The sequence below is a fragment of the Jaculus jaculus genome, chromosome 4 (assembly GCF_020740685.1).
Source record: "Jaculus jaculus isolate mJacJac1 chromosome 4, mJacJac1.mat.Y.cur, whole genome shotgun sequence".
NCBI classification, from domain to species: domain Eukaryota; kingdom Metazoa; phylum Chordata; class Mammalia; order Rodentia; family Dipodidae; genus Jaculus; species Jaculus jaculus.
The window spans coordinates 154,833,258-154,977,436 of record NC_059105.1 but is presented as its reverse complement, the minus strand read 5'-3'; the positions used below and the strand labels follow the sequence as shown (position 1 = coordinate 154,977,436).

Genomic DNA, 144,179 nt, shown 5'->3' with positions numbered 1-144,179 from the left:
CAGCCTAGAGCCAAAGGACTCTTCCTGTTATCATGATCAATCAGGAAATTTCAGCTGGGAATACCAAAAGCCATGTGCTATAAGCTGCCCTGGGACCGTGTCCAACCTACAAAGTGGAGGGCACACTGGACGTGATAGTGTCCCTCTCTTCCTCATGAGAGAAGGCCAATCTTCATGCTCAGGTCAAACCTAAACATGGACAAATGCTGCTGGACTTCATTCCTAGACCAGGAGAAAAAGCCCAATGATGAAAGAAGTTCCTCTCCCTTTGAGAAATGAAGGGGCTCTGAGGCTCTATGGGCCCCAATATCCTCCATCTCTGTGGGGAACCCTAGATGCGGCAAGAACCATAGTTACATTCCTTACTGTCGTAGTTACCTTTGCATTGCTGGGACAAAACACACAACCCACAGCAGCCTATGGGAGCAAACCTTTTAATTTTGGCTTAGTCCCCAGGAGAAGCTTCGTGGTGGCAGGAGACCACAGCGTGAGGGCAGACTGGGTATCGCTCTTGCCAGAGCACATGGAAAACAACCGCAGAAAAGTGAGCCAAGCTGTGGCAAGGGGGAGCTGGCTATAACACCCCAAAGCCTGCTGCAACAGTACACCTCTCAAATTGCTACCAGCTGGGAGCTAAGCAGTCGGAACACATGAGATTATGGGGGACATCTGATTCAATGGAGTGACTTTTTCCTCCTGGCCTCATGCTTCAGTTCAATCTCACTGATATTGATGGCAAGCCCAACCTGCTTGTTTTACACCTCTCTTCATCTGTATGGTAAATAAACAGCTTTTCACTCGTTCCTTTCTGGTCCTACCTACCTTATTCTCCTCTGAAGAGAGACATCACACCTAAACTTCAGACTCATTTCAGGCTTTTGGACACTCCAGAGCCTTGGGACATTCCTAACACTGAATGCCTTGTCCAGTGATGTCCTAGAGCTACCCAAGACCTCAAAGAGTCTCCTTATAGCTTATTTATCTATCTGTTTATTTATGGGAGAGAGGCAAATAGAGAGAGAAAGAGATAGAGGGAGAGAGAGAGGATGGACACACCAGGGCCTCCAGCCACTACAAATTCCAGATGTATGTGTCACATTGTGTACCTGGCCTTAAGTGGGTACTGGGGAATTGAACCCTGGTGCTTAGGCTTTGCAGGCAAGTGCCTTAACCACTAAGCCATCTCTCCAGCCCAAGTCATGTGTTTTGAGTACTTGGTCCCCAGCTGGTGGCAAATTGAGAAAGTTGTGGGGCCTTTTGGTCAGTGGAGCTTTGTTGGAGGAGTTTATCACTGCGGTTGGGTAGGGAGATCATTTGGGCCCGAGATTGTCTTTAAAGGGATGCTTTCATTATCGCTATTACCATTTCAATGCCATTGTTCATTATTGGTCTGTTTTGGTTTTCTGTTTTTCATGATTCAGTCTCAGGAAGATATGTGTCTAATAATGTGTCTCTTTCTTTTAGAATACCAACGTTTTGACCTGTAACTTTTTTAGATTTTTGTTTATTTTTTTAATTTATCTGAGAGCGACAGATAGAGAAAGAATGAGTGCACCAGGGCCTCTAGCCACTGCAAACAAACTCCAGATGCATGTGCCATCTTTTGAATCTGGGTTACATGGGTCCTGGGGAATTGAGCCTCAAACCGAGGTCCTTAGGCTTCACAGGCATGCATTTAACCACTAAGCCATCTATCTCTCCAGCCCCCTTACCTATAACTTTTTTTGTTGTTGTTTATTTTTATTTATTTATTTGAGAGTGACAGACAGAGAGAGAAAGAGGCAGACAGAGATAGAATGGGTGCGCCAGGGCCTCCAGCCAGTGCAAATGCACCTGGCTTACGTGGGCCCTGGAGAATTGAGCCTTGAACTGGGGTCCTTAGGCTTCACAGGCAAGCACCTAACTGCTAAGCCATCTCTCCAGCCCCTGACCTATAACTGTTAATAATAATGTCTAATGATCTTTTGTATTTCTTTGGTGTTGGCTTCAATGTGTCCCTTTTATTTGATTTTAGGTCTTGTCTCCCCTTTTCTTAGTCCAAATAAGGATTTGTCTATTTTGTTAATCTTTGCCAAGAATAGGTTCTTTATTGCATTGATCTTTAAGCCTTGTGCCTTCATCTACATTTTTTTTTCATTTCTGATCTGATCCTGTGTGTTTTCTTCCACTTTTGAGTTTAGTTGGTTATTGTTTTTCTAATTCTTTGAGACTCATTAGTAGGTCACTTATCTAATATTGTTCTACTGTTTTGATATGGACATGAATTATTTTAAATTTCCCTGGGGGCCACAGCTACTGCTGCTTCTGCCACAGGCCCAGCAGGGTTATGTGGCTGGGTCACCACCAGCCTCACCATGTCTGCCATTTTCAGTTTTCAGAATTATGTTTACACGGGCTTGCGTCCATCCGATCCTTGGCACCCAGCATCCTGGACAGAAATAAACCTGGATTGTTGGGGATATTTTGGAAGCATGCCCGAACTGGTGAATGAAGGAGTCCTTATGTCGCAGTGTGCTGTGTACTGATGGCCTTCCGTGTCCTCTTTTATTTTAATTTTTTTTAAATTTTTATTTATTTGAGAGCGACAGAGAAACAAAGAGGCAGATAGAGAATGGGCGTGCAAGGGCTTCCAGCCACTGCAAACGAACTCCAGATGCATGTGCCCCTTGTGTGCATCTGGCTAAAGTGGGTCCTGGTGAATGGAGCCTCGAACTGGGGTCCTTAGGCTTCACAGGCAAGCGCTTAACCACTAACCCATCTCTCCAGCCCCCGCGTCCTCTTCATGCAGCAACTTGGAAGAAGTGACCCTTGAATTTCCATCTGATTCCAATATGAACAAGGACTTGCCTGCAGAAGTAACGGGAAGAATGGTTAAGCCATTTATCTCTGAACATTGGGTGGTGTTGCAGTCAGGTCCGCATCACTGGTAGAAATCACCCAACCAAGAGCACCTTGTGGGAAAAAGAGGTTTATTTTGGCTTACAGGCTCGAGAGGAAGCTTAAAAATGATGGCATGAGCAGAGGGTGGACATCACCTCCTGACCAACAACAGACAGGCAACAGGAACAGGAGAGTGTGCCAAACACTGGCAAGAGAACACTGGCTGTAATACCCATAAGCCTGCCCCCAACAATACACTTCCTCCAAGAGATGTTAATTCCCAAATCTCCCTCAGCTGGAAACCTAGCATTCAGAACACCTAAGTTTATGGCGGACACCAGAATCAAACCACCACATTCTGCCCCTGGCCCCATAAACTGATTACCATCCATAGTGTAAAAATGGAATGCATTCAGTCCAGCTTTAAAAGTCCCCATAGATTTTTTTTTAATTTTTATTTATTTATTTGAGAGCCACAGACAGAGAGAGAAAGAGGAAGATAGAGAGAGAGAATGGGCATGCCAGGGCCTCCAGCCACTGCAAACGAACTCCAGACTCGTGTGCCCCCTTGTGCATCTGGCTAACGTGGATTCTGGAAAATCAAGCCTCGAACCGGGGTCCTTAGGCTTCACAGGCAAGTGCTTAACCACTAAGCCATCTCTCCAGCCCCCCCCATAGCTTTTAATCAATTCCAATGATATTCATGCATCCCCATAGTCCAAGATCTTTTAACTGAGCCATAACTCCAAAAAATAACCAAAAAAACCATAATGGCATAGAATTAACACTTGCACTGCAAAAGATGGCATTGGGCATAGCAAAGAAATATTCAACTAATACAAGATTTAAACAGGGCAAACACCAAACTCTGTAGCTCCAAGGTCAACAACTCTAGCCAGTGACAAGCCTCTAAGTCCAATAATTCCAACCAGCGACAAGTCTCTGGCCATTCCAACTCCGACCCTCCAGCTAGGCTACTCACAGTCCTGGAAAACTTCATCCGGGGCTGACAGCTTTCCTTAGCAGCCTTTTGTGGTCCTGACATCTCCACTGGGTCTCCACTGCAACCCACGGTCCATCCTCACGGCCCCATGGGGTCTCCATGCAGGCATCCAGCAAACCTACTTCACACTGCCCATGGCCATTTCCAAAGCACAAGACTGTGTTGCAAACTCAATGACCCTCTTTCCAGCATTTCTTATACTCCACAATACCAGGTAGGGTGCCAATTTGTTAAACCAGGGGGGAATAAAGCAGGCTTTGAAGAACAAGACACTCCTTGAGCACTCAGGCCTCTTCAAAAGAGTCTACATTCTTCCCGTTGCCCCAGTGCAAGTCAGCTGGCTCAATCTCAAAAGCTGTAACCTCTCAATTGCAGCTGAATGGGCAGCAGATCACCCAGAGATTTTTTTTTTTTTCCTGTGACATATCCCTCTGCTCATACCAGTTCATTTCTATGCAAAGCCACCCTGCACAACTTCTCAGGACATGGGCATAACAGCAAGCTTTTCACACAAACTGCTTCTAACCTGGTCCAAGCAAAGCTCTTTCTTACCCTCATAAACCAAACCTCACAGTCCATAGTTATTATATTTTGGTCTTTCAACTCTGACCAGAATAGTCCATCAAGCTGTACTTACAGCACTGCAAGGCATCTCTTAGGCCAAGGTTTCAAATCCTTCCCCATTCCTCTTGAAAATCAGCTCCAAAAAGCCAAAGCCCCAGAGTTAGGTGTCTAGCATCAAAACCACTCCTTGGAACCACTTACTGTTGCAGTTTGTTTCACATTGCTGGTAGAAGTCACCCAACCAAGAGCAGCTTGTGGGAAAAAGAGGTTTATTTTGGCTTACAGGCTCAAGGGGAAGCTCCACGATGGCAGGGGAAAACGATGGCATGAGCAGAGGGTGGGCATCACCCCCTGGCCAACATAAGGTGGACAACAGGAACAGGAAAGTGTGCCAAACACTGGCAAGGGGACACTGGCTATAATACCCATAAGCCCACCCCCAACAATACACCGCCTCTATGAGGTGTTTTTTCCCAAATCTCTATCAGCTGGGAACCTAGCATTCAGAACACCTAAGTTTATGGTGTCCACCACAGATGAGATAACTTTCTAGATGCTGTTCTATACTTTTATGTTATTGGACCAACGGACTGTATAAATAATTAAGATGCAACCATTTATTATACCAAGTTTAATAGACTGTAACAATCAATTTCAGTGCTATTACTCAATATTAATATTCTGCAAATGTTGTTCTGCTTTGTAGTAAAGTAGCTGAAAGTCACATACTGGAAACAAAATTGGTAAATTACTCAGTTCCTTTCATTGGAACTTAGAAAAGACAAATCTTTAAAGAATGAGAAAAATATTTTTCTTGTTATGGATTGCATTCATATTATTAATTTTGCTTCTCATTAGACCATGCTGTTTTGATCATTAATCAGAATACCATGCTGTTTTGATCATTAATCAGAATACCTCTACTTTTAGGAAAATCTGTGATTGATTTCAGATATTTAAAATATTTAATACAAGCCAGGCATGATGGTACATACCTTTAATCCCAGCGCTTGGGAGGATGGGGTAGGAGAGTCAGTGTAAATTCAAGTCCAGCCTAGAGCGAGAGGGTGAGTTCCAGGTCAGCCACAGAAATAAATAAATAAATGAATAAATAAAGGTTAACGTTTCTTAAGATTCAGTAAAAATTCACTTGCTAGTAGAACTTAAAGCTCAGCCCAAAATTACTTATGATAGATAGTATTTATCAAATAGTCTTTTTAGGTATCAAATTCCCTATGAAAGTACAAAGGAAAAACTTTCTCATAAGAAAATGAAAATTGAAGCTGGGCGTGGTGGCGCACGCCTTTAATCCCAGCACTCGGGAGGCAGAGGTACGAGGTTTGCCATGAGTTCAAGGCCACCCTGAGACTCCATAGTGAATTCCGCATCAGCCTGGACCAGAGTGAGACCCTACCTTGAAAAACCAAAAAAAGAAAATTGAGACTGAGGAGTGGTTAAGAGTGCATGCCACCTATGCATGAGGATCTAGGAGGGCCTGGGACAACCTGAATTTGTCCCCTCATGCCCACGTAAGCTGAATGTGGCCATGCACATCTGTAGCCCTAATCTGCAATGGGCTGGAAACTGTACACACTGACCAAAACCCACAGCTTCAGGTTGTGGAAAAGACCATGTCTCAAGGAAGCATCGATGAACAAGAGAGAATGCCACCCAAAGTTCTCCTCTGGCCCCCGCATGCACCACACATAACATATCACACATACTCTACACACACATGCCAATAGCTACATAGGTAGATAGACAGATGGATCTACCTCAAAAAATAAATAAATAAAAGTTAATTGTGTAGTTTCAATATATTTTTATAATTTATAAGGTTTCTCTTGTTACTAATTTCAAGGTTCATTGCATAGATGCAAACTATTTTTAATTTTTAAGGCTTGTTTTGTTCTCTATGATATCATCGATCCTGAACAGTGGCCCATTTGTAGATTGCCAAGTAAGATGGCAGACTGAGGGGCTGGAGATATGGCTTAGTGGATAAAGCACTTGCTGGCAAAAGCAAAGGACCCAGGTTCGATTCCCCAGAACCCACATAAGCCAAATGTACAAGGGGGTGCATATGTGTGGAATTTGTTCACAGTGGCTGGAGGCCCTGGTCTGCCAATTCTCTCTCTCTCTCTCTCTCTCTCTCTATCTGGCTCTCTGGCTCTCCTCTCAAATAAATAAATAAAAATAAAATACAAAAAAACATTAGAAAAAGCTTTGCCCACAGTTATGTTTTGTCAGCTCAGACTATGTTCCAGGTCAAAAGCATAAATTCTTTGCTACTTTAGGTAGGGGTGGGGACGGAGAAGGTAGTTCCTTGGTCACCTGGGTTGGTGCCGTACTGGCTCATGCCTGCATCTCACCGTCACAAGGGCCTGCATGGTTCCAACAGTACATGAAGGCCTACACTGCAAATAGGTGGTGACTCAGGCCAAAATGCAAGGCAGGCTTCAGGGCCCTTTCAGAGTCCTGTCTGAGATTTGGGAATGAATGACAGAAACAACGCCTTGGCTACCAAGGCTGAGTTGTATCAGAGTCTTGCAGCCACAGGGGCCTCACCATCTTGGGTAGGGGGCAGGTGTTCCTTAGTTGCATCCAATGCTAGGCATGATGTGGATGAAACCTGAGTCTGTCCCATAAATGCACCAAGTGTCTGCCTGATGAAGAAACCATTGCAGAAACTCTGCAAGTGAGCGTTAATCTGCGTATGAGGCCTTTGGTTCATACTGGGTGCTTGGTCTCACCATGGTGATCTGAACACTGGGATCTGAGACAAAGCCATGAGGTAGCTTTTGTATCCACTTTCCTGGAGGTGGAGTCCCGTGGTCTACTACACCATGCAAAGCTGCGGGAGGCCTAATGGAGGCAATCATTTTGCCACTTGGCCTAATACAGTTTCAGAGGATCAAGCCACAGGTCTCAAGTAGGATCCTATCAGTGGGATCATGGAGCTTTACCCAACATTGAGTTTCCATCTGAATGGCATCATTTCTAGTTTAATGCCTGGACTTAGTTCTCCCTCCTTCCAAACAGGAGGTGCTTCTCCATACTTGAAGCTTATGGGTTTGGGGAGGGAGGTGACACAAGAAACTGCATCCTTTATTGAGTCTATTCATTTTGTTATAGTAAAGATTGACATTATAATCTTACCTAGTTTCCTGTGTGTGTGTAAGTTCATATGGGTATGGGCACATATATGTGTGTGGGTGTTCGTGCATGGGTATGTATGTGTAGATGGAGGTGAGAAGTCAACATAAGGGGTCTTCCTCAATCATGCCTCACCTCACTCTTTGAGACAGGTCCTGTTGATGAACCAGGAGTTCACTAATTTGTCGAGAGTAACTAGCCAGCAAGACTCAGTACTGGGATCACAGGCAAGTACCATCACTCCTGGAATTTTATGTGGGTGCCAAGGATCCAAATTCAGGGCTTGATGTTTGCACAGACCCACTGGGCCTTCTCCCCAGGCCCTTCCTTGACTCTTATGCTTGGAATCTGGTAGAGGAAAAACCATCCAACTTGGTGTGTCTAAAGCTACAGCTCACAGGGGGATCTCATCCGGCCACCATCTTGCTGCCCCACTTCTTCAGGTAGGTTTTGTTGTTGTTGTTTTTGATGTAGGGTCTCACTCTAGCCCAGGCTGACCTGGAACTAACTATGTAGTCTCAGGGTGGCCTCAAACTCACAGTGATCCTCCTATCTCTGCCTCCCAGATGCTGGGATTAAAGGCATGTGATACCACACCTGGCCCAAGTAGGCTTTTTTTGAAACTATATATATGTGTGTGCATATATATAATTCCCAGAACTGGAGAGATAGTTTAGCAGCTACAGCACTTTCCTGCAAAGCCAAAGGACCCAGGTTCAATTCCCAAGTCCCATGTAAGCCAGATGCACAAGGTGGCACATGTGCATGGAGTTCGTTTGCAATGACTGGAGGCTCTGGCGTGCCCATTCTCACTCTCTCTCTCTACCTCTCTCCCTCTATCTCTAATAAATAAATAAAATCTTTTTTTTAAATTTTTTATTTTTATTTATTTTTTATTTTTATTTATTTATTTGAGAGCGACAGACACAGAGAGAAAGACAGATAGAGGGAGAGAGAGAGAATGGGCGCACCAGGGCTTCCAGCCTCTGCAAACGAACTCCAGATGCGTGCGCCCCCTTGTGCATCTGGCTAACGTGGGACCTGGGGAACCGAGCCTCAAACCGGGGTCCTTAGGCCTCACAGGCAAGCGCTTAACCGCTAAGCCATCTCTCCAGCCCGAATAAAATCTTTTAAAAAGTAAGTAAATGAATAAACAAGCACCAGATACTCATGACACTTAAAATTCCCATCATCTCCTAAAATGGCTTTTATTTTTCATACAACTATGTTGTACTATTCTCTAATTTGTGTTTACTATCTTTGATTATGCTTAGTGTTATATTCCCTACCACACTACAGGCAGTCCAAAAAATGTATAGGGAATGAGCAAACGGATCCTGATATAAACATGGGACTCAGAAAACATGGGTCAAGGAAGATTCTATTGATGAGTCAAGGAAGATTCTATTGCAGCAAACCATGACCAAGCACCAGCCTAAGTAGCCCAAGAGCTGCTGGATCCACGTGTGTGCAAAGCTGGGGAACACAGCAATTCACAGTTCACTGTTTTTTTCTCTCCTAACATTTCACATGCAGATGGGTAGAATTCTGCTCCAGCATTTGATTTGACAGCTGGTTGCAAAACTACAACAAAAATTCAGTCAAAACAAATTACATAATCTAATGTTAGACATAAACTCTTAAAAATGCCAAGACACAAACAAACAAACAAAAAAGATTGGAAAATAACAATAAGATTTATATTTGTTTGGTTTTTCGAGGTAGGGTCTCACTCTAGCCCAGGCTGACCTGGAATTCCCTATGGAGTCTCAGGGTGGCCTCAAACTCACAGCGATCCTCCTACCTCTGCCTCCCGAGTGCTGGGATTAAAGGCATGCGCCACCACACCTGGCTGTGTTTGCAAATTTTATTTCAAAAATCTTATGTCTCTAATCCCAGCACTCGGGAGGCAGAGGTAGGAGGATCGCCGTGAGTTTGAGGCCACCCTGAGACTCCATAGGGAATTCCAGGTCAGCCTGGGCTAGAGTGAGACCCTACCTCGGAAAAAAAAAAAAAAATTTGCAAGCACAAAAGACAAAATTGAGCATGTTAGTCCCTGATTTTACCAGTCTAAAACTTCCACTTGCCTGTAAGGAAAGTGTAAGAGAACAGCAAAAGAGAATACCAGATTTGATCTCTACAGACAAGACTGTTTTATTTAGAGAAAACAGTGAGGGGCCTCAGCTTTCCCACGGGATGAAGGCTGAAGCATTGAGCCAGGTTAGGGTGCAAGTTTATAAAGAAACTCCTAGGGCTGGAGAGATGGCTTAGCGGTGAAGTGCTTGCCTGTGAAGCCTAAGGACCCTGTTCGAGGCTCGGTTCCCCAGGTCCCACGTTAGCCAGATGCACAAGGGGGCGCACGCGTCTGGAGTTCGTTTGCAGAGGCTGGAAGCCCTGGCGCGCCCATTTTCTCTCTCCCTCTATCTGTCTTTCTCTCTGTGTCTGTCTCTCTCAAATAAAGAGAAAAAGAAAATCCTAAGAAAATCAGACTGGACCAGGTGCAGTTGATAATAAAATGGTAGCTGTTTGTGTCTTTGTTCAGAACAGGCTTCTTCAGCCGGGAATGTCTAAGGGAGGATACTCAGATGGTCTCTGGTCCTTCAAGGCCATCTAGGCTAAGGGGAGCACATCAATTAGGGAAGGTGCCAAACTTCTTTTCTTTTTTTTTATTTTTTATTTTATTTTAATTTTTTATTTATTTATTTGAGAGCAACAGACACAGAGAGAAAGACAGATAGAGGAAGAGAGAGAGAATGGGCGCGCCAGGGCTTCCAGCCTCTGCAAACGAACTCCAGATGCGTGCGCCCCCTTGTGCATCTGGCTAACGTGGGACCTCGAACCGGGGTCCTTAGGCTTCACAGGCAAGCGCTTAACCGCTAAGCCATCTCTCCAGCCCCCAAACTTCTTTATTGTAAGCTTTAGGGATAGCTATTAACGCTTTAGTTCCCTTCAGTTTTCAGGGAAGGCTATTAACTCTTTAGTGCCCAGTATCAATTGCTTGCACAGTATTTTACACTGTCTTTGTCTTTTGGTGCCCTAAAATCACTTACTATCTTCTTCATATGTAGTTTGAAAACACTGGTGTTAAAAAATGCCAAACAAGGGCTGGGGGAATGGCTTAGCCGTTAAGGCATTTGCCTACGAAGCCTAAGGCCCCCCAGTTCAATTCCCCAGGACCCACATAAGCCAGATGCACAAGGGGCACTTGTGTCTGGAGTTCCTTTGCAGTGGCTAGAGGCCCTGGCCTCTTTCTCTCTCTCAAATAAATAAATAAAATACATTTTTTAAAAATGCCAAACAAGCCAGGTGTGGTGGCGCGTGCCTTTAATCCCAGCACTTGGGAGGCAGAGGTAGGAGGATCGCAGTGAGTTTGAAACCACCCTGAGACAACATACTGAATTCCAGGTCAGCATGACAGTGAGACCCTACCTCGAAAAACAAAAAAAGGAAATCCAAACGTTTACTCTGCTTAATAAACCTCTGAGAGCTTTCACAGGAAATGCTACAGCTCTGTCCTTCCTATTCGAAAGTAACTGTAGCAATTTTGTTTTCGGTTAAACCCGAAGATTCAAGTCCAGCACCGTTTAACTACCAGCTCAAGTCTGCCCCCAGGAGGTACCTCAGTGCCTTGCCCGAAATGCTAAAGTGATTGAAGGTCCTAGTCCTGGTACATGGCTTTTCTGGGGAACTGTCACTTTCTGTATTACATGCTTCTGTATTATTTGGAAATACCTTAAATTGTTTTTTTAAACATCTAAGATTTCTATTTTATAAGGAGAATATATGATAGTGTGTTGCTTAAAATAAGCAGAATTAGTCCAAGTTTAAGAGCACCCTGTGTTCATAGTTATGACTTCAAACTGTATGTATTAAGACATTACTAAGCAATATGAACCTATTGGGTTTTAGGAATACAAAGACAATTAATCTTTTGATCCTACCATGAACAGTTCACAGTCCAGGGTTGGAGAAGATGGCTTAGCAGTTAAGACATTTGCTTGCAAAGATAAAGGACCCCAGGACCCATGTAAGCTAGATGCACAAGGAGGCGCAGGCATCTGGAGTTCATTTGCAGTGGCTGGAGGCCCTGGTGTGGCCGTTCTCTCTCTTTGTTAACTCTCTCTCTCTCAAATAAATAATTAATTATATTTTTTAAAAAAAGTTCACAGTCCATCTGGAAAGATAGATATGGAGTAAAGTCATTACATTATACTATCAAATGTACTTGAGGTACAACATAGCACAGAGATACGCAAGAATATTTTTATTTGGAGCAGCAAGTGGCAATGAGGGAATGAGTTAGACAAGGATGGATTGAAGGACAAAGGACAAATTTAAGTTTAATAACACTGCTGACAAGGTTGTAAGTAGTTATTGCATCAATTATTGGGTGACTTCCCTGGGAGGAGATTGTGAGCAAATGTTACTTACCCAAGACAGGGCACCATCTACACCCAAGAAACTATTCCAGCCAAGTCTAACTTAGCGAAGCAGTGAGTCTCTTCTTATAGGGACGTGGGTGAGGGGCTACTTACAGGAGCCTAGATGAGAGGTGACAAGGACATGGATGGTTCAAAGGCAGCTGCATCTCTGAAAAAGTCCAAAGATTAGGAGATGATTCATGAAAGGTACATTCATGGAGCGCTCTGCGCAACTGGTGGGCAGATCAGCCAACTGGAGAATCTCTCTGTCAATCACCAATCTAGTTATCATCTATCATCTATCTGTCTGTCTGTATCATCTGTGCATCTCTCTGTCTATATCATCCTCTCTATGTCCAGCAATTATTACTGCTTATATAATCTTGAGGAGGGGCCTTGTAAATCTTGTAACCCTCGGGAGTTTCCTGAGCTTGATAAATTGTATTTGCTTCCTGGGCCTTATTTATTCCTGAGCCTTATGACCCTGTCTCTTCCCTCTGAGAGCAAATGTTTCAATTTGGAGGAAATATCTACTCAACACCAATTACCCCAAAATAACACATGGGATTAATTAAATTATAATATATTTACCTTCAAGAAGATGTTTAAAAAAATTTTTAAGCTGGGCATGGTGGTGCATGCCTTTAACCTCCAACACTTGGGAGGCAGAGGTAGGAGGATTGTCATGAGTTCAAGGCCACCCTGAGACTACAAATTAAATTCCAGGTTAGCTTGGGCTAGACTAGATCCTCCCTCGAAACACAAAAACAAAAAATTAAATTATTTCTTTTCTTTTAACAACAGGAGTGGTGGCTCATGCCTTTATTATATATATATAACATATATATATAATATATATATATAATATATATATATGAATAAATGAACTCCAGACATGTGTTCCCCTGGTGCATCTGGCTAACATGGGTCCTGGCGAATCAAACCTTGAACTGGGGTCTTTAGGCTTCATAGGCAAGTGCTTAATCGCTAAGCCATCTCTCCAGCCCAATAAAAGTATTTTTAAAAAATGTACACAACGCAGCCCTGTTTTTCTCACATCCTATCATTCACATTCACATGCGCCTCCCACCCACACCAAGTAGAGACCTGTTGCTGAAGGGAAACGGAGGCCCCAGTCCGTGTGAAGTGTGAGTGAGCATCAGCGTGACTGGCCTCTGGCCCTAGCCTGCCATCGACCGGGAAAGCTACAGAAATCAGTTTCCTCCATCATGGAGGAAAGGGAGATATAGGTCTGTGATGCTTAGTATTTGGTGGCAACTCAACTGCATTAGAGGATACCCCAACAGCTGGTAGGATGTTGTTTTGGGGTGTGTCTGTGCGGGTTTCTCTGGAAGAGATTGGCACTGGATTAACTGAACTAAGATTTGCTCTGCCGTCAGCTTGTTCCAAGAAAAACAAAAGGCAGAGGGAAATGTGGGGACATCTCTCTTTGCCATGCTTTGGTCTCGGGGACCTGAAGTAAGCCCCTTTCTCTAGGATCTCATGTCAAGTGAGAGATGCCAGCGGTTTCTCTAGCTCCGAGGCCTGTGGACTTGGCCTGACCACAACACGGACCTCCCTGGTTCTCCAGCTTGTAGACCTCACGGGACTTCTCAGCCTCCACGATCACGCACACTGGTTCCTCTGGGGAATCTCCTCTCCTGTGTGTCTCTACATCCTTTTGGTTTTGTTTCTCAGGGGCACTCTGACGATGACTAGGTCTTGGTTCAGAGTAGCAAGGATTATTTTAGTACTGCCTAAAACCATTTGGTGGAAGTATGTGGCATGTTAATTACAAGTTCTTACAAAACTAGAGCCATCAAACATGCCTATGTAATTACCTCATAAAGGAAGTTAACCTGAGGAGTCACGTACTCTCATTGAGGATGACTCACGAGGCTGATGCAGAAGAAAGGTTGTTGGAGGTGCTGGGGTGGCTCTTTTAAAAAAAAACCTTTTCGAAAAAAATTTCAGAAGTTATTCTATTAAAATATCTTTTGTTCTTTTTTATTCCCTTAGAAGGGCAAGAAAGCACATTACAATCTCGAGTTGAGATGCCAGGAGCAGTTAGAATGTGATGCAAGTTGTCTTGAGAACAAACTGTTCCAACCACCCACTTCAGTCAATCAGCACCTGCAGACACCCTTTGCGGCTGCCATTCTGTCACCCTGATGCGAGGAACAACCAGTGGTGGCTGTCCTCGTGAGGCTTTCAACCCGCTCGGTCTTTACGCTTCTTGGCGTTCTTCCTTCACGAAGCTCCTTCCTCTCCGCATTCTCTTGAGGCATCCTGTCTCCACCCCAGCCAGTCCTTCATTTCTCTCCTTTCGCTCTCAGGCCCCTGGAGAGAAAGGGTAGAAAAAGATAAAATGTGCCACAACTTGTTTCTCCCAAAAGACAGAGAAGAGGGACCCCTGATCCTGCGTCATATCCTTCTAGTAATGCCTTAGCGTTAACCCCATTTGTCACATTGCTAAAGGTTTCATTCATAAAGGAAAGGAAAATAGGAAGTTGGACATCAGAGCTGCTCTGGGAAAGAGGCTCAGTGTGCCTGACTCTTGGCATCTGAGGGATGTGATTTCACGGCATAATGAAGTTGGTGGTGTCCTGTAGTACTTTGATAAGAATTAGGAGATAATGCATGAAATGGTTCTAATCTTCTTGTGTTCATCCCTCCAAATCACTTTGATAATGGGACTTGAAAATAATAATAATACTAGGTCTTGAGCTAAATTTTTAACATAAGGGCTACATGAAGGGTGACGTATTGAAGACCAACATCCAATTAGACTGGCCTTTCCAAACAGGTCGCTTGGGGTGAGGGAGGGGGAATTCACATTTATTCACTGACTTAATGAACACACACTGTTTTTGTAGGATCAGAACATAAAGCCTTAAATAGATTACCTTCTAGATGTTCAACCCAGGTAGAAGGACAGATGATTAGTAAAAAGGACTAAGGGAAAATGAGATAATCACCAGTGGTACAGTAATAAGCACAACAGTGTGATAGGATACAAGGAACCAGGAAGGAGCACTTGATCACCTTCAGTGGTTAGAGAGTGCCTCTCAGAGAAACTTCTAAGCAAAGAATTATAATTAATTATATGCATCCTTCTGGTAGTGGAGGTGTCTCATTACTGTGGTGGTGTTGGCTACTTTACAGCAAATATTATTTGGTTTTTGTCTTGTTTTGCAAGGTCAGGTCTTGCTGTCATCCAGCCTTAGCTGGAATTCACTAGGTAGTCTCAGGCTGACCTCGACCTCAGAGCAACCCTCCTACCTCGGTCTCCTGAGTGTTGGGATTAAAAGAGTGCACCATCACACCCAGCTAAATTGGTTTTTTATACCTAGTTATTGCATTTCTATCTAGACTAGGTCATTAATTGAGGTTAGGAAGCAAAACAAAGCTGAGCTACAAAGGAAAAGAAATTTCAAAATGGAACCTGTTAATAAGTGCAACTAGTTGATTTTCATTAGATCCAACATTTTGCATTCAACTGATCAAAGTTCATATTAAGCAGTCATGAATGTTTATAACACTTATCAGAATATTATGAGAGGAAATATGCACTGATGATTATTTCCAATTTGGTCTTTTCCTTATTAAGACTAATACATGAGCCAATGATCAAGTTCACTGGTAGAATATCTACCTCCCATGTATGAAGCTTTGTTCAGTCCTAACACCTCAACAAGCATGAAGAGATTCACACAATAAGAATAATGTATAAGAAATACTCTCAAATGATTATGTTAAATATATTTTATCAATTCAAAACAAAATGTGAGAAATCATCAAAATAAGCCAATTGTATTTTTATATCAAAATAAAAGAATGTGGGCTAGAGAGATGGCTTAGTGGTTAAGGCACTTGCCTGCAAAGCCTAAGAACACATGTTCAAATCTCCAGGTCCTACATAGCCAGACACACAGTAACACAAGTATGCAATGTCACACATGCACTCAAGGGGGCACACACATCTGAAGTTTGTTCACATGGCTAAAAATCCCTGGCACACCCATTCTCTCTGTTTCTGTCTATATATCTGCCTCTTTCTCTCTCTTTCTGTCTCTCTCTCAAAAATAAAATAATAAGTCCGGGGAGATGGCTTAGCAGTTAAGGCACTTGCCTGTGAAGCCTAAGGACCCAGGTTCAGTTCTCCAGGTCCCATGTAAGACAGATGCGCAAGGTGGAGCAGGTGTCTGGAGTTTATTTGCAGTGGCTAGAGGCCCTGGCATGCCCATTCTGTCTCTTACCCTTTCTAATAAATAAATGAAATATTAAAAAATAAAATAAAATGGGCTGGAGAGATGGCTTAGCGGTTAAGCGCTTGCCTGTGAAGCCTAAGTACCCTGGTTCGAGGCTTGGTTCCCCAGGTCCCACATTAGCCAGATGCACAAGGGGGCGCACGCGTCTGGAGTTCGTTTGCAGAGGCTGGAAGCCCTGGCTCGCCCATTCTCTCTCTCTCCCTCTACCTGTCTTTCTCTCTGTCTGTCACTCTCAAATAAATAAAAAAAAAAAAAAATAATAATAATAATAAAATAATCACAAAAGAAAGATAAAGCTAGGCATGGTGGCACACACCTTTAATCCCAGCACTCAGGAGGCAGAGGTAGGAGGGTCGCTGTGAGTTCGAGGCCACCCTGAGGCTACATAGTGAATTCCAGGTCAGCCTGAGCTAGATTGAGACCCTACCTCAAAAAAAAAAAAAAAAGGTAAAAGAGGAAAAATAAAATAATAAAATAATTTAATATCAGTAGTCATGATCAGGCCACATATGAACTTCCTGGCCCTTTTTGATATTTTAATCTATATATTATTATACATTTGGTCCCCCGTGTATAGCAGTTCCCCTCTTGCTGGACAACACACCTCGCCAGAAGCAGCATGGAAGAAAAGGGTTTGTTTCTGCTTACAGTTTCAAGGGGAAGCTTCATCATGATGGGGAAAGTTTGACAAGAGCCACCAGCCAGGTGGGCGTCCCATCGCTAAAGCCACAAGAAGGAAATAGTCTGAGTATAGGACTTGGAGCTGGGCTGCATTATCCCAAAGCCCAAGCACAGCAAGTCCTCCTCCAGCAAAGCCCCGCTGACCAAAGGGCCTCACAACTTACAAATGTGTCATCAGCTGGGGACCAAGTGCTCAAACTACATGAGCCTATTGTGGCCATTTTAGTTCCAACCTCCACATCAAGCAAAAGATAATACAGTCAGTCATCTACCTATGGCTCTGCCCATGTGGATTCAAGTAACACAGGATAGAAAATATTCAGGTGGGGGTGGGGAGGGAGGGAATTACCATGGGATATATTTTATAATCATGGAAAATGTTAATAAAAATTTAAAAAAATAAACAAAAAAAAAGAAAATATTCAGAAAAAAAGCTTTGTACTTAAAATATACAGGCTCTCTTTCTTATTATTCCCTAAACAATATCAATATTACAATTATTAATATAGCACTTATATTAAGTATGAGATTGTCCTTTTATCCCAGCGGATCCTTTAATCACCATCCACTAAGAACTTTCTGTAATACCTCATTTATAAGTATGGCTTTTCAACTCCTCATGAGAATACCATACAGAGTTGTAGTCCAATGATGCAATTCTTGGAAGCATACAAAAGAGGAAATTGGGGTGGAGGGATGGCTTAGCAGTTGAGACACTTGCCTGCGAAGCCTAAGGACTCATGTTCGGCTCTCCAGATCCCACGCTAGCTAGACGCACAAAGGTGAGGCAAGTGCAAGGTCGCACAATCCCACTAGGTCGCATAAGCATCCAGAGTTCGATTGCAATTGCTGAGGTCTTCTCTCTCTGAAAATCAAATATAGGATAATTAGTGCATATATGGTATGTGTGGTACAGTATGTGTGTGTGTGTGGTATGTGTATGTATAGTGTATGCATGCATGAATGCAGATGTTTGTGCCCTGTGTGTACAGAATTCTTGGTGTCTTCTATCATTTTTCTGTGCTATTACCTTGACACAGAGTCTCTCGCTGAACCTGGAGCTGCTGTTTTCAGTCAGACTGATTGACCAGTGAGTCCTAGCAATTCTCCTATCCCTGCTCTGAACTCATCCATCCCCCTGCCGCGCGCGCGCACACACACACACACACACAGAGAGAGAGAGAGAGAGAGAGAGAGAGAACTGGGGCTGTAGGCATGGATGACCACAGGTTTTTTCAACATAAAGAGACTATATAAAGTCACCACAGAGACACTATGTCTATGAAATACTAACCAAGGGCTGGCGAAATGGTTTAGCAGTTAAGGTATTAGCCTGTGTGAAACCTAAGGATCAAGGTTCGATTTCCCAGGACCCATATAAGGCAGATGCACAAGGTGGCACATGCTTCTGGAGCTCATTACCGGTGGCTGGAGGGCCTGGCATGCCCATATTTTTCTTCTCTCTCTCTCTCTCTCTCCCACTCTCTACCTTTCTATATCTTTCAAATAAATAAATAACCTAAAAATTTAAAAAGTACTTACTGAATATATCTCACATTTAAGTGAAATTTTATCTTTCTGGTCAGTGAAAGCTTTCTTCTACTATAAGACAGCAGAATTATTGGTTAAAATATTAAGTATAACATAGTCAGACCAGATTAATTGCCTTCTATTCCACCAACTACATGGTGCAATGAAGGGTTCCAGGACTAAAATGAATATGCCAAAATAAATCCCAACATTAATTTTTTTAAATTTTAGTGCAGGGCTGGAGAGATAGCTTAGCAGTTAAGGCATTTGCCTGCAAAGCCAAAGGACCTCGGTTCAATTCCCCAGGACCCACATAAGCCAGATACAAAGTGGCACATGCGTCTGGAATTCACTTGCAATGGCTAGAGACCCTGGTGTGCCCATTCCCTCTCTCTCTCTCTTCCCCACTCTCAAATTAATTAATTAATTACTTTTTTAAAAGATTAGTGCAATGATAAAAACGTTTTTGGTGATACTGGGGATCAAACCCACCACCTGTGCCTGCTTAGCCAGCATTCTCCCTGAGTTCCATGCCCAGTCCCAAAATGTAAATGTATAACAAGTAATATAAAGATGAATACTTATATAATTTATAAATTAAAAAAGGAAGAAAAAATAGAAGAAGTCATAAGGAAAATTAACTGTATAAATATGTATATCAAAAGAAATATAAACTTTAAACAATTCCTAGTATTTAAGGAAAAAAGGAAAATAAAATAAAAAGGACCCAGCATAGTAACTTCATGTCAACTAATCAGTCAGTTTTCTGTTGCTTTGCCTTCATCTTATATTTTAAAAAGAAACTTTGAAAATGTCAACTGCATTTTGTTGTTTCTGCTTTCTAGCCCTTTCTTTTTCTTTAAAAGTAACTTCTGCTCAGCCCATTGGAACAGTTGATGATATTTTATAAAATGGAGAAATAGCTGATCACTTGGGAACTTCTAGCTGTGGGTGGGATTTTCCCTCAGCTGGGCCTGGACTGGCCCAGTCCCAGGCTTAGCTGGGAAGGGCTCAGCCTAGGTTCTAGACCAGGCCCAGCCGGGAAAGCCCCCCAGACCTAATCCACATGGGTTCTTTATCCCCTCCAGCTCCCCACGTGGCAGTAGCTCCTTGAACCTTCTTTTCTCTTTTCTTTCCATGCTCTTTCCAACCCCTCTTCCCAGGCCCTCCACGTGGGATCTCTAGCCATGTGAGTACCTTTCCATGGCTCTACTTCCCTCAATAAATATAATAATTTAATAATAGATAAATAAATAAAATGGAGAAACAGAACAAGATGATGACAAAGGCCCACCAATAATTCTCTCCTAGAAGACACACCCATGTGAACAACTATTCTATGCACCAAACCTTCACACCAGCTACAGGAGCCGAGAGAGAGACCTAAGTGCCCGGTGTGAGCATAATCAGGGTAGGACATGTTGAAGAAAGCAGGAAGAGGAGCGCTAGCTAGACTGTGCAGCCCGGACGACAATTTCCTGCTTGGGGGTTAGAGAAGGAATGAGATTCAGGCCTTAGACTTCATATCCAGTAGCATGTCCCCACTGTACATTAAGTGCTGAACAAGACACTACAGCCCCTGCCTCCACGCCTGTGCCAGTACCCATGATGAAGCCTCTGAAAGCATGCTACCCAAGTGGCCAAGGGACTGCTTCTCCCATCCCTCCCCCAAACTTGAGGAGCATGACTATGTCTCTTTTTTATGTATACATAATTTTTTGTTTATTTTCATTTATTTATGTGAGAGCGACAGACAGAAAGAGGCAGAGAGAGAGAGAGAGAATGGGCGCGCCAGGGCCTCCAGCCACTGCAAACGAACTCCAGACACGTGCGCCCCCTTGTGCATCTGGCTAACGTGGGACCTGGGGAATCAAGCCTTGAACCGGGGTCCTCAGGCTTCACAGGCAAGTGCTTAACCGCTAAGCCATCTCTCCAGCCCATGACTAGGTTTCTTTTTTTTTTTTTCTTTGTTCATTTTTATTTATGTATTTGAGAGAGAGAGAGAGAGAAAGAGACAGATAGAGAGAAAGAATGGGTGCGCCAGGGCCTCCAGCCACTGCAAACAAACTCCAGACGCGTGCACCCCCTTGTGCATCTGGCTAACGTGGGTCCTGGGGAATCGAGCCTTGAACCAGGGTCCTCAGGCTTCACAGGCAAGTGCTTAACCACTAAGCCATCTCTCCAGCCCATGGCTATGTTTCTTAAAGGGAATAGGACATCAGAGCTATCTCATGAGTTGGCCTGGGAGCCCAGTGGCCCTGCCATAGAGAGTCTCAGAAGCAAGCAGAAGCAAAGGCCCCTTGCCCAGGCCGGAGTTCACCGATAAAGCCTCCAGCACAGCCTGGAAGTAAGCGGACCCCCTCCACCGGGGGGACCAGACCTGTGTTCCAGCTTTCATGGCCATGAGCTGTGGTGTGAGCCTAACACTGGGCCCATCCTCATGGCTGTGAAGCTAGGGTGAGATACAGCTGGAAACAGCCTTCACTGCAAAGAACTGCCTTTTACCCCACTGCCCCAACCTCCAGCTGCGTGCCATGGGACAATCATGCATTTGCCAGGACTGCGACAGTGGAGTAAGCACCAGACTGGTGAAACCAAGCAAGAGTCATAAGCAGGTCCCATTCCCAGGCCAGTGACGGTGAGCGGAGCCTCCAGAGCAGCCCCGGTGTTGGGGGGAATTGTGGGGGCAATACTTGGCCCTGGTCTGTTTCAGGATTGTCACCCGTGGCTGATGGAGTGGTCTCAGCCCATGAGTCTGCCTTAGCAGGAGACAGCCCTAACCATTTTGAGCCTCTGTCTGTGCTACGTCCGTCTTGCTGAATTGTGGACTCGAGGGTGCAGCCCAGCGATGAGGCGCTGGTGGTCACAGGACTGCATATTCCGTGTCCGCCCAATCATAGGCAGCACAGCGGTAGAAGTAAGTCTCCACGCAGGGAAGAGAAGCACTAAGTCCTAGCTTAGGAGTCCAGAGCGGGTTCCTCCAAGACGACCCGGGCCAGGGAGGCTCCTGGAGGGCCAGGCCCCAGACTGATGACTGTACATCGCCGACAACTTAGCTCCAGGGAGAGGCGAGGATGGCAGTTGTTGGATACCTGCCTGAGTAAGGGCAGGACTATGCCAACTGTGGATGTGGGGCAATCTGGGCTTGCATCACCCTCTAGGGCTGGAAGGACAATAACACAACACCCCAGGACTACCATGCACATGGACTTAGAGTGACACCTAGATGTCACACAGCAGAAGTCACTATAGGCTTGGGGGGGGGGGGGAAGCAACGTGTTTAGAATTTCAGGAAAGATTGAGACGAATGAAAATAAATTCCAGTGGCTGAAATAACTAATCCTTCAATATGCAATCACTCAACTCCAACAAGTATCAACTTTCATGACGTCATCGTACAGTCAAAAACGGGGCACCAGAAATCAGCCAGTGTACAGCGCAGGCAAACTCTTGGATCAGGGATTCAAAGCAGTCATTTTAAAGAAACTCAATGAAGTTGAAAAGAACAGAATAATGGTTTGATTCTCTTAATAAAGAAGCTTAACAGAGAAGCAAAAAGTATTTTAAAAATCAAGCAAATCCTTGAACTAAAAAAATGAATAAAATTAGGGCTGGAGAGATGGCTTAGCGGTTAAGCGCTTGCCTGTAGCCTAAGAACCCCGGTTCGAGACTCAGTTCCCCAGTACCCACGTTAGCCAGATGCACAAGAGGGTGCATGCATCTGGAGTTCGTTTGCAGTGGCTGGAAGCCCTGGTGCACCCATTCTCTCTCTATATATATATCTGCCTCTTTCTCTCTCTATGCTGCTCTCAAATAAATAAATAAAAGTAAACAAAAAAATTTTTCAAAAAAAATGAATAAAATTAAAAGCACAATAGGAGGTATCAACAGCGTAATAGAACAACACAAAAAAAAATCAGTAAACTTCAAGACAGTATATTTAAAAATACAGGGCTGGAGAGACAGCTTAGGAGTTAATGTGCTTGCCTGTGAAGCCTAAGGACCCAGGTTCGATTCACTAGTACTCATGTGAACCAGATGCACATGGGGGGGGGGCATGCATCTGGAGCTTGTTTGTGATGTCTAGAGGCCCTGGTGTACCCATTGTCTTTCTCTCTCTCCCGTTCTCTCTCTCTAGTAAATACATTAAAAAAAAATAGGGCTGGAGAGATGGCTTAGCGGTTAAGCGCTTGCCTGTGAAGCCTAAGGACCCCGGTTCGAGGCTCGGTTCCCCAGATCCCACGTTAGCCAGATGCACAAGGGGGCGCATGCATCTGGAGTTCATTTGCAGAGGCTGGAGGCCCTGGCGCGCCCATTCTCTCTCTCTCTCTGCCTCTATCTGTCTTTCTCTCTGTGTCTGTCGCTCTCAAATAAATAAAAAAAATATAAAAAAATTAAAAACAAAATAAGCCAAGTGCGGTTGCACATGCTTTTAATCCCAGCACTCAGCTAGGCAGAGGTAGAAAGATCACTGTGAATTTGAGTCCACCCTAAGAGTACATAGTAAATTCCAGGTCAGCCTGGGCGAGAGTGAGACCCTACCTTGAAAAGCAAAATAAATAAATAAATAATAAAATACATAATAAGGGGAGGGAAAGGAAGATTAACGAATTTTGACAAAGCTATGACAACTCTGGTACATTAATAGCAAACATTCAAATTACTAGTGTTCAAGGGGGACTTGAGAATAACAAAGGTTGGGACATTTATTCAAAAACAAAATAGGGGCTGGAGAGATGGCTCAGCGGTTAAGTGCTTGCCTGTGAAGCCTAAGGACCCCGGTTCGAGGTGCAATTCTCCAGGACCCACGTTAGCCAGATGCACAAGGGGGCACATGCATCTGGAGTTTGTTTGCAGTGGCTGGAAGCCCTCATGTGCCCATTCTTTCTCTCTGCCTCTTTCTCTCTCTGTCACTCTCAAAGAAATAAATAAAAATGAACAAAAAATTTTAAAAAAGAGAACATTATAAAAAAAAAACAACAAAATAGCAGAAAGTTTCTAATGTGTGGCAGGTACAAATATTCAGATCTAAGAAAGCCAAAGGTCACACAGACGATTCAACTCCAGCCAAGTCTTTACCAAGACATATTCAATTCCACCAAGTCTGCCCCATGATGTATTACAACTAAGCTCTCACAAGTTAGAGAAGTGGGCTGGAGAGATGTCCCAGGGGTTTAGGCACTTGCCTGTAAAGCCTGATGACCCAAGTTTCATTCCTCAGTACCAATGTCAATCCAGATGCATAAAATGGCACATGCATCTGGAGTTCATTTGCAGTGGCTGGAGGCCCTGATGCACCCGCTGTCTTTTTCTCTGCCAGGCGTGGTGTGCATGCCTTTAACCCCAGCACTTGGGAGGCAGAGGTAGGAAAAACATTATGATGTGTTTGAGGCCAGCTTGAGACTACAGAGTGAATTCCAGGTCAGCCCAGGCTAGAGTGAGACCCTACCTCAAAAAAGGGGGTACTAGAGAGATGGCTTAGTGGTTAAGGCACTTGCCTACAAAGCCAAAAGATGCAGATTTGATTCCCAGTACCCACATAAGCCAGATGCACAAGGAGGTGCATGCATCTGGCGTTCATTTGTAATGGCTGGAGACCCTGCTGCTATGCCCATTCTCCCTCTCTCTCTCTTTCTCAAATAAATAAATAAAAATAAAATATTTTTTTAAAAAAAGAAAAGTTAGAGAAGACCATCAAGTCAGTATGAGAAAAGAAACCAACAGCACATCAGGGTGTTTCCAAATGCATCCGATTTCTCAGCACACACTTACAGGCCAGTAGGAAGAGGGATGTGCTTTTTGTAATACTAAAGGGTTGGGGGGGAGAAAGCCTGTCAACTAAAACTATTCTTTTTTTTTTTTTTTTTTTTTTTTTTTTGGTTTTTCAAGGTAGGGTCTCACTCTAGCCCAGGCTGGCCAGGATTTCACTATGTAGTCTCAGGGTGGCCTCGAACTCACGGTGATCCTCCTACCTCTGCCTCCCAAGTGCTGGGATTAAAGGCATGTGCCACCATGCCTGTCAACTAAGACTATTCTATCCCCAAAGCATTCTTTAAGAAGAGAACAAAGGCAGTCACAAATAAAAGTTGAGAGACCCTACCATCATCAGACATGTCCTACGGGAAACAGTAGGAGGCGCTCATCAGGCACAATGAAATAGATGCCTGAGAGCTTGTCAGAGGCTGAATCTGTGGCCCAGCAAAGGAGGGCAGCAAAACTTTCACACACACACACACACACACACACACAGTGATCCCGTGAGCCTTTCCTGATGACATACTTAGGAAACTTCAGACACTACTGATAAAGCCAAAATTGCTTGCAGGGGCATTTCAAGCAGAGATGTCAAAGGCAACACAGAAATGCTGCTTTCATAGAGCCCAAACGATCTATAACCTTGAGATTTAGTACTCCTCTCTCATTCCTAAATCCAGACCAAAACTCCTCATAAATCTGCCTTACAGTTCTGTTAGCAAGAGGAAAGTCTTCCCATCTGAGAAGCTGGGGCTTGATTTTATACAGCCTGATGACAAAAGTCTACCTTCATACCTCTGCTTCCATTTCTGGGCATAGGGGAAAAATCAATGATGTTGAAGATGGCTGGTTGCTGTGTCAGACACTTGAGTTGCATTTGGCTATAAAACAGTCTTGGAAAATAAATAGCCAGCAGGGGAATGGGAGGTCTCTTCCCAACACATTGGAATGTCCCGCTCTGGTCTTACATGGAGGGATTCTATTAGCTGAACGTCTGGAAAGGAGGGGGCTGTCGGATTGTACCAGCTTAGCTGGTAACCAGCTGTTATTGTTTTTGTTATTGTTATTGTTAACCAACTGTTGCAGGCTCTGCAAATAAAAATGATATTGTAGGGAGGGAATTACCATGGGATATTTTTTTATAATCATGGAAAATGCTAATAAAAATTTTAAAAAATGGGCTGGAGAGATGGCTTAGCGGTTAAGCGTTTGCCTGTGAAGCCTAAGGACCCCGGTTCGAGGCTTGATTCCCCAGGTCCCACGTTAGCCAGATGCACAAGGGGGCGCACACGTCTGGAGTTCGTTTGCAGTGGCTGGAAGCCCTGGCGCGCCCATTCTCTCTCTCTCCCTCTATCTGTCTTTCTCTCTGTGTCTGTCACTCTCAAATAAATAAATAAAATTTTTTTTAAAAAATTAAAAAAATAAAAAATAAAATAAAATAAATGATTTTGAATTCATTTAAAAAAGAGAGAGAGAGAGAGAGAAAGTCTTCAGCCTTTAACCCTTGTTTGAATGATATGCTCTATCTAGTGCTTCCTCCCTATTTCTTCTTCTTCCTGGTCTCATTCTTGTTTTAGGCCCATGTTTCTGATGCTTGCTCAACAGGCTAGGTGAGGGACAATTTAGGGGGTGGGAGGGTATCAAAGGGGTAAGGGAGTAGGGGATGTGGGAGGGAAGCTACATATAACTTAAGACAATATGAATCAATTACATAGAAACCCTCCTTCTGGGTACCATTCTGCAAGATACCACCACTGTTAAAGGAGGAGAGGAATGGTCTGGAAAGAAGCACTTTGCAGAGCTTAGAAAAAGCTTGACCCTAAAACCATGGGCTCTGGCTGGTAAATCCCAGGCCCAGAATTGAGTTAGCCCCCACAGTGGGCTTTTGGTCAGGGAGTCCTATGAAGTCCCCAAAACAATTCAAACTTTTTTTCCGTAACACTTGAGAGCTAAAAGATAAGACCCTATTGCTGAGGTCACCACAGACTGGGGTCACACGACACCACAATACCACACAGGAAATGAAAGGAAAACCAGTTCCTTCCTAACCAACCTTCATAGTGCCCAAAACACTATGGTAGTTGCTGAGGTACAATGGTCACCAGCAGCGTGGAACAAGCAGGTGATCCTGCAAGCTGCAAAATCAACCCTCCAGACACAATGTGCATGCGTGCATGATAGTGGCACACATCCTTTGAGTGGTAACCGCCTGCTCTTTGACTGGACATGAGGCCTGCTCAGCAGGAGAGAATTCTTATCTGGTGCTGGAAACCAACTCTGATCCCATGGCCAGGAAAATCATAGACTCCAGAGGGAACTGTCTACTGCTCTCTGAATAAGAAGGATGGGCACACGTACCAAAACATCTCTCAGATAACAACTATGCATAGCCCTTCAATCCAAGCTGCTCTCACTCGTTTTTGTTTGTTTGTTTGCTTTGTTTTGTTTTGTTTGAGGTAGGGTTTCACTCTAGCCCAGGCTGACCTGGAATTCACTATGTAGCCTTAGAGTGGCCTCGAACTCTCGGCAATCCACCTACCTCTACCAACCGAGTGCTGGGATTAAAGGCATATGCCACCATGCCCGGCTTGCTCTCACTCTTGGTTGGAGAATCTGTTTTATTTTACAGGTGGCAGAGAAAACTGAGGCGATCCAAGATCAACCAATAGGACAAGAAAAGATAGCCAACTGCCTGCCATAAGATGTGCCACCTCTAGCCCATCTGCCAGGGCCCATGAGAAGTTGCAGACACCTCAACATGAATATAGCTACCACTTCTAGCTTGACAACCAGCTCCAGGGCAAAGGTGCCAGACGCTATGGTCAACCAAGATATATGGAACCAGAAACTTAGGGTTAACAGAGAACTTATCACTAAGCCAGATTGCTAACAGATCCACTAAGGCTCAGGGACCATTGTGGAAGAGGGATTGGGAAGATTGTAAGAGCCATAGGGTGTGTAGATTGTAATAAAAAAAAAAAAAAAAGAGAGAGTACTGGGAAAATATCTTAGTGGTTAAGGCATTTACCTGCAAAGCCAAAGGACCCTGGTTCAATTCCCCAGGACCCACGTAATCCAGATGCTCAAGGGGGTACATGCATCTGGAGTTCATTTGCAGTGGCTAAAGGTCCTGGTGTGCCCATTCTCTTTCTCTCTATCTGCCTCTTCCTCTCTCTCTAAAATAAATACATAAACTAATAAATAAATAAGGGCTGGAGAGATTGATTAATGGTTAAAGCACTTGCCTGCAAAGCCAAAGGACCCAGGTTCAATTCCCCAGGACCCACATAAGCCAAAGGCACAAGGTGGCGCATGCGTCTGGGGTTCATTTGCAATGGCTGGAAGTCCTGGCGCACCCATTCCCTCTCTCTCTCATTCTCTCTCTATCTGCTTCTCTCTCTCAGATAAATAAACAAAATATTTAAAATAACTAAATAAATAATGAAATTATACTCTCTGAGCAATGTAACTTAGAAAGCCACAGCATTATATGTGTGTGTGTGTGTGTGTGTGTGTGTGTATGTATGTATATATTATGTATGTATTGCCACTGTAAAAATAATAAGGTGTGATCCTTCCTTGATAAGCCCATCCATGCTCACTCCCACTCACTCTTGGGTGTGACTTTTTTTTTTAATATTTTTTTGTTCATTTTTTATTTATTTATTTGAGAGTGACAGACACAGGGAGAAAGACAGATAGAGGGAGAGAGAGAGAATGGGCGTGCCAGGGCTTCCAGCCACTGCAAACGAACTCCAGACGCGTGCGCCCCCTTGTGCATCTGGCTAACGTGGGACCTGGGGAACCGAGCCTCGAACCAGGGTCCTTAGGCTTCACAGGCAAGTGCTTAACCGCTAAGCCATCTCTCCAGCCCGTGACTTTTTTAAATAGTGTTTTAAATGGTTTTTTTCCCCCACATTTTTGTCTTTGTCCACTATCGATGATAAAATATTGATGGGCCCAATATTGTGCAAGTAGTTACACTACTTTGAGATCATAAATGCAACATAAATGCCTCTTCACATTCAAAAGACAGCATTCAAAAGGCTCCTCTCCATCCTCTGGCTCCTACAGTCTTTCTCTCCACCCCGTCTTTTGCAATGTTCTCTGAGCCGTGGAAGGGTTGATATAGATGTCTCATTTAACAATGAGTACTCAATCGTCACTTCTTCTCAGCACTTTGATGAGTTTTGAATTCCCGCTGTAGTTACCATTACCATCAACTACAAAAAGAAGCTTCTCTGACTGAGGGTAAAAGCAGCACTAATCTATGGCCATACAGGTAAATATTTAGAGGGCACAGCATAGCTATTTAGCCAAACAACAGGGTCTATGACCCCTTCTAGGACCTATGCCCTTCCTAGCCATGGGCTTTTGGCTAGATTCTCAGTAGCAGGCCTGTGAATCAGGCCTCAAGTCCAGTCTGAGATCAGTTGTTTACTCCCGTAAAACAATCGTGCCACTATTGCACCAGTGGGCGTATCTTGCCTGGCTGGTCAGTCGTACAGCTCATGTGGTCTGCTGCTGGGTTGGGTTACGTCTTCTTCCCCTGGAGTGTCTCTCTATTAAGCCCCGTGCTTGAGATCTACGCTACAAGCATATATATTTTAATAAATTCGAACTCTTCTTCATACTTGTTCATTCTGAAAGCGCTTTTTTTTGGCAGGCAAGCCAAGAATCTTGGTTTATGCCTGACTGCAGGTGCCCAAGAGAAAAAGAAACTCTCTGGGCTACAGCATGGCACTATGGCCCCTGGGGACTGGTGCCGATGACCAAAAGCTAATCTCTGCTGTTTAAGCAAACCCGCTCTATGCTATCTTGTTATGGAAACCTTAGCAAGCTCACACACATGCATACTGCTTTCCTCTCAATCAGAAATAATGGCTAAAGATGTGCGAAGCTACTAAAATTCCCAAGACAGATGTGTGCACGTGAGTCTGTTGACTTAAAGTCTTCCAAAATCCTGGGTCCCATGCACAAGGGAAGAGGAAAACAGGCTCAAGAGCCCCTCGTTCAACTGGCCTTAGCACAGTAGACAGAAAGGAAAACACGTGCCTCCATGCTTGGCTGGATGCCATAAAGGGAAAGAACAAGACGTAATGTAACAGGAGAAGAGGGTAAAAAGTGTACATCCGTACTTCTCTCAATGGGTGACGACAGAGATTCACTCTGAAGGGGCTAAGGAGCAGTGGGGGGGGGGGGCAGAATCTGTTTTTCTGCCTGAGGATGAACCCCACAAGGGGAGTCCCTGCCACAGAGGGAGCTTGCTGACAGAGGAGGGTCTGATGGGCCTAGGAGAGGGAAGGAGGTCTGGAGTGGAGAGACGCTGAGAGATTCCAGTAGGCCCATTGCACAGACTGGCAATGTTAAGGCATCTGAGACTAAGGTGTTTCTTTTTTCTGTGATGTCTTCTTCCGTCTCTTAGTATTTTTCTGTTTTCTGCAGTGACCTAATATTATGTTTTGAAGGAAGGGGGCCACCTTAAACACTTGAGACTGTGAGTGAGGTCCCAATACTGATAGAATGTCCTTCGTTAAGGACCCTGAAAAGCAGTCAAGAGTTTGGGTCACAATATGAATTATACACTTAATATCTCCTTATTCTGAGGTTTTTCTATCTCTTTGCTTTGTGTGATTTTGTTGGAAGTGAGCTTAAAAGAAAAACATTACTGGTGGCAGAGAGAAGCTTCCCTTTTAAGAAATGTTGACTTGGGCTGAAGGGATGGCTTTGCGGTTAAGGCGTTTGCCTGCAAAGCCAAAGGACCCAGGTTTGATTCCCCAGGACCCACGTTAGGCAGATGCACAAGGGGGTGCATGCCTCTGGAGTTCGTCTGCAGTGGCTGGAAGCCCTAGCGTGCCCATTCTCTCTCCCCCTTTTTCTCTGTCAAATAAATAAATAAATATTTTAAAAAAAGAAATATTGGGCTGGAGAGATGGCTTAGTGGTTAAGCTCTTGTCTGTGACGCCTAAGGACCCTGGTTTGAGGCTCGGTTCCCCAGGTCCCACATTAGCCAGATGCACAAGGGGGCGCACGCGTCTGGAGTTCGTTTGCAGTGGCTGGAAGCCCTGGCGCGCCCATTCTCTCTCTCTCCCTCTATCTGTCTTTCTGTATCTGTCGCTCTCAAATAAATAAATAAATAAATAAATAATTTTAAAAAAAGAAATATTGACATGCTATGTAAATCATATGCCTTTCAAATACAATTTCCCTCAAAAGGACATGAAACCATATCCTGAGAATCTTTCTCCCACACCATGAAAAGGGTGTTGGCACTCGGATGGGGATCCCCTTCCGTTGGGCTTGCCCTGCACACCAGGCTCCCAAGCTGCCACCTCGGCCCTCCGCCTGTCTGTGAAGTGACCGCCAGTGCGCCGATGCTTTAACCGCCCAGCTGCTAAAACAGAAATCCGTTTCCAGAGCAGAGAAACCATGCTATGTCGTAGACATGCGTCCATGCGCATTTATTCAACTACAGACTGTACAAAGCCAAGAATGAAGCTGAAAGGGAAATAGGGACACTGGGTAAGAATGGGGTGTGAGTGCAGATGCACTGAGGGTACCAGATCCCAGGCCAGTGGGAGATGTCAATAACGGGGTAGGCTATGCTTGTAGGGGAGCAGACAGCTGCACCTTGCGCTCTGTATTGCTGTAAAAGTAAAGCTACTCTTTGAAAAGTTTGTTTCAAATTGGGTGTTGTGCCTCACGCCTTGAATCCCAGTGCTCACTTGGGTGGCTGAGGTAGGAGGATCACTGTGAGTTTGAGGCCAGCCTGGACTATAGAGTGAGTCACAGGTCAACTTGGGCTGCAGGTGAGACCATGTCTCAAAATGCAATAATAACAGGACAGCTGTGGTGGTGCATGCCTTTAATCCCAGCACTCAGGAGGCAGAGGTAGGAGGATTGCCATGAGTTCAAGGCCACCCTGAGATGACAGAGTTAATTCCAGGTCAGCCTGGACCAGAGTGAGACCCTACCTTGAAAAAAAAAAAAAAAAAAAAGCTGGGTGTGGTGGTGCATGCCTTTAATCCCAGCACTCTGGAGGCAGAGGTAGGAGGATCACCGAGAGTCCAAGGCCACCCTGAGACTCCATAGTGAATTTCAGATCAGCCTGAGCCAGAGTGAGACCCTACCTTGGAAAACAAAAACCAAAAACAACAACAACAACAAAAATCAGTCTCTTCTAGTAAAGGTGTCAATAAACTTAAAAGGAATGGGGAAATTTCATTTATATATCTTCATCTCAAGATAAAGTTTAGTGTCTTGATATATTTTTATTCCTTATTTAACTGCAATTACCCTTCAGTGGTATCTCTTCTGTTTTTTTGTTTTGTTTTGTTTTTGAGTAGTTAACAGCAAAGGGAGACTCAATGAAGTAAAGATCCAGGAACTGCATAAGAAGACTAGAGTCAAGTCATAGTGCAGAATGTCCTTGACCTCTAACGGGGGCGGGGGGGGGGGGGCGAGTCTTACAATGGAGATACTACTCCCATTTAAACATGAGTTGAATGAATCTTTAGGCCAAGTAACTTGCCTAATATTTATGTGATTAATGACTTTATTTAAGAGATTAAGAGGAGTGCCCTAGCATAGGGCACCATGTCCTTTGATTAGCCATCCTACACCTTTTATATTTAACAGCAGCAACAACAGCCTCTTAACCAGGTGCCAATTTTAGAAATTTTGTTACAAAAGTATGAGTAGGTCTTTAAAATTATTTCAAAATGGTTACATAAGGAAAATTTTATAGCTTAATGCTATCATTAGAGCCAAGGGGACTATAAATGAGTCAACTAGTCATATACAGAGATAATATCAGGAAAAAATGAACCCAAGAGTAAAACAATAACTCTTTCAGAGCTAATAAAAATATGCTCAACACCGTGTATTAAATATCCTTTAAGGAAATGAATGATTTTTTTAAACATATCAGCAAAATTATTTTTCTAATTTGGGAAATGAACAGTCTTGCTCTGAATACAATCATACAATAAATCAGTGCAGATCTGCCACCAAGACCCTATTATAAAGCAGGAATTAGCTGGGTGTGGTGGTGCACACCTTTAATCCCAGCACTCGGTAGGCAGAGGTAGGAGGATCGCCATGAGTTCAAGGCCACCCTGAGACTCCATAGTGAATTCCAGGTCAGCCTGGGCTAGAGTGAGACCTTACCTCGAAAACCAAAAAAAAAAACATGAATTAGCTAAGCAAAGGAAAACTATAAGAAACCCCTGAAAGCTTATGATAGCTCATTTCATTTTCTCCTAGAGCAGGTTTTCATATTTTAAGTTTTTAATTTATAATTTCCATAATGTACATAATATATTTTGATCATAATCTCCTTCCATTGCTTTCTTGTGTCGCCATCCTCCATCTACCTAACCCCTTTTCAGCAAGCCTTTTCTTCTTTCCAACTGGTCCCTCTTCTACATTGTAACGTTTTATTTGACAACTTCCGTGGATTTATGCAATGTAAGCCGATCACCACCCTCCTTTTAACCACCTCTTTCACCCCTCAGTGAACCCCCTCTTCTTCCCAACTATTTTGATGTCTGTTTTGCCCTCTAGAATCATCCATGACAACACATTGATGAGCCTAGAACAAAGCTATTTAAACACAAATGGAATCATAACTGAATGTGGAAATCACAAAAACACACACACACACAATGGGCAAAACTTAAATCAAAATCAAACATGTAAAAAGAATAGATTTCTTGCAGCCCCCCGCTCCTGTTACATTGCATAGCTTCACTGCAGTTTTGGTTGTAAGCACCACATACACACAATGCACCACACAACACCAGCAAAAGCAGCGTGAAACACCTTGGCTGAAATTTAAGACTATTATCCATCAGAACTGTAGTGTTCTTACCGTTCTACGATGTCTTAAGAGCTTATAGGAACATTATGGTTTCAGTGGCAAGTTCATATATTTTTGGGTTATATTATGTTAGAATATTGGATTTTAATAATTGTTGTTTGAGTTGCTGGAAATTTTCAAAATTTGTTGAGGTCTAGAGAGATGGCTTAGCAGTTAAGGCATTTTCCTGCGAAGCCAAAGGACCCAGGTTCGATTCTCCAGGTCCCACGTAAGCCAGATGCACAAGGGGGTGCACGCGTCTGGACTTCGTTTGCAGTGGCTAGAGGCCCTGGCGTGCCCATTCTCTCTCTCTCTCCCAAAAACAAACAAACAAACAAAATGTTGAATGAAATTTTGACTTGGGATTGGTACACAATTTCCAAAATTTTCCAAAGTAGCCCTAAACGTATCTATGCCATTTTGTACTATGTATTTGCATAAAACAGTGTTCTTAGCCTTGACAACTATAAAATCAAAATATCAAGCAACCCTGCAAAATATTGAAGATGCTGTACAACCTGCAGTATCAAATACTCAGCTAGACCTGAAATTCACTGTGTAGTCTCAGGCTGGCCTCAAACTCACAACAATCCTCCTTCCTCTACCTCCTGAGTGTTGGGATTAAAGATGGCCACCACCACACCTGGTGGGTTTCTGAGTTTTAAATCTCAAATCTAACAACTTTCAAAAAAAAACAAAACCAAAACTCTAAGCTAATATTTAGTTCCTAACATAAAATAAACAAGCACATCCATCTCATTAGTAGGAAAATTTGCCTGTATTTGTTAGTAAAATTGTATATGCCGAAGAATTGTTTTAAGATAAATTTCTCTATGATGTATTATGAACAGCTGTTTGATTTGTATACCTATGAACCCAGGGTCATGTAAAAATTTATTATGCATAAAAGGGGTCACAAGTGAAAAAAGTTTAAGAAGCCCTATCCTGAGGACAACTCAAGGACTTGTTTCCCATATCCAGAAGCGGAGGTAACCAAGTTAAAGTTCTGAGCCACATACCACTGATAGCATAACTCAAAATGACACCAGGGCTGGAGAGATTGCTCAGTGCTTAAGGTGCTTGCCTGCAAAGCCTAAGTACCCAAGTTCAATTACCCAGGGCTGATGTAAAGCCAGATGCACAAGGTGGCACATGCATTTGGTGTTCATTTGCAGTGGCTGGAGGCCCTGGCACACCCATTCATTCTCTCTCTCTCTCTCTCTCTCTCTCTGCCTCTTTATCTCTCTGTCATTCTCAAATAAATAAACAACAACAACAAAAATAAAACAACCTTACTCTGTTCCGGGGTTGGCAGAGCAAGGCATTAACTGTCTCTACTACCTGAAATTCTAAGGGATTTGCTTTGGAAAAATACTGTATTGTTGCTGTGAACACGTGAAGCAGAGGAAATGCATACCTACGGTGGAGCCCTGCAGCATTGCAGCTAAGCAGAGAGAGCAGAGCGTTCCCTCCTGCTGCAGTGGAGGACCCTGGCCGGCTCCCGCAGTAGCAAGCTTTCTGCAGCGCCGTGCTCATGGAAACCTGGTGCTCCGCTTGCCCTGCAGGGCCAGGGCTGAGCTTAGCAGAAGACCGAACAGGAGACAGAAGGAGAAAACATCGCACACCTCTGAAGCAGTGGTTTGTTACATGCAAGCCTCATTCCTTAGAAGTCTATCAAATAGTGGAGCTCATTTCAGTATTTCAAAGAGACCAACAGGAACCGCATACTGAGCCACAACACTACACATGCTAACTACAGCAACACGTGTGACAGCAGTGACAGACCATGACACTGGCAAAAAAGAGAGAGAGAGAGAGAGAGAGAGAGAGAGGGCTGGAGAGATGGCTTAGTGGCTAAGGCATTTGCCTGCCAAGCCAAAGGACCCAGGCTTGATTCCCCCAGGATCCACGTAAGCCAGATGCACAAGGGGCACATGCATCTGGAGTTTGTTTGCAGTGGCTACAACGCCCTGGCATGCCCATTCTCTCTCCGTCTGTCTCTCTTCTCTCTCTATCTGCCTGCAAATAAAGAAATAAAAGGGGGGGCTGGAGAAATGGCTTAGTGGTTAAGACACTTGCCTGCAAAGCCAAAGGATCCAGGTTTGATTCCCCAGGACCCACGTAAGCCAGATGCACAAGAGGCACATGCATCTGGAGCTCATTTGCAATGGCTGGAGGCCCTGGTGTGACCATTTTCTCTCTGTGTCTGTCTTTCTCCTATCTCTATCTCTCTCTGCTTGAAAATAAATAAAATGTTTTAAAAGAAATTTAGAAGTTATGAAATTTGCAGAAAAATGGATGGATCTGGAAAGTATTATGCTAAGTGAGGTAACCCAGGCCCAGAAAGCCAAGCGCCACATGTTCTCCCTCATACGTGGATCCTAGCTACAGATGATTGGGCTTCTGCATGAGAAGGAAAAAAACTCAGTAGCAGAGACCAGTATGTTAAAAAGGAGATATAAAGGGAAGAGAAAGGAAGGGAGGAGGGTACTTAATAGGTTGGTATTGTATATATGTAAGTACAGTGATTGAGATGGGGAGGTAATATGATGGAGAATGGAATTTCAAAGGGGAAAGTGGGGGGCAGGGGGAGGGAATTACCATGGTATATATTTTTTATAATCATGGAAAATGTTAATAAAAATTGAGAAAAAGTCGGGTGTGGTGGCACAGGCCTTTAATCCCAGCACTCAGGAGGCAGAGGTAGGACGATTGCCGTGATTTCGAGGCCACCCTGAGACTCCTTAGTGAATTCCAGGTCAGCCTGGGCTAGAGTGAGACCCTACCTCAAAAAGAGAAAAAAAAAAAAAAAGAAATTTAAAATATTGAAAAGTAAAGTAAAAGGCATGAGGAGAGTTTATTAGGTACTCTGGAGTACAGCCACAGTAGACAAGACCATAGAACCCGTCAGTTTAGAGGTGTGCTAAAGGACTGTTTACATGGGGAAGAGGACCCTATGTAGGTGGTCAGGCAGTGTTCCAATGTCACAGTAAACCGGAACAAGTGCAGTAGAGGTCTGCTATCTTTAACATCTGATGAGATAAGGGTCCTGCTTGGAGGCAGCTCATGTTTGCCCTGAACTCAGCCTGCTCTGAGGGAAAACAGTCTTGTTCTGAGGTTTAAATAGTCCAAATTGCTCAGCCCAGCTCTCCCTTCCAGAACAGCATCCATAACACACACGCACACACACCCCATGTCGGCAAAGTCAAATTACTGACAGGGGTCAAAAGTCATCTGCTCGAGCTGCTTCAGAGCTGGAAAAGGTGTTGGGGGAGGGGAGGCTGGTTGGCACGGCTAATCTGTCATAGAGCCATAAAAACATAAAAGGCTCTAGAGGTACTTTGGAGAAGAGAAGGAGTGCCTGTCACAGGAGATTGGAGGCGAAATGGAAGTTGAATCAGACTGAGATCCTAGGCGGTGGGACACAGACATCAATATCAATGGTAATGTTGATATCCCTGAGCCATAATCTGGAAGATGTCAATTGTACCAGAAGGATACAAAAGGAGCAGGATGACTCCAGGTAACAGACCTAGGAGAGGTAGTAACCAGAAAAGCCAGGCCCAAACGACCCTCCATAAAACTCATCCCTCGGAGGGCTGGAGGGATGGCTTAGCAGTTAAGGCATTTGCTTGCAAAGCCAAAGAACCAAGGTTCAATTCCCCAGGACCCATGTTAGCCAGATGTACAGGGGCGCACGTGTCTGAAGTTTGTTCACAGTGGCTGGAGGACCTGGCGTGCCCATTCTCTCTCTTTCTCTCTCTCTCTGTCTCCCTCTTTCTCTGTCAAATAAATATATTAATTAAAATAAAATATTTTAAAAAGTCATCCCTGAGGTGACCCCTTTTAAGTTTGATGCTTGTTCTCTTGACTTTTCAGCTGCAGCCTATATGACACCTGATTGACATATATGTAGTATTCTTCCTTCAGGGCCAGACAGGTACTTCCTTGGGATGCCAATAGCATGTCAAGGCATGAGACACTCTGGAATACTCCTGTAGCAAGAGAATCTACCTAGTCTTGAAGGGCCTTGAATTCCCTTGAGGTATGGTATAGTTCCATAGCTGATCTGGCCTTCAGGTTGTCATGGGCATAAGGGGCAATCGGAGTCCCCTTATTTCAGTTCCTGCTCCTACCATAATCCACTCAGGATGGGATATCAGATGCATAGTTCTCTGGGTTGAGAGATCTTGAAGAGAGGCAGTTGATTCATAGGGGAAAGCTGATGTGAAGAACGATGAAGACAATACTGCTAGTCATGATCACCAGGCACAAAAATAAGCGTTTGGGACTGGACAGATGGCTTAGTGGTTAAGTGCTTGTCTATGAAGCCTAAGGACCCCGGTTCGAGGCTCAATTCCCCAGGGCCCACGTTAGCCAGATGCACAAGGGGGCACATGCGTCTGGAGTTTGTTTGCAGTGGCTGGAAGCCCTGGCACACTCATTCTCTCTCTCCCTCTCTCTGCCTCTTTCTCTCTCTGTATGTCACTCTCAAATAAATAAATAAAAATAACAAAAAAAAAATTTTTTTAAATAAGCGTTTGTTCCACATAGAAATAAGGCCCCCAAAATAGCTAAGGTACATGGTAATATCTAGGTATAAAAGTAAATAGGAGCTGGAGAGATGGCTTAGCAGTCAAGGAACTTGCCTGCAAACCTGAAGGACCCAGGTTTGATTCCCCAGGACCCAAGTAAGCAAGATGCACAGGAGGCGCACGTGTCTGGAGTTCATTTGCAGTGGCTGGAGGCCCTGGAGTGCCCATTCTCTCCCTCCCTCTCTCTCTCTTTCTCTTTCTCTTTCCCTTCCTCCCTCCTTCTTTCTGTCTCTCTCAAATAAGTAAAAATAAAATTTAAAAAAAGATAAATGGTTAGTCATTCTAGCAGAGGAGGAAGTAAAAGCACAAAATCACAGGAAGCAAAAAAAAAAAAACACTCTAAGGAGTAGTTGAGGCTAAGGGATTTAGTCTTAGAGCGCAGAGGCTGTTTTGCTTTCCTAGTAAAGGCAGAATTTTGAGGAATCTATTAAAACCCATTGCAGGCTATTATAGAGGTTAATTGAAGAGCTTTTTAAGGAGTGGTACATTCTTGTAAAGGAGATAGGTTGGGACAAGCAGGCAGTTTGGCTTGGTTGAAGTGAAACCAATTACTAAGAGTTTCTCTGACATGTTGAGAGCACATGTCTGTGAGATTTTTATGTTATCTTGGAATTAGGAGCACTTGAGAGAGATGTTCTTATTCTAGTAGAAGGGTTAAGTTTCTTGATAAAAGGGTGGAAAGAGGCATGACTTCCCTACAGCCAATGGCCTTGATACAAATGAGAATCTGACACACGAGAAGCCTGTGCCTTCAACCTGCAGGCAGGAAGATGTAAGGACGTGGAATTTGTGTTGATGCTCAGCCGTAATGCACCGTGAATGCACTGAAAGGGTGTTGGGCTCTTCCCGGGTAAAAACGAATGTTTGTTTTCATGTTCTGGCATATTGGACCAACACTCACACTATTGTTGCTCTTCACACCCAAACTGTCCCTAAAATCCTCCATGGACCCCTTTCCAGAATCTTCTAACCTAAGACAGCTACTTAGCTGACACCACCCATTTAGTGGGCCAGCCTTCACTATGAATGTGCAGGAAGGGAGACTGTTAGCTAGGTCCATTTGAATGAAATGGCCTGATGAGCCGTTCCAATTATGGCTAAGGGCAGGCAAAGTCAAGGTGAGATGTAAGAAAGCCCTATCGCAGCAACGAACCAATTGAGGACTTACACATTTTCTTCAAAAGGGACGACAAGGGTCAACTTAAGGTTGAATTTTTTTTTTTTAATTTTTTTTATTTGAGAGCGACAGACACAGAGAGAAAGACAGATAGAGGGAGAGAGAGAGAATGAGCGCGCCAGGGCTTCCAGCCTCTGCACACGAACTCCAGATGCGTGCGCCCCCTTGTGCATCTGGCTAACGTGGGACCTGGGGAACCGAGCCTCGAACCGGGGTCCTTAGGCTTCACAGGCAAGCGCTTAACCGCTAAGCCATCTCTCCAGCCCTGAATTTTTTTTAATGTATTTTTCCTTATATACTTACTTACTTACTTACACAGAGAGAGAGGGATGGGGGGGGAGAGGGAGAGAGAATGAGAATGCCAGAGCCTATTGCCACTATAAACGAACTCCAGAGGCATGTGCCACATTGCACATCTGGCTTTTGGTGAGTACTGGGGAATTGAACCTTGGCTAGTAGCCTTTGTAAAAAAGTGCCTTTAACCACTGAGTCATCTCCCCAGGCCATTGAGTGCTTCTTTTATTAAAAGGAAAGTTTTATCCTAGACAGAAGAACACAGTCATTTCCTGGATTTGGGAGCCGCTGCAGTTACTGCTTCCTTTACACTGACTGAAGCTCGTCACCTGAATGATGGTCTTCGTGGGGCTTTAAGAACGCCAGGTCGGTGCTGGAGAGATGGCTTAGCAGTTAAGCGCTTGCCTGTGAAGCCTAAGAACCCCAGTTCGAGGCACGGCTCCCCAGGACCCATGTTAGCCAGATGCACAAAAGAGCGCACACATCTGAAGTTTGTTTGCAGTGGCTGGAGGACCTGGCGTGCCCATTCTCTCTCTCTGTGTGTCTCTTTCTCTCTCTGTCTGTTGCTCTCAAATAAATAAATAAAAATAAACAAAAAAAATTTAAAAAAAAGAACACCAGGTTATGGGGCTGGAGAGATTGCTTAGTAGTTAAGGCACTTGCCTGCAAAGTCAAAGGACCCAGGCTTGATTCCCCAGGACCCACGTAAGCCAGATGCAGAAAGTGGCACATGCATCTGGAGTTCGTTTGCAGTGGCTGGATGCTCTGGTGTGCCCACTCTTTCTCTCTCTCACTCTCCCTCCCTCTTTCCCTCACAGATAAATAAATAAATAAAAATTTTAAAAAAAGAACACCCAGGTTGTCCAGCTGAACTAGGTCAGAAGGAGAATGCTGGTCCATCTGTGGTTTATAGAATTTCATTTTGTAATATTGCCAATTACTTTGATTTTGGTTCTACTTTCCTGTTGGAGATTTAAGACCATGCAGGTAGACAAAATCTAACCTTTCCCCCCGTAGCTGTTACTCTCGGATGAGATGCTGTAGCATTTACTATTAAGAGCTTGTAAGGAGACCCCGTGTATTTTTCCCTCCTCCATTGTGTCATACGCAGGGGTGGACCAGGGTCTTGCTGTCTGTGTGGCTTTCTGGGGAAATTTAGGCAACATTCCCCCTCTAATAATGTTCTGCTTTACAGGGTGTGTATTAGTTAGAGTTCAACTCCTTGTGTTGTCCAGAGCTCTCTGATCAAGAACTCAGATGAATGAGGCCAGCATCACCCTGATACCAAAACCAGGCAAAGATAGAACAAAAAAAGAAAATTACAGACCAATCTCCCTCATGAACATAGATGCAAAAATTCTCAACAAAATATTGGCAAACAGAATACAAGAGTATATCAAAAAGATCATTCACCCTGACCAAGTAGGCTTTATCCCAGAGATGCAGGGATGGTTCAACATACGCAAATCTATAAATGTAATACATTACATAAACGGGTTGAAGGACAAAAATCACATGATCATCTCATTAGACACAGAGAAAGCATTTGACAAAATCCAACATCCCTTCATGATAAAAGTCCTACAGAGACTGGGAATAGAAGGAACATATCCCAATATAATAAAGGCTATTTATGACAAGCCTACAGCCAACATATTACTAAATGGGGAAAAACTGGAAGCTTTTCCACTAAAATCAGGAACAAGACAAGGGTGTCCACTGTCCCCACTTTTATTTAATATAGTTTTGGAAGTCTTAGCCATAGCAATAAGGCAAGAGACACACATAAAAGGGATACAAATTGGAAAGGAAGAGATCAAGTTATCATTATTTGCAGATGACATTATTCTATACATAAAGGACCCTAAAGACTCTACTAGCAAACTGTTAGAGCTGATCAAAACCTACAGCAATGTAGCAGGATACAAAATAAATACACAGAAATCAGTAGCCTTCATATATGCTAACAACAAACACACAGAGGATGAAATCAGAGAATCACTCCCATTCACAATTGCATCAAAAAAAATAAAGTACCTTGGAATAAACCTAACCAAGGAAGTAAAGAATCTATACAATGAGAACTTTAAAACACTCAAGCGAGAAATTGCAGAAGACACTAGAAAGTGGAGAAACATCCCTTGTTCCTGGATTGGAAGAATCAATATTGTGAAAATGGCAATCTTACCTAAAGCAATCTTCACATTTAATGCAATCCCTATCAAAATTCCAAAGGCGGGCTGGAGAGATGGCTTAGCAGTTAAGCGCTTGCCTGTGAAGCCTAAGGACCCCAGTTCGAGGCTCGGTTCCCCAGGTCCCACGTTAGCCAGATGCACAAGGGGGCGCATGCGTCTGGAGTTCGTTTGCAGAGGCTGGAAGCCCTGGCGCGCTCTCTCCCTCTATCTCTTTCTCTCTGTGTCTGTTGCTCTCAAATAAATAAATAAATAATTAAAAAAAAAAAGCTGGTTATTTAAAAAAAAAATTACAAAGGCTTTCTTCATGGAAATAGAAAAAACAATCCAAAAATTCATTTGGAATCACAAAAACCCTCGAATATCTAAAATAATACTGAACAACAAAAATGTACCTGATTTTAACCTATACTACAGAGCCATAGTAACAAAAACAGCATGGTACTGGCACAAAAACAGACATGTAGATCAGTGGAACAGAATAGAGGACCCAGATGTAAGCCCAAGTAGGTATAGCCACCTGATATTCGATAAAAATGCCAAAACTACTCATTGGAGAAGAGACAGCCTCTTCAGCAAATGGTGTTTTGAAAACTGGATATATATCTGCAGAAGGATGAAAATAGATTCTTCTCTCTCACCATGCACAAGAATTAAGTCCAAATGGATTAAAGACCTTAACATCAGACCTGAAACTCTGAAACTGCTAGAGGAAAAAGTAGGGGAAACCCTTCAACATATTGGTCTTGGCAAAGACTTTCTGAATACAACCCCAATTGCTCAGGCAATAAAACCACAGATTAATCACTGGGACCTCATGAAATTACAGAGATTTTGCACTGCAAAGGACACAGTGAAAAAAGCAAAGAGGCAACCTACAGAATGGGAAAAAATCTTCGCCAGTTATATATATGATAGAGGATTAATATCTAGGATATACAAAGAACTCAAAAAGTTAAATAATAAGGAATCAAACAAGCCAGTCAAAAAATGGGCTATGGAGCTAAATAGAGAGTTCTCAAAGGAAGAAATATGAATGGCATATAAGCATCTAAAAAAATGTTCTACGTCACTAGTCATCAGGGAAATGCAGATTAAAACTACTTTGAGATTCCATCTCACTCCTGTCAGATTGGCCACCATCATGAAAACAAGTGATCATAAATGTTGGCGGGGATGTGGAAAAAGAGGAACCCTTCTACACTGCTGGTGGGAACGCAATCTGGTCCAGCCATTGTAGAAAACAGTGTGGAGGTTCCTAAAACAGCTAAAGATTGATCTACCATATGACCCAGCTATAGCACTCCTAGGCATATATCCAAAGGACTCATCTCATTTCCTTAGAAGTACATGCTCAACCATGTTTATTGCTGCTCAATTTATAATAGCTGGGAAATGGAACCAGCCTAGATGTCCCTCAACAGATGAGTGGATAATGAAGATGTGGCACATTTATACAATGGAGTTCTACTCAGCGGTAAAGAAAAATGAAGTTATGAAATTTGCAGAAAAATGGATGGACCTGGAAAGTATTATACTAAGTCAGGTAACCCAGGCCCAGAAAGCCAAGCGCCACATGTTCTCTCTCATATGTGGATCCTAGCTACAGATGACTGGGCTTTTGCGTGAGAATGAAAATACTTAGTAGCAGAGGCCAGTAAGTTGAAAAGGAGACATAAAGGGTGGAGAAAGGAAGGGAGGAGGATACTTAATAGGTTGATATTGTATATATGTAATTACAATGATTGTAATGGGGAGGTAATATGATGGAGAATGGAATTTCAAATGGGAAAGTGTGGGAGTGGGGAGGGAGGGAATTACCATGGGATATATTTTATAATCATGGAAAATGTTAATAAAAATTTAAAAAAATTAAAAAAAAGAAGTCAGATGACTTAATAGAGTTGTGGGGCTCTTTAGAGAGGTGCCATAGTGCCCTGGGTCCTGGTTGACTATGGATGGCAAGGGCCAAATTATTGACCCTGCTTTTTGTTCTTTATCCTTATTGGTTTTCACCTCAAAGCTGTGGTTTTTAAATGCCAAGAAGGACAGTTTTATCATTCTTGAAAAGACAGTGGTGGGTTTTAGTTTTAACTGATGTGTAACATTCTGATGAAGTTTAGATTACAAAAAAAAAAAAAAAAACCCAAACATATATTTGGGCTGATGAGATAGCTTAGCAGTTAAGACACTTGTCTGTGAAGCCTAAGGACCCATGTTCGACTCTCCAGATCCCACGTAAGCCAGATGTAAAAAGGTGAGGCAAGTGTAAGGCTGCACATGGCCACTAGATGGGGCCCTGGCACACCAATTCTCTCTATCTCTCACTCTCAAATAAAAAAATAATTAAAAATCATACTTCAATAGCTCCTGTATTTTTTTCTTAATTTTATTTTTATTTATTTGATAATGACAGACAGAGAAAGAGGCAGATAGGGAGAGGAGAGAGAGAGAATGGGTGCACCAGGGCCTCCAGCCACTGCAAACGAACTCCAGACGCTTGCGCCCTCATGTGCATCTGGCTAACGTGGAACCTGGGGAATCGAGCCTTGAACCAGGATCCTTAGGCTTCACAGACAAGCGCTTAACCACTAAGCCATCTCTCCAGCCCAACTCCTGTATTTTTTTTAACTGTTTTCCAAGTAGTTAGAGCTTGGAAAACAACAGAAAACAAAATATAAAATCTTATTTTTGCCAGGCATGGTGGCGCACGCCTTTAATCCCAACACTCGGGAGGCAGAGATAGGAGGATCACCGTGAGTTCAAGGCCACCCTGAGACTACATAGTGAATTCCAGGTCAGCCTGGCCTGGAGTGAGACCCTACCTAGAAAAATAAACAAACAAAAAAATTCTTATTCTTTAAACCAATTGTAGTAAACTATACCAATAGCAGAATGATATTTTAAGAGAACATTCTTTTTTTAAGCAGAGAACTATATTTCACTTTTATATCAGTGTACTGAATTGTGACATTAGAAATTTTAACAACCTATAATCATCATGAATATACAATCTTTAAGTTTATCCTCCATAAATCATTTGTGACTTATACCTCATGTGACACATTTAAGCTTTTTGGTTTTGTTCTTATTTGTCCTTCTTTATTTTGGAAAAACAAATCCATTATTTTACCTCAGGACAATTTTTTTTAACCCACACAAAATTCTTATCTAAAAATATTTTCTTTTTTACTTCCCTTACCAAAAAAAAAAATCCTTATACTTACATTTTTCTTTGATTTTTTTTCTCTCTCCTATATACTGGTTCCTTCTAACTTTATTTTTTTTCAATATCATGAAAGTAACATCGAAGTAAATTTACCAACATTAAAAGAGGGTTTAATCCAAATTACATTTATAACATAATGTAACAACACAAGATTACCTGTTCACAAATGGTCAGACTGTAAGGTTTTAGGTATGCTCTAGGTCTTAGGCAGACTTTATTCCTATTTGACCTTTTTAAAAGTTCTTTTACACACTTTTTGGTCCCCGGAGAGTCATAATTACAAAGTGTTACAGTCCTGTAAGAGCTGGCCAAGATTACAAATGACCTTGGCTAGTGAGCTGTCTTCGCATAGGGAAAAAGAGATGAAATATACCAGGAGACAAAAATCATCATATATTAACCCTATAATTACAGTTTGGGATAGAAAAGGTATCTCCTGCCCTGAATAACTGGGGAATAGTGATTGATGCTGATTGTCAATTCGGCAAGATCTAGAGTCACATAGGAAACAAACCTCTTGGCATGTCTATGATGGAATTTCTAGATTAGGTTAATAGAGGGGGGAGCAGGGAAGACCCACCATAAATGTGAGGATCTCCATTCCATGGGCTGGGGTCCTATACTGGACAAAAAGGACCAGAACTAGCTCTCTGCTTCCTGTCTCTGACTGCGAAATGACCAGTTTCCATGCGCACCTATCCACTGCCATGATGGAGTGTACTCAGATTGAGAGCTGGAATAAACCCTTCCTTCCTTGGGTTGCTTTTTAAAATGTATTTTGTCACAGCAAAGAAAAAAAATGTAACCAATATAAGGAGTTAGCAAATGCTTGTTATTTCCTGAAAGGTGGAAAGGGGAAGGGAGAGGACAGGAGGGGAAGAGAGGGAAGGAGAAAGGAGGGAAGGAGTGGAGTTGAGTCTACGAGTGTAGACTGGACAGGAGACTAACGTACAGAAGATTGCTGTCAGGTGTAGTGATGGCAAGCTGGACACGAAACTGCCTGTTGGACCCCGTGGTGGCAAACTAGACCCAGAGTATTTGTATTTGGGACAGGTCAGACATGAGGAAGAAGACATGTCGCTAGATAGTGTCTCGCTCCCCACTAGCCATATCACAAAGGGGAATAATGTTCTCTGAGTTCCCTGTATGAAATTTCCAAGTGAATATGTACAGAAGAGAGCGACATGATCCCTTCACCACAAGATACCAGCTATAGGAAAATCTTTCCCAGCCTTGTGAGTTCTTAGCATGCATCAGCTGGGAAGTGCTGGAATGGTAGAGGTTGTGTTAGAGAGTGTTTGAGAAGCTCTTGGCTTAAAATTAGCCCTTCCAATCCCTTTTTCATTCTTACAAAAATCATTTCAATCTTTATATATGTATTTATTTGCAAGGAGAGGGAGAAAGATTAGGTACACCAGGACTTCTTGCCATGGTAAAAGAAATCCAGATGTATGCACCACTTTGTGTATCTGGCTTTACATGGGTACTGGGAAATCAAACTCAGGCCACCAGGCTTTGTAAGCAAGCACCTTTAAAAGCCTGAGGACCCGGGTTCAATTCTCCAGTACCCATGTTAGCCAGCTGCACAAGGTGGCACATGTGTCTGGAGTTTGTTTGCAGTGGCTGGGGCCCTGGCTGCCCATTCTCTCTCTCCCTCTCTCTCTCTCTCTCTCTACCTCCCTCCCTCTTTCTCTCTCTTAAATAAACAAAGTATTTAAAATTGCCAATTTTTATCCACTAGGTAATGATGAATTTATTTTTTGTAATATAAGGCTCCTCTTAATCTTGCATGTGCGTGTGTGTGTGTGTGTGTGTGTGTGTGTGTGTGTGGTGTATGTATGTGATTGTACTCTCTTGTCTTATCTCTCCAGCTATGGTCTCAGAAGCTGTTCATCTAATTGGCAAAAGACACATGATCACCATCATCACCTTTCAAACTCCAAATATTTCAAAATATTAAAGATCTGTCTCTAAATCCAACAGAGAGAATGCCATCCAGCAAGACTGACGTGAAGAAACTCAGAATCTCCTCCAAAAGACAAAGTGAAACTGATGATTTTAAATGGTTTCTGATAATGACACCCTTGTCTGGCTGGCTGGCTGTTAGTGACACAGCATATATCTCTCTCTCTCTCATCCAGTCTGGCCTCAAGCTTGTCATCCTCTAGCCTCAGTTTCCCAAATGCTAGGACTATAGGTGTACACCACCATACCTAGCTGATCAACTCTAATCAGCCTATGGAGCAAGATTTACCAATCACTCAATCGACAGGCAGTCTTAGGCAATGTCTGTTTATAAACTGTGCAGCCCACACTCCCCTAACCTTTGTCTCTTTAAATCGGTGGGCTTTTAAATCTTCCTGCTTCTGAGCCCTGTGCCTCACAGGCTAAGGGTAAGAAGCAGAGCCCACTGCGCTGTTCACCATGTGACTTGCTACCCAGAGGCATGCGATGTCATCTCTTGCTTCAGTATGATGGAGTATGATCTTCACAATTTACCTATCAACCTTAAGCTAGCTATCAAACAGGACCACAAATAAGGGATAGACTACTGCAGCTTGCAAGGCAGCTGGTTATTGGTGTGTTGTATATAAAGATGGACACTTTTCTGATGAATCAAGCTGATATTGACAGCAAATCCAGTTCCTGGGTCAATAAACACTGTTATTATTTAAATACTGTCCGTGCATGAACAAGGATAAAAGATGCATTTGAATGTATGAATTATTTTTTAATTTTTTTTGTTTATTTTTATTTATTTATTTATTTATTTATTTGAGAGTGACAGACAGAGAGAGAAAGAGGCAGTTAGAGAGAGAGAGAGAATGGGCGCGCCAGGGCATCCAGCCACTGCAAACAAACTCCAGACGCATGTGCCCCCTTGCACATCTGGCTAATGTGGGTCCTAAGGAATCAAGCCTCGAACCAGGGTCCTTAGGCTTCACAGGCAAGCGCTTAACCACTAAGCCATCTCCCCAGCCCTGAAAGCATGCCATGTGGTGAATTTTAAATAGTCTCTGCATTACCAACCACCACAAGACACAGACTATTTCTAGCACCCAATTGTGTTTCTTCTTTCATCTAACTCTTTAAAAGGTTACTACTTCTGGCCTCTGTCTCCATAGATTACTTGTCTGCACTTGAACATTCTTACACTGGCAGTGTATCATTCTATTATTATCAGTGTACTGTCTACCATCCATGCTACGAGAACTATCCATGCTCTTGCAGTAATAGTAGTTCATGCTGCATACCACTGCACTACATGAATACACCTCCTATTATCATTATCATTATTATTATTAGTTTTTCAAGGTAGGGTCTCACTTTAGCCCAAGCTGACCTGGAATTCACTCTGTAGTCTCAGGGTGGCCTTGAACTCACAGCCATCCTCCTACCTCTGCCTCCCAAGTGCTAGGATTAAAGACATGAGCCACCACACCCAGCTATTATTTTTTAATATTTTATTTTTATTCATCTATTTGAGAGATAGAGAGAGAAATAGGCAGGTAGAGAGAGAGAATGGGCATGCCAGGGCCTCTAGCTATTGCAGAGGAACTCCAGATGCATGTGCCTCCTTGTGTATCTGGCTTACGTGGGTCCTGGGGAATTGAACCTGGGTCCTTTGGCTTTGCAGGCAAGTATCTTAACTACTAAACCATCTCTCCAACCTCCCTTTTTTTTTATTAAAAACAAAAAACAAAACAATAATAATCTCTGGCATTTGTAACTACATTTGAGTTGTTTCCTAATGGAACTATTATTTCTAAAATGTTTCTATGAACATAAAAGTCGCTATCTTTCAGGGTGGACTTTTTTCAGAATAGAAGAATATTGCATTTGTAAAACTTCTAGTTTGTGTCAGGTATAGCATCGAGTCTTTTATAAATGCCATTTTCGTTGTAACAACTATGTGACAGAGAGAGAGATTTGTTTTATATATATATGTTTTGTTTTGTTTTGGTTTTGGTTTTTCGAGGTAGGGTCTCACTCTAGCCCAGGCTGACCTGGAATTCACTATGGAGTCTCAGGGTGGCCTTGAACTCAAGCAATCCTCCTGCCTCTGCCTCCCGCATGCTGGGATTAAGGGTGTGCGCCAACATGCCCGGCTGTATATATTTTATAAATGGGAGAACAGAGGGTCAAGTAGATCATCACTTGCCTAAGGTAATATTACTGTCACTACCAAATTTGAAGCAAAGCTTTTTCTACCATTCCTCCAGAATACCAGAATTTCAAACAGGAGAGTTTTAGTTATTTGCCATATGCAAATCCTTTCTGGAGCTGAAAAAGAAGATAGACTTGGAAACTATGCCAATGTTCCTACAGCATGATGCCATAATATATGTTAGGAGGGAGAGTAACTAAAGCATAAAATAGAAGTGTTTCTATTTCCTGCTTTAGATAAAGAGAAATACAGACTGGCTACTTTTTAATATTAGAGGAAGACTGCTTTTCAATGACCTTGGAAAACCATAACTATGTCTTTGCTGCTGGTTGACTCCATTGCTAAACATATATATAAGACCAACAGTTGACAAATGAGACCTCATGAAAATAAACAGCTTCTTTAGAGCTGGGGAGATGGTTCAGTGCTTAAAGGTGCTTGCTTGCAATGCCTGCCAATCCAGGTTCAATTCCCCAGTATTCACATAAAGCCAGATAAACAAAGCGATGCATGTACCTGGAGTGAGGCAATCCAGGACCAGAAAGACAAACACCACATGTCCTTTCTTATCTGCAGATCTCAGCTTTGAAATTTTAGATTTGCGTATTTACTCTGGAGTATGTATGGAGACCAGGCATGTAGAAAGGACCCATGGAGGAGAAAAGTACTTAAGGGAGCAGGAAAGGAGACACATGTCGTGAAAGTAGAGAAGGGGAACACCGGGGTGGAAAGGTATAAGCAGGGATGGGTGAGGGGATGTGAGATAAGAGGGAGAAGGAGGGCTGGAGAGATGGCGTAGCGGTTAAGCGCTTGCCTATGAAGCCTAAGGACCCCGGTTCAAGGCTAGGTTCCCCAGGACCCACGTTAGCCAGATGCACAAGGGGGCGCATGCATCTGGAGTTCGTTTGCAGAGGCTGGAAGCCCTGGCGCGCCCATTCTCTCTCTCTCTCTCTATCTGTCTTTCTCTCTGTGTCTGTCACTCTCAAATAAATAAATAAATAAATTAAAAGAAAAAAGAGGGAGAAGGGGAGGGCTAACCAAAACTAAGAATATATTAAAAAGTCACATGAAAACTTTCTACATTGAAAATTAAAAATACAGTGTTTTTTAGCCAGTCATGGTGGCGCATGCCTTTAATTCCAGCACTTGGGAGGCAGAGGTAGGAGGATTACTGTGAGTTCAAGGCCACCCTGAGACTACATAGTGAATTCCAGGTCAGCCTGGGTTAAAGAGTGAGACTCTACCATGGAAAATCCAATAGATAGATAGATAGGCAGATAGATAGACAGGTAGATATTTGTTAAGTTTGAATGACAGTACCCCTGCACGGATGGACAGTGCTCCACCCAGAAGCCATGGGTTATTAAACAATAATCCCAGTGTCAGCTGTGGGATATCTATCCTATGAATTATTGGTCAGCGAAGCCCCCAAAATAATGCAATCTATTTCCGCTGCCCTTTTTGCCCACCAAAACCAGGTGTTAAGTCCCTATTGCTGAAGACACCAAACACTTTGGTGTGCACGTGCACATGAAATAAGTAAATAAGTACATACATACATATATATAAGTACCCACCCACTGGACACGAGGAGAAAGACTGGAGAAGCTAGAAGAGATAGCATCTAATTTTCATTTAGAAGTCCTTTCAGGAAAATAAATTGGACTTTATTTTAGAATCTCTTTAAGTGATACCCATTTCTGGCACTCTAAACCCTTCTATTAAAGACAGAACTAAGAAGTTAGCATTGGCAAAATGTCCAGATAAAAAGGTAACATCACAAGCCCGAGACTGTGTATCTTCTTTTAACTTAGCATGCAAAGTAGGAGGTTTCCTTGTGGCATTTTCATATGCATTAGTTTTGCCGTTTCCTCACCACTTCTTGAAATAGTCAATCCCCAGTGCTCTCTCTTCCTCATTCATCTCAAACTTGTTCTTCTACCTTCTCCACCCCTCTGCCCCGAAATGTCCTTTTTCTCCAAGTAATGGGCCTTTTCTAGTTTCCTAGCTGCTACACACCAAAGAAATACATGTAAAAATTAGAAGCTAGGATATGAGAGAAAACATGGTGTTTGTCTTCCTGAGCATGGACTACCTCAGTTAATATAATATTTTCCAGTTCCATGCATTTTCCTGAGAATTTCATAGTTACATTTTTGCTAATGACTAAATAAAATTCCTTTTGATATACGTCATTATCTGTTCATCTGCTGATGGACATCTGGGCTGATTGTATTCCGACTGTTAATCAAGCAGCAATGAATATGGACATGTAAGTATCTTTGTGGTAGGATACAGTGTCTTTTGGGTATATACTCAGGAGCAGTATAGATAGCTCATATGTTAATTCCAAGTTTAACTCTTTGAGAAGCCCTCACATTGATTACCATACTGGCTTCACCAGTTTACACTTTTACCAACAGTGAATAAGGGTTCCCCTTCCCCCACATTCTTGCCAGGAGTTGTTAAAATTTGTTTTCTTGATAATAGCCATTCTAAACCAGGCGTGGTGGTGCATGCCTTTAATCCCAGCACTGGGGAGGCAGAGGTAGGAAGATTGCTGTGAGTTTGGGGCGCCAGCCTGAGACTACATAGTGAATTCTAGGTCAGCCTGGGCTACAGTGAGACCCTACCTTGAAAAACAAACAAACAAACAAAAAAAAAAAAAAAAAGATAATAGCTGACAGGGGTGAGATGGGAATCTCAGTCTTACTTTGCATTTCCCTGAGAGACAATAACACTTTTTCAAATATGTATAAGCCATTTGAATTTCTTTCTCTTTCTCTCTTTATTCTTTCTTTACTTAAGCCCTCTCTGACAATCACTTAGAACTATAAATTTCCCTCTTAGAACTTCTTTCATTTTACCACACAGGTTATATATGTTTTCATTTTTATTTGACTCTAAGCTTTTTTATTACCTTCTTGAGTAAATCAGTGACTTGTTTCATTCAATTGTGTGTTGCTTAATGTCCATGAGTTTGTGTATATTCTATAATGTCTCTTGCTGTTGGTTTACAGTTTTATTCTATTGTGATCAGATACAATGCAAGGATTTATTTCAACTTTTCTACTTTAAGACTTGCTTTGTATACTAATATATGATCAATTTTGGAGAAGGTTTCATGGGCTGATGAGAAGAATGTGCATCATCTGTAGCGTTTGGATGGAATGTTCTGTTAAGTTCATTGATCTACAGTGTTCTCTCTTCATTTTTTGTCGGAATGAGCAGTCAGTTGGTGAAAGTGCTATGTTGAAGTCACCCACTACTACTGTGCTCAGATTAATCTGACTTTACATCAAGCACTCTTTGTTTTGTGACGTTGGACTCACCCGTGTTAGATGTGCACATGCTTAGAATTGCAATGTCCTATTGGTAGACTGTTCCCTTGATCATTAGTAGTGACCTTTAGTTATTCTGACCATTTTGAGTTTAGAGTCCATTTTAGTTCTTTTGTTTTGTTTTTTTGAGGTAGGGTCTCACTCTAGCCAGGCTGACCTGGAATTCACTATGTAGTCTCAAGGTAGCCTTGAACTCTCAGAGATCCTCCTACCTCTGTCTCCTGAGTGCTGGGATTAAAGGCGTGTACCACCATGCCTGGCTTGGAGTCCATTTGGAATGATTTCAAAACACCACCACTTGCTTTCTAGCCCCATATTCTTGGAAAACTTTCCCCATCTTTTCACCCTAAAATAGCAAGTCTTTTATGGGAAAGTGTGTTTCTTAGAGACAATAAATATATGGATCCCACCTTTTAATTTTAACCAAAAGGCAAAACAAAATTTATTCTGCTAGTCTGTGTCTTCTGATGTGTGAATTGAGGTCGTTGGTATTCAGAATGATCATCAAATTATTTAATTTGATGATATAAATGCATTGATTCCTGTCATTATGTTGATTTTGCAGTGCCTGGTGCTTTCCTATTTCTGTCTTGTTTAACTAGTATTCAAGCATGGTTGTTGTTTTTTTTCCTGTGACCTCACGGATGTATTTATCTTTCTCTTCAGTCTGAATCATGCCTTCCAGTGTCTTCTGTAAAAGTGGATTAAAGGTCATAAATTCCTGTTTTAATCATGGAAAGTTTTTCTTTCTCCTTCTAGCATGACAGGAAGCTTTGCTAGGTACAGTACTTTCGGCTAGCAATTGCTTGTTTTTTGCCTTTACAAAAACTTTTATTGACAATTTTCATAAATATAAATAATATACTATGGGGCTGGAGAGATGGCTTAGCGGTTAAGGAGTTTGCCTGCGAAACCAAATGACTCAGGTTTGATGCTCAGGACCCATGTAAGCCAGATGCACAAGGGGACACATGCATCTGGAGTTCATTTGCAGTGGCTAGAGACTCCTGGCATGCCCATTCTCTTGTCTCTCTTCTCAACTTTAAAACACACAAAATAATAATAAAATATATTATTAAAAAATAATAATATACTATGATAATAATTCCCTCTCACAACCTTCCCTTGTACCCCCTTCTCAAATCTCTCTTCCACTGTATCCCTTCTTTCCAAGTAGTCGCTTGTCTATTTTGATGTCATTGGATTTTTTCCTCCTACTATGTAGGTGTTGTGTATGTAATGACAGCCATGAATATCAAGGCCACTTTGTATCTGAAAGACAGTATTGTAAGCATTTCTTTTGGCTCTTACTTTTTTTTTTTTTGTTTGTTTGTTTTGTTTTGTTTTTGGAGGTAGAGTCTCACTCTAGTTCAGGCTGACCTGGAATTCACTATGGAGTCTCAGGATGGCCTCAAACTCATGGCGATCCTCCTACCTCTGCCTTCCGAGTGCTGGGATTAAAGGTGTGTGCCACTGCGCCCGGCTTGGCTCTTACATTTTTCATCCTCCTATTCTGCAGTGGTCCCAAGTCCCTTAGAAGATGTGACAGGGATGTTTCATTTAGTACTGAACACTCCACTGTCACTTTTTCTCAGCACTTTGGTGAATTTTGAGTCACCCCAGTTGTCAGCACCATCTGAAAAGAGAAGCCTCACTAACCAAAAGTGAAGAGGAACATTATATATGGGCATAAACATAACTGTTTAGAGGGCAGTTTAGTGGGCATAACCTATCCATATAGCCAGACAACGGTAATAGCAGGGCTTATGACCTCCTCAGCCATAGGCTTTTGGTTAGGTTTCAGTACCAGACAGGAATTCCCTCCCATGTAGCAGACCTCAAGTTCAATCAGAGAGCAATTGATTTCCCCCATAACAGACATGCCCCCATTGCACCAGTTGGTACACAAAGCTTGCAGGGTCCACTACTGGTTAACACCACTGATGATTTTTCCCCATTCCACCACTGCATAGATGTTTTCAGCATCCCGACAGCTAGCCAGCAGAGAGGAGGCTTCCAGCTCAGCTCCAGCTTGATTCCTCAGTGACCTGCACCCAGACATGTAGGTACGTAGGCAACCAAGAGCCCTGGAAATAGGGTATAATATTTGTATGTGGGGGGAGGGGCGTCAGGGGCCTCCCTGACAAACAACTCACTGAATTTTTTCCAATAACAATCTATGGCTTCTAGGCACAACATTATCTACCTCCACAAGGTACTTCTGCCCAAACTCTCTTTTTTAACATATATATTATTAGCTAGCAAAGAAGTAGGTTTCCATATGGCTTATTCACAAATGTAATTTTTTATATTTTGTTTATTTACTTGAGAGAGGTAGAAACAGAGATAAAGAGGCAGACCCAGAGAGAGTGGATATGAGCTCATCAGGGCCTCTTGGCTCTGCAAACAGCCTCCAGACACATGCACCACTTTATGCACCTGGCTTTATATGGGTGCTGGGGAGTTGAATCCAGGCTGTCAGGCTTTCCAAGTGAGTGTCTTTGACCACTGAGCCATCTCTCTATCCCCAAATCTTAAATTTTGATTAACCCTTCTTCCCTCTATCCACCCCTTAAACAATCCCCCCACAGTGTTCTATACCTTTATTTACATATCTACTATACTCTCTCCTTAAGCTCTCCCTTTTTTTCCCCTCCTTTATAGCTTCTTTCTAGCTTCCTGGTCCACACTGCAATTGTTTTCTTTCAGTACTTACAATACACCATGCCAAGCTCTCCTGAATTTTAGGCTCTGTCAAAATATCTGCTATTATTTGAAAGTCCTGCCTTTATACATGACTTGGTGCTTCTCTCACTGCTTTCAGTGTACTTTTTTGCTCTGTGTATTTAGTGGCTTAATTAAATGATGAGGGAGGGGCTGGGGAAATGGCTTAGCGGTTAAGCGCTTGCCTGTGAAGCCTAAGGACCCCGGTTCGAGGCTTGGTTCCCCAGGTCCCACGTTAGCCAGATGCACAAGGGGGCGCACGCGTCTGGAGTTCCTTTGCAGAGGCTGGAAGCCCTGGCGCGCCCATTCTCTCTCTCCCTCTATCTGTCTTTCTCTCTGTGTCTGTCACTCTCAAATAAATAAATAAATAAATAAATTTAAAAAAATGACGAGGGAGGTCCTTTTTTGGTCTTGTCTACTTAGTGTTCTAAATGCCACCTCCATCTTGATTAGCATCTTCCCCTAATTTTGGGATTACTATTATGATCTTATTGAGAACTTATCCTGTACTTTAGAATCAATTCTCTTCCTTCTCCTTCTACTTCTGTTCTTATGATTGTTAGATTTGGCATTTTCATAGTTTCCTCAATATCTTGAAAGAACCACTTGTACTTTCTTTTATTATTTCTGGGGTTTTTTTTTTGTTTATTTGTTTGTTTTTGAGGTTCTCACTTTAGCCCAGGATGACCTGACACTCACTCTGTAGTCCCAAGTTGGCCTCAAACTCATGGTGATCCTCCTACCTTTGGCTCCTGAGTGTTGGGATTCTAGGTGTGCACCACCATGCCTGACCCTATGTGCCTTCTAATTTATCTTTGACCTTGGAATATTTCAATTCCTCCAGCTTTTCTTCAAGCTCAGATATGCTGGCCTCTCTGTTATCCTTCCTACTGGTGAGGATTTTCACAGAGATTTTGATTTGGCTCGTTGCGCTTTTCATTTCCAGTACTTCTTGTTTTCTCTTTAGTATTTCTCTACACTTTCTTTCGTATATTGTATTGAATATCTCATTTCACTTAGCTGTTTAAGGTCTCCTGGGATACATTCAGGAATTTATTTCCTTTTCTTACTTCTTTGAGCATACTCATAATCATTCCTTTGAGTTCTCTGCTGGAATTTCGTCCAATTCACTCTAACCGGAGGACACTGCTGTGGGATTAGTAATTATCAGAGAAGTTATGTTTCCTCAGGTTTTCATTTTACATGTGTGTTTGCATTGGGACTTACATATCTGGTTAGGTTGTTGGTTGAATTTGTTTATTTTTATTTATTTATTCATTTTAAATCACCTTTACTTTTATCTACCTAGAAAAAAACATTTTTTTCTTTTTTAATGTTTATTATTGTTATTATTATTAACAAGATGTTTCATATGGATACATCATGTGTTGATACCCTCTTTTTCCTCATCCCTGTCCCCATTCCATTGGGGATGCTCCTCAGTGAGGTTGCAGGTATTTCCCATGGAGTTGTGGTTGATGCACTGTGGGAGCAGTAGTCAGTCATTTGCGGGGGGGGGGAGGGGAAGAGGTGAGGGAATGCCTGTGGGCATGATACCTTAACCTGTGGCTCTTACAATCTTTCCACTCCCTCTTCCACAAAATTCCCTGAGCCGTGGCAGGTGAGTTTTAAGTCTACTTCAGTGATGAGCTATTAGAAGCCTCTGGATATCTGCTTTGGTTGGTGTTGAGTATCCTCAGGGTCCATCTCCTATACTCTGGTGCTGATTATCAGGAGCAGCATAGAATCAGCACTCTTGCTCATCTTCCCATTCCCTGTGGATTCAGCTGTGGCTTGGCTGAAGTGCGAGGGGTAGTTTATCTCCTCTGGTCTTGCTACCTCCTGAAACAGAATAGATTCTCCAACAGAGAGTGCAGTCCACATAAGTTTAAATGGGATAAGCATTATAAGTTAGGAAGAATTTGATGTATGTAACCCCTCTTTTAGCCAAAGACTGTGCATCAGTGGACAGGAAACTTCAGTGTCCCATGGGAAAAACATTTTTTACTTGAGAATTTTACTGTATGAACATATTGTCTAGTGCTCGTATTTCCACCAAGTTGTATTCTTACGTTCCCTGTCCCCTGCCCCCAGATCCACTGAGGGCTTACTGTGCAAATGTCATGAGCTGGGTTCAGATATGTGGAATCCACAAAGAGCCAAACACAGTAATGCACGTTTGTAATCCCAATTTACCTAATGTGAGAAACCGGAGAATCACTAGAAACTCATGGGCAAGCTAGCCTGGTGTATGCAGTGGTAAATATCACAAGACTTTGGCTTAAAAAAAGTGGAGGGCTGGAGAGATGGCTTAGCAGTTAAGGTATTTACCTGCAAAGCCAAAGGACCTAGGTTCAATTTCCCAGGACCCACATTAACCAGATGCACATGGGGTGCATGCATCTGGAGTTCATTTGCAGTGGCTAAAGGCCCTGGTATGCCCATTCATTCTCTCTCTCTCAACATATATGTATGTATGTATGTGTATGTGTGTGTATATATATATATATATATATATATATATATCCCTCTTTCTTTGTCAAATGAATAAATAAAAATTTAAAAAGTTTTTTAAAAAGTGGAAGGGAACTGGACATGGTGGTGCATGCCTTTAATTCCAGCACTAGAGAGGCAGAGGTAGGAAGATTGCCATGACCTTAAGACCACCCTGAGACTACATAGTGATTTCCAGGTCAGCCTGGGCGAGAGTGAAACCCTACCTCAAAAAAAAAAAAAAAAAAAAAAAAAGTGGGGCTGGAGGAATGGCTTAGCAGTTAAGGCACTTGCCTGCAAAACCAAAGAACCCAGGTTCTATTCTTCAGGACCCATGTTAGCCAGATGCACATGGTGGCACATACATCTGGAGTTCATCTGCAATGGCTAGAGGCCCTGGTGCACCCATTCTCTCTCTCCCCCACTTTCTCTCTGTCGAATAAATAAATATAGTTTTTTTTAAGTGGAAGGCAAGGACCAACACCCAAGGCTGTCTGATCTCCACACACAAACTGTGGCACATGCATGCGTGCACACACACACACACATTTACTAACACTGATATACATACACACACATATAAAATGCAAGAATTAAGCATGTCCTTTGTTTTTCTATTAGAAGAGGTTTTTGGAAACAGGAGCCAGGTTTCCTTGAGGAAACCTCTCATTAAAAAAAAAAAAAAAAAAAAAAAGAATGTAAGAGCCAAAGGAAAGAGAGGGCTTACAATACTGTCTTCCAGACACAAAGTGACCTTCATAGTCATAACCCTGCTGGTAGAAATGTAAACTTATCCACTCTCTATGGAAATCAGTATGGAGGTTTCTCAAAAAGCTAGAAATAGACCTATCATATGACTCAGCTATTATCACTCCTGGGTATTTATCTGAAAGGCTCCAAGTTAATACATCCCAGAAATATGTGCATATCAATCTTCTGTAAGCTTTATTCACCACAAATATATTTCCCAAGATGTTATTTGTCAACTTTTTATGCTATAATACTTTGTTTAATTTTTCATTACCTTTTCAAATACAATGTGAGTTTGTTGATTCCCATTCCTCCTCCTATCCCCTGCTCCTCCTCTCCCAGTGCCCTCCCCCTGTATTTTTCTTGCTTCTGTTTACATGTCAAGGGTATCCTTTTCCCCATCTCTCCCCTCTTCTAGCACATTGCCATTTGTTTTATGTAAGTTAAAATATTTAATATAGGGGATGGAGAGGCAGCCTAGTGATTAAGGCATTTGCCTGCAAAGCCAAAGGACCTCAGTTCAATTCCCTAGGACCCACGTAAGCCAGATGCACAAGGTGGTGCATACATCTGGAGTTCGTTTGCAGTAGCTGGAGGCCCTGGTGCACCCATTCTCTTCCTTTCTCTCTCAAACAAATAAAAAATAAAATAAAATATTTAAAAAATTAATATAGCTGAACCTATATTTTTCTTTATGTACTCATACTTTATCCTATGAAAGAGTCAAAATAATTCTAGGTGTGATGCACACACCTTTAATCCCAGCACTTGGGAGGCAAAGGTAGGAGGATCATCATGAGTTCAAGGCCACTCTGAGACTACATAGTGAATTCCAGGTCGGCCTGGGATAGAGTGAAACCCTACATGGAAACAAAAAGAGTCAAGGGCTGGAGAGATGGCTTAGTGGTTAAGCGCTTGCCTGTAAAGCCTAAGGACCCTGGTTCGAGGCTTGATTCCCCAGGACCCACATTAGCCAGATGCACAAGGGGGCACATGCATCTGGAGTTCGTTTGCAGTGGCTGGAGGTCCTGGTGTGCCCATTCCCTCTCTCTATCTGCCTCTTTCTCTCTGTCTGTTGCTCTCAAATAAATAAATAAAAATTAACAACAAAACAAATTTTTTTTTAAAAAAAAGAGTCAAAACATAGTTTCATATTATCTTCTGGGTTTGAAATTTTTGTCTTCTATATATGTCTTTGTGGTTGTTTATGGTATAAGGTAGCATTCTCCTTTAATTTTGTTATTTAGGTAACTATGAATTTTCTATTGCTGTGTATCAAATTATAAAAAAATTTATGGTGAGACAGGATTCTGCACTAATTTTTGTTATTTATTTACTGGCTTCTTATTGCTGAATATGAAATGATCACAAATTTAGTTACTTGAAATAACACGGATTTATTATTTTGTAGTTATTATGACTTACAAGTCTAAGCATAGATTAGTTGCCTTTTCTATGAAGGATCTTTTAAGACTCATCTTTCCAAGTTAACTAGTCTTCTTCCAAGGATTTTAAATATTGGGAAAATTCATTTTCTTGTGCTTTTAGGACATGTTCTTTCTAGCTGTTGGTGAGGAACAACTCTCAACTTCAAGTTGCTTTCCATGTTGTCATTCCCCAGGCAATTTTGTTTCTCATAAAGAGCAGGAAAAATCATTCCTTCTCCCATTGCCTTTTATCTTTCTTAAAGGCCTCCATGATTGGGTCAGCTATGTTTGGGACAATCTCTTTCTGAGGGAGGGATAACAGGTTCTCCAGCTGCTGCAAATGAACTCCAGATGCATGCATCACTTTGCACACCTGGCTTTGCATGCATACTGGGGAATCAAAACCAGGTCATAAAGTTTTGTAGGTAAGCACCTTAAACACTGAACCATCTCTCCAGCCTCAACCTCCTTTTTGATTAACCTTAATGAAGCTACCCTGAGCCCTCCTCACCACTCCATTCACCAGTAAAATACCAGATAAATTTCTGTTCATGCCAGCAAAGAAAAGGAGTCAATCTAACCTGCCTCAAAAAAAAAATTGTGAAATGTCGTCATTGTATTCACCCAACAAATTTTGGGGTAGATTGTAAAGCAGCAATGGACAAACTGAACACAGGTAGAGATACTACTTTTGTGGCTGTACATTTCTTCATATCTTAACAAAATTAGGTTGCCTTCTCATTGATGGAGTTAAAACTATTTCCAACTGGTTAAGGAAACCAGTAAAATGTAAAAGTAGGGAAAGCACAACAGTCTTTCAGAATAAGTGTCAAGCCATATTAGAATCAGAACTCTATAATCGGGGTTACTGGGATAATATGAATGAACAGCATTTTCTCCATTCTAGATGAAGATCTAGTCTGGGCCGATCACATAGAGCATCATCGTGATGTCAGACTATGGTGAGGAAAATACATGTGGGAGCTCAACCCTTACTTCTCCCAGCATTCTTTTGCAGGGCATAGATGACCATAATAGACACATGATAGCTTTATAAACTAAAGCACAAGGCAATATATCTGTATTTCTAGATGATACAAATTCTTGTGGATGGCAATGAATTAAGCTGATACGGGTATAAAGATCTTGTAAACCTGGGTGAGTGGGCAGAAAGATGACAAATGAGCGCATAAATTATACCTATGAGTTAACCAGCACTGTGAAAGAGAGAGAACTAGACTTACTATAGATGGCTCCCTGTAGATAAATGCAGAGGCTGTTTCTGACAGCAGAACAAGCAGCTACTTGATTGAATCTGACATGACATTCTCTTTGACAAGCAAAGTAGTACCACCTACTCAACTGACATGATTTGATGGAAGTTTAATAAGGTAGAAACCAGCAAGATTTGGAGACAATGAACAGCAAAAGAGCTCAGGAAAGTGGGAGTTTCTGGATAGTATAAAGTGGGATACAAAACACAAAACCATCAGGTCCTACTGGAAGCAGCTACAGTGGTGATGGTAAAGACAAGTAGATAAGGATGTTACATAATCAGGGCCACTGGTTTAATATGAGTGAATAAGAAAATGGTATCCCTTGGGGATGTCAGTTAGTGATGCATTGACCTTTTCATGCAAATCAAAAAAGGGAATCATGGGCTGGGGAGACAGCTCAGTGGTTAAAGTTGCTTGCTCGCAAAACCTCCTGGCCCAGGTTAAATTCCCTAGTACCCACATAAAACCAGACGCACAAAATGGTAAATGCATATGGGGTTCATTTGCAGTGGTGAGTACCTGGTGTTCCCATACTCTATCTCTCCAAGTAAATTAATATTTAAAAAAAAAAGAGGGGCTACAGAGATGGATCAGTGGTTAAGGCACTTGCCTTCCAAGCCTAAGGACCCAGGTTCAATTTCTTGGTACCCACATAAAACCAGATGCACAAGGTGGCGCATGCAACTGGAGTCCATATGCAGTGCATATGGGCCCTGGTGTGCCCATTTTCTTTCTCTATATGCCTCTTTCTCTCAGTCTAGTAAATAAATTAAAAAAATTTTTTTAAAAACCATTAAGTGCTGGAGAGATGGCTTAGTGGTTAAGGCCCTTGCCTGTGAAGCTTATGAACTCATGTTAGAATCTCCAGGTACCATATAAGGCAGACACAGTGACACAAGTGTGCAATGTTGCATATGCGAACAAAGGGGCACATGTGTCTAGAGCTTGTTCTCAGCACCTGAAGGCCCTGGTGCACCCATTCTCTGTCTCAAAATAAATTTTTTTTTAAAAGCTGGATATGGTGGCACACGCCTTTGATCTTAGCACTGGGGAGGCAGAGGTAGGAGAATTGCTATGAGTTTGAGGCCATCCTGGAACTAGACTGAGTTCCACGTCATCCTGAGCTAGAGGGAAACCCCACCTTAAAAAATAATTATTATTATGGGGTGTTGTGGTGGTTTGGTTCAGGTGTCCCCCATAAACTTAGGTGTTCTGAATGCTTGGTTCCCAGCTGATGGAGATTTGGGAATTAATGCCTCCTGGAAGGAGTGTATTGTTGGGGGCAGGCTTATGGGTATTAAAACCAGTTTCCCCTTGCCAGTGTTTGGCACACCCTCCTGTTGCTATGGTCCACCTTATATTGGCCAGGGGGTGATGTCCACCCTCTGCTCATGCCATCGTTTTCCCCTGCCATCGTGGAGCTTCCCTTTGAGCCTGTAAGCCAAAATAAATCTCTTTTTCCCAGAAGCTGCTCTTGGTTGGGTGATTTCTAACAGCAATACAAACCGGACTGCAACAGTAAAGTGGTACCGAGGAGTGGGATTGCTGCTAGACACCTGACTGTGTGGCTTTGGCCTTTTGTAGCTGATTTTCAAGAGGAATGTGGAAGGAGTTGAAACCTTGGCCTAAGAGATGTCTTGCAGTGCTCTAAGTACAGCTTGATGGACTATTCTGGTCAGAGCTGAAAGACCTGAAAGCAGTAAGAACTATGGACTGTGAGGTTTGGCTTATGAGGGTGAGAAAAAGCTTTGCCTGGACTGGGCTAGCAGTTTGTGTGAGAAGCTTGCTCTTGTGCCCGTGTCCTAAGAAGTTGTGCAGGGTTGCTTTGCGTAGAAATGAACTGGTGTGTGCAGAGGGATATGGCACAAAAAGAAAAATCTTTGGGTGAACTGCTGCCTATTCAGCTGCAACTGAGAGATTACAACCTTTGAGACTGGGCTAGCTGACCTGTGCTGGGGCAACAGAAAGAATGTCGACTCTTTTGAAGGAGCCTGAGTGCTCAAGGAGTGTCCTGTTCTTCAAAGTCTGCTTTATTCCCCCCTGGATTAACAAATTGGCACCCTACCTGGTATTGTGGAGTATAAGAAATGCAGGAAAGAGAGGATCGTTGAGTTTGCAACAAGGCCTTGTGTTTTGGAAATGGCCATGGGCACTGTGAAGCAGGTTTGCTGGATGCCTGCATGGAGACCCCATGGGGCCATGAGGATGAACTGTGGCTTGCAGTGGAGACCCAGTGGAGATGCCGGGACCATGAGATGGCTGCCAAGGAGCTGCCGGCCTGATGAAGTTTCCCAGGACTGTGAGTAGCCTAGCTGGAGGGGCGGAATTGGAATGCCAGAGACTTGTTGCTGGTTAGAATTATCGGACTTCAAGATTTGTCACTGGTTAGAGTTGCTGGACTTGAAGCTACAAAGTTTGATATTTGCCCTGGTTGTTTAAAATCTTGTATTGGTTGAATGTTTCTTTGCTATGCCTAATGCTATTTATTGCAGTGTGAATATTTATTCTGTGCCATTATGGGTTTTTTGAGATTATTTTTTGGTATTATGGCTCAGTTAAAAGATCTTGGATTATGGGGATGTATGAACATCACTGGAATTGATAAAAACTATGGGGACTTTTAAAGTCAAACTGAATGCATTGTATTTTACATCATGTATGATTATCAGTTCATGGGGGCCAGGGGCGGAATGTGGTGGTTTAGTTCAGGTGTCCCCCATAAACTTAGGTGTTCTGAATGCTTGGTTCCCAGCTGATGGAGATTTGGGAATTAACGCCTCCTGGAAGGAGTGTATTGTTGGGGGCAGGCTTATGGGTATTAAAGCCAGTTTCCCCTTGCCAGTGTTTGGCACACTCTCCTGCTGCTATGGTCCACCTTATATTGGCCAGGGGGTGATGTCCACCCTCTGCTCATGCCATCGTTTTCCCTGCCATCGTGGAGCTTCCCTTCGAGCCTGTAAGCCAAAATAAATCTCTTTTTCCCAGAAGCTGCTCTTGGTTGGGTGATTTCTAACAGCAATACAAACCGGACTGCAACAGGTGTGATGGCTTGAATGTATGGCCCCATAGACTCAAGCCTTTTCTTTAAAATTTTTTTTATTTTTGAGGTAGGGTTTCACGCTAGCCCAGGTTGACCTGGAATTCTCTATGCAGTCTTAGGGTGGCCTCAAACTCATGGCAATCCTCCTACCTCTACCTCCCAAATGCTGGGATTAAAGTTGTGTGCCACCACAACCAGCTCAGACTCAAGCCTTTTTTTTTTTTTTCTGTTTTTTTTTTTTTTTTTTTTTTTGAGTTATGGTCTCACTATAGCCCAGGATGACCTGGAATTCACTATATATCAAGCCTTTCTGAGTAAGATTAAACTTACTACTTAAGTCCCTAGCACACAGATTCCTACTTTGGGGGCATGACACCTGGGGATGGATCATTTAGTCTAGTCCTAATGTGTGTAAAGAGCCAGTTTGCGCTCTGGCTGTTCATGTTTGCTAGATGTTTGGTGGTACTTCTCTGCTAAGATCTATGGAAGTGAGCCAGCTTCTTCTGCCATTGATGATACGTCCCCTGGATTCTGTAAGCCTCAAATAAACTCTTTCCTCCCATAAGCTGTTTCTGTTGGAGTGTTTGTCCAGCAAAAAGAAACTGCAACAGAAAATTCATACTGAGAAGTGAGGCTCTTATTGTGATGAATCTCACCATGTTGGTTTTGGTCTTTTGAAATGTGTTTTCAGGAAGAATATGCAAGGATTTGGTACTTTGGGCTGGAGAAGCCTTCTAGTGCTGTAAGCAAAACTTGGTGGGCTATTCTGGTGAGAATTTGAAAATGCTAAATGCAGAGAGAATTGTGGACTGTTAAGGCTTGGCTTACAAACGTTTAAAGGGGAAAGAGAAAACTTTGTTGGTACTGTGCTACTGTTGAAAAGGTTAGCCACATTCTTTTGCCCATGCTCAGAATTTGATCAGGATTGAACTTAAAGGTAATGGACTGATGTGCTTGATGGAAAGTGTAGGATAAAAAGATATGAAAAATGCATGGTTTATCACAGAAAAAATTCAAGCAAGTTTGAAGTTATTGGCACACAGACTGGTTTTAGGCATTTGTTATACAGATTACAACCAGTACTGGTGGCCAACTCCTTTACATTGAAAGGAGGTGGACTGAAGGAAGAATTCTAAAGGAGTATGCTGGTCAAGATTTGTTTCCTCCTGGGCTAAGAAATTTGGTAGCCTACCTAGTACTATGGAGTATAACAAATGCTGGGAAGAGAGGATCATTGGATGTTTAGTTTAGTTTTTTTTTTTTTTTTTTTTTGGAAATGGCCCCTGGGCAAAGTGAAGCAGGGTTGAAATCCCTGTGTGGAGATCCAGTAAAGCCAACTTATGAAGATGAACTGGAGTTGCTGAGATTCGGTATGTGAAGCAGGGTTGTTGAAATCCCTGTGTAGAGGCCCAATAAGAACACTGCATGAAGATGAATCTGTTCCAGTCACTGCTGAGATGGGTCAATGGGAAACAGGATTGAAATCCCCATGTGCAGGCCGAGTGAGGCCATGGTATGAAGCTATGAAGATGAACCATGGCTTGCAGTGTAGACTTGCAGATGTTTTGAATGTACCAGAACCGTGGAATGGCTATCATGGAGCACTGCTGGCTCAGGATGGAATTTTCCCTGGGCAACTCAGCTCAGCTGGAGGGGCAGAATTGGAATCCAGAGACTTTCAACACTGGTTGTGGATGTTGGACTTCAACAGCAGATGTTTGGTATTTACTCACTGGTTATTATTTGCTGTGGTCCAGTCTGTTCTTGTTATGCCTCTTAACAATGAAAATGCTTACTCTGTGCCATTATGTGTTGGGGGCATGTAATTGTGTTTGATTTATACCGGGCTCACACTTAGATGAGACTTTTGAATGGTGTTAAAGTTGGTAAAGACTATGGAGATCTTTGAAGTTAGACTGAATGCAATATGCATTGTGAGATGGTCATGAGTCTATAGGGGCCAGAGGCAGAATGTGGTGGTTTGAATGTATAGCCCATAGACTCAACCATTTTTGGTTAAGATTAAAGTTCTTACTTAAGTCTCCATCAGGATGATCCCTTCTTCAGGGGTGAGTCACTGGGGGGAGGAGAATTTTTTAGCCCAGCACTAGGATGTGTTAAAGAGCCAGTTTGAGCTCTGGCTGTTCCTGTTTGCTGGCTGTCTGGCAGTGTCTTTCTGCAGTGATCTATGGAAGTGAACCAGCTTCTTCTGCCACTGATGGAACTTCCCCTGAGTTCTGTAAGCCTGAAATAAACCCCTTCCACCTATAAGCTATTTCCCACATAAGCCAGGCACACAAAGGTGATGCAAGCACAAGGTCACACATGCGTGCTAGGTGACATAAGCATCTGGAGTTTTCTTGCAGTGGCTAAAACCCTGGTGCACCAATTCTCTCTTGCTCTAAAAGAAAATATACATATGCAGAATTTCAAGACATTTTGCCTCAGTTAATCTTGGAAGCTGAAAAGTGCCATTATCTGAAATCAGAAAACTGGAGACCCAAGAAAGCTAAAATCAGGGTCCTGGAAGGAGGATTTTTCATAGTAACCTCTTTTTTAAACTTTTTTTTTTTCTCTTAGTTTTTTGAGGGCAGGTCTTGCTCTATCCCAGGTTGATTTGGAATTAATCTCAGGCTGGCCTCGAATTCACAGCAATCCTCCTACCTCAGCCTTCAAGTGCTGGGATTAAAGGTGTGCACTACCACACCTGGGCAAACTTTTGAAATTCAACACTAACAATCTATTGCTTTTCCAATAAATAATTTTTACGCTTTTTCTTTGTATTTTTTTATGAGATGGAGAAAGAAGAAAAAATTGGCACATCAGGATCTCCAGCCACTGCTATCAAACTCCAGACCCATGTGCCATCTTGTGCACATGTGCAACCTTGCACACATGCCTCACCTTGGTGCGTCTGTCTTACATGGGATATGGAGAGTCAAACATGGGTCCTTAGGCTTGGGAGGCAAGCGTCTTAACTGCTAAGCTCTCTCTCCAGCCCCCAGTAAATAATTTTTAATCTTCACATGTTTTAGTTCCTATAGTTCATAAGTAGAAATCTTTCAAGATGCAGAGAAAAATGGTAAGTTCATGGAAAAAAATCCTTATTATCTGTTCTGAAAATGCCAGAATTATGTGAAGGAGCAAGATTTGCATCTTTGGATATCCAGAATCAGGACTGCTTGCAGCAATCACTGATTAACTCAATTACACTATAATTTTTAGCACATTTAAGTTTGTACTAAGAAAAATTTATTGTGTGAAAGAATTGTATTAGTGAAACCAACATGAAGCAAAAGAAAAGCAGTGATCTTGACATTTAAATTAGGCCATTTTATTCTCATTAGTCCACTTTGCGTTACTTCTGTCCTCTGAATCTTCACGCAGTGCTGTCATGTTGAACATCCGGTGAAACTCAAAAGCCAAATGATCATCTTGAAAATGTTAGCTCAAGGGACTTCAATTCTACATAGCTGAAATGAGGAACCATAGCTCTGGATTCTTTGTTACTACTTGGATTTTTTCAAAAATAATATGAATTCCAAATATAAGTTATTTTCATGTTTTAAGAGATCAGTACATGGGGGGGGGGCACAGGAAAAGTTTTGACAAACCTACTAGTGAAAGAAAAGCTATGAATTGTAATTACATTCTGGGGACACAAAGGTCCGCTGGGATGAACGCATATGCTCCAAGGAGCATGGGGGCGGGAGCTGAGAGTGTCAGGTGGAATCCAGCTCAAAACATACATACCTAAAGAGGACTGAAAGAAGGTGAGAACCGTCGGGCTGCTCATTTCGACCCACTCAGAAAGCCTCCTAACACAATTACCATCTCTTTCATAACCACTGCAGGGCGACAGCTGCAGAGCGGGCCCCCATTCAACCCCTTCAATTAAGAGTCAACCCAAAGTTCCCCATTTCCACCTAGTTTGTTTTTAAATATTTTTTTTTTTTGTAAGAGGGAGGGGAGAGAGAGACTGTGCATGTGGCTTACGTGGGTCCTGGGGAACCAAACCTGGGTCTTAAGGCTTTGCAGGCAAGAGCGTCAACCACTAAGCCACCTCTCCAGTCCATTTCCCCCATGACGTCAAATGCATTCAACCCAAAATGAGGCAAGGACAAGTAGCTGGATGACACAGCAGGCAGTCCTCAACGCAGGCCTCACATATTTTGGGTTTCCCAAACCCAGCACACTGAGCTAACGGGGCGCCCAAGGTAGCTGTTACCAGCAAAAGAAAAAAAACAAAAAAACAAAAAAACGAGAGATCCAAAAAACAAACAAAAAAAATCTACCAATGAACGGGGCAGCTGGGCCAACAGCCCGGTCAGGAACCACCTGCTAGCCAATTACCTTCCCAGGTCTTCCGGCCACTCCCCGCCCATTCATTCACAGGGCTCCCCGGGCGCTCGGCCAGGCTCTGCTCGCCCCGCACTTACCGCGCCCCGCCTCCCCGTCACTAAAGCAACCGGGCCATCCGACTTCCACCCTGGAGATGGATGGGGCCCTCGGCTGAAGCCCAAGGTTCATCGTGCCTAGGCAGCGGCCGCGAGGCGAAAGGAAAGAGAAAGGCCTGTCCTAGCGACGCCCACCCGACTTCCCGGCCTCACTTACCCCGGAAGTGATTCTCTCCCCCCGCCCCCAGCGAGGGCGGATGGGCGTGACCCAGCATGCTCTGCGTTTCCGGTGACCTCTGGCCCTTCTCTCTCGTCCGCTCCCGCATCCTAGCGTGCTCGCCCGCTGCTCGCTCGCCTTCCTTCCCTTCGCGCTGGTCTTCCTTCTCACGCTGCCCGGCGACTGTGGCGACCTGCAGGGACTCGGCGGCGGCGGCAGGGGGACAGTCGTCATGGCCGCCTCTAAGCCCGTGGAGGCGGCGGCGGTGGTGGCGGCGGCCGCGCCGGGCTCCGGGAACGGAGTGGGCGGCGGCGGGACCGCGGGCCCCGGCGCGGGCGCCCTGCCCCGATGGCAACTGGCGCTGGCGGTCGGGGCGCCGCTGCTGCTGGGCGCGGGGGCCATGTACCTGTGGAGCCGCCGGCGGAGGCGCAGGGAGGCCGGGGGCCGGGGCGACGCGGGCGGCGGCCTGAAGCGCAACAGCGAACGCAAGACCCCCGAGGGCAGGGCCAGCCCGGCGTTGGGCAGCGGACATCCCGACGGCTCGGGTGCCCACTTGGAAATGGTGAGAAGCCCGTCCCCGGGTCGTAGCGTGGAAGCGAGCCGAGGCTGCCTCCCTTTGACGGCTTGTGAGGGGGTAGATTTTAGTCGGAAACTAAAATGAGTTTAAACGCTCATTTCTGGCTGCCTTTTGTAAGGGAATGGAGCAGTGGCCCGATGTAGCGACGTTCTTCGACAGTCCCCTTTAGGTTCCAGAAAAATCTTTCTGCCTTTCTTAGTGACACAGCATTTATTCCCCGCGTGTGGTAGGTAGATGATGACCATGTGCAGAGGTAATGATTTCTTGTGACAAACCCCACTAACGATTAGAATTGTGACATGAGTTGGTTTTGTGATTTCCAAGGCCAGGCTTAGTTCAGTAAGAGCCATTTCTGTTTGTGAGGCTGGGTTTGGGCAACTATTCTTACAGAATTGATAGTGGCTTCTTTTTTTTTTTTTTAAATATGCTTGGCTGAAAGCCTCTTTAATTTTTCTATTTCGCCTGCAAATGTGTATGTCCAAGTCTAACGTGGCTGATAAAATATTCTGTTAGGCGAAGTATTGGAGACTGGTGAACTGCTTTGTCTTGATTTTTTTCATCTAAGTTCTTTTGATAAATCTGACAGCTGTGTGGAGATTTGATCTGGCTACTAACAATACCAGGATTGAGTAGGGTAAAGAACTTGGTCTAAATCTGGAGTTGTGTGGTTGCGTTACCAGAATCAGAGGTCAGAGAAACTTGCGGGTAAATAATTCCCAGGCATATACACAAGTAAATCAATTTTTATATGCATGAGCCAGTCATTTCCATTCAATTCCCATTGACGACACTTTTTTTTCTTTTGCCCAGTAGACATATTAGAGGTTTTGGTAATAGGCATAAACCATTATAGATTAGTGCTTACAGTGTGTGAGGCATCGTGTTAGCCCAACAAGAACACCACCTGATCTTTCCTATTTATAATCGGAAAATATGCATTACAGTACCTAGGAGAAGCTATGGCCTTTGAGAACTCTGTGTGGAGCTGTCCTGCATTGTTAACTTTGGGAGAGTCATCCTGTAGAATAGAAAGGTTAAAATTAGATCTCATGTTTAATGCAGTACTGAAAAATGTAACCGGAACTTTGGGGGGAAAATCTGGGTGCTGGGAGCCCCAGCACTACCTGTCCCCAATACACCGATGATTAGTGTACTAGTGAAAAGCAGAGAATTATTGATTGTGGTCACACTGGGAAAAGGAACAAATATGTGGTCCAGGGAGCCCCCAAATCTGTCTTCACAACACCAGCATGAGGTTTAGGTTTAAGAGAAGTCTAGAGACATGCATAATTAAGCAGTCCTGGTCAGTTTGGGGTGGTTGACAGGTCTCAGTTCTATAAGGGGTCCTAAGGAAGCAGTCTGATTCCCAGAAGGTGAGTACTTCTGTTCATGTTGGGGACTTAACATCATTTGCAGTTACCTTATCTAAGTGATGGTGTGTCCTATGAGGTTTTGTTCTTCCTGGAACCAAGGTGACTCAAGGAAAGGGTAAGGACAATGACATATTTCAGTTCAGCCAAAGTAAAGGCAATACACAGACGCAGTGTAGGCAGAGATGTCAGTCTTTTGTCCTGTTTTTAGTTACCTCTTGAGCAATTATTCATGGTGTGAAATTTACAAGCTTGTTCCTAAAATCTTGCTCTGAATTTCTAGGTTATTCTCTAGCCAAGTATCTTTGTAATTTTTAATGGAAATGTATATTTTTAGTGCTAGTGAATAATAAATATTGATGACTATTTCTATCTTTTTAAAAATAAATTTCCTTAGAATTATTCTTAGACATTCTAAATATAATTGAGGGCTAGTCATAATTGATGTATTATCTGTGGTTGGAAAAATTGCTCTATATTTAAGTGGCAGCTTATAAATTGGCAACCTCCGTGGATTTTGTAAATAGCTAAAGTATTTGTTTCAGCTGATGGAATAATTAGAAGATTCCTAATGTTCTGTTATTTCTCCACCCAAGCAATAACTATAATTTTGTCTTTTACTCTAGCCCAGACTAGCATCAAACTCATGGTATGACATAGTATTCCTGTCCCCTCCCCCAAGTGCAGGAATTAGAGGCATGAGCCAACATGTCTAGCTAATAGCTATAATTTTTAAATTTTATTTAATTTTTATTAACATTTTCCATGAATATAAAAAAATCCCATGGTAATACCGTCCCCCTCCCCACTTTCCCCTTTGACATTCCATTCTCCATCATATTACCTCTCCATCTCAATCATTGTACTTACATATATATAATACCAACCTATTAAGTACCCTCCTCCCTTCCTTTCTCTTCCCTTTATATCTCCTTTTTAACTTACTGGCCTCTGCTACTAAGTATTTTCCTTCTCATGCAGAAGTCCAATCATCTGTAATAGCTATAATTTTTAAGGGAATGAAGGAATGGGCAAATAAATGTTGCTTGTTTGGGATTCAGTATCATTAAACGAAATGGGAAATCTGTTTTGTTGTTCTGTTCACTAGCTTATGTTTACCTATTGGATTTGAGGTTTACATGTGTAATATAGACAGTATCCAATTGCCATTTTTCTAGAGTAGTGAAAAATTTTAAAGCAAACATGAAGCTATCATTTGGTTTAATTAATACAAAATTAAATCATTGAAGAAAAGCATCTAATCATAGTTGACAGTGTCTAAAATTAAGGTACTGAAAGTATTAAATTACACTTGTTTTTAAGCCATTGTAAAATTTAGCATGGTGTGCCATTTGCTCTAACAATTTTTCCAAACTTGAATTATAGATTTTCAATACTGGAAGAGTTATTTTAGATGATTTTTTTAATGAAGATGAAATTTAACTTTAATTACTTTAGGCTATTTAAACAAGCCAAGTGGTTGTATCTCTTGCCACTGGAAATGATCTCCAGATGTATAGGCCACCTTCTGCAACAGGATTATGTGGGCACTGGGGAATTGAACCTGGGTCCTTAGGCTTTCCAGTCAAGTACCTTAACTACTAAGCTATCTCTCCAGCCCTAAATGATTTTTTTTATCTGTGACACTTCTCATTCTAGATTTGAGTTATATCAAGGAAATAACAAATATATCAAGCCTGTCATCCTAGCTGCACAAGTGTATATGCATTAATTTTAAAGTATAACTAAGACTATAATTTTATTGACCTCATAGTAATTTTTACCCAGTTTTAAACCTAATGATAAGTAAGTAATAATTATTTTAATCATGTTCAAAGTTTGTCACCATTATACAGGTTAGCTATCCTATGTAGAGTAGTTGGGAATCACTGATCTAAGCCAGAGTAGTACTTAAACATTTTGGTAAAAGGGGGTAGGGATTAAATAACTTGCTTTTTTATCAGTCTTGTTCCTTGAAATGAAAATTTCTCTTTCCACAACTGATCTATTTCTAGTGTTTTTTAGAAAGCCATCTGGATAGCCAGTGCCACTCCTATATAAATCTGTCAAGAGAATGCCTTTCACTTTATCCTCAGCAATATTTCAGATGGCCTTTTCATTTCCTCCTTGTTGCTGAGACATCACATTTTCCTGATGTTTTGTTCCCCAATATCCTAACCCCTTCTTTCCAGTCTCTTCTGTACTGTTTTCTTTAGTGGCCTTCATGGTTCTGTCATAAGCATTCTTATACACACTGCACCTCCCTCAGATGTTGCTTGCTTTCCAAAAGCACTTGTATTGATGGCTCCCTAATTTCTTGGTTGTATCCCAGACTTCTCATGAGACTTAAAGGAATTCTCACTCTTATTTGCAGTTATGCCATACTCAGTCTCTTTTTCCTAAGCATATTCCTTGTTAATTATGTGCCTCATCTAATTCCCAAGGCAGAACCTTGTGTCCTCACTGTCTCTTTATGGTTCTCATGTTCTTCACATCTAATCTGAAAACGTCCATAACATTCTGCATCATATGTTTTAAATAACTTGACTACTCCATCCCCACTGCTGTTTCTCAACTGAAAAAGTAACCCCCTTTATTATAGTCATTTCTGTATGCTTTCTATACCCATGGAGTCAACAAATCAAGAATCAGCAATATTTAGGCAAAAATATCACCCTTCTACAGATTAGGTGCAGACTTGTTTTTTGCCATTCCCTAGACAGTACAGTGTAATCATTTGCATAGAACTTGCACTGTTTTAGGTAAGCACGGAGGAGCTAGTGCAGCAGTGCACATCTGTAGTCCCAGCTACGTGGAAGAAGATTTGCTTGAAGCCCCACGTTGAGACCAGTTAGGGTAACATAGGAAGACCTCCTCTCCAGAGCAGACCTGCAGGAGGAGGGCTACATACCATCACTGTGTCCTAGCGTAAAAGACACTGGTATGAGATGGGAAGATCCTGAAACTATCCCTTCTGGACACTGAAGCACAACTGTAGTAGCCTGCCTCTATTTTGTTTCTACTAGATTGAATCCTATCAGTCCCATATTTAAAATGATAAAGTGATTTTCCAATGAAGATAAAGATAGCTGCTTGCCGTAAATTTAGATCCTCTGTAGAGTTCATTCTGTTTACATCTCTTAAGTTCACCTCACAATCCTCCTGCCTGAGTTCTGGGAGTGTGGTACCTTGCCTAGCTGCCATTTGCTGTTGATTGTGGCCTTTAGATAATCTGCCTGTATTTCCAGTACCCCCACGTTCTCCTTCAAGCCATATGAGCTGATTTCACCTTTTCTGAAATCTCTTTAAAAAAAAAAAAAAATTCAGGGGCTGGGGAGATGGCTTAGTGGTTAAGGCACCTGCTGGCCCAAGTTTGATTCCCCAGTACCCACATAAAGCCATATGCACTATTTGGCACATGTGTCTAGAGTTCATTTACAGTGGCTAGAAGCTCTGGCGCACAACTTCTGTCTGTCTGTCTCTCAGATAAATGGAATTTTTCTTTAAAGTTTGTTCATCCAGTCATTCGCGAGCTAGGGAATGAAAATGGGTGCTGTACAGCCTTCCGTTATGCATGTGCCCCTTTGTGCATCTGGCTTTATGTGTGCACTAGGGACTCAAACCCAGGCAGGCTTTGCCCGCAAGTGCCTTTACCCACTGAGCCATCCATCTTCAGAGCACTGGAATCTCTCTTCTCTTAATAATAAAGGACTTGGTATCTATAAACTTACATTATATGTAAAAGATCCCTAACTTAGGGTGGTTCAACTTAGAATTTTTCAACTGTATGATCGTATGAAAGCAATATTCAATAAAAATCGTGTTTTGAATTTTCATCTTTTCTTTGCCTGGTTGCTATACCTTGTGTTACTCACTTGCTATGCTGGGCGGCAGCAGGGAACCATAGCTCCCAGTCAGCCACAGAGTCATGTGGATAAACACCTGCTACTCTACAGGGTACTGGGTCATTACGCTACGATATTTGCGTGCTTAGGTATATTAAATACAGTTTTTAATTAATGACATTTTCAATTTACAGTGGGTTTATTAGGACCCCATTGTAAGGCAAGCAGAACCTATGTGCACATACATGTGTTTACACACATACATATATTTAACAAATTGTATTGTTTTTCAAAATTTCCATATTTTCAGTTTTATTCTGCCATTTATCTTAGATCCATTGTAACAATTTCAAACTTCATTTAGGCATACTTTTTATAAGTCACTTGATCTTTTTTTTTTAACCTATAACCATAATCCTACAGAAGTAATATTCCAGGGGTAGGCTAGTCTCATAAACAATACTATATATTATGCCTTGGTTGACAGCTTCTTAAAGTGTGTATCTGGCCAGGTGTGGTGGCGCACGCCTTTAATCCAGCACTTGGGAGGCAGAGGTAGGAGGATCACTGTGAGTTTGAGGCCACCCTGAGACTCCATAGTGAATTCCAGGTCAGCCTGGGCTAGAGTGAGACCCTACCTTGAAAAACCAAAAACAAACAAACAAATAAAGTGTGTATCTGTAACTCCATGAGGGAGCATGGAACCAAATTGGGGTTACAAAAAAAAAAATTGGCAATAGTAACTGAGCATGTAACAACCGAAGAATTGATTCAGAATCAAACCTGCAATGAATCTGAAGTGTTTGGGCAGCACTTGCTGATGTTGCCTCGTGTGACTTCACACAGCCTTGGTTCTGCACACAGCATCCACACTGCAGTATCTATGCTGTGCAGTGCCAGTGAACACTGACGAAGCCTAGCTCCAGTTCGGTTCTCTCCTATGTTATGAATTGCAGTGTTTTCACTGTACACAGTAAGTTTTTGCTCTTACAGAAACAATGGTTTAAATTATAGGAAATCATTGTTCCTATTATCATTCTTCAACATTATATCAAATTAACACATCCTTGGCTTGCATTGTGTTGGAATATTTTATTTTAAAAATTGGTGTTTGAGTTGCTGGCTTGAGTTTCATAAAAGCCATTAAAATGAATTTCAGTTTGGGATTTAGGACAGAACTTTTAACAATTTCAGTCAACTGAAAAATGTTGAATCAAGTATTCAGTCAGGATTTAATTCCTTGTGTAAATAAACCATATGTATCTGTATACAGTCTACAAATTTGCTTTAATCATTTTTTCTCAATTTTTATTAACATTTTCCATGATTATAAAAAATATCCCATGGTATTACCCTCCCTCCCCCTGCTTTAATTTTAAATGATAAAATTACATGTATATATACTAAAGAACTGTTTTAAAGTAAATTTTCTTATGACTTGTTATCAGTAAATGCTTGATATATATACTTGAATATTTGATATCACATAAAACTTTCTTAGGCAAGAACAGATCACAAGAGGGAAAAGTTAAAGAAGCCTGGACTTAGTAGGTGGAGTTTTGGTTATAGATACTTAGTAAGTTTCAAGACATGGAATTAGAAAGTTTTCTTAGCACTTGGGAGGCAGAGGTAGGAGGATTGCCGTGAGTTCGAGGCCACCCTGAGACTCCATAGTGAATTCCAGGTCAGCCTGGGCTAGAGTGAGACCCTACCATGAAAAACCAAAAAAAAGAAAGTTTTCTTTCCTTTTTTCTTTGTTGTTGCTTTCCAGGTAGGGTTGCATTCTATCCCAGGCTGACCTGGAATTTCTCTGTAGTCCCAGGCTGCCTTCAAACTCACAGCTGTCCCCCTCCCTACCTCTGCCTCCTGAGTGCTGGGATTAAAGGCATGTGCCACCAGGCACAGTATCTTTTCTTATCTGAGGTTTAATTCCTAATTATCTTAGGCCTTATTATTGTGAGTTTGGTCCATTAAAAAGTAATAGTTGGCTTGTAGGTATTGAAAGATGATTTCTCTTGCAATAAGTATTCCAGAGGTGATTGCTACTCTTGTAGCTGGGATTCAAGTAGTGCTATACATTATGAATTAGTCAATTTAGGGCTGGTGAGATGGCTCTGTGATAAAGGCACTTGTTTGAAAAGCCTGCCCACCCAGGTCATATACTCCAGTACCCATGTAAAGCCAGATGTACTATCATTCTGGTGACGAACGAGTTAATGCCCATTTTATTTTCTGGCATGTAGATTAATGTTCCTAGTTCTGCTCATTTTCTTTTATAGTGACTATATGTCATCGTAAAGTTAATTTAAAAATATTAAGAACTTTAAACTAGTTCCTTGTTGCCAAATACATATCACTTTGAAAGATTTCTGTAACAGTTATATGGTCATGTCACAGGCTTGTTTTTAGAAGTTAGTCCTTTTCTGATGTCCTGAACTCCTATATGAGTATTAGTTCTTTTAAAGTTATTTTCTTCCCTGGAGTGCTTTCCTGGCTGTTCATTAGTTTTTCTAATTTCAGAGCAGATTGGTATAGACAACTTTAACTGGCTGTCTTTAGGAAACCTTGATTATTTTCTAAGTATTTCATTAAATTTACGTAGTTAAACCTTAATACCTGGAGCTTTCATTTCAAAGTATAACTTGTTTTTCAGAGTAGATTGTCTCTTCAAGAGGTGATGAGTAGGTTTTGCCTCTTCTGGGACAAGTTTTAGAATACATAAATGTTTGTTGAAGAAAGAAGTTTAATGGTTTTCATTGTTTGCTTATATGTATAACCTGAGGTATTTGCTTTTGATTCTGTTTTTCCCTGATAGTTTTAGATTTATGTGTGTATGTAGTCGCTACTCCTTAGACCAGAAGTTTTCTGGTCGTCTGTACAATTTACTAATCACTGAACATAATTTCTTAATATGGATTGAGGGTTCAATATTTTTATTAGTAATTTATTTGAAAGGCTGCCAGTTCATTTTCTACACTGGCCTATAGTACGTTTCTGCAGGTAAAGACTCCCCTGCTAGTTCTTGTATACTTGTGACAGCCTCCACACTTACAACGTGCGCTTATAGGACCCTCCATAGGTACCTGAATCCAGTGTGATGCTCAAGTACATTATGCAAACTGTATGTTTTTTGTATGATCTACACACATATACATACCCATGTGCCTTAAGCGCCTTGATACTACTATAATATGTAAGCCAGTGTAAATATCATGTAAGTAGTTGCTGGTCTATATCACTTATGGAATGAAGAGCAAAGAAGTCTGTTTATGTTCAGTATAAACTCAAGAACAAACACTGGGGCTAGACAGATGGCTTAGTGGTTATGGTGCTTGCCTGCAAAACCTAAGGACCAAGATTTGATTCCCCAGTACCCATGTAAGCCAGATGCACAAAGTGCCACATGCATCTGGAGTATGTTTGCAGTGGCTAGAAGCCCTAGCGTGCCCATTCATTCTCTTTCTCCTTACCTGTCTGCCTCTTTCTCTCAAGTAAATAATTTTTTTTTTTTTTAAGAACAAACATCAGTTTTAGGCCTAACCACATAGGACATGCCAACAATTGGGTTTTTTCCATTGAACAGTCTCATCTCAGTTTGTTAATTCATGGACATGGAAAGCCAAATGTGTGGGGAATTGTACCCTTTAAATATTTTTTTTTTCACATAATGAGTCATTAGTGAGCAAGATAGTGATACCTGAATGTTTTCCTTTGATCAATTCCAGAGTATGAGTCCAGTCATTGTTCTAATGATAAAGATATCTACTTTTTGTAAAACATTACCCCTAAATATAAATTATCTGTGTCATACATGCAGTGTAGAAGTAATGTGTAGTCAGTTTGGATTCCTGGAGGTTTATTGCCTATGTTGGGCAGACTTCTCAATCTGTTTGGACTTTAGTGGTTTTATGCATAAAACAGAGATAAAAAGGCACCTATATCCTATCTCTTGTGTGGTGTTCTTCAGAATTTTTAATAACATTAAATGGCATTATGGTTTCTTTTAATCAGCTCAACCAGACTGTGAGAAATGATACTACCTCTTAATGATGTTCCTTTTTATTTTGGATATCTTTGTCTTCATTTCTCATTTGTTTAAAAATAATTACGTTCAAAATTGTTTTGAGATTTATTTTCCAACTTCACCTTTTAAGTTTTTAATGTAGCTTAAGAAGCTAGACAGTGAGGAAAATGACTTCAAAAAGCGTCAGAACAGCGGAGCAAGGTGGGCTGTGCTTTTACTCCCCGCACTTGGGAGGCAGCGGTAGGAGGATTAACCAGAGATCGAGACTACCCTGAGACTACATAGTGAATTGCACATCAGCCTGGGCTAGCTCTTTGCTTGTCCTTCCATACATTTATTTTAATTTTGGTCTGAAATTGCATAGCAGAGAGGTAGTATGAGTTAGTAGCTAGCTTTATGTTCTAAATTCTGTCATGCCTAAGACATGTAGCTTTCACTACTTTCCCTGTTGTACTTCAGAAAGTGAAGAGGACATTAACCGTTGTCATTCCACCTACAAATTTAGTTTTGGTAGCTTTCTAGAGTGGCATGGAGGAGTAGAGGAACAAATACAGAAGAAAATTTGTAATTTGATTGGATCCCATTGTAATTTGATGCTTTTTCGACTCAGCATTATTAAAACATCATTTCTCAATAGTACAAGGAGGATAATGAGCAAACTCTGATCTGGGACAAAGAAGTTAAGAACCAAGGATAATTTTTAAAAGGAAGTTGTTAGAAAACCTTACTAATTGAAGATAAATACCTAACTGAAAGATTTGTGGGTTGGTTTTAGACAAGTCTGCACTTTGGTAAATGAAAATAAGAGCTGTCTATCTTTCTAAGAGAAAAAAAAAAAACCTTGTATCCTTGTATCCCTCTTTTCCCCTTCATTCTTTTCTTTTTAAAAAATTATTTGAGGGCTGGAGGATGGCTTTGTGGGTAAAGCGTTTGTCTGCAAAGCTAAGGAACCCAGGTTTGATTCCCCAGGACCCACGTTAGCCGGATACACAAGGTGGTGCATGCGTCTGGAGTTCATTTGCAGTGACTGGAGGCCCTGGCATGTGCCCATTCTCTCTCTGTCTCTCCCTCTTTCTCTGCCAAATAAATAAAAGTTTTTTTAAAAAATTATTTGAGAAAGAGAATGAATGGATATGGGTACATCAGGGCCTTTAGCCTCTGCAAACAAACTCCAGGCACATGTGCCACCTTGGCTTATGTGGGTTCTAGGGAATTGAACCTGGGTCCTTTAATCACTAAACCATCTCTCCATTCCCCATTCTTTTCTTTTATTGTTTGTATTTGTTTGTTTGTTTGAGTATGGGCATTACAGGGCCTCTTGCTACTGTACATGAACTCCAGATGCAGCACCACTTTGTGCATCTGTCTTGATGTGGGTACTAGGGAATTGAACCTGGGTGTTGGGCTATGCAAGCAAGCTGCTTTAGCTTCTAAGCCATCTCCCCAGCATCCCTCCATTCTTTTCATTTGTTTATCCTAGCTCTGACTGCCTCTCCTTATTTTCTTGTGATGTCATTTAGGCCTAAACTTTTATTAGAAGTTCGTTACCCATTTGTGCTAATGGAACAAGTTTATTTTCTTTGTCCAATGAGTTTTTTTTTTTTAATTTAATCTGCAAATCTTTAGTTAAAACACTAAATATTCAGGCGTGGTGGTGCACTCATTTAATCCCAGCACTGGTGAGGCAGCGGTAGGAGGATCTCCCGGAGTTAGAGGAGACTACATAGTTAATTTCAGGTCAGCATAGACCAGAGTGAGACCCTACCTTGGTGGGGGGGGAATAAATAAATAACTTTAGTATGTTTGTTGTCAAACAGCCTTACTGCATTAATATGCCACATTGTTTTCTACATAAACAGTTAAGTGTTTTAGGCAACTGAGACATTCTTAGCTTCTCTTGTGCTTAGTTCTAACAAGCTTTTATAATCCTGAACCAGGAGATCTTGGAATAGCCTTGAAATAGGTTTCAAGGCTGTTATTTGCTTATATATGAAAGATGATTAGATAGATTGGTGAATGGAAGATTTTCATGCAGCTATTTGTGTTCTCAGTGTATTTCATCTCAGTTTTAAAATAATCATTTCCTGTTAACCTGGATGGCTTAAACTGTTCAGGACATTCTCTGATGCAGATACTATGAATTTCCTATATGTCCTTCTTTGTACTGTATTTTTAAAAACTAATGCTATAGAAACACTAAAGAAGGAAAACAGGTGAGTGGAAGAAGAAAAATAGAAGAGAAAGAGTGGGCACAAGAAAGGTCCCTCACAATCTCATCTTTTCTCTGAGCCCAAAGCAACTTAACACAGATTCTTTAAATTACTTTCAGGAACCTCTGCGTCCATATTTACCCATTGGACCCATGTGGATTCTTCTTGTGGTCCTATATTAAAGTTGGATGATGACAGACAATAACCAAGCTATGTGTAGATGCACCACACAGTTCTTGGAATAAGTGGTGGGACCAAGAATTGGCTTCTCAAATACTTTTTCTTTTCTTTCTTTTTTCAATTGTGACTTGATTCAGACTGTACGCCAATTTTTTGTTTGGGTCTCCATATCCACCCTGATCAGGAAGACAGGTGACTTTCCAGGGAGCACTAGTGTTTTCTGTTAGGGTGAGTCAGGGCCATGCTGGCGAAGTAGTGGGAAGCCAGGAGGACTGATCTGTGCTTATGGCGTTGTGACCGACCTAGCATAGGTTATCACCTGTGTCTAATGTATTCATTTGCAATACACAAGGTGATAGGGTCTTGTCTATGTCTAACCTGGGTAGACCTCCAAGGAATGTGAATTACATAAAAGTTTTAGAGCTTCCTTCAAAGTCTGTAAACAGTTGAAAAAATCTTCAACTTTAGGCATGTGTTTAAGTTTAGCCTGAAAATTTAGCTAAGCCATCTCTCCAGCCCAGCTTTCTGTTTCTTATAAAAGGAAATTAATTTTAGGCAAATCCTAGTCATTTTAATCTCCTGTATCTTTCCTATATCTGCACACCTTCATTCACTTTAACATTCTGATCTAAGTTCCACTGAAAAAGCATTTAAATTTTTTTTTTGTTTTAGATTTATTTATCTATTTGAGAGCGACAGAGAGACAAAGAGGCAGATAGAGAGAATGGGCGCGCCAGGGCCTCCAGCCACTGCAAATGAACTCCAGATGTCCGCCCCCTTGTGCATCTGGCTAACGTGGGTCCTGGGGAATTGAGCCTTGAACTGGGAACCTTAGGCTTTACAGGCAAGCGTTTAACCGCTAAGCCATCTCTCCAGCCCTCAAAAAGCATTTTTTAACAAGCATTCTGTGTCCACCATTGAAATATCCTTTCCCAGTTCCTTCAGTCATCTCATCTTAACCCATAATTAACCATCTTTCTTATGTCTGTTAAGAGAAACTACACCAGATTGATTAATCTTATTACCCACTGACCAAGAAGCAAGTAGTCTAGCTTCAAAGATTTAACCACTTTATTGTTGGAAATTTGTAGAGAAACAGCCTTAGCAAAAAAAAAAAAAAACAAAAAAAAAAAAAACAAACTTAAAAATTCCTTAAGTGTTTTTGTCATCAAAAATCTCTATCTGACAACCAGATTTGTTTTATAATAGCAATATATATACCTACAGATTTTACATAACCTCTTGATTTGAGATATCTCTTGTTAATAAACTCCATGAAATGCACTTTTAAGTTATAAGCCTATGAATACCGGTAAAACATGACAACTGTTTTGGGGGTAACCTTTATCAATACCTCTAACACACTTGGAAATGTTTTTGTTTAGAGAAAGGCAAATTTTAATTTTTGTCTTGAGGCAGCCTGGCCTAGTACTTAGGCCAGTTGCCTCCTCCTTTTAAGTAATAGGACATTACAATCTTTTAAAATGCCTGGAAAATTATGAGCCACCACCTCAGAATTTTGTGGTTTTCAATAATCCTCTATGTATGTTGAAATTGGCCTAGAACATAAACTCAGTAATGTACCCTGTAACAAAGTATGACTTTGTTTACCTAAAGTTTCAGCTCACCATAGGCTTTAGTTAAATCTGACTTTTAAAGACAAAAACCTTCAAGTAAATTAAATGCCAGGGAAAACATTAGGAGAGACCTGTTGGACTATCTGGATTAATAAAGAAACCAAAAGGTGTCTATAAACAACATCTTAATTGTTTAAAGCCCAAACAAAAGAGGAAATATCAGGTACAGTTCAAATTAAAATTATGTACTTATTTTTACCAAGCAGTTTAAAAGTCATGTGGTTTTAAAAATGTAAAGTCAGGCTATCATTGGTGACCATCCTGTCTCAGTTTCCCAAGTAGCTAGGATAATAGGCCTGTGCCATCAGGCCTAGCTCATTTTACTGTTTATACTACCTGCATGAATAAGTGATTTGCAGTTATGTAAAGATATGTTTGTCATAGAACAGTTTGTCAGAAGATTTGGCCGGTAGTGAGCACCACCAGGCATGTCTTTTCATTGTGTCCCTGTCCTGAGGCACAGACAGCATACTTACTTTTTGCACCCAGTTGACATGGCCACAGGCCTCAGCTCCATAGTGGGGAGGTGGCATGTGGTTGCGACCCAGACCTGTTGAAAAACCTTTTCCAGCAAAGTGCTTAGGTTTGGGGCTTGGCTAGATGTGAGGTCTAGGCCTGTGCTGCAGGGTGGCAGAGCCCAGAGCAGGAACAGGAGCTCCATCCTCCTACCCCCAATAGGCAGCCATGTGCCTTGTGGCACAGTGGCTTGGAATGGAAAAAGGAAAAAAAAAATAAAACCTAGAAGATATTCAGGCCAGGGGTCTTAGGTTCTGGACCTCCCTGTGGCCATGAGGCCCCTCCCCCTCAGCTCAGTAGAAATGGTTCACAAACTCTGGAGGAGTTTGGCCATGGGGGTCTCTGCAAAAGTTGTCACCTTTATAAAAGAGCCCTGCTTGTCACTATGCCAGTTTGGCCTTAGGTGATAGATAGCACATTTCATTAGGGCTCCACACCACAACAGGGTGGAGCAGACCAGAAGAAGCCATGGCAGAGTTAGCAAAGAGTGGGCAAGAGCAAAATACAAACCATAAATCTGATTTCTGTTCAGTTTCTATCTCCTTCAGTGTGAGGCTACAAGACATGAGTAAAATTTTGGGTGGAGTTTGTTTGCTCCCAGGAACTGCTAAAGTATAAAGGATCTGGAGAACCCGTGGAACCAATGGGAGCAGCAGCTGAGGTGTACCAGCAGCTCATAGAAGTGAAGTACGGAAACCGTATAAAAATGTGGCTGTTTGTATTAAAATCATTCTTGGGCTGGAGAGATGGCTTAGTGGTTGAGCGCTTGCCTGTGAAGCCTAAGGACCCTGGTTGAGGTTTAGTTCCCCAGGACTCAACGTAAGCCAGATGCACATAGGGGCGCATGTCTGGAGTTCATTTGCAGTGGCTGGAGGCCCTGGCGCACCCATTTTCTCCCTGTCTGTCTTTCTCTGTTACTCTCAAATAAGTAAGTAAAAATAATTAAGTAAAATCATTCTCAAGATGTCATGGTGGAACCTCCATTGTGTAACAGGGAAACTGGGGTTCTTGGGTGCTTCCTGGAACCCTAAGCCCTGAGTTCGTATCTGCAAACTAGCCAAAGAATTGGCAATTCCAGGTTCAAGAGAATGATTTTTTAAATACCAATTTTATTAAGATTTTACAAATGAGTGCAGAAAAGGGAAGGCTGGGAGGTAAGGGGAGATAAAGTAGGGAGAAGAGAAGTACACCATGTGGGCCACATGTAGCCCAGGAGTCCACGTGACCAGATATGGATCAGGGGAAAAAAGCATGGAAAGCAAATAGAAAAGAAAGTCCAAGGAGCTCCTGCCATGCGGGGAGCTGGAGAAGAACCCATGCAGATAGTAAGGGCTGGGGGCCCAAGGGAAAACTTCACCCACAGCTGGAAGTCCCAAGTCATCAGGGAGCCAGAGAGCCCCAAGTACTTTTTAAGTTTTCATTACTTCCTTAGTTGATATTACCTATAACTACCAGCTTTTCTATAGTGGGGGGGGAGTCCTCCAGAAAGTGGACTCTGAGGAAGAGGTCTGTTGATTGGGTAAAAATGATAGATTTGGAGTATTTACTGCATTGATGACACACACTTTAATGAGAAAAATGCAAAATATAACAAGTGGTTTTCAGAATTAGAAAGTTAAATCACTAATAAGCTTGGAAATATTTCCAATTCAGTAATAAGAAAAATACAAACTGAAGTAATATTTGCCTGTTAATTTATCCCAGTTTGTTAACCTTGACATTGACATTTTCTCTTTTTAAGTATTTATTTATTTATTGAAGAGACAGAATAGGAGTGCCAGGGCCTCCAGCCATTGCAAATGAACTCCAGACACATGTTCCATGTGCATCTGGCTTACATGGGTCCTGGGGAACTGAGTCCTTAGGCCTCACAGGGACTCTAGCCCGACATTTTCTTACAGGTTAGTAGTAGCATCCTTGGTACAGTACTCATGTGAGTCAGATGCACTTGGTGGCACATGTGTCTGGAACTCATTTGCAGTGGCTAGAGGCCCTGGTGCACCCATTCTCTCTCTCTCTCTCCCCCTCCCTCCCCCCCTCTCTGCCTCTTTCTTTCTCTCTCTGTCTTTCAGGTTTCTTTAAAAAAATGTTTTATAGAGATGTAGCTGAGTGGTAAAGAGCTTACTTAGGATGCCTAAGAGGCTCTGGGTTTGATCTTTAGTACCAACAAAAGGAGAAAGTACCACCAGCCATCATCAAAACTCTCTCGTATCAAATCTTGTATCTAAGAAGAGTATGGGAATCCAGCTTGACATGACCATAGTCATCTTTGTCATAACTGTCCTTTTACCTAGACTGTCATTTCAAGATTGTCAACCCAAGTGTGTTGTACAAGCTAATTTTGTCTTGACTGTATCTTCCCTGATACTAGGCATATTAATTGCTTTGAGGAAAGGCCAGGTACAGTGTTGTTGGATTGAGCCCATCTTTGTCTAGCTTAGCATCTGCTCTTGGCTTACAGTGTGGGCATCTGTCTGTTAAGTCCCTAGTAAGTACTTTGTATAGTCCTAAGTCTGTCAGCCTATTTCTTTGGCCTTAAAGTAGTTTTTCAGTTGGTAGCTGCTTCGTTTTGTTTTGGCTTTTGCTTTTGAGATTGAGTCTAGCTATGTAGCCCAGGCTAGCCTTGAACTTACAATATTCTTGTCTCAGAGTCTCCACGCTGATATTATAGGTGTATGCCATGTATGCCACCACACCCAGTACTAGTAGCTGGATCTTATGTACGAGGAGTAGATTTTTCCAAAACAAGGGGCTAAAATTACTTTGATTGAGTAATCTTAGATCTAATAGACTAGCAACCATTAAAGTTATGGCTTCTAATGCTGGCAGAAATGATAGAGAAGTGGGACTTTAAGGCATTACAGTCTTTTTGGAAAAAGTCTGTTGTTGAAAACAAAAACTAAACTTTTGACTCAGCAATCCTACTGTTGAGAATCTGTCACATGAAGCAACCTGGAACTAACCAGCCATCCTGTCTTCCCAGTTTTATCAACCTGTGGTCTGAGTCTATTGAATGTTGACCAGTGCTTAATAATTGTTTCTTCTCATTTCAGAACTCTCTTGATAGAGCCCAAGCAGCCAAAAACAAAGGCAATAAATATTTTAAAGCAGGAAAATATGAACAAGCCATTCAGTGCTACACTGAGGCTATTAGTTTGTGCCCTACTGAGAAGAATGTCGATCTGTCCACATTTTATCAGAACAGAGCTGCTGCCTTTGAACAGTTGGTATGTACTCTAGGTTGTTTTCTCTGTTTATATGCTTAAAATTTCACTGAATGCTACTAACATCTGTTTTTTTTTTAATTGATTTGAAATTGTAGGAATTTCTTTATTTCATTTTAGTAGAAAATTTCATCCAGGTGTGGTGGTTCATGACTTTAATCCCAACATTTGGGAAGTTGAGGTAAGAGGAACCCCTGGGGGTTCCAGGCCAGCCTGGGCTAGAGTGAGACCTCTTCCTCCTCCCCCTCCCCCACCAAAAAGGAAAGGGGGAATAAAAAAGAGAAACATTTGCAAGGCTGTGGGTGTCACTTGTTAGAGTGCTTGCCTAGCATGCTTCTGTCCAAGCTGCTATCACTGTCATATAACCTGGGTATGGTGGCACATGCAATCCAGAGGTAGAAGCAGGACAATCAGAAGCCCAGGTCTTCTCAGCTACTTAGCCAGCCTGGATGCATGAGACCCTATCTCAAAAAAAGTACAAATTAAAAAAAATTTTCTTTTCCTTTTGTTTGTTCTCAAGGTAGGGTGTTACTCTAGCCCAGGCTGACCTGGATGGAGTACCTATGTACTCTCAGGTTGGCTTTGAACTCACGGCAATCCTCCTCCCTCTGCCTCCCAAGTGCTGGGATTAAAGGTGTGTGCCTCCTAGTGATCTGCTCTCAGTTCATATTCTGTTTATAATAACTGTATATACAGGAAGAAGAAGATGAGTTTTACTTTTATACATTTTTTCAGTTTCTCCCATATCTTATACAGCTTTTCATATCAACATAAGAAAATATAAACTTTTTTTTTGGCTTTTTAAAGTAGGGTCTCACTCTAGCTCAGGCTGACATGGAATTCACTATGTTGCTTCAGGTGGCCTTGAACTCACTCCTACCTATGCCTCCCAAGTGCCGGGATTAAAGGCGTGCACCACCGCTTTAATTTACTTTTTTTAAAAGACATTGTGGTGGATTGTTGCACAAAAACAGAGAAGAAAATATTAACAAGAAATAATATGTGTAATTGTTCTGAGACAAGAGTTGGTTGTGTAAAGAAGTGTTAAGTTTTCTGAGTATAGAGCAATAGAGATGAAATTAGAAAAGTAGATAGGAACCACATTAGGAAAAACTTGGAAGGCAATAAGAGTTTAGGTTTGAGCCAGGCATGGTGGTGTGTGCTTGTAATATTAGTACTTACAAAGTGGAGGATCATTAATTCACAAACAGCCCAGGCTACATACTAAGTTCCAGGCCAGTATAGGTTACATAGCAAGACCCTGTCTCAAAATAAAGTAAAATGAGTTTGAATTTGAGTCTTACATTAGTAGAAATATTTAAACACTTTAAGCAAGAAACATTATCTAAGATGGCTCTCAGTATTCTGTCAGGAATATATTGGAGAGAGTCCAAAGTAGAGACACCAAAATGAAGTAAGGATGTTAGTGCTGTAGCCTACTTAACACATAAAAGAAAGCTGAAAACCAACAGAACTTGCTACTGGATTGCACGTTAAGGGTGACAACAGGCAAAGGTTTTAATGCCACTGAGTAGAGGAGTGAGGCAGAGCTAAAGTTCAAAAAATACCTGTAATTTTGCAGAGTGGTTTAGGTTAGAGATAAATTTATGAATCGCCTAATTTTAGATATTTATATCATCAGCTAGACAGAGAGAGGGGTAAAGCCTGAAGAATTCCAGTATGTAGCAAAGGAAGTTGAGAAGGAGCAGCCATTGATGAAAGTAGAAACCTAGTGACGTGGCGGCTCTAAAGACTGACAGTGAAGAGGAGCTGCGCAGTCGGGTACTAGCTATAGAATTAACAGAATTTGAATGAACTAGAATCCGTCTTCTGTGTCCATGGAATGGTTCCGAAGAGTAGCAGGTCAGTGTAGAGCAGGTATAGCTGAAAGAGTAAAATCCTTTCTTTCCACGGAGAGGCATGGGTCCAGATCTTCAGTGGAGGGTTGGCCTTTGGTGAGGATGGGTACTTTTGCAGTTTTAACAGGAATAAAGAAAAAAAAAAATGGGATGAGCACAAAGCTACAGATGGTCTGTAGATTTGGAGGCTAGAAAGCTGGACTAAATATGTTCATTGCCTGTTTCTAAAAGCTAGATTGCTTGTCTATTTTATAGGTGTTTCTATGAGCTTTTTGTAATACACTGTACTTTTCTATTAGGAATACTTCTAATACTTGGCTTAAGTTTCTAAAACTGATTTTTATTGAACAGTGCTGTCTTTAGTATGACTTTTTAATGCTTTCAATTACAGCAAAAATGGAAAGAGGTGGCACAAGATTGTACAAAGGCTGTTGAACTTAATCCCAAATATGTGAAAGCTCTCTTTAGACGTGCAAAAGCCCATGAGAAGCTAGACAATAAGAAGGAATGTTTAGAAGGTGAGGGTATTTTTGTGTTTGCATATGAAAATTGTTCAAGGCTTTATAGTCATTGATAAATTTAAATAAAACTTTGTTAGTAAAGAAATCAGTTTATTGTCTCTAAGTATTGAACTCTAAGACCATCCTCTAGTTTTTACATTGAAGTAGCTGGTACTTAATTTTGTCTCTGTTTTCAATTATGGGTTTTGTTTTGTTCTGTTTTTTTTTTTTTTTTTTTTTGATTTTTCGAGGTAGGGTCTCACTCTAGACCAGGCTGACCTGGAATTCACTATGGAGTCTCAGGGTGGCAATCCTCCTACCTTTCCCTTCCGAGTGCTGGGATTAAAGGCATGCACCACCACACCCAGCTTACTATGGAGTTATTAAATAAGTATTAAAGGTTAGAATTGAGGACTGGAGGGATGGTCTAGCAGTTAAGGTGCTTACCTGCAAAGCCTAAGGACCTAGGTTCAATTCCCCAGGAACCACATAAGCCAGATGCACAAGATAGCACATGCATATGGAGTTCATTTACAGTGGCTAGAGGCCCTGGCATACCCATTCTCTTCTTCCCATCTCCTGTCTCTCCCTCCCTCTCTCTATCTATTTCTCTCAAATAAATAAAATAAAATAATTCTGGAAGTCTTCAACAACAAATAGAATAAATGTGAATTAAAAAATTAAGTTAGAATGGAGAATCCAAAGCTTGGAAGTTAGCAATAGCAGAATTCTTTAACCAAGAAAATTAAAAAAAAAAAAAAGAGGCGTATACATTTTCACTATTATAAAGATGACATAGGGCTAAAAGATGGCTTAGCGGTTAAGGCGCTTGCCTGCAATGCCTAAGGACTCATGTTTGGCTCTCCAGATCCCACATAAGCCAGACGCACAAAGGTGAGGTAAGAGCAAAGTCGAACTGGCCAGTAGGTGGTGCAAGTGTCTGGAGTTCATTTGCAGTAGTTGAGGCCCCGGTGTGCCAATTCGCTCTCTCTAAAATAAGAAAAAAAAATTTGAAAGATGAAATAACTTTGAGATGAACTATTAAAACAGCTTTTGCCCTTTTCAGATGCTTTATACCCACTTGAAAATCATGTAGTTGCTGTAAAATATCCGAGTGAATTATCATTCTTAGGAGATGGTGGTGCCTGTAATTGCCCCTGTCTGCACCCAAAGCTATAATTACAGTATAAATCACTGGCTTTTAAAGTACATTTTTTCAAAGGAACATGAAGCCAAACTAAAGTGTAATTTCTATCATCCAAAAAGTACTTTCTACTACATTAAATTATGCTTTGAAAACATCCGTAATAAAATTTATCTAATTGTTCTTAAAATGACTTTTTGAGGTGGTACTAGGGATCAAATCTATGTCCTCACTCATGAATGCTAAGAATATCTTCTGTCACTGAGCTCAACCCTCATTCCAAAATATTTTAGCAAAATTTGAACTTTTGTAGTATCATATAATTTGATGGCAGAAGTGTTGCCTTAAAAAAGACTGCTAATGCCAGGTGTGGTGGTGCACGCCTTTAATCCCAGCACTTGGGAGGCAGAGGTAGGAGGATCGCTGTGAGTTCAAGGCCACCCTGAGACTACATAGTGAATTCCAGGTCAGCCTGGACCAGAGTGAAACCCTACCTCGAAAAAAAAAAACTTAAACAAAAAAAAAAAAAGACTGCTAAGTTTTTTAGCTAGACCTTAAAGGCACTAACATAATAATTGGCTGAGGTGAGGTTAGAGTTATACGTAGCTGAAATGAGGTGAGAAATGTTGACTTTGGCAGTAGCCAAAGGGAGCAGGGAAATTTAATACCAGAGTGACTTGTTTAGAAAAGGAACAACATGGAATTGAGAAAAGTTGAGTTTAGAATTAGTTGAGTACAGCCATGGTTTGATTTCAAACCACTATATCTGCTGGCATTACAAGTTTAAAATGGTGTTTGGGGGTGTTTTTGTATTTTCAAGGTAGGGTCTCACTCTAGCTCATGCTGACCTGGAATTCACTATGGAGACTCAGGGTGGCCTCGAACTTCGAATTCATGGCAATCCTCCTACCTCTGCCTCCCAAGTGCTAGGATTAAAGGTGTGCACCACCACACCTGGCCAAAATGGTATTTTGAAGCAGGTTTATTTGAGAGCTCCATGGTGAGAATAACAAAAAATAACTCTGAGGCCCTTAAAAAAACTTGTTTTCTAACTGTAGTAGCAAGCTCTATAATTCCGGCAATTTGGGAAGCTGAGGCAGAAAAATTAATTGAGCCTAGAAGTTTGATGCCAGCTGAGACAACATCTTGAAAAGGGAGAGGGGCATGAGAGAGTCATACTTTGTTACTTTGCCTTATGGTTACTGGTTAGAAAAAGAATATTTCTGGATTACTTGTTTTCCGTGCCATCCACAGAAGATCAGAACAGAGTAGTTGAGCAATATAAGCCCTTTGATTTCATGGGTGAGGAAAGTGAACCACAGAGAAATGAAGAATGACTGTGAGTTTTGAGTTTGGTCATAAACTATATAAAGTATTGACAGTTACTTGAAACATACAGCCCTATGATGCATTAATTTAGTTTGGCTTTCTGTCATCAAATTGTACCCATTAAATGCTACTGGTCATCTTTGCAATCATTTCATAATTTTACTTTTCCAGATGTTACTGCTGTTTGTATATTAGAAGGGTTTCAAAATCAGCAAAGCATGCTGTTAGCTGATAAAGTTCTTAAACTTCTTGGGAAAGAAAAAGCCAAAGAAAAATACAAGGTAAGTTATCTGAGTTCAGTAATAGACTAACATTGTACAGGGTAATTTCTACCTTGTATTCCTTGAATGCAGGCATAGTGGTTATGGTAACAGCTGAAACTAGAACTGAGATATATTTCTTCCTATTATCTTGAACTTATATCTTTTTTCCAGTAAGAATGTAAGCTGTGTCTAATACTGTACTTGGAGAATATCATAATTCGTTTGTGTATAGGGTTGTCACCCCATGGGCCAAATCCAATCTGCTTTCTGTTTTTATAAGTGATACTCAAAAGCATGTTGTTGTTCTCAGCATTTGAGCTGCAACAACAGAGAATAGTGTTGCCATAGCACATAGAGCCCATGGGCTCCAGCACCTAAACTTTTCACTGTCTGGCCTTTTTATAGAACAGTATTTACCAACTCCTGTAGCATTGCTTTTTAAAGGTATGCTGTGTAAATGAGCATTCATTTTTAGCTGTAACAGGTGAATTCAACAGCTGTTAAGCAAAGGTCTGTGCTGGAGGAATATGTGCAAAGATATGGTCCCTATGCCAGGCATGGTGGCTTATACCTGTAATCCCAGCATTTGAGAGGCTGAGTCACGAGTATCTCACAAGTTCAAGGCTAGCCTGGGCTACTGAATGAAACTCTGTTTCAATTTAAAAAGGGAGAGGGCTATTTTCCCTTCCCTTTTTAGTTTAGAGGGGCCTAATAGAGTGAAGTGTTATATGGAGGAGTAACAGTGCTGTGAAAGTGCCCTAAGCCCCACTGAAAATCAGTGAGAATTCACTCCTGTATTTCAGGAATACCAAGGATTTTTCTTTGCTAATGCCTTGCTTTTTTTCTTAGTATTCAATGGCTAATCTTTTGTTTTTTTAAATTTTTTAACTTTTTTATTAACAACTTCCATGATTATAAAAAATACCCCGTGGTGATACCCTCTCTCCCACCACTTGCCCCTTTGAAACTCCACTCTCCATTATACCCCGTCCCATCTCAATCAGTCTCTCTCTTACTTTTGATGTCTTGATCTTTTCCTCCTCTTATGATGATCTTATGCAGGTAGTATCAGACACTGTGAGGCCATGGATATCCAGGCCATTTTGTGTCTGGAGGGAGCATGTTGTAAGGAGTCCTGCCCTTCCTCTGGCTCTTACATTCTTTCCGCCACCTCTTCTGCATTAGACCCTGAGCCTTGGAAGGTGTGATCGAGATGTTACTCAGTACTCCAGTCATTCCTTTCCAGCACTATGATACCTTCTAAGTGTGATCCTTTTGCTTGTGCCTCGTAAGTGCTGAGATTATATGTGTATGCCATGCTGTTCAGATATACTGATTAAGATTAGCCATTGAACAGTGACCTTGGGACGACTCAGAAGGAATCATGGTGATGGAAAGAAATGACCGCAGTGCTCAGTACTGCAGTATCTGTATCACACCTTCCAAGGCTCAGGGTCTAATGCAGAAGAGGTGGCGGAAAGAATGTAAGAGCCAGAGGAAGGGCAGGACTCCATACAACATGCTCCCTCAGACACAAAATGCCCTGGATATCCATGACCTCATAGTGCCTGGCACTACCTACACAAGACCATCATAAGAGGAGGAAAAGATCATAACATCAAAAAAAAGAGACTTATTGAGAGGGGGAGGGGATATAATAGAGAATGGAGTTTCAAAGGGAAAGTGGTGGGAGGGAGGGTATCACCATGGGATATTGTTTATAATCATGGAAAATGGTAATAAAAATTGAGAAAAATAAATAAATTCTTAAAAAAAGGATCACAAGTTTGAGGCAAGCCTACTTGGTAGAGTGAGACCCTGTCCCAGAAAAGCAAAAATAAGTTAATAATCTCTGTATTTCCCTTCTCTGGATGTAAGCAGTTAAACAGTTAAAACAGATTTCTTTGCTGTAAGGGACACGGGACACACACACACACACACACCCTCCCTCCCTCCCTCCCCGCTCTCCCCCCAGGTAGGGTCTCACTCTAGCCCAGGCTGATCTGGAACTCACTCTAGTGTCAGAGTGGCCTTGAACTCAGTGGTGATCCTCCTACCTTTGCCTCCCCAGTGCTGGGTGAAAGTCATTTTGTGAAGTATCATGTTAGGTGGCCATGGTTTGGTCTTGTGACTTAGAACTTAATATCGTTTAGTAACCTGAAATGAAAATCAGGTTTTCACAGGTCATTCTTGATATTCTGTAGTGTACCTGTGTCTTTGATGGGTGTTTTCTCATGGTAAACCTAAAATGATTGAATTTCAGAATCGTGAACCTCTGATGCCATCACCACAGTTCATTAAATCTTACTTCAGTTCTTTCACCGATGATATAATTTCTCAGCCCATGCTTAAAGGAGAGAAGTCTGATGAAGATAAAGACAAGGAGGGGGAAGCTTTGGAAGTAAAAGAAAAGTAAGTATGCCAAACATGCTGTCTGCTGAATGGCTTTGTGGTTGTTTTGTTTGTTTTCCCCAAGTGGATTCATCATCATCTCACAAAAAGAAAAAATATCTATCCACAGATAAAGACATATAATTAAAATTCATTTAATATTATTATTAAAATACTATTTTTTTTTCCTAGCAGGTATTTGCTACGCCTTTTTTGGCTGGCACTTTTACTGCCAAAAGTCTAGCTGTTTTTACGGCCCTCTGAGATTCTCAAGGAGTCCCCTGAGTCAGTTAGGAGGCACTAGCGTCAATTATTGTATGAAGCTTACCAGCTAAATGTTTTAGTCTGTGGAAGTTTTTGATAAATAAACTGTTGAATGCTTAGAGAGACTGTAATTTTCAAGATTTTTTTTTCCTGCTTGCTTAGAAAAGTGATATTATTAATAACTTGTGCTTGAACCTGTAGAAAACTAAAACCAAAGCACAGGGTGCTTTTATAGCTGAGACCCAGTGATATAGACACACTATCTTGCCTGCTTATCCATTCATACCTATTAGTTTTTGTGTTTTGCACTTACAGCTAATTCTGTTCTTTAAGAGAAGGTACAAATATTAATGTCAATAGGGCATTTTTTATGAATAGAAGAAAGGGAAATATTTTCTTTTAATAAAGAATAACTGAGTTTTAAGGAAGCTATTTTGCATAATTATACCAAGCTGTGTAAATATTACTTGATACATAATTTTTCAGCAAATTATAGTTTAAAAACTATATAAACGAATGTTTAAGATATCATATAGCTTTAGTAACAATAATGCAAATAATTTTTCTTCTGGTTACAAAATAGCTCTTGTCCCATTAAAAACAATAGCAAATTAATATTACTGTCCAGCTGTCTGGGGAGATGGTGGGATGTCACTTGCTCTCGTCAGCACAGCACACAGACCGAGACGGCTCCCGGCCGGGCTCTTTAACTGCGCTTCACTCTGAGCTCTAGCTTCCTATTTTACCTAGGCTAAAAATACTTACAGCTGTATAAACACCTACTTGTGTTTGCAATAAGTAGAAACTATTTACTTCCAATCTGATTTTTATTTTTCTTAGCTGGTAAGCTGAACAACAACATAAAAAAGGGGGAATAATAAAATGGAAGTATAGGAAAGATTAATGCAGAGTTAAATTTTAATTGATATAACATTTTCTTTTGAGTCACTTTTTAACAAAGAAAATGAGAAATTGTATTTTAGTTTACATTGTCTTATACAGATGCTACTTAGCTTATGTTGATATGTATTTTTTAGAACATTTCATTTTTATTTATTTGAGAGTGAAAGGGATAGAGAGAGAGAATGAATGGGTACTCTAGGGCGTACAGCCACTGCTGACAAATTCCAGACACATATACCATCTGGCTTATATGATTCCTGAGGAATCGAACCTGGGTCCTTTGGCTTTGTAGTCAAGTGCTTTAACTGCTAAGCCATCTCTCTAGCCTGATTTTTTAAAAATATTTATTTATTTAAAAGAGAGAAAAAGGCAGAAAGAGAGAGAGAAAGAATGGGCACCCCAAGGCCTCCAGCCACTGCAAAAGAACTCCAGATGCATACGTCACCTTGTGCATCTGGCTTATATGGCTACTGGGGAATTGAATGAGACTTTTGGCTTTGTAGGCAAGCTCCTTAACCACTAAATATCTCTTCAGCCCTATGATGATATATTTCGATAAATGCATCATAAGTTGAAAATACCATAATTCAAAAATGCTTTTGCTGTACCTAACCTCCTGAACATTTAAACTTAGCAACATGGTAGACCATAGAGTATTAGTTACTTACCTTCTTGAACCTGTGGGTGGCTGGGATCTGTGGCTCACTGCCCATGTTCAGAAATATTGGACAGTATCATGACCCATCTTTCCAAAGTATGTCTTCTACTTGCAATGTGTCATTTTTACACCATATTGAACTCCCAAATATCATAACTGGAAGACCATCAAAAATTTATTTTCAGTAAAACTCCCTTTTCTTTTGTTTTGTAGTTTAGATAAGGTCTCATTATAGCCTAGGATGACCTGGAATTCACTCTGTAACTCAGGCTGGCCTCAAAACTCAGAACAGTCCTCCTATCTTAGCCTCCCAAGTGCTGAGATTATACATGTGAGCCACCATGCCCAGCTAAGAAAAGTAATTTTTAAAGTGTGACTTCATAGAAGAGTTTACCTTTAAATTTGCTTAGCTGATATGTCCTTTTACTGATTTTAGATTTGTTCTTTAAGGTGAAACAACAAATCTGTTTGAGAACACTTCAGTTTGTTCCTACTTGTATTGCTCCCAACTTCAGCCATCTTCCACAAAACATGGTCTGAACAAAGGATAGGTCTGACCACACCTCTTGCCTTGGCTTCTAGGACAGTAAACTTACTCTTTCTCTTGCTGTTCTGTTAGCCTCTAAGCAACTGTTGAGTGCTGTTGATGTGCCAGAAGGTGAGTAAGACAAGATCTTCACACATGTTGCTGATAACTTTGCCTCTCAGTAGCTCATCTTTTCACACATCTAAATATCCAAGCCAGAGTGTTAACCTCATAGTTCTGCCAGTCAACCCTGCTACTTCTTTTGAAAAATGTTTCTTGAAGGCATTAATAAAATCCACTGTGGTTCAGAAATCCTAATCAGTTAAGTCTCTATCTAGCTCCACCAGTCCCAAGTGGTTGGTTAACTGATTAAGGAGAAATGACAATTTGGTATGACACAAATGTAGCCAGTCTTCTCATTTGGTCCTTTCCTAGCAAATAACTTCCCGTTTGCTTTCACCTTCAGTTCTGGATACTTAAAAGCCAAACAGTATATGGAAGAAGAAAACTATGATAAAATCATAAGTGAATGCTCAAAAGAAATAGATGCTCAAGGCAAATACCTGGCAGAAGCCTTATTACTACGAGCCACCTTCTACCTGCTTATTGGCAATGCCAATGCAGCCAAGCCCGACTTAGATAAGGTCATCAGCTTGAAGGAAGCTAATGTGAAGGTACATTTTGAAATGTGTGTGCATGTGAAAAAAAATTTAAGAGAAGTAAATGATACTTAAGGTACCCTTATAAAATAATCTTTAATTTCCTCAGTTAATTTCCTGACTGCCATAACTATTTTGCTCTGTTGTTAAGCAATTTTGTGTAGATTTTGGAGACCATTCTTTTGTTTCATGTTGGAAGAAGAGACCTACTTTTATGACCAGGACTTTGTTTTAATAGCAAGCAATAATAGCTACTAAATGCCATGTATATAATTAACACAAAATGCCTGAGACTACATAGTGAATTTCAGGTCAGCCTGAGCTAGAGTGAAACCCTACCACAAAAAAAAAAGAGAAAAAAAAAAAAAACCCACAAAATGAATTGGAGACCTAAATGTAAAAATCTCACACATCAAAAAAAAAAAAAAAAAAAAAAATCATGAAAAGCTTTTGAGCCAGGAATGGTGGCTTATGCTTGTAACCCCAGCACTTGGAAGGCTGAAGCAGGAGGACTGCCAGGAGTTCGTAGCCAGGGCTAAAAAATAAGGCTGTCTAAACAACAAATTATAATAGTTTTTGTGCAGAAATGACAGCATCAAAAGAAAAGCCTTCCACAGAATGGGAAAAAATATTGATAATTCTCTTATCTGATATTCCAGAATATAGAATTCTTAGAACTCAACAGTACAAAGACATCTGTATTTTAAAATATACAAAAGCTTTCACATTGTTGGGAATATGTACTGACCTGGAATTGACTATGTAATCTCAGGATGGTCTTGAACTCACACCAATCCTCCTACCTCTGCCTCCCAAGTGCTGGGATTAAAGGCATGCACCACCACACCTGGCCAGTAGTAATATGAAAATATTCTCGGCATCATTATCCATTAAAAAAATAAATAAATTAGAGGGGTCACAAAGATAGCTCAGCAGTTAAAGGTACTTGCTTGCAAAGCCTGTCAGCCCAGATTACATTCCCAAGCCACCCATGCTAGCCAAGCTCAAAAAGTGGCACAAGCATCTGGTGTTCATTTGTGTTGGCTTCTTATCCTGGTTCATCCGTACACACACTCATATGTGCAAATAAATCTTAAAAATGTAAATCAAACCAAACTTCAATGTTGCTCTGTATCTACTGCAGTGGCTTTATTTTTTAAATTATTTTTATTTATTTATTTGAGAGAGAGAGAGAAAGAGGCACACAGAAAGAATATGGATGTGCTAGGGCCTCCTGTCACTGAAAATGAACTCTAGGTGCATGTGCCACTCTGTGCATCTGGCTTTCTGTGGATACTGGGGAACTGAACCCACGCCATCAGGCTTTGCAACACATGCCTTAAACTGCTGAGCCATGTCTTCCAGCTCCTACAAATGGCTTTAATTTTTAAAAAAATAATGGGGGTGTGGCTGGAGAGATGTCTTACTGGTTAAGGTGGTTGTCTGCAAAGCTAAAGAATCCAGGTTCAGTTCCCCAGGACCCACATAAGCCAGATGCACAAGGTGGTGCATGTGACTAGAGTTCTTTTGCAGCAGCTAAAGGCCCTGGTCTGCTCATTCTCTCCCTTTCTCTTTCTTTATGTGTGTGTGTCAAATAAATAAATAAATGTTTTTAGAAAACACAGGGGCTGAAGAAATGGCTCAGAGGTTAAAGGTATTTGCTTGCAAAGCCTGATGGCCTGGATTCAATTCCCCAGTACCCATGTGAAGCCAGATTTACAAAGTCGTTCATGTGTAATGTGCAGTGGTGAAAGGACCTAGCACACCATTCACAGTCATTCATTCTCTCTCCCTGCAAATAAATAAATGAAAATATTTTTTAAAAAGACACTTAAATTACAAACAGTAAGGCTATAAATCAAAAACATGAGTAATAACAAAGTACTGGTAAAGACACAGGGAAATTAGAACCTCTTTCACTGGTAGAATAGACTGGAAATTAGTTTGGCAGTCCCTCAAAAAATTGAAACCATGGTTACCATGTAAGCTAGTGGTTCTACTCCTAGGTATAAAGCCAAGAGAATTGAGGACATATATACATGAATGTTCATAGCAGTATTCTTTTTTTCCTCAATTTTTAAAAAATTTTTTTTGTTGTTTTTATTTTTATTTATTTATTTGAGAGCGTCAGACAGAGCGAGAAAGAGGCAGATAGAGGAGAGAGGGAGAGAGAATGGGCGCGCCAGGGCCTCCGGCCACTGCAAACGAACTGCAGACGGGTGCACCCCCTTGTGCATCTGGCTAACGTGGGTCCTGGGGAGTCGAGCCTCAAACTTAGGCTTCACAGGCAAGTGCTTAACCGCTAAGCCATCTCTCCAGCCCCCCTTTTTTTTTTTCTCAATTTTTACTAACATTTTCCATGGTTATAAAAAATATACCATGGTGATACCGTCCCTTTCCCCCCCTTTCTCCTTTGAAATTCTATTCTCCGTCATATCCCCTCCCTATCTCAATCAGTCTCTTTTTGATGTCATGATCTTTTCCTCCTCTTATGATGGTCTTGTGTAGGTAGTGTCAGGCACTATGAGGTCATGGATATCCAGGCCATTTTATTTCTGGAGGGAGCACGTTGTAAGGAGTCCTACCCTTCCTTTGGATCTTAATTCTTTCCGCCACCTCTTCCGCATTAGACCCTGAGCCTTGGAAGGTGTGATCAAGATGTTACTCAGTACTCCAGTCACTTCTTTCCAGCACTATGATACCTTCCGTAGCAGTATTCTTTTTTTTTTTTTTTTTCGAGGTAGGGTCTCACTCTGGTCCAGGCTGACCTGGAATTTACTCTGTCATCTCAGGGTGGCCTTGAACTCATGGCAATCCTCCTACCTCTGCCTCCCGAGTGCTGGTATTAAAGGCGTGCGCCACCATGCCCAGCACAGCAGAATTCTTAATAGTCAAAATGTAGCAACCCAAATGTCCATCGTGTGATGAGCAGATAAATAAAATGTGGTATACCTGTACACTCAAATATTAATTGTCATAAAAAGAAGTACTAGCCAGGTGTGGTGGCACATGCCTTTAATCCCAGCACTCAGGAGGCAGAGGTAGGAGGATTACTGTGAATTTGAGGCGACCCTGAGACTACGTAGTGAATTCCAGGTCAGTCTAAGCTAGAGTGAGATCCTACCCTGAAAAAATAAAAAAAGAACTACTAATGTATGCTATAACATTGTTGAACTTTGAGAACATTAAATGAGATGGCAAACAAAAGAAGCATGTAACATACACAAAATTCAAATTACACATTGGAATGGACAGGAGATTGGTGGTTTCCAGGAGTTGGCCATTAGAGGGAAGAAGTGACTGCTCATGTTTAAGGGGCTTCTTTTGATGTAATGTAAGCGTTATGGAATAGGTGGTACGGGTTAGTGAATTGTTAACAATTTGAGAACATACACTTTAAAAGGGTAAATGTAGCCAGACGTGGTGGTGTCACACACCTTCAGTCCCAACACTCGGGAGGCGGAGGTAGGAGGCCACCCTGAAAATAGTGAATTCCAGGTCAGCTTGGACTAAAGTGACAATCTTACCTCAAAATAAATAAATAAATAAACAAATAAAGTTAGGTATGTGCATTGCAGTAAAGAGAAAATTAATTGGATAGAGAAGTGATAAGCAACATTCTCTCACCTTTGGTTTACAGCTTCGAGCAAATGCCCTCATCAAAAGAGGCAGCATGTACATGCAGCAGCAGCAGCCTTTGCTGTCTACTCAGGACTTTAACATGGCCGCTGACATCGACCCTCAGAACGCAGATGTTTATCACCACCGAGGACAGGTAAGTCTGACCTTACTACAGTTCTCATTGAGCTATTTGATAACCAGTTTTGTATCATTTTTTATATCTGTGAGCAAAGTATCATCTGATTGGTTTACACTTTGGATTAACAGCTATTTATTTACATCCTGAATGTTTGTCTTAATAATTTTGGTATTTGCTAAAGGGAAAAAAATGCCTGGGTGTTGGAGAGATGGTTCAGCTGTTAATGTTGCTTGCCTGACAGCTGAGGTTTGATTTCCACAGTATTCACATAAAGCCAGATACACAAAGTGACACATGTGTTTGGAGTTCACTTTCAGTAGCAGGAAGCCCTGCCATACCCATGCTTACTCTTTTCCTCTCTGCTCATAAGTAAAATAAAACGTTCCCCAAAAAATGATTGACTCGCCAAATCAGTTAGTTTTCAGGTGCTTCGGGTTCAGAGTTTTTCAATTTCCAATAAAACATAAATTTAGCAAACATTGTGAGTTAATGCCACAGCCAGGATGATTTTTGTGGGCTCTTTACTATAAGGAAATTCTAGGCTGAACTCAATAGTACCAAAATAAATTTATTTCTTGGAGTTTGTAACATGAGGAAAACAGTTCTAATTACATTGTCACATGGAAAGAATATGGGTTTCTGATCTGCCTAACAATATAGCTTCTAAGCATGCAATATGAAGGGAAATCTGAACTATTCTTACAGTAACTGAAAAGTTGACATTTTTTAACTTCTTTGTTAAATTGTATTTGCTTCTGTTGTTTTTTCTTAGCTGAAAATACTGCTTGATCTAGTAGAAGAAGCAGTAGCAGATTTTGATGAATGTATTAGATTGAGACCTGAGTCTGCCCTGGCACAAGCTCAGAAATGTTTTGCATTGGTAGGTACTGTTTTCTTTGTATTTATAAGCATCATTTTTATTTTCCAGTGTTGACAAAAGTGTGTGTTTTGTTGCTTATAAAATGATGTGTTCTCAAAGAATGATGTGGGGGGGGGTGAATAAGCATATGTTAAATCAGTAAGAAGCTCCTGAGTTGCACAGGCAGGTCTTGAATTCATTGACCTCAGCCTCCCAAGTACAGGGATACAGATGTATGCTACCACACCCATTTGAGTTTATAACCAGCTGAATATCTCCTGCTTCTCTGCAATAGACCAATGCAAAGGATCCACAAGTATAGTGGAAAAAATAGCTTATAATCACTTGATTGCTTCTGTTTACCCTGTGGTCAGTCCTAAAATATATTTTCTTGGCCTAGTCTGGTGGTTCACACTTTTAATCTCAGCACTAGGGAGGCAGAGGTAGGAGGATTGCTGTGTGCTCAAAGCCAGACAGGACTACAGAGTGAGTTCCAATCATCCTGGCAGAGAGAGATCCTACCTTGAAATACCCCCCACCTCAAAAGAATTTTTTCCTTTTAAATTACAGAAGTTGTGTCATAAACACAGTTACATTATACATGAAAAAAATAACAATTTGATATTCAAAAGTCTGTAGCTAGGGGCATAACTCAGTGAGTGGTACTGTGCCTGCCTCACATGTGTTAAGGCTTGGGTTCAATTCAGAGCATGTAGAAAAAGTAAGCAAATAAAAATGATGCCAGCTGTATACAAAGTTCACTTCTTAGGGGTCACTGTGCTTTCTACTGTGTTGACTATCCTGAAATTAATTATATAGTTGCCATGAAGTCCTCATTGCCATAATCTTGATTCCATTTCCTTGGAACCTTTCTGGATGCAGCAAATTGTATACATTCTGGGGGGAAAAGATATATATATATATATTTTTTTCATGTATCTTTTAGAACATGTCAATATTCCAGAAGTTTTTTAGTTCTTCATTTGATAGGCATGTTTCTATATTTTAAATAGTATCGCCAGGCATATACAGGAAACAATTCTTCACAAATCCAGGCAGCTATGAAAGGTTTTGAAGAAGTCATAAAGAAATTTCCAAGGTGTGCTGAAGGCTATGCACTATATGCACAGGTAAATATGAATTTTCAAGCATTTTTTTCAAAAACCTGGTTTTCTGTGCCTGTCTGGTATGGAAGTGTGCTTTCTTCATCTTAGTTTCTGTGGAAGCAGGTGGCTTTGTTTCATTCACAAAGCCCACAGCATGGTCCTCATCACCTCAAGAATGGCTGCTTAGTTAAAAATTTGGAAACTGTGATCCTAAGGTCATAAGGTGAGGAAGCTCCAGGCAAGCAAATCTCTCATATTTGCATTTGGATTGGATTGATGAAGTTATTACCCCAGGAAAATTTACTCTATGCAGTTATGGGGAAAACATACATGAGGTGGGGTCTTTCTGTTTTATCAGTACCCTGTTAAGTGTTTTGCTAGGTTGGTTGTAACAGCTCATTTAAGTATTTTTTTTTTTAATTTTTTTTGTTTTGTTTTTATTTATTTATTTGAAAGCAACAGAGAGAGAGAGAATGGGTGCCCCAGGGCCTCCGGCCACTACAGACAAACTCCAGATGTATGCACCCCCTTGTGCATCTGGCTAACGTAGGTCCTGGGGACTCAAGCCTCGAACCAGGGTCCTTAGGCTTCACAGGCAAGCACTTAAACGCTAAGCCATCTCTCCAGCCCAGTATTTTTTTAATATTTATTTATTCATTGGAGAGAGAGTGAAAGAGAGAAATAGGTAGATGAGAGAATAAGTATGCCAGGGCCTCCAGCCACTGCAAGCAACCTCCAGACATATGTGCCACCTGTGCATCTGGCTTTACTTGGGTACAGCAGACAAGAGCCTTAACCACTAAGCCAACTCTAGCCCATAACACCTCATTTTGATTATACTTTAGTTTCTCTAAAATTGTTTTGTTTGGTTTTTAATTGGCATACAAAGAAATAGGTTTCATTATAACACTGTTTCTTTTTATTGATCCTCTTCCCCAATTCCCCATTCCCCCCCCCCCCCCCGGGTCCTGGGGAATCAAGCCTCAGACCAGAGTCCTTAGGCTTCACAGGCAAGCACTTAACCACTAAGCCAGCTCTCCAGTCCAATTTTTTGTTTATTTTTATTTATTTATTTATTTGAGAGTGACAGACAGAAGGCGAGAGAGAGAGAGAGAATCGGCACGCCAGGGCTTCCAGCCACTGAAACGAACTCCAGACATGTTGTGTATCTGGCTAACGTGGGTCCTGGGGAATCGAGCCTCGAATTGGGGTCCTTAGGCTTCACAGTCAAGCACTTAACCCCTAAGCCATCTCTCCAGCCCCCAGCTTTATATTTTTAAAGTCATCTATCACAATGAAAATGATTTACTTCTTACCACTATTGTTTATACCTTTTTCTCTCAGATGCATACATTCTGAATAACTCTGTATGTTCTTAGTATTTAAGCTTAAAATTGTCTTCTTTTGGGGGGTGGGGTCTCATTATATAGCCTAGGCAGGCCTTGACTCATGACCTGGCTTCCCAAGTACTGGGATTACAGATGTATGCCACGATGCCCAGCTTCTAACTTAATTGTTATCATATCCATATCATATGGAGCGATATCTCCTCAGGGAGAGCTGGAGAGATGGCTTAGCAGTTAAGCACTTGCCTGTGAAGCCTAAGGACCCCGGTTGGAGGCTTGATCCCCAGGATCCACATAAGCTAGACGCACAAGGTGTCATATGTATCTGGAGTTCATTTGCAGTGGCTGGAGGCCCTGGTGCACCTATTCTTTTATCTGCCTCTTTCTCTCTCTGTCACTCTCAAATAAATAAATAAAAGAAATTCTAGAGGTTCTCCCACAAAATTCACACACACACACACACACACACACAACATTTAAAGGAGCTGGACATGGTGGTACACACCTTTAATCCCAGGACTCGGGAGGCAGAGGTAGGAGGATAGCCATGAGTTCAAGGCCACCCTGAGACTACAGAGTGAATTCCAGGTCAGCCTGGGCTAGAGCGAGACCCTACCTTGAAAAAACAAAAACAGACAGGAAGAAAAAAAAACATTAAAAGGTGGTATCCTTAATAGGCTCCTATTCCTAAGCCATTCTTGGGGGGGGGGTGTAGGAGTTGTGGTGGTGGTTGTAGCAGCAGCATGTGCTCTGCTCATGTGGAGGACAGTAGGACATTAGTGTCTTCCTCTGTGACACTTCCATGTTGTTTCCTTAGGAGAAGATCTCACTGAACCTAGAGCTGCTTTTCTCGGTCAGTCTGGTTGATCAGCAAGCTCTAGTGACTCTCCTGTTATCATTTCCCTCTGGATGAGGGATACAGGGGCACATAGCCTTGTGCAGCTTTTGAAGTGGGTGCTGAAGATCAAACTCAGATTTTTATGTTTATGTTTCCTTCATACTGTATTTAATATTTCACAAGGATTTTGAGGGTTTATTGAGGAGGAACTAATAAAGTCAATTTGTGTTGAACTATCTTTTAAATGTAGCTCCTGTATATCACAGTATAAAATCTGTGGTACATGACCCATGAATTCACTAACCTCAAAGTGATACAGTGTTCTTCAATTTCATTTTTATTGATCATATTATACATGTATATAATGTATCTTGAATATAATCCCCCTTCCATTACCTTCTATTGATCACCTCCTTAGTCCTTCTTCCACTGAACCCCTTTTTCTCAGCTGCTCTGTCTTCTACTTTAATGATTTATTTCTCTACCCCCCCCCCGAGTGAGTGAGTGAGAGAGAGAGAGAGAGAGAGAGAGAGAGAGTGTGTGTGTGTGTGTGTGTGTTTACAGTTGCCTACATAAATGTGGGTAGGGATTATTCACCAGAGCATGTACAAGTTACCAGTGAGTACGTCACTGAAGAAAATGTTTCCCACCCCTTTCAGCAACTGTTAACTGCCAATAACTCCTCAGGGAGAGATATGGGCCTCACCACTCTTCATCCATGAACAAGTGTTGAGGAGCCCAATATTGTGCAAGTAACAACAGTTGCTATAAAGTTGTAAAGGCAACAGCCATGTACAAAGCCTTCCTCCCCATTCTCTAGCTCTTCCATTCTTTCTACCCCTCTTCTGCAATGTTCTCTGAGCATTAGAGGAATATTATACATTTTTTCATGCACTGCTGAGCACTCCACAGTCACCTATTCTCAGTACTTTGCTGAGTTTTGAGTCTCCCCATTACTCACCACCAACTGCAAAAGAAGCTTCTCTGACCAAAGCTTAGAGCCTCACTAATATATGGGTACAAATGAGGACATATGGATGGTAATTTGACAATAGTAATTGCTTCCTACCTAGGACATAGGAACATCCCAGCTATAGTTTTTTGACTGGGTTTTCAGTAGCTGGCATGAATTACCTCTTATGGAGTGGGTCTTAAATCCAAAGAGAGAAAGTTGGTTATCTACGTAAAAATCATGCCACCATTGCACCAGTGGACACATCTTGCTTGACTTATCAGTTGTGTTTCTCCAAGGGTCTCCTTAATCTCCTACCCTTGATCCCACTTAAACCTTGCCACCCATAGAATTTCATTCCTCTACAAGCATATATAGTATCCCCTTTCAAAAGCTTACGTCCATCCATTCCATGGGCCCTTTCCAACTTCCTGGTCTCTACTATCTTATTCCAACTTACATACAAATCTAGTGTGATGACAGGGTTATGTTTTATGGGGGTTCAAATGCAAACCTAAGACCTGAACTCTTGCCTGTTTTTAACTGAATAATTGCATAAAACAAGACTGAGAAGGATATTTAATTACTACATTTTAAATTCAGAAGTCAAGAGGGGTGAAGAAGAGTCCACAGAGCAAAGAAGAGGGAATGGATGCACCCATGTGGTCTAAGGGCCCATGTGCATGGCCCGAGGGGGAAACAAAAATATCCTTTCTCACCCTGGCAGCAGCTAAGCATTAGATTGTACATTGTTTTTGATATGATAGCTATAGTCGTACTATTGTTCCTGCCCCCCCCCCCAATCTATAAGCATGTGTCTTTCCATTTCCTTGGGGTCTTCAGTTTCTCTCAAGTGTTTAAAAGATCACTGTAGAGGGCTGGAGAGATGGCTTAATGGTTAAGGTGCTTGCCTGGGAAGCCTATGGACCCATGTTCAATCTCTTTCCAGATTCCATGTAAGCCAGATACACATAAAGACCAGGTGCAAGGTCATACGTGCCTACTAGGTGACTCATGCATCTGGAGTTAGATTACAATGGATGAGAGGCCCTGGTGTGCCAATTCTCTCTCTCTCTTGCTGTCTCTAAGAAAATAAGAATAAAAAAATTTAAAAATGATCACCGTAGAGATCTTTCAGCTCCTTGTTAGGTTTACTCCAAGGTTCTTATGTTTGCTTTTTTTTGTTTGTTTTTTGAGGTAGGGTCTCACTGTAGCCCAGGCTGATCTGGAATTCACTATGTAGTCTCAGAGTGGCCTTGAACTCATGGCGATCCTTCTTCCTCTATTTCTGCCTCCTGAGTGCTGGGATTAAAGGCGTGTGCCACGATGCCCAGCCCTTGTGGGAATTTGTAATATCCTAGGCCTGATACATAGTAAGAATACAATAAAATGGGACTTGAAGGATGGCTTAGGAGTTAAGGTGCTTGCCTGTGAAGCCAAAGGACCCAGGTTCAATTCTTCAGGACCCACATTAGCCAGATGCGCAAGGGGGTGCACATGTCTGGAGTTTGTTTGCAGTGGCTGGTGTCCATGGCACTCCCATTCTCTCTCCCTCCCCCTCTTTCTCTGTCAAATAAATAAGTAAAAATAAAATACTCAAATATATTTAAAAGACTACAATAAAATGTTATTTTCACATGTGAGGAGAGAAATGTACTTCAGGTTATCTCTGGAAATGGGCCAGGGTAAGGGGCCTTAGTAGATGAAATATAAAAGAATTAAAGGTGTGTGCCACCCTACCTTGAAAAACAAAAAATAATAATAATAAATAAATAAATACAAAAAATGTGTGTGAGAGACAGAATGAGTCTGGGAACGCCAGGGCCTCCTGCCACTACACATGAACTCCAGATACATGCACCACTTTCATGGATACCAAGGAGTTGAGCCTGGACCAACAGGCTTGACAAGCAGGTTCCTTTAACTGTTAAGTATCTAGTCCTGTTTTTGTTTTTGTGTTTTTTCTCAAGGTAGGGTTTCATTCTAGTCCAGGCTGAGCTGGAATTCACTATTGTAGTCTCCAGGTGTCCTCAAACTCACTGTGATCCTCCTACCTCTGCCTCCCGAATACTAGAATTAAAGGCGTGCACCACAGTCCTGTTTGTTTTTGAGGCAATTGTGAATAGGGTTGTTTCTCTGATTTCATCCTCAGCAAGTTTATAATTGATATAGAAAGGGTATTGATGGGCTGGGCAGATCGCTTAGTGGCTAAGGCACTTGTCTGCAAAGCCAAAAGACCTAGGTTCAATTCCCTAAGACCCATGTAAGCCAGATGCACAAGGTGGCACATGCTTATGACGTTTGTTTGCAGTAGCTGGAGGACCTGGCATGTCCAGTCAGTCTGTCTGTCTGACTCTGTCTCTCTTTCTCTCTAATAAAGAAATAAAAATAACCTGCTAAATTGCATGGGTTAATTTTGTATTCTCATTTGCTGCAAGCATTTATTGGCTCTGACAGTTTTCTGATAGAGTCTTTAGGGTCTCTAATGTATAGAATTATGTCATCTGCAGGTAAGGATAATTTGATTTCTTTCCTATTTGTATCCCTTTTATTTGTTTCTCTTAGTAACTCTAGCTGAGACTTTCAGAAGTGGGTAGCATTATATCTTGCTCCTGATTTTAATAGAAATGCTTTAATTTTTACCCCTTTAATATTAATATTGGCTGTAGGTTTCTTATATGTAGCCCTTGTTATGTTGAGATAGACATGGTTGTATGGTTTTTATACTTGACTCCATATAGTATATTTTGCAGTTTGCAAGTATTTAATCATTGGGCATCTCTGGAATAAAGCCACTTTTTGATATGTTACTGTATTCTATTTGCAAGTATTTTGTTGAGAATTTTTGCATCTATGTTCATGAGGTGAGATTGGTCTATTTGATGGTTGTTTCTTTAACTGATTTTTTTTTAATCAGGGTAATATGGGCTTCACAAAAAGTTTGGTAGTGTTTCTAACTTTCATGTTTTATGGAACAACTGGAGATACATTGGTCTTAGGTTATATTAAAGGTCTGGTAAAATTCACTAGTGAATCTCTCTGGTCTTAGACTTTAGTTGGGAGAGTTGTTTTTAATGGTTACCTCAATGTCAGTATGCCTAAATGGTTTCTTCATCTTTAATATTAGTAGGTCATATTTATCTAGGTTTTCTAATTTAGTGGAGTTTATGTTTCAATGAAAGCATATGATTTCATTAGTATCTGTTCTAATGGATCCCTCTTTATCTCCAGTATTACTAATTTGGTCTTCTCTCTTGTACTTAGTTTCTACAAATATTTTTTGTTTTGTTTTATTTTGTTTTTTGGGGTAGGGTTTCACTTTAGCCCAGGCTGACCTGGAATTCACTATGTAGTCTTGGGGTGGCCTTGAATTCTCAGTGATCCTACCTCTGCCTCCCGAGTGCTGGGCTTAAAGGCATATGTCACCACTCCTGGCTACAAAGGTTTATTAATCCTGCTTATCTTTCTGAAGAACTGACTTTGTTTTGTTGTTGGATTTGTTGTTGTTGTTGTTTGGTTTGTTTCTGTTACATTAATTACTGCCCTAAATTTTTTGTTGTTGTTGTTTTGATTTTTTCAAGGTAGGGTCTTACTCTAGCCCAGGCTGACCTGAAATTCATTATGTAATCTCAGGGTGGCCTCGAACTCACAGCAATCCTCCTACCTCTGCCTCTGAAATGCTGGGATTAAAGGTGTGCACCACCATGCCCAGCATTTCTGCCATAATCTTAATTACTTCTTTACATGTACTGAATTTTGGAGTTGTTCTTTTCCAAGACCTAAGGTGTATTACATTAATTATTTGAGATCTCCCTGATTTCTTAATATAGGCAATTAGAGGTATAAGTTTTCCTGTTAGGATTGCCCATTGGCTTTGGCGTGTTGTGTTGTCATTCATTTGATTCTAGGAATTTTTTTTTTATTTCCTTCTTGGTTTCTTCAATGATCCAATCCAATCCTCATAAATCAGTTTTAATTTCCATGAGTTTCTGTTGGTTGGTAGTTTTTTTATTCCATTGTGACTAGATATAACTCAAGAAATTGTATTAGTTTCCCTATATTTGTTCAGATTTGCTCTGTCATAATGTATGTTCTATTTTAGAGAAAGTTCATGGGTTGTTCAGAAGAATGTACTCTGTAGTATTTAGATGGAATGTTCTGGAATGATATTTGTCTATTGATGAGAGAGGACTATTGATGTTGCCCACTACTGTTATGCACATTCAGTCTGTGACTTCACATATCTAGTGATGTTTGTTTTTACCCATGTTTGGAGCACAAGTGTTTAGAACTGCGATGTCCTTTTGTTGATTGATTGTTCCTTCAGTCTATATAAAATGGTCCTCTTCTGAGCCTGGTGCAGGCCTTTAATCCCCAGCACTCAGGAGGTAGAGATAGAATTCAAGGCCACCCTGAAACTATACAGTGAAATCCAGGTCAGCCTGAACTACAGTGAGACCTTACCTCAAAAAATATATATATGTGTTTGTGTGTATGTGTGTATGTATGTAATGTAATGTATATCCGCTTTTGCTTGAAGTTTATTTTTTCACTAGGACAGCTCCATTTCCTTGAAATACCACTTTTCATCCTTTTACTTTTAACAGTGATTTGTATTTCTTGAAAGCAACAAAACAGAAGGATCTGGCTTTTATTTTATTATTTATTTATTTGAAGAGAGAAAATGAATGGGTGTGCCAGGGCCTCCAGCCACTGCAAACGAACTCCAGAGCTTGTGCCCCCTTGTGTATCTGGCTAATGTGGGTCTTGGAGAATTGAAACTGGGTCCTTTGGCTTTGCAGGCAAACACCATAACCACTAAGCAATCTTTCCAGCCCAGGATCTGTCTTTAATCCATTCTGCTCGTGTATGTATTTTGGTTGGGAAATTGAGTTAGTTTGTATTCAGAATTATTATAGAAAGGTGTGTATTGGTTCCTGATATAGTTGGTGTTTTCTTTTCCTCTCTCACATTAGCTTTAATTCAAGCACGATTGTTCTTTTATATGTAGCCTCATGCATGTGTTTTTCCCTCTCTTGCTAAATGATCCCCCTTCAAGGATTTTCTGTAGTGCTAGCCTAGGGGTCATAAATTTCTTGAGCCTTTTTTTTAAATATATGTAATCATAGAAAGTTCTTTTCTTGTAGTTATGACAGATACTATGCTGGATCTAGTAGATTGGGTTGGCAGTTGTCTTTTGGAACTTGAACTGCACCATTCCAAGCTCTCCTGGCCTTTCACAGTCTCTGTTGCAAAATCTGTTGTTATTCTGATGGGCCTGCCTTTATCAATGACTTGGTGCTTCTCCCTTGCTGCTTGTAGTATACTTTCTTTAGTCAATTTAATAGTTTGGTTATACTATGACAAAAAGAAGTTTTTTTCTGGATGTGTCTGCTTGGTGTTCTAAATGCATTGTGTATCTGCACTGATACCTCTTTGCCTAATTTGGGGAATTTTTCTTCAATGATTTTGCTGCAAATATTTTTGTGCATTTAGACTGGAATTCTTCATATTGAAGAATGCCCAGAATCCTTAGATTTGATCTTTTCATGGTATCTTGAATATCTTAAAAGCTCTACTCAGACCATAGCACTAACTTACCTCTCCATTTGTTGGGATGTTCAATTCCTTCACCTTGTCTTGAAGCTCAGATAATCAGTCCTTTCTTTGATCCAGTCTGTTGGTGAGGCTTTCAATAGTATTTTTTTCTTATTAGATTTACTATGGCTTTTGTTTGCAGTATTTCAGTGTAAGATTGTTTTCTTGAGTTAACTCTTTTTGTGCTTGTGTTGTGTATGGTGTATACATGTATTGTGCAAATGAGTGTGTGCACAGGGGCCAGAACAGAGTGTCAGGTACCTTCCTCTATCGTGTTTCCTCAAGAAGGAAACATTTAGAAGACATTTTTTTTATGGGCATAACCTCTCCTTTTAGTCCCCCCCGCCCAAAAAAAAAAAACAAAACAAAACAGTGGAAGCTTCTAACCCAGAAGCTTCTTACTTGGTTCTCCATGCCAGGCTTGAGTTCCCTCCCATCACTGTATGGGCCTCATATCCAACGACAGAGCAATTGGTTACCCCCAAAACCTATTTGCCACTATTGTACCAGTGGGTTACATCTTTCCAGGCTGGTTGCTTTTGTACCTTGTAGGATCTACTGTTTATGCTGTTGGTTACTTTAATTTGTTTATTTATTTGAGAGAAAGAGGCAGATAGAGAGAAAGGGTGTGCCAGGGCCTCTAGCTACTACAAACAAATTCCAAGATGCATGTGCCATCTTGTGCATGTGGGCTTGTGTGGGTACTGGGGAACTGAACTGGTTCCTTCAGCTTTGTAGGCAAGGACCTTAACCACTGGGATTTATCAGCAATAGCCAGTGGTTTGGGGTAAAGATTTCTCCACCTCACATGCTTCTGCCTAAACTTCCCCTCTCCTTACTGCCTTCTCTTCCATCTAGTGAACAAAGAGATAGGTTTCTATCATATTGATTCATGTCATCGTTAGCTTTATCTGTCTTCTCCCCTCTCTTTAAACCTGTCCTGGCCAGCCCTTCTGACCCCTCTATTCTTTTCCTCACCTGGCTGTCTAATAGCCCCCTCCTAATCCCTTCTGCTTCTCCTGTCACTGTCCTAGCTTCCTAACCAATGCTACTAATGCTTACCACAAGTTATAAACAAATCAAATTTTTGCATATGAGAGAAAAATGTACCACTTGTCTTCCTGAGTCTATGTAACTTCACTTAGTTAATCTGTCCCAGGTCCATCCTTTTCCCTGCATATTTTCATCATTTCATTCTTCCTTACCATTAACACTAAATAGAATTCCATCATGTATATGTACCATATCTTCATTATCCATTCTCAGTTGATGGGCAGCTGATTCTATTTCCTAGTTATTGTGAACAGAGTAGCAAGAAACATGGCTGTACAAGTATTTCTTCTTTTGGTTTTTCCAGGTAGGGTTTTGCTGTATCCCAGGCTGACCTGGAATTCACTATGAAGTCTCAGGGTGGCCTCAAATTCACGGCGGTTCTCCTACCTCTGCCTCCCAGTACTGGGATTAAAGGCATGTGCCACCACGCCTGGCTGGACAAGTGTTTCTATAGTAAAGAGTAGAATTTTTAGTGTACATACCAACGAGTGGTATAGCTGGGTCAAATGATAGATCTGTTTTTAGACTTTTGAGGAAAGTCCATACTGATTCCATAGAGGCTGTAATATACATTTGTACTCCCACCAACAGTGGATGAGGGTTCCTCTTTCCTCACACCCTCCTGTACCTAGCCATTCTGACCTGAGTAAGATGGAATCTTAAAGTAGTTATAACTGACATTTCCTTAGTCATAATACGTTGAACATCTTTCTAGATGTTTCTTGGCCATTTGTATTCATTCCTTTAAGAAAACTCTTTTTGAGTGGATTGGTTTTTTTATTGCTTAGTTTTGTGAGTTTATAAGGTCTAAATATTAAACTTCTATTAGATGTACAGCTTCTGTAACTGTCAATGCCTCTGGCCTATACTTCTTCCACTCCCTGTATGCCCACGATTCAAATACTCAAATTTTAAGATTTCCCATGTTTCCCTCATGTGTTCTTATGATGATTTGAGACTGAATAAATTTTAATAAGCAGTGTGCTTTTAATTTTTTAAGTTAATGGTTATGTTTCTCTTCACATAGGCATTAACAGATCAACAACAATTTGGTAAAGCTGATGAAATGTATGATAAATGTATTGATTTGGAACCAGATAATGCCACAACTTATGTTCATAAAGGGTATGTGTATTTGTGATTCTGTTGGTTCTAATAGGATACAAATTTCTTTCATAGTAACAGATGTTTTGGTCTTAAAGAATAATTTGCATTGTAGTAAAGTGAGCTAAGGAAATTAGAGGGCTGGAGAGATGGCTTAGTGGTTAAGACGTTTGCCTGCAAAGCCTGACGACCCATGTTTGACTGTCCAGGTCCCATATAAGCCAGATGTACAACGTGGCGCATGCTTCTAGAGTTCAATTTCAGTGGCTGGAGGCCCTGGTGCACCAATATTCATGCTTGCTTGCTCACACGCGCGCGCTCTCTCTCTCTCTCTCACACACACACACACACACACACATACATACACACACACACACACACACACACACAAAATATACAAAGAAAAGAAATTTAGAGTACAAAGCTAATACAGGTTGGAAGGAAAGTACAATGTAATAGTGATTGTTAACAGCATTAGTTTTTGTTTTACCTTGTGAATTAAATTGTAAGTTTATTTAAGGCAAATGCAATTCATATTGATACTGGACCAAATTCACATTTAACTGCCCTTTTGTGTTTTCAGTTTACTTCAGCTTCAGTGGAAACAAGATTTGGATAAAGGTTTGGAGCTTATCAGTAAAGCTATTGAAATTGACAATAAATGTGACTTTGCATATGAAACCATGGGAACCATTGAAGTGCAAAGGTAACTTCTACTGTCTTTTAAAAAAATTTTTTTTTGTTCATTTTTATTTATTTGAGAGTGACAGAGAGAGAGGCAGAGAGAGAATGGGCTTGCCAGGGCTTCCAGCCACGCAAATGAACTCCAGATACGTGCACCCCCTTGTGCATCTGGCTAATGTGGGTCCCATGGAATTGAGCCTTGAATCAAGGTCCTTAGGCTTCACAGGCAAGCACTTAACCACTAAGCCATCTCTCCAGCCTACTTCTAGTGTTTTTTAAGAAGTTTGGAAGCACCATAGATTATCTTTTGTTCTCAGTACATACCAATTATTGTCAATTATCTGTTGAATTTTTAACGTTACACCTTTGATGAAAATTTCCCTCAAAATTAGGTAACTTTGAATTTGCCTCATTTCATTATTTATACTCGTAAATGTTAAGGTTGAGCTCTTGTCTTAGGAAGGGCAGCTAGGTCTTTCTGATGTCTTACTGATTGTCTTTGTACCCTTTTCCTTGTATTATTCCTGTAGGAAGGTAGTGCAAAATAGCAAAGACTGAGCCAGGTTACATTAATGATCTGGATCCTGCCGAGTAATTAGTCCAGTAACTGGTCACGTTGTAACATCTTCTCTATGCCCATAAGATTATTTTTCATTTTTATTTACTTGAGAGCAACTGACAGAGAAAGAAAGAGGCAGATAGAGAGAGAGAGAGGGAGAGAGAGAGGGAGAGAGGGAGGGCGGGCACATCAGGGCCTTCAGCCACTGCAAATGACCTCCAGATGCCACCCTGTGCAACTGCCTTACATGGGTTCTGGGGAAATCAAGCCTCAACCTTAGGTCGTTAGGCTTCACAGGCAAGCACTTAACCACTAAGCCATCTCTCCAGCCCCCATAAGATTCTCAAAACTGGGCTGGGATGAGATGCTTTTTTGTAATTCTGACTTTCCATAACTTCTTTTTGTGTAACTATTTATCTAGAGTTGCATGAAAGATCTTCATGAGGGCTGAGGATATAGCTCAGTTTGATAAAGGTGCTTGCCTTGCAAGCATGTGGACCTGTATTCAATCCCTAGAACCCATGTAAAAATCCCAGGTATGGTGGCATGCACGTGTATCCCTGCACTGAGGAGGTGGAGACAAGGTCTGTAGCAGTTACCTTCTCCTTGCTGAGACAAGATGCCTGAAAACAAATAAAAGTAGGAGAGAGGGTTTAGTTCCACTGACAATAGTTCCAGGCTATAGCCCATTGTGGAGGGGAAAGCACTGCAGGAGAAGGAAGCTAACATCACATCTTAGCAGAGAGAGGGGACGGGGTGGGGATGAAAAACAAGGCCAGGCTATAGAACCTCAAAGCATGCCCCTAGTGGTTCACTTCCTGCAAGGCTCCACCTCTTAAAGGTTCCACAACCTTTAACAGTGCCACCAGATCGGGACTGAGTATTCAAACATGTGAGTCTATTTTAGATTTAAACCAAACACAGGGTCTCAAGTACCTTATACTAGCCACAAACCCACACCATGTAGCTGAGAATGACCTTGAACTTCTGATCCTCTTGTCTCCACCTCTGGAATGCTGGGATTACAGGTGTGTACACCATACCAGTCTTATAAATTCTCTTAATACCCAGTTATTCTGTCCTCCTCATAACCCTCTCCTTCCTCCAGGGTAGACAGAATTATCTGGTTCTTCTGATCGTATTTGCGTGTAAATATTACTTCTTAGTTACTCAGTTTGCTAACGTGGTTCCTACTCTTGCTTGAGCAAAGCTGTGGATTCTTCGTAGCGTAGTACAGATATGAAGAAGTGCTCTGTACCTAGTGTAAGGTGTGAGTAGATCCTGGATTTAAGTACCCCTGATTTGGAAGAGAAATAATGGAATTTTGGGTGTTAATTGTACTTTTAAAAACTAAATTTATTTGAGAAAGGGAGGCATTTAAGTTAATTCATTTGCTGGCAAAACCAAAGGACCCAGATTTGATTCCCAGTACCCATGTAAAGGCAGATGCACAAGGTGGTGCATGCATCTGGAATTCATTTGCAGTGGCTGGAGGCCATGGTATGCCCATTCCCTCTCTGCCTTTTTCTCTCAAATATATCTATTTTTTCAAGTGGACTCACAGGCCTGTGAGAGTCAGTTCCCTACTATTCTGAGATAGTCACCACTTTCTAAAAGGAAAATATTCTAATGTTTCAAGAGAAACACGCAGACTTTAGGAGATGTACTTAGGATGGTAAATAATGTAGGCACATAGTATTAAGAGTAATAAATGGGGCTGGAGAGATGGCTAGCAGTTAAGGTACTGGCCTGCAAAGCCAAAGGACCCTGGTTCAACTTCCCAGGACCTACTTAAGCCAGATGCACAAGGGGGCGCACACATCTGGAGTTTGTTTGCAGTGGCTGGAAGCCCTGGCGCGCCCATTCTCTCTCTCTCTACCTGCCTATTTCTGTATCTCAAATAAATTAAATTAAATTAAAATATGTATTTAAAAGGAGTAATAAATATTCATTGAGTGCTTTTAATGTGCTGCTCTGGGTGCTCCTGCTTATTATGAAAGAAGCATCTTATTTGAACCATAGTTGAAGCTTTGTGATTGGACTTTGAGCTTCAGTAGTTATAAAGTTTAAATCTTTGTTCTTTTAGAGGGAACATGGAGAAAGCCATTGACATGTTCAACAAAGCTATTAACCTGGCCAAATCAGAAATGGAGATGGCCCATCTGTATTCACTTTGCGATGCTGCTCATGCCCAGACAGAAGTTGCAAAGAAATATGGATTAAAACCCCCAACATTATAAAATAAGGGGGAAAGAGACTGATTCTCTTTTTAAAAGAAATTTACCCCTTCCTCAACTGAACCCTGAAGACACTGTCATGAACTGTGCTGAATGGTGGAACTTAGTATTCCCCTTTGTGATTTTGTCATTCATTACATCTGTTTCATGTTTAGGTGTTGTGGGCTTGGCTGTTGAAGGAAGTTTGCAATCTTGCAGCTTTTATTCCCTGTACAACAAAAGCTTAGAACCTGTTAAAGGGATGTTAAAATAAAATTGTAGAATATAAACAACAGTCAGCCATGCAAATAAAAACATTGATTTATTGATTTGTTTTTTTATATGAGGGTGGGGATTGATTGTGTTCTGCATAATTTTTGTTTTTATAGACGTTTGTATAAAATCTGAGTGTTTTATAGTATGTTGGTCTTTCGCATAGTGCTGTAAAATAGACTTCTTTTATATTCAATTCCTTTTAATTTTTTTTTGAAGAGTGAAAACCTTAAGTGTGGATTACAGTAAAATTGAGAGACCCTTTTTTGTCAGCATGTACTGTAGAATTTTAGAAGTGTAAAGCCCACAGCAGCTGGTTTTCATAGAGTAAATTATGCAGAAGCAAATACTCTGGTTCATATGTGCAGGAAGACTGTTAGTGGGAGAGAACCAGGAAAAGAAGAGGAAAGAGAACTGTATACTTGCTGATGTCTGTTCCATAGTAAGTACTACTATTTAATGGTATACTTTTTAAAGAAGGGGGGGCGTTGTGTGTACAACCTAAACAAACATGGAATAAGTATGATATATGGTAATATTAGTTAAGTTTTCTAGTGAAGAAAAGGTTCAATCAAAAAGGATGTAAGTTCAGGAACTAGAGCATATTTTTTTTTAAATAAGAAGTTTAGTGCTTTAGCCCATAGCTACATGTGCTTAAGGAATTTTGAGCATTTTCAGAGATGCCCAATACACAGAGTAATTTTTATATTGAGGTAACACTGACCTCTAAGAACTAGGCCCATGTCCATGTCTTTCAGATACTGACAGCTGATTTTTGTTTTTTGTTGATTTTTTTCTGTACCTCATCTTTTTTTTTTTTTCTTTTTAAGGAATCACTAACATGTATTTCCAGCTGTCACTTTTACAGACTGTCCTTTGCTTATTTATATACTGAATTTTTATGGTGAGGGGAATGAACGTCTTCTTAAAGATCCCAAGATCCAGGACAGGGAGTTTATTTATGTGAAAAGAAGAGCAAACCTCTGCCCACATTTTTGTGGAGTAACTCTTAATTACGAGTTTACATTGTTGGGAGTAAGGAATATTTTACACTCTTTCAAAGGGTGCTTTATCCTGTTGAAACCAAAAAGATTTTGTCTACAAATGCTCCCTTTTTAGAAACTTAGAAATTACTCCCTTTGCAAAGTTAGTCATTGGACAATATTGGCTAAGCCTCTGGCTAATTTTAATAGGGACATTTAACATGATTTAAGATGGTTGAAATAACAAAGTTAGAGGGCTCTTCACTTTGTTCCTAAATTATTCTGTTAACCCCTTAATACAGAAATGTTCTACATCTCTGAATGTGACCACTTGCTTTAAAAAAAAAAAAAGTTTTAATTTGCATGGCTAACACATTAAAACTGACATTTTCTACTCTTCTCCCTTTTTTTCCTTTTGGGGTTGGGTAGGAAAAAAACAAAGCATGTGCCATTCAATACTGTCATTCCAAATTCTCACAGACTTTTGCCTGTTGTGAAAATATTTGAGACTGCACTGAAAGCTGCATCTGTCTGTATCTCTTCTTTTGTAAATGAACTCACATGTAAATTCACCAAATAAATACTACATTCAAGCTTTTCTATCAATTCTTTGAACAGAACGATAGGTACTTTATTCATCTATTAAACATTGTGTCAAGTCAATTTCTTCTGAGCTCAGACTTTGAAAATAGATGCCATACAGGGCTGGGGTGGTGGCTCAGAGGTTAAAGGCACTTGTTTGCAAAGCCCTGCCAGCTAGGGTTCAGTTCCCTAGTACTTAAATAAAGGCAGATGCATAAAATAACTTGTGTCTGGAATTCATTTATAGCAGAGAGAGACCCTGGCTTGCCCATACATACATATAACCTCTCTCTCTACCTTTCAAATAAATGTATAAAACTTAAAAAAGAAAACACATGCATACAGGACTCTTAGTGGGAACAATTTCCTGAGCATTCATTTAACTGTACAACAAAGTTCCACAGAGACTAAGCGGAGCCACCTCACCTCATTCCTTGTACCTCACCTCACCTATGCTTGTGTGGGTGCCTAGACTGCCAACTAGACCTGGGCCTGGGACAAAGCTTTTCATACTGACCGCACCAGTAAGTTTGATCATGGTTTTCTTAGTTTGTTTTTGGTTTTTTGAGGTAGGGTCTCATTCTAGCCCAGGCTGAGCTGGAATTCACAATGTAGTCTCAGTGGTAAGGCTATTTATAGACAGACCATATTGAACCAAAGCAATAAATTTTTGAGTATAAATATAAAAAACTACCCAATATTGTCATGGTAAAATGGGTTATATGGTGTTTATATGCATAAGGAAATAAGAGTGGCTGGGGGGAAAGGCAAACAGCAGCTCTATCCAGTCCTCTGCTAGGTTAACTTTAAAAAAGTAAACTTAGATTTCTGTTTTTTCGAGGTAGGGTCTCACTCTAGCCCAGGAATTTGACCTGGAATTTGCTATGTAGTCTCAGGCTGGCATCAAACTCACAGTGATCCTCCTGCCTCTGCCTCCCGAGTGCTGGGATTAAAGGCGTACACTGAGTTGGAGAAATGGCTTACCAGTTAAGGTGTTTGCCTATAAAGCCTAAGGGCCCAGGTTCAAATCCCAAGAACCCACATAAGCCAAATGCATGGTGAAGGTACATGTCTGGAGTTCTTTTGCAGTGGCTGGAGGTCCTGGCACGCCCATTCTTTATCACACATAAATGAAAAAAACAATTTTTTAAAGGTGTAGGCCACCATGTCTGGCCAGTAACTTAAGTTGTGACTTACTTGCTAGATTTAATATACTGTATTAGGATTTGTAATGATGACCCCAAAAGACAACATTAAAACTTTTGTCATGGCTTTAGATGGCAACGTTCTCCTCTTCCAAAAATCCAGAGTTCAGTTTGATCAAATATTATATAAAATGCCAAAGACCAGGTTACCTCATACTAAGAATAAAGTTTCATGTAATTAGTTACAGGAGATCCTCAAACTTTTGTTTTTGAATGAATCAGAAGACAGACAGGCCTTACAGAACACTAGAAGGCAGTTCAATGAAATACAAAAATGAGTTTCAACATTTCCTTAGCTGTTACAGAAGCAGAATAAAGCATCTTTGTTTCTACCACATCAGTGACAATTACAATGACTTGTCCACTGCTTTCCAGACTGTTCTATGCAGCTCTTTATGAAACTCAGTTCTTTTAATGTCAACATATGTATTCTAAAGCACTAATTACAAGAACAAAAATAGGCAACAACAACAAAACTGAGCTGGAGGGATGGCTTAGTGGTTAAGGCACTTGCCTGCAAAGCCAAGGGACCCAGGTTCAATTCCTCAGGACCCACGTTAGCCAGATGCATGAGGGGGTGCACCCTTCTGGAGTTCATGTGCAGTAGCTAGAGGCCCTGCCATACCCATTTTCTCTCTCTCTCTTCCCCTCTCCCTCCCTCTTTCTCTGTCAAATAAATAATAAAATATCTTTTTAAAACTGATGCTATGAGAAGATAGGAATAAAATACAAAACAAGTGTAAGTGCAATACCAACAAGCACAGTATGAGTTAAGTGTTCCAATAAAAAGATTGTCAGATTGCACAAAAATATATAATCAATTATATTCTACTTTTAAATTCTTTTTTTTTTTAATGCATGAAGATACAGAACTTAAGGGAGGTAAAGATAGTGTAACTGTCAGCATGAGACAGTCTGTTGTGAGAAAAACATTTCATACTGAAAAGTCAGCTCATCGAGGTCACCTAATAGCCCTAAATATTTATGTACCTTCAAAGCTTCAGAATACATAAAACGAAAACTGTAGTAAAAAAATAGACAATGCACAATTGTAGTCACCAATGCCCCTCTTAATTTATAAGAAATACAAAGTAAATCAGTATGGATATACAAATTTGTAAACTTTATTTATGGATGTTCCAGTGCCTCTTGTTGCTACAATCAAGAACCAGATGCCTTTTTTTGTTTTGTTTCTGCATCCAACATTCATGGGTAACTTGGAAATTCAACCCACACTGGCAGGCTTTGTAAGCAAGCATCTGTAAAACCAGTGAGATATCTATCCAGTCCCAAAATGCATAAAATTTGAAATCACCAACCAGTATGACCTAATTGACAGAATATAAACTTGCAAGTACACATGGAGCATTCAAATTATATAATCATGTTATCTGTCCCCAAAGAAGTCAAAATTATCAGAAAATTGTGGAAGATCCCCCAATTGTTTAGAAACAATATAATCCTTGAATCAAGGAGATTAATATTTTGAACTGAATAAAAATGGAAATGGTTATGCAATTAAATCAGTATTCTAGAACAAATTAACACTACTAAACATTTATATTCAAAATGAGTAAAGGTCTCCAATCAATGAACTGGGCTCTTAACTTTCATTGTGCTGGGGACTGATTCCAGAGCCTAACACTTGTGAAGCAAGTGGTCCATCAATGGCCCAATCCCTCAGAATCCATTTATTTAAAAACAGTAAGAAAAGGAGTACATATCAGACCCAAAGTAAGCAAGAGAAATGACTGAATGTTAGCAAAAGTTCTGTGAAGGTATTTCATCTTCAGACTGTGATTGAGAGCCCATGCAAATTATCACACCTGTTTTCCAAAATTCCCAAGTCCTTTTAAGAAGCCAGCAGACCCTAATAACTAGTCAGGTCACAAAAAAAAAAAGGTTTGAGGCTCAATTCCCCAGGACCCATGTTAGCCAGGTGCACAAGGGGGCACACGCATCTGGAGTTCATTTGCAGTGGCTAGAGGCCCTGGAGTGCCCATTCTTTCTCTGTCTGCCTCTTTCTCTCTGTCACTCTCAAATAAACAAAAATTTTTTTAAAAAGAGTTCTTATGTGTTGGTTGAGGAATGCAAGGTTGGTTTGCCAATACAGATTAGCACTAATGTTTTTTTTTTTTACAATAGTGCAAAAGGAATAGATACCAAGTGGAAGCTATTCATTGAATTGTAGTCCTTTTCTGGACTGATAATGTGACACAATATCATAGCATCCAGCCAGCCTTGTTATCAAAGGGGTAAACCAATACTCTACAATATCCTGTGTTCTAATCTCTGGTGTTTAGTAAATTGGAAGCACTTTTTTTTTTGTTTGTTTTTTTTTTGAGGTAGGGTCTCACTCTGGCCCAGGCTGACCTGGAATTCAGTATGTAGTCTCAGGGTGGCCTTGAACTCATGGTGATCTTCCTACCTCTACCTCCTGAGTGCTGGGATTAAAGACATGCACCACCATACCCAGCTGGAAGCACTTTTGACTGTCAAAACATATGACAGGTTTATCAGAATTTAACCCTACAGAAAGTCAAGAAGCATCTAAAATAAACTAAGGTTAAAAAGATAAAAATAGGGCTGGAGAGATGGCTTAATGGTTAAGGCACTTGCCTTCAAAGCCAAAGGACCATGGTTCGATTCCCCAGGACCCACATAAGCCAGCTGCATAAGGTGGTGCATGCATCTGGAGTTCAGCTCTCTCCCTTTCTCCCTTTTTCTCAAATAAATAAATAAAATTTTAAAAGAAAAAGGATAGAAATTATTCCTAGAATGGCACCCTTTTTCAGTATAAATACTACCACAGGAATACAAAAGAATTTGCCAAGTGGGTACAGGATGTCTGTCAACCAAGTTATAAAAGACTGCTTTCCTAAGGGCTGAGACTATGGCTCAATGGATATAGTACTTAAACATGAGAAACTGAGTTCAGATCCCCATTACTTCTGTGTGGTGGTTCATGCCTATAATGTCAACACTTAGGAAGGCAGAGACAACCCTCAGTGTTTGAAGGCTAGCTGGTAAGTTCTATGAGAAACCCTGTCTTATAAAAAAAATAAGATGGAGAAGCCATAGAGGAAAAACACTGAACATTGAGCTGTGGTCTTCATAGGTTCAGACACACACCAAGATCAGCACTTTTACACTGTTTTTTGTTTTTGGCAAATTAACTATGGAATAGGCTGCAAAGACATGCCTACTTCTTCCTGGAGACACACTGTCTTTTCTAACTATTTAATGTGTGAAGAACCAACCTCCATCATCTCAAAGGCAAGCCCTGTGAAAAAAAATGAAAGTAAAAGCCAGAAAAAAAGAAAGAATTCAACAAACGGCTGGGGATGCATATCAATGGTAGAGTGCAGAGTTAGCAAGCACAAGGCATTGGGTTCAATTCTCAGCACCATCCTCCCCACCACCCCAGCAAAAAAAAAGAAAATTTTAATACATAATTGATCGTGTTGTAGGCTATCATCCTGTCTTGTGACATAAGTAAATTTTACGGCTTTTTCATCTCCACTGCATAGAGATCTGATCGCTTCTGTCTTAAAATGGGTATTTGCTGCCGTATTTCAGCCAACTTTTCCAGGTCTGAAAAAATAGGAAAGTGCATGATCAGTAATTCTCAACTACTTATTAACAAAGGAGGTTGACTGCCCAAACTGTAAAAGGGGCCAAAGTCTCAGCAAGTGACTTAAATGCAGATGACCAGGCACTGGGCCTGGGTCATTTGAATACAGAGTCCAGCAGAGCCACAGCTCCAGGGCTCAAGCTCAGAATCAGACCTAGAATAATCCAGTGTGAGTGAGTGGGGGACAGAACAGAACCTTTTTAAGTGATTCAATCTTCAACAGCTACAGAAGCTGGCCTCAGAGTAGTGAGGAAGTAAGACCTGTACTGCAGAAGGGGAAATCTTACCTATGTCTGAATACAGAATCGTTTCTTCAGTGCCAGCTTTGGCAAGGACCTCTCCCCTAAAGAGATACAGAGGAGAATGAGTTGGTCTCCACTCCTGTCTGGTGGCATTTAAGACCTCTATATTGTCCTTTCCTTTTTGTATGGGAAGTTGGTGTGTGTGACAGCACTGATGAACACAGCTGCCTTCCAAGCAATTGACCTGGCTTTAGTTCCTGGCCAACACACCAAAATATGATACAGGAACGCGAGTTGTCTTTGAGAGCATCAGAGCCTTATCTTGGCTCTTAGTGGGCAATAATTCAGGAGCTAGTGTGTCAGAAGCTTAATGGGCACACAAAGCTTTCACTGAATTAGTGGCCTCCAGATTCTTAAGAATTTCAACAACAACAAAAAAAGAAATGATTATTTTCCAGAGGACTCTGTCATAATAAACAATAACAATAAATAATAATCCGACATAATAGCTTATCAGATGGCCACAAACATCCTGGCATAGATGAGTGCAAACACTGCCACTAATGTCACTTAATTAAATCTCTTCTGTTTTCATTCTTGCCCATCTGTCCTACCATATTCAAAGAGCCCCCTCCATGGAACCCCAGACACCTATCCAACCTCACCAAATGCCAGAGGGCCACAAACCCTGCAGAAGAAATGGAAAGGCAGATGCTGTACAATTGCCGTGTGCCAAGAAGCAGCCAGCCGACCCATGAGTAACAGGCAGAACAAGCTGTGGAACAGGGAGCCTGTCGTGGATGTCCTCCGTGAGAACCTCCCAGCCAGCTGAGCCCTTCCCATCCTCCAGCGTGCGTGCGTGCGTGTACACTCACACCCAGAAGAAGCGTGGAATAAAGTGACTTTAGATCCAAAGCCCTTGATGCAAACCCCAGTGCTAGCCACTGTAATTCTGTGAACTTGAGTTGTACCATCTATAAACCATGCTTAATGAAGACAAGTCTGAGTTCAGGTTGAGATTCCCCGTGTCAGAGTGTGCTGTAAATTGTACACATGCAGTCACTGGCCACAAGGGATTATTTGTACGTGTAACTAGACAGACTTAACGATACATTCACTGAGCGACAAGGCCAGTTTCCTTTACTGAGCCTGTCCCCCGTGTCCTGGGAGCAAAGTACTTGCTCTGTTTCTCATTCCTGCCCTACAACTAGTCACTCAGTCTAAATTTTAACCAAAGTCATGAATTTAGGAACCACTTTTACTAAAATCGCTTGTTTATCGTGTGTGACTAACAATGAAGGTTCCTTAGATAAGCAAAATGAGGACTGAGGCCAGGCACTCATCAGGTGAGCAGGATGCTTTATTTCTCAAATGGTTTCACATGGATGTTTCTCTTATGACTGTCAACATGTGTGTAAAAGGGAGTAAGGAGCTGGAGGGGGCTGGTCAGGATCCAAACTACTTACTCAGCTGTCATCTTTCAATCTCCCATGAACATACTCACCAAGGATTCACAACGGTGCTGTGTCCCCAGGCCACATAAGAGGCTTTGTCATCCCGCGCAGGAGAGGCTGTGGCCACATACACCTGATTATCAACGGCCCTGTAGTCGATGGACAGAAAGCAGGCAGCTTAGAAATTATGAATCATTAACATTCATAGGACATTACCTATGAACCCTCTGGGAGACAACACGGGGGCTGGAAGGAAACAAGGGAAAGGCTGCAGGATGTTGGAATGAGACGGGGTATTTTGGAGTAAGACATCAAAAATGTTGTAGAGATAACTGCTTTCTGGTAGGGAACCGAGGGCTCCTCCCGAGCAGGAAATTCAGGCCCGACACTATAAACCTGGACAGAAGCCTACATCTGGGGATGTCACAGGTCCTGGGGCAGCTGCCACTTTTGTTTTGCTTCAAACTGCCTTCTGAATGTTTATGTTCATGTCCATACTTCGCCCTTGCTGTCAGCTTTGATCAGAGAAGCTTCTCTTTGCAGTGTGCTTGCATCACTTTTTGCACCTGGCTTTATATGGGTAGCTGGGCATTGAACTTGGTTCAGTAGGCTATACAAGTAAGCACCTTTAACCACTGAAGCCACCCCAACCCCCAGAATTTTTAAAGTTAAAAGTTTATACACACACACACACACACACACATATGTATGTATGTATGCAACACACCTTTTCCCTTCCGCATTACATACCCTTCTGCTACGTGTGCTCCACTACCAAGCTTTAGAGAACTAAGTGCAAGGTCGTTCTCCATGGGTCGTAAGAACAAGAGCTTATGATGAATTTCTTGGCAGAGTATCACTAGGACTTTAAGGATGGCGGGGAACATGGATTAGAAACACCAAGCAGAATGGCACAATCTGTTATATAGAGACCACAACTCTCTCTGGAGCAGATGGCCAAAAGTAGTCCTTTGTATTCTGTTTGCTTCTGAAACTCTGAACATGTAAGTTTTATGGCTCTCAGTTTCTCTGCAAGTTTCTGGAAATTCTTTTAAGAGTGACCAATCCATACCGCACCAAAGAAGAATGGAATCGCTGCTCAACTGATGCACTGAGTGCTCTTCAAAATACAAGTGCCACAGGCCTCAAAATCCTTGAAGGTGGTGTGTTGGCTCATGAGGGGAGAGCCTAGCAGACAGCCTCCCTGCACAGTCATCCTGTCCAGCTGCATGGGAATGCCAGGGCATGCTAGTCAGGGCCAGAATTCCATGTCAGGAAGGCTGGAACTTCAACCAAACTGGTAATCATTCCACAAGTAAGAAACAAAGATGCCTCATTCTTTTCTTTCTTTTTTTTTTTTTTTTGTTTTTTTTGGCTTTTCAAGGTAGGTTCTCACTCTAGCCCAGGCTGACCTGGAATTCACTATGGAGTCTCAGAGTGGCCTCAAACTCATGGTGATCCTCCTACCTCTGCCTCCCGAGTGCTGGGATTAAAGGCGTGCGCCACCACACCTGGCTTGCCTTGTTCCTTTCTTACCGGCCTCGCTGAAGCAGCTCCCAGTGGGCTGGTCCAGTGGTCATATTGAAAGCTCCAGGATATACCAGCAGCTGGCAGCCTTGGGAGGTGAAAGGCAAAGAAAAGTGACACAGATGAACTCAGCAACATCATCCTCCCTTCATTCCTTAGCCAACAAGGCCAAACTCGAACTTCCCCAAGCACAAAGAGTTGTCAGTCTAGTCAGACAGTCAACAGCACTAAGGTATGTATCTGAATCTTTAAAGAGGTACATACCTTTTTAAAAAGCCACAAAAATACTGATGGATAACCCATATCAGTACTTCACTTTAAAAATGTGGAGCGGGCTGCAGAGATGGCTCAGCAGTTAAGGCGTTTGCCTTCAAAGCCAAAAGATCTTGGTTTGATTCCCCAAGGCCCACTTAAGCCAGATGCACAAGGTCGTGCATGCAGCTGGAGTTCGTTTGCAGTGGTCAGAAGCCCTGGTGCACCCATTATCTCCTCTGTCTCTCTCTCTCCCTCCCTCCCTCTTTCCCTCTCTGAAATAAATAAATAAATATATATATATTTTTGTGAAAAACAGTGAACTGTCATTCAAACTTTCCTCAGCACAAGATGGTCAGCACCATATAGACAAGAACCAAGTGATACTATGGATAGTAAAATTAGGTGCCGAAAACCTTTTCTCATATGCACTGATAAGGCTGGAGAGACCCTAATGAGGCCAGTGTGCATATATCATCCCTACCCACTAAAAAGCAGTCAGACCAACCTTACCAATTTACTCTGTCAAGTGACAGTGAACTACAAGTTACCATTACTGGCCTAGTAAACACTGAAATGTGTTGAGGACCATCAATGGGGCTTTACAAGGTTTTTCCTTGGTCCTACTTCATATAGTTTTTACAAGGAAAGTAAAAACCACACTACTTTAGAGAAAGTGATGGATCCAAGGTAGTGTGCCAAGTAAGGGGAAAGAGTTGGAATCACAACCCACATCTTCTGACTTGGCTCAGTATGCATTGCAAACACCAAATTTTATCCAGACCAAAATGTTACTGACTACATATCTGAGTGCTGACATCTACAAGAATATAGACCATTGCGCCATTCCTACTGATCCCGAAGTGATTCCTATATAAGAATAGGTGGAGTTAAAAGGGTAAAGGGGACATTTAGAAGTATAGTTTCTGGGCTGGAGAGATGGCTTAGCAGTTATGGTGCTTGCCTGCAAAGCCTAAGGACCCAGGTTCAACTCCCAGGCCCATGTAAGCCAGATGTATAAGGTCACACATGCACACAAGATCACTCATGCATACAAGGTGAGACACATATCTGGACTTCAATTGCAGAGGCTGGAGGCCCTGGGGCTACAATTCTCTGTCTCTCTCTCTCACTCTCTCATAAAAAAAGAAATACGGTTTCTGCTTTAGCTACATGGCTGTATAAAACACACACACACACACACACACACACACACACACACACACACACACACCCATACCATTCCTATACAGCAGAAGTCTGATTAAACAGAGAGAAATAGAGGTGCTCGACATGGAAAAATTAAGACTCTGTCCCCAACATTTTATACCTGTGCGCAAAATTTTTGTTCATTTGAAGCAAGTCTATGCTAAAGGATCCCTTCATGTCACAGAGACCACCCCAGAACCAGACCTCCAAACCACCACCTAACCCGCCTCACCTCTCTGTGCGTAGATCTGGGCAAGCTCCGCAAAGCGCATGTCGTAGCAAATGCCCAGGCCCACTTTGCAGTAAGCTGTGTCAAGACAGAAAATGCACAAATGAAAAGTTAACTTCTGTAGTTGTCACAATGCACACAGGGAAGAATTAATTCAGGACCCTGCATGGAGACATTTAAAACATAAATCCAGTGCTATTCAGACTTCTCTTCAAAGACACCATTTACACCATCAGAACGGCTGTGAGAAATGCAGCATAACTGAATGCTCATGATCTAAGTAGGATGTATCAATCATGGCCTAAAAGGAAGACTCTAGATGCTCTCAGAGGAGGCTGTGACCAAATGGAAGAGCAAACTTGTGCCAAAACCTTGGTTTTCCATTCAGTCCAAACTTCCTAGACCTTTCACTGTTCTCTTCCTTCCTCACTTCTGGTCTTTCAGTCAGGTTATGTGCAGAAGTTGGAAACAGTCACAAAAGGAAAAGAAAGAAGAGCTGGGCGTGGTGGCGCAGGCCTTAAATCCCTGCACTTGAGAGGCAGAGGTAGGAGGATCACTGTGAGTTCAAGGCCACCCTGAGACTCCACAGTGAATTCCAGGTCAGCCTGGGCTAGAGTGAGACCCTACCTCAGAAAACCAAAAAACTAAAAAACAAACCAAAAAAAAAAAAAAACAAAAAAAAAGGAAAAGAAAGAAACGCCTGCTTCTCTTTTGCAGGATTACTAAAAGAGTCAAATTTATCTGGTACGTACGAGTATCAAATGTGGAGAAACTATCACCGGGACTCAACGTTTTAGATTCTTGAAATGTGATTTTCCCAGGAACATCAATGTCAAACAGATGGATCTGCATCACAAATAATGGGTTTGGTTATCTCTTATCCAGCAGGGTTCACGGCAGTAATGACAGATACCTCTCCGTGGTCAGATACAGAAGTGCTCTACGACTTACTATCCAAACAGCACCCACGCTGCCCTTAATGCACACACAAGCTGGCTGACACCTCACTGAAGGAAATTCTGTCTACCACAGGAAACTAGGAAAAATGGTACTATGGGTTTTATAACCCAATTTCTTTTTTTTAAATTTTTTATTTTTTTTTAATATTTGATTTATTTATTTGAAAGGTGAGCAGGGGAGAATGGGTGCGCCAAGGCTTCCAGCCACTGCAAATGAACTCCAGACACATGCACCACCTTCTGCAATTGGCTTATGTTAACCCAATTTCTATATGGGTGTGTAAGCCAGTGTTCAAATTCATTATGGAACATACTGTGCTGATTTTTACTCAGTATAAATCCAAAGTGAAGACTTCTCAGAATCAGAATCAAGCTGACAGATAGGCAGGAAGGGTAGAGAGTGAGCAGGACTCAGAAACAGGTAAGCCAGGTGTGGTGGGGCACGTCTGTAACCTTAACCATCAGAAGGCTGAGGCAAGAGGACTGCTGCAAGTTTGAAGCCATTCTGAGTACATAATGAGTTCAAACCCAGGCTCGGCTACAGAGTGAAACCAGATGGACAATGTTCACAAGAATGGTGCATCTTGAGCAGGGGAGATGGCAATAGGTAAAGTGTTTCCTTCACAAGCTTGAGGGTCTGAGTCTGACCCGCAGAACCCATACGGAAGTGCCAGGTGGCGGCATGCACCTGCATTTGGGAGGTGGAGACAGGTGGATCCTTGGGGCCAGCCAGTGTACTAATTGGTGAGCTGCAGACCAGTAACAGACCTGTCTCAAAACAAAAAACCAACCAAACAAACAAACAAAACAAAAAAACAAATAGCTAGGCATGGTGACACAAGCCTTTAATCCCACCACTTGGGAGGCAGAAGTAGGAGGATTGCCATGAATTCAAGGCCACCCTAAGACTGCAGAGTGAATTTCAAGTCAGCCTCAGCTAGAGTGAAACCCTACCTTGTAAAACCAAAAAAAAAAAAAAAAAAAACACCAAAAAAGGTAGACAGTGTTCCCAGGCAATAACACTTGAGGTTGTCCCTGACCTCCACACATGCATACATGTATATCTGTAAACACATGTGTGTCCACACATATAAACACACATGCATGTATACATGTATTTCTGTAAACACATGTGTATCCATACAAACACACACATACATAAAATATAATGCATCTCTTCTAAATGAGTCTTATTCAAGAAAAACAAAAGTGATTTCATATCAGAAAAATCAGTTATCACTAACACACAACACAGAAGGAAGTCACGATCATCGTAACAGATGTACACTGAGACTACACTGGTGATTACATGCAGAGCCTTGAACACGTTACACAAGCCTCCCACCACGGAGGAACAGCCCAGTCTTCACTGATCGACTTCTATACCCAGTCATGATTCAAAAACACAACAGAAGGGCTAGAGAGATGGCTTAGTGGTTAAGGCACTTGCCTGCGAAGCCTAAGGACCCTGGCTTGATTCTCCAGGTCCCATGAAAGCCAGATGCACATGGTGACACATGTGTCTGTGGTTCATTTGCAATGGCTAGAGGCCCTGGCAGGCCCGTTCTCTCTCTCTCTCTCTCTCTAATAAATAAAAATATCTATTTTAACAAAACAGAAAACTCTTCTAAAAAGGGAAAATTTTTAATCAGAAAAAGAATTACATTTAAAAATTCTCAATGGATGGGGATGGGATATGATGGAGAATGGAATTTCAAAGGGGAAAGTACCTTGGAATAAACCTAACCAAGGAAGTAAAGAATCTCTACAATGAGAACTTTAAAACACTCAAGTGAGAAATTGCAGAAGACACTAGAAAGTGGAAAAACATCCCTGTTCCTGGATTGGAAGAATCAATATTGTGAAAATGGCAATCTTACCAAAAGCAATCTATACATTTAATGCAATCCCTATCAAAATTCCAAAAGCATTCTTCATGGAAATAGAAAAAACAATCCAAAAATTCATTTGGAATCACAAAAAACCTCGAATGTCTAAAATAAAACTGAGCAACAAAAATAAGGCTGGTGGTATCACCATACCGGATTTTAACCTATACTACAGAGCCATAGTAACAAAAACAGTGTGATACTGACACAAAAACAGACATGTAGATCAGTGGAACAGAATAGAGGACCCAGATGTAAGTCCAGGTAGCTATAGCCACCTGATATTTGATAAAAATGCCCAAAATAGTCATTGGAGAAGAGACAGCCTCTTCAACAAATGGTGTTGTGAAAACTGGATATATATCTGTAGAAGGATGAAAATAGATTCTTCTCTCTCTCCATGCACAAGAATTAAGTCCAAATGGATTAAAGACCTTAACATCAGACCTGAAACTCTGAAACTGCTAGAGGAAAAAGTAGGGGGAAACCCTTCAAGATGTTGGTCTTGGCAAAGACTTTCTGAATACAACCCCAATTGCTCGGGCAATAAAACCACAGATTAATCACTGGGACCTCATGAAATTACAAAGATTTTGCTCTGCAAAGGACACAGTGAAAAAAGCAAAGAGGCAACCTACAGAATGGGAAAAAATCTTCGCCAGCTATGTATCTGATAGAGGATTAATATCTAGGATATACAAAGAACTCAAAAAGTTAAATAATAAGGAATCAAACAAGCCAATCAAAAAATGGGCTATGGAGCTAAATAGAGCATTCTCAAAGGAAGAAATACGAATGGCATATAAGCATCTAAAAAAATGTTCTACGTCACTAGCCATCAGGGAAATGCAGATTAAAACTACATTGAGATTCCATCTCACTCCTGTCAGATTGGCCACCATCATGAAAACAAATGATCATAAATGTTGGCGGGGATGTGGAAAAAAAGGAACCCTTCTACACTGATGGTGGGAATGTAATCTGGTCCAGCCATTGTGGAAAACAGTGTGGAGGTTCCTAAAACAGCTAGAGATTGATCTACTATATGATCCAGCTATAGCACTCCTAGGCATATATCCAAAGGACTCATCTCATTTCCTTAGAAGTACATGCTCAACCATGTTTATTGCTGCTCAATTTATAATAGCTGGGAAATGGAACCAGCCTAGATGTCCCTCAACAGATGAGTGGGTAATGAAGATGTGGCACATTTATACAATGGAGTTCTACTCAGCGGTAAAGAAAAATGAAGTTATAAAGTTTGCAGAAAAATAGATGGACCTGGAAAGGATTATACTAAGTGAGGTAACCCAGGCCCAGAAAGCCAAGCGCCACATGTTCTCTCTCATATATGGATCCTAGCTACAGATGATTGGGCTTCTGTGTGAGAATGAAAATACTTAGTAGCAGAGGCCAGTAAGTTGAAAAGGAGACATAAAGGGTAGAGAAAGGAAGGGAGGAGGATACTTAATAGGTTGATATTGTATATATGTAATTACAATGATTGTAATGGGGAGGTAATATGATGGAGAATGGAATTTCAAATGGGAAAGTGTGGGGGTGGGGAGGGAGGGAATTACCATGGGATGTATTTTATTATCATGGAAAATGTTAATAAAAATAAAAAATAAAAAAAACAAAAACCAACAACAACAAAATTAAAAGTTAAATGAAATTAAAAAAAAAAAAAAACTACATTGAGATTCCATCTCACTCCTGTCAGATTGGCCACCATCATGAAAACAAATGATCATAAATGTTGGCAGGGATGTGGAAAAAAAGGAACCCTTCTACACTGATGGTGGGAATGCGATCTGGTCCAGCCATTGTGGAAAACAGTGTGGAGGTTCCTAAAACAGCTAAATATTGATCTACCATATGACCCACCTATAGCACTCCTAGGCATATATCTGAAGGACTCATCTCATTTCCTTAGAAATACATTCTCAACCATGTTTATTGCTGCTCAATTTATAATAGCTGGGAAATGGAACCAGCCTAAATGTCCCTCAACTGATGAGTGGATAATGAAGATGTGGCACATTTATATAATGGAGTTCTACTCAGCAGTAAAGAAAAATGAAGTTATGAAATTTGCAGAAAAATGGATGGACCTGGAAAGGATTATACTAACTGAGGTAACCCAGGCCCAGAAAGCCAAGTACCACATGTTCTCTCTCATATGTGGTTACTAGCTACAGATGATTGGGCTTCTGCGTGAGAATGAAAATACTTAGTAGCAGAGGCCAGTAAGCTAAAAGGGAGAGAAAGGAAGGGAGGAGAGTACTTAATAGGTTGATATTGTATATATGTAAGTACAGTGATTGTGATGGGGAGGTAATATGATGGAGAATGGAATTTCAAAGGGGAAAGTGTGGGGGGTGGGGAGGGAGGGAATTACCATGGGATTTTTTTTTATAATCATGGAAAATGCTAATAAAAATTTTAAAAATTAAATAAATAAATAAATAAATAAATAAAAATTGCTTTCCTTCTGTGAGTGTAAACTACACAACGACAAGTATTTAACAGTACACCAGAGATCCTACACAGAACACTGGCGAAAGGAACACCTAAGGCAGAAGACACTGCCACCATTCTCTTATTAGACAATTGGCACTCAAGAAAAGCTACAAATAAGCCAGGTGTGGTGGTGCATGCCTTTAATCCCAGCACTCGGGAGGCAGAAGTAGGAGGATCACCATGAGTATGAGGCCAGCCTGAGACTAAAGAGTGAATATCAGGTCACCCTGGGCTAGAGCAAGACCCTACCTCAAAAAAGAAAGAAAGATAGCCAGGCGTAGTGGCACATGCCTTTAGTCCCAGCACTCGGGAAGCAGAGTTAGGAGGATCGCCATGAGTTCAAGGCCACCCTGAGACTACATAGTGAATTCCAGGTCATCCTGGGCTAGAGTGAGACCCTACCTCGAAAAAAAAGAAAGAAAGAAAGAAAGAAAGAAAAACTGATAACTGACCAAGGAAAGCTACAAATAATGCTGGGTGGATGGCTTAGAAATCTGCTCAGTAGAAAGGAAACCATTAGGCCAGGCATGGTGGCACACGTCCTTAATCTGAGCACTCTGGAGGCAAAGGTAGGGGGATCACCTGAATTCGAGGCCACCCTGAGAATTCAGAATGAATTCCAGGATAGCCTGAGCTATAGTGAAACCCTACCTTGAAAAACAAAACAAATAAACAAACAAACAAAAAAAGGAAACCATAGCTAGAACTGGAAATCAAGTCAGAATCCTATGGCGACATAGATTATTATGGACTCCAATGAGAAGCTTCCACTGTTCTTTGGTCAAAACTGAGGCCACACTCATGAAAATCTCTCTAAATTAACAATGCTTATACCTTTTAACCTATCCTGATCTCACTCTCTGTTGGAGAATCTGGTTTTCTTGCTCAGAAAGCAGCGGGAACCAAGGACAACCAAAGTCGATCAACAGGACAGGGACGGCTGACTCCCTGTCAGCGGGTGAACCGCCCCCAGCGCAACAGCCAGAGCCCCGGGTGAAATCGCAAGGGTGAAATTACAAGGGAACTGGCGAGATGAGCAAGAGCGCACCTGACAACCCTGGCCAGGGTGATGAAGACGGACACTGAGGACGCTCAGAATGCACCAAAGCAGAAATCCAGAAGCTGCTGAGAGCTCAGCACTGAAGCTGACTTAAAGCACACCCACCAGGGCTCAGGGAAGTTTGCAGAAGAGGGGGTGGAAAGAATGTAAGAGCCACAGGCTGGGAGGGGATATCCAGAGGCATCGCTCCCCTCCCCCAACAATGGCTGACTGCTGCTCTCACAGCTCGGGGGTGAACACCAGCAATCCCACGGCCCCTCAGTGGAGTGGGGGCAGGGAAGAGGGGAATGATGGTACCAACACCTGATGTATCCATACAAAGTTTCTACTTAATAAAAAAAGAAAAATCACTGTAAATACATAAAAGCATATGACAACCATAGCATAAATAACAGATGGGAGAGGGACCTGTAAGATTGCAAGGGTCCTACATTTCACATAAAGTGAAACAGGATTCAAGTAGACTAACATCTGAAGAATTCAAGAATGCTCATTTGAATTCCTAGGACAACAACTAAGCAATAGAACAAGAGTGACTGGAGGTAGAATTCAGTGGTAAAGTATATGGTCAGCATATATGAAGCCCAGTTCCAACTCCAACATCCACCCAAGACAAAAAACAAAAAGAAACAAGGGCTGGAGGGATAGCTTAGCGGTTAAGGCACTTGCCTGCAAAGCCTAAGGACCCAGGTTCAATTCCCCAGTACCCACATGAGCCAGATGCATGAGGTGGCACATGCGTCTGGAGTTCACTTGCAGTGGTTGGAGACCCTGGAGCACCCATTCATTCTCTCTCTCTACCTCTCAAATAAATTAATTAAATAATAATAATAATAAAGCAGCAGCAAAGGAGTACAACTAAAAAGTCAATATTTAGACTAAAATGGAGTCCTAAGAAATACTAATACAAGAAAACACACAAAAGAGAAACAAAGGGGAAAATACCTGTATACCTGACTTTAGTTGTATCATAATCACATTAGGTATAAATGGACAAACCACTCTGGTTAAAAGGCAGACATTGGCTGGGCATAGCTCCTTTAATTCCAGCACTTGGGAGGCTGAGGTAGGAAGATCATTATGAATTCAAGGCCAGCCTGGGACTACAAAGTAAGTTCTAGGTCAGCCTGGGCTACAGTGAAACTCTACCATGAAGAAAACTAAGGCACACACTGTGTATATGAATAGAAAGTAAAGCTCACGTATATGCTTTCCTTAAGAGAATTTAAAATGTAGAGACACATGCAGATTGAAAGACAAAGAATTAGATAAATATGTATCAGGCAAGTAACAAGCATAAGAAACAGGAGTCAGTGTAGTATCAGCAGAGGCAAAGACAAAAAAGAGGGCAAGACATGATGATAAAATGATTAATTCATCAAAAACTTAATAATCCCAAATGTATATGCATTCAACAAAAATGTTAACTAAGCTGGGTGTGGTGGTGCACACCTTTAATCCCATCACTTGGGAAGCAGAGGTAGGAGGACTGCCATGAGTTTGAGGCCACCCCAAGACTATATATATAGTGAATTCCAGGTCAGTCTGAGCTAGACTGAGACCCTACCTTGAAAGAAAAAAGTGTTTCACAAAAAAAGATACCAAAAGCTATACATGATGTGACTCCCTATATAAGAAATGTTCAGGGCTGGAGAGATGGCTTAGCGGTTAAGCGCTTGCCTGTGAAGCCTAAGGACCACGGTTCGAGGCTCGGTTCCCCAGGTCCCACGTTAGCCACATGCACAAGGGGGCGCACGCGTCTGGAGTTCATTTGCAGAGGCTGGAAGCCCTGGCGCGCCCATTCTCTCTCTCTCCCTCTATCTGTCTTTCTCTCTGTGTCTGTCGCTCTCAAATAAATAAATAAATAATTTTTAAAAATTTAAAAAAATAATAAAAAAAATTAAAAAAAAAGAAATGTTCAGAAAGGCAAATTCACTGAGATAAAGTTAATTAAGCCAGGCATTGTGGCACATGCCTTTAATCCTAGCACTTGGGAAGCAGAGGTAGGTGGCATTCAAGGCCACCCCAAGACTATATAGTGAATTTCAGGTCAGTCTGAGCTAGAGTGAAAGCTTACCTCAAAAAAAACAAAACAAAAAAAAATAATAATAAGTTGGGCTGGAGAGATGGCTTAGCAGTTAAGCGCTTGCCTGTGAAGCCTAAGGACCCTGGTTCGAGGCTCGGTTCCCCAGGTCCCACGTTAGCCAGATGCACAAGGGGGCGCACGCGTCTGGAGTTCGTTTGCAGAGGCTGGAAGCCCTGGCGCGCCCATTCTCTCTCTCTCTCCCTCTATCTGTCTTTCTCTCTCTGTCTGTCGCTCTCAAATAAATAAATAAATAAATGTTAACTCACCCCAAATTAATCTTAATGCATTCAATGAAATCATAATACAAATTCCTAGACGTTTTCCTCAGCAAAAGTTGACAGGCTTAGTCATTGCATTTACATATGAACCGCCGCTGCATCAATCAGTAAAGTGTGTGATGTATGTACAAAGCGATCAAACGATCTGGGACTTCATAGAACAGTTTTTGTTTGTTTGTTTTACTTTGGTTTTTTGTTTAGTTTTGTTTTGGTTTTTGGTTTTTCGAGGTAGGGTCTCACTCTAGCCCAGGCTGACCTGGAATTCACTATGGAGGCTCAGGGTGGCCTCGAACTCACAGTGATCCTCTTACCTCTGCCTCCCAAGTGCTGGGATCAAAGGCGTGCACCACCATGCCCAGCTGTCTTTGTTTATTTTTAATGTACACGCTATGTGTGTTTGTGTGGGTAGACCAGGCATCAACAACAGGTCACCAATCACTTTCCATCTTTTTTTCTTTTTTTGGAGACAGTCTCTTTCACGGAATCTAGAGCTTACAGGATTCCCTGTCTCTACCTCTCTAGTGCTCTCCTTACAGGCACATGTCACCTTCCCCGGCATTTATGTGGGTTCTGAAGATGCAAACTCATGTCCTTATCCATAAGCACTTGACTGACCGGGCCACTCTCCTGCCTTCGTAGCCAGTTCGTCAGAAGCGATGAGGCTTGCACGTCCTCTGCTTACCTTTCTGTGCTTAACCAGTAAGGTCCCATCAGGCCCAAACACAGCACAGGTGTTGTACAATTTCCCAGCATCCTCCTCCGGGATGGAGCCTTTCATTAAGAGAAGAAATATACAAGCGCACAAAATAATTAGAATCAAAAGGAGTGGAGCATTATTTTGTGAAAACTGAATAAAAGCCTGAAAAGATGTCATTTATATCGCATGACAAAATTTATCGTAAGCATTCTTTTTCCTTCTTGAATGTATTTTTCAGTGATAAATTTCAAAGTGTTGATGAAATATAGTTAGGTCAGATGCCAAAGACGCAGGTTTAAAAAGTAACCCAGCTGTTCCTGAAATTCAGTCATGATCTTGAGTAACAGTTAATATGTAACAGTAGAGAAAATGAGCAATTTCCCGTTGCTCAACTTAATTTCATCAACTCCTACAACAAAACAAAAGCCCAAAGGCCTCTAGGTTAGAAGGTTAAGATGCTGGACTCACCATTACTGAACAGCCCCATCCATGGGCTCCTTACACAGCTCTGACTCATTGTGATCAATATTTAATGACAAAGAAGCAATCTTCTTTGCTATACTTACTTAACAGAGGTTTGTTGTACTTTTTTTTTTTTTTTTTCAAGGTAGGGTCTCATTCTAGCCCAAGCTGACCTGGAATTCACTCTGTATTCTCAGGTGGCCTCCAACTCATGGTGATCCTCCTACCTCTGCCTCACGAGTGCTGGGATTAAAGGTGTGTACCACCACGCCCGGCTTATACTTATTTTCATATTAGCTTCTAGAACATGGATATGATTTCTCTTTCCTTATGCCTACTGTACTGTCCTCCTTCTACAGAAGACCTCACCAGTATCAGTATGGTGTATCTTTCTTCAGTATGTACCAGGCCTTCACACACATAACTTCATGGTGCAAGTATATAATCATATCTGTGAGGAATTAATCCAAGTGGAGGAACCTGTTCATAGTTATGCTAAACTTGAATTTTTTTTTTCTTTACATTTAACAGTATATTTTTAAAAAGTGGTATAGGGCTGGAGGGATGGCCTAGCAGTTAAGGCACTTGTCTGCAAAGCCAAAGAACCCAGGTTCAATTCCCCAGGATCCACATAAGCCAGATGCACATGGTGGTGCATGCTTCTGGAGTTCCTTTGCAGTGGCTAAAGACCCTGGTGCACCCATTCTCTCTATTAATCTCTTTTTCTCTCTCTTTCTCTTTCAAATAAATAAATTTAAAAGTAAAAAACAAACAACAACAAAAAAAAAAAACAAAACAGTGCTATAGATAGGTATGGTGGCACACGTCTGGAGTCTCAGCACTCAGGAGGATCGCCGTGAGTTCAAAATCAGCCTGGGACTATGGAGTGAGTTCTTAGTCATCCTGGACTCCAGTGAGATCCTGCTTCCAAAAATAGAAAGAAAAAAACTACATTTCTAGATAATAAATCTATCTCATACGTTTTGTTTCCTTTTATTCATACCCCGGACAGACCTTGAACTAGCAATCCTTCTGCCTTGGCTGCCCAAGCACTGGGATTACAGGCGTATACCATTACACACAGCAAACTGTCTTTCCAAGGACTGAACTGCATTCCACAGTCTAAGTGTAACAGAAGTCATTCTAATGTTCAGGTCATCGTACCACATGGCAGGAGTTACCTCCAATGAGATATATGCTGCATTCCTTTGCTACTTCAGACAACTTCTGTGTGCATTCACCAGGAATCTTCTCTGCATATTCAGGGAAATATTTTGTGCCATATGGAGAATTAAAGCATTCCTAAAATAATGTAAAGAGAGAAGTGAAAAACAAAAAACTACAACAAATCATGCGACCCATTTTAAGGTCCTGCAGCTACTTATGACTCTGCTGTCACGTGACTAGATAAGACACAGCTAAGGCAAAGCCCGGGGTGAAGAGCGAGTCTAAAGACAGAGTAGACAATTACCCTCGGAAGGGCTACAGGAAACAAGTCCCGTGAGCTCAACAAATCCTGGTCAAAAAGCTAGACTTTGAGCCGGGTGTGGTGGCGCACGCCTTTAATCCCAGCACTCGGGAGGCAGACGTAGGAGGATCTCCGAGAGTTCGAGGCCACCCTGAGACTACATAGTGAATTCCAGGTCAGCCTAAGCCAGAGTGAGACCCTACCTCGAAAAACCAAAAAAAAAAAAAAAAAGCCAGACTTTGTGTCTACAAAATGACAAGTCTCTAGCCTTGAACATTCAGACTCCACCACACATCAGGTTTACTGAATGATTTTGGATACTGGGATGAATTACTGATTTCAAAATTATGCCAATTATGTAATACAATAAAAGCTACGTTAAACCGGGCGTGGTGGCGCACGCCTTTAATCCCAGCACTCGGGAGGCAGAGGTAGGAGGATCGCCGTGAGTTGGAGGCCACCCTGAGACTCCATAGTGAGGACCTTATCTCGAAAAACCAAAAAAAAAAAAAAAAAAAAAGCTACGTTAAAAAAAAAAAGTTCTAAAGTCATAAAGGTTAAGACATTTGCTCATCTCTAAGCCAGCTGCTTCTAAGTTTCCTATTGATATTACCACTCTTTTTTTATTTTTTCGTGGTAGGGTCTCTGGTCCAGGCTGACCTGGAATTAACTATGTAGTCTTAGGGTGGCCTTGAACTCTCAGTGATCCTCCTACCTCTGCCTCCCGAGTGCTGGGATTAAAGGTGTGTGCCACCACGCCCGGCTTGATATTACCACCCTTATCCTACTTAGTCTTTCATGGGCTGGGGCTCTGGACAGGCTATATGGATACAGACATGACACATGTCTTCAACAGCTCTCTGACTTATTAGAAAACAATAGGCAACAAGTACTATATAAATGCATATAATTCTAGCACTCTGGAGGCCAAGGAAGTTCAAGGTCATCCTAAGCTTCCTAGCAACTTCAAGGACAGCCTGGGCTATATGAGACCATGTCTCAAAAAAAAAAAAAAATACAACTAAAAAGTACTTATTAAATTTTACTTGAAATTATTTTGTATTTCATGATATTGCCTATGTATTAGGCACCATCGAAGAAACTCAGGCCCAAAGGATCAATGGCTGGCACATGATGAATATCAGATAATCGAGTGCTTCCACTCCTGGACAAAAGCTGTTACTCTCGGCAACATAAGCCAACAGAGACCATGCTTATACACCCAGCACTGATGAGTCCATGCGGTAAAAGAAACGGGATTAACAGGAAGACCCAAAGCTTCCTTGAAGGAGACTCGGGCTTACCCAGGCACTTTCTCTGGGGCTGACCCTGCCTTTGCTGACACACAAATGTGATACCAGCTTTAGCTGGAAACCACCAGCTTCCTAAATGTCTCAAAACAATTTTTCAGGGCTGAAGGGATGGCTCAGTGGTTAAGGCATTTGCGTTTCACTCCCCAGGACCCACATCAGCCAATGGGTCACACGCATCTGGAGTGCATTTGCCATAGCTGGAGGCCTTGAGATGCCCATTCTCTCCCTCTCTCTCTCTTTTTCTCCCTCTTTAAATAAATAAATATTTTTAAAAAAAATTTCAGTCGTTTTTAAAAAAACATTAGAAGGCCAGAGAGATGGCTCAGCAGTTAAGGTGCTTGCCTGCGAAGCACAAGGACCCAGGTTCAATTACCAGGACACACATAAGCCAGATGCACAAAGTGGTACATGTGTCTGGAGTTCATCTGCAGAGGCTAAGGCCCCGGTGCGCTCATTCTCTCTTTCTCTCCCTCTCCCTGTCTCCAATAAAATAAAAATAAGTAAAAATAGGGCCGGGCATAGTGGTGCACACCTTTAATCCCAGCCATGAGTTCAAGGCCACCCTGAGACTACATAGTGAACTCCAGGTCAGCCTGGGTTACAGTAAGACTCTACCTTGAAAAAACAAACAAAACTGAATAAATAAATAAACTTTAAAATAAGTAACTTAGAGCTAAAACCAACATGTTCTGGTTCTAAGCAAGCATGTAAGGAACCAAGTAAGCACAGGACAGTGAGTATTTTTATCTTCAGGTAAGTCTTCAAATATATTGGACTTCTGTATCCCTCACCAGAACAAAGTAGATGACTCTGTAGTTTAAAAACCTGTAATCATGTTAGCACACGTGATGACAAAGGCCCTTGATAAAATCTGGTGGCAAAGACACAACAAGCATGGAGCAATACCAGCGCTCCGAAGTCGCTGCTGGGGCCGGGACGTGAGAGGCCACCTGGTCTAGAGCTGCTCCCGGCAGATGGTAGCCTCCATACTCACCGGCAGAGAAACCACCTTGGCACCCTGCTTTGCAGCCTCGCGGACAAGGCTACAGGCTCGAGTGATGTTATCCGACTTCATGGAAGAAACTTGAAGCTGGATGAGGGCCAAGCGGAAAGCTGAGGACAAGATTAAACAAAAACAGTCACCAGGGCTGGAGAGATGGCTTAGCGGTTAAGCGCTTGCCTGTGAAGCCTAAGGACCCCGGTTCGAGGCTCGGTTCCCCAGGACCCACGTTAGCCAGATGCACAAGGGGGCGCACGCGTCTGGAGTTCCTTTGCAGTGGCTGGAGGCCCTGGCGCGCCCATTCTCTCTCTTTCTCTGTCACTCTCAAATAAATAAATAAAAATAAACAACAACAACAAAAAAAAACAACACAACAGTCACCAAATCTGACCAGTGAACTCAGACAGGACTGTTGTTCTCCACAGATGGCATCGGACTTGTGAAAACCAAGACAGGCGTGGTAGCACAGGCCTTTAACCCCAGCATTAGGGAGGCACATAGGAGATCGCTGAGTTTGAGGACAGCCCGGGACTACAGAGTGAGATGCAGGTCCGCTTGGGCTACCGTGAGGTCCTACCTTGAAAAAATAAAGTAAAATAAGACGGAACATGAGTAAAACACCCATCATCGACCTCTGGCCTCCACATACGTGTGCACCCGCATACATGCACACATACCACACACACCTATATATCCACAAAAAAAGCATATATGAAAAGTAGGATGTCTCATTCCTTGCTTTATCCTAAATATAGCGAGAACTAAACTGAACAGTGAATGCTGCTTAAAACAGTTTCAGAATCTGGGTGAAAACAAAGGACACCTACACAGGAAGCAGGACATGGCACTACTCTGAGGCAAAGACCCCAAAATATCATCCTGCCTGACTACCGATCTCTTACACCTAGATGAGGGGCTGCCTCTGCTTCCGCGGGAGGGAAAGACACAGCTCACCACACTAGGTGGACAGCTCCCCACTCTCCCGCAATCCCACCCACGGGACAAAGGTCTCGGCCCAGGCCCGAGACTACTCCACATTCTGCAATATTCCCCTCTGCGACCCGTGCTGAAGCAGGGAAGATTCCAGCACGTGGGGCTTCTCCAAGCTGGGCTGCTAATATGTAAAATGAAGGTACGACTTCCGAGACCCCTGACTGCCTTCGTAGAAAGATAATCTGACAACGAAGAGGAACCATGGGAGGAGCTGTGAGAAACCTCCCTGTAAGTGAAGGGGCTAGCATGGGAATAACACTTAAAAGGCACACGCCGGACCGTGTGCACGGAGAAGCACTTGCAAGGTAACATCTGCTGCAGACGGGGAAACAGGAGCTGCAGGGGAAAGCTGCACAAAGTGGCCCCGCAACCGGGAGGAGCGGGACGGCGGGGCGCGGGGGTCGGGCGCACAGAACCGGAGCCCCCGGACCGCCCGCCCGTGCCGGCCGACAAGCCGGGAGCGAGCCCTGGCGGCCTGGGGATCAGGCCCGGTGGCCTCGCGGCCCGCCAGGCACCTGCCGTGCCGGGGAGCGGGCGGCAGGAGGCGGCCCGGCGCTCCCCAAGGCCACTTACTAGCCATGGCTTTCCCGGGAAGGACCATCAGCCGGCCGCGCAGAGTCCGCTCACCGGCACGGCGGAGCGCGGGGGCGGGGCCTGCTGGCACGTCGGGGGCGGGGCCGAGCCGCACGCTGGGGGCGGGCCCTTGTCGCACGTCGGGGCGGGGCCTGATCGCGCTCGGGGGCGGGGCCGAGTCGTACGTCGGGGGCGGGGCTGAGCCGCACGTCGGGGGCGGGGCCTGATCGCACTCGGGGGCGGGGCCAAGCTGCGCATGTCCAGGCTCCGCCGCTGCTCCACCTCCAGCCTGAAGCCTTTAGAGGCACCCTGTGCATCTGTCTTATGTGGGTACCAGAGACTCAAACCTGGGTCCTGGGTCCTTAGGTTCCACAGCCCTTAACCGCTAAGCCATCTCTCCGGTCCTAAATTGCTATTTAATTTTGTTTGTTTTTGTTTATTTGAGCGTGACAGAGAGAGAGAGATGGGGCGCGCCAGGGCCTCCAGCCACTGCAAACGAACTCCAGATGCAGGCGCCACCTTCAGCATCTGGCTTACGTGGGTCCTGGGTAATAGAGCCTTGAACCAGGGTCCTTGTGCTTCACAGGCAAGTGCTTAACCACTAAGCCATCACCCTAGTCCTTGCTATTTAATTTTTTCTGTTTTGTTTGTATGTATGTATGTATGTATGTGCACATGCACATGCCTTGTCAG

General features: G+C 41.7%; 2 protein-coding genes and 1 long non-coding RNA gene across 4 annotated transcripts; 1 reads left to right on the top strand and 2 right to left on the bottom strand.

Annotated features, from left to right (window-relative positions):
- Positions 1 to 2,664: 2,664 nt before the first annotated feature.
- Positions 2,665 to 14,358, bottom strand: LOC123460138. 2 transcript variants are annotated; one of them, XR_006636802.1, is made up of 4 exons: positions 13,866 to 14,358; positions 12,035 to 12,193; positions 5,443 to 5,501; positions 2,665 to 2,847 (listed from the first exon to the last, which is right to left on the bottom strand). It is a non-coding gene; the product is annotated as an uncharacterized LOC123460138 (long non-coding RNA). The 2 variants fall into 2 exon arrangements; XR_006636803.1 differs by having other exon boundaries at positions 12,139 to 12,193.
- A 54,158-nt stretch (positions 14,359 to 68,516) lies between these two features.
- On the top strand, positions 68,517 to 118,444 carry Tomm70 (translocase of outer mitochondrial membrane 70). Its single transcript, XM_004671710.3, has 12 exons — positions 68,517 to 69,003; positions 85,854 to 86,027; positions 88,275 to 88,401; positions 91,028 to 91,137; positions 93,383 to 93,531; positions 96,328 to 96,535; positions 100,161 to 100,295; positions 101,053 to 101,160; positions 102,153 to 102,269; positions 113,060 to 113,157; positions 113,720 to 113,842; positions 116,466 to 118,444. The coding sequence occupies exons 1-12, from the start codon at positions 68,674 to 68,676 to the stop codon at positions 116,617 to 116,619; spliced, it is 1,833 nt and encodes a 610-aa protein (XP_004671767.2). The 5' UTR covers positions 68,517 to 68,673; the 3' UTR covers positions 116,620 to 118,444.
- Positions 118,445 to 120,740: 2,296 nt separating this feature from the next.
- On the bottom strand, positions 120,741 to 143,571 carry Nit2 (nitrilase family member 2). The gene is made up of 10 exons (XM_045148166.1): positions 143,487 to 143,571; positions 141,915 to 142,033; positions 139,321 to 139,441; positions 137,663 to 137,751; positions 128,938 to 129,031; positions 128,189 to 128,263; positions 126,505 to 126,583; positions 125,019 to 125,117; positions 123,560 to 123,615; positions 120,741 to 123,232 (listed from the first exon to the last, which is right to left on the bottom strand). Exons 1-10 carry the CDS (start codon positions 143,512 to 143,514, stop codon positions 123,141 to 123,143), a joined length of 852 nt encoding a protein of 283 aa, XP_045004101.1. The 5' UTR covers positions 143,515 to 143,571; the 3' UTR covers positions 120,741 to 123,140.
- Positions 143,572 to 144,179: the final 608 nt, after the last annotated feature.

Bases quoted from the DNA above. Each gene is read 5' to 3' on its own strand.
- Nit2 (XM_045148166.1), bottom strand. From the start codon at position 143,514: ATGGTCCTTCCCGGGAAAGCCATGGCTA. The intron at 139,442-141,914 runs GTGAGTATGGAG...ACATTATTTTAG, and splicing joins CCAAGGTGGTTTCTCTGCCG to GAATGCTTTAATTCTCCATA. The intron at 137,752-139,320 runs GTAACTCCTGCC...TCTTAATGAAAG, and splicing joins CAGCATATATCTCATTGGAG to GCTCCATCCCGGAGGAGGAT.
- Tomm70 (XM_004671710.3), top strand. From the start codon at position 68,674: ATGGCCGCCTCTAAGCCCGTGGAGGCGGCGGCGGTGGTGGCGGCGGCC. The intron at 88,402-91,027 runs GTGAGGGTATTT...TTACTTTTCCAG, and splicing joins TAAGAAGGAATGTTTAGAAG to ATGTTACTGCTGTTTGTATA. The intron at 102,270-113,059 runs GTAAATATGAAT...CTCTTCACATAG, and splicing joins GCTATGCACTATATGCACAG to GCATTAACAGATCAACAACA.